Genomic DNA, 144,179 nt, shown 5'->3' on the forward strand with positions numbered 1-144,179 from the left:
TTCATAATATCCAACAAACATACATTTTCTTCTCGAGGCTCCCAACTTGTTTATTTTGTCCTTCGACACATGAAAGTATACAGCGCAACCAAAGATACAGAGATGGCCAACATTCGGCTAGACACCTGTGAACACTTCTTCGAGGGTCTTGTTGTCCAATGCTTGATGAGGTACCTTGTTTTGAACATATACGACGGGATTTTTTGCTTCTCCCCAAAGGAACTTCTGCAACTTTTGATCATGAAGGCAGCTTCTATAATGGACTTGTTCTTTCTTTCAACCACTCCATTTTGTTGGGGAATATAGGGCACAATTGTGCCTTTTTTGATTCCTTCCTTCTTACAAAAATCAATGAACTCCTTTGATAAGTACTCTCCACCATTGTCATACCTGAATATTTTGATTTTCTTTCCTGTTTGATTTCTTATCAAAGCTTTGAACACCTTGAACATTTCGAAGGCTTCATCCTTATGCTTCAAATAATATATCCATGTATTTCTTGAGAAGTCATCAATGAAGGTGATATAATAGAGATGACCACCAATAGAATGCACGGGCATCAAACCACATATATTGGAGTGAATGAGATGGAGGATGTCATTTGTCTTGTTCTCGCTAGAGGGGAATGACCCCCTTGTCATATTTCCACTGGCACAACCTGGGCATACTCCATCATGATGGGCTTGAACCTTGGGTATCCCTGAGACCAATTTCTCCAATTTTAGAAGGGCATCATAATGTAGATGGGCCAATCTTCGGTGCCATAGCTTGCTTAGATGATTAATTTCGTGGACCAATGCTAGAAGAGGTCTTCTAGTAATCCTATAAAGACCTTCATATCTTGATCCCAATGTGAATGCATCTCTCATAGGTGATCCAACAAGCCAAGTAAGAACCTTTCCCTTGATGAAGGAAACCCTCATCCCTTTGTCTTCCAAAGCGGATATTGATACAAAATTCTTCTTCAATCCTGGCACATACATCACATCATGGAGCAAAATAGATTCCCCAGAATTCAAATGAAATTTGACAGACCCAAAACCTTTAACAGGATGAGTGGAGTTATCTCCAAGAATGATATTCAAATTTGATTCCCTCTCTAGCAAACGAGAGAGAACTTCCTTATAACCAAAGAAGTGATGAGTGGCCCCACTATCAACCAACCAACTATCCCACAAATCTGAAGGAGATGAACTAGTAATCGCAGATATAAGAATATATTCAAATTGATTTGCAACATTACTTTCATACCTGGTGAATCCTAACTTCTTTTGTGGACAACAATATTCTTCATGATCACTTGGAGCATCTCTTCTTCTTCTTTCATCTCTTCCATTGCGATCATTCCTTCGGTCATCTCTCCTTCTTTGATCGTTTAACTTATTGTTGTTCCTTCTAGTATTGTAGCGTGGTCCATTGTTTTTCTCGGGTCAATCTCAAGCATAGTGGTATTTCTTATGACAATTGTAGCATTCAATATGCAATAATTCCTTCCTTCTATTTGGATTTCGAGGAGGCTTTCTTGAATTTGATGAACCTCATTTTCCTTTCTTCTTCTTTTCATGAGTGATTAATGCAGTAGGCTCTCCTTCTTCATGCTTTTGAATCCCTCCTCTTGATATCATCCTTGATTCTTGAGTGAGTTTTCCAACAATTTCATCAAATGATGGGAGGACATTATTGTTGCTTATAGTAGTAATAAAGGTATCCCAAATAGGAGGGAGGCCTCTTAGAGTCACAATCACCAATTCCCTGTCACGAACAGATTCTCCAACTCCTTGTAATTGATCTCTAAGGCGAGATATCCTTAGCATGTAGGATTGCACAGATTTTCCTTTGTTCATCTTTGTGTCTTTGAGTTGATCTTTCAAGGAGATGATTTCATTTAAATTGTTGACTTCATACATGACAACTATCTTATCATACATGTCCTTAGACCTTCTCAAGTTCCCAACATATGAAAGTAAATTATCTTGTAAATCATCAACTATAATTTTCTTTGCTTTTAACTCACCTTTCTTGTGTTTGTTCTTGACAGCAGCAGAAGCATTCTCCAGAGGCTCAGGTACTTTTCCTTGAATGTAGTTGAAAACATAATCGTTATCAGCTATGATCTCCAACTTGACTTTCCATGCAACAATTGGATGGTCACCCAACTTTTCATTTTCCTTGAAGAAGGAAGTCATCTTGACTTGGCTAGACCGGCGCCTTCAACTTTCCAAAGATAATTAATTCAATACTTGTCTCCTTTTGGGCTTCTCCTTCACCTTAGCTCTGATTCCATGTTAAATTTTCATATTGTTCTATGTTGTATCAATTACTTTAGCCCAATTCAATACTTCAATTAGCAATCTTTTCAATAACAATTAGTCTTTCCATTCATCAACAGTAATTGAAGATAGAACAATAAATGCAATGACAAAGGAGACAATCAACACATCAACAAGAGACACCAAGTTTGGTCAAAGACCAGGGAAAAACCCCACAAGGGGGAAAACCCTTTGAAATTCTTCTTCTATTAGATTGTCATAAAATGTTCAGCAGAGAGTACAATGAGCCTAATACAATATCATCTAGCAAAACAACCCAACAACATTCATAAATATGTTTCCAGCATCAAAATATATCAAAGACAACTTTTCCTATCTTCGATCAACTTCGGTCCTCGATCAAATCTGAGTCAAACTTCCCGATCGCATGCAGGAGGAGTTTTGTGAGCGACTGAAGGCTTCAAGTCGCTCCCTTGAGCCTGCAAGCCAGTGACTATAGTTTAATTTGTCTTCTGACAAGCCAACGACTGTAGCCCAAAAACCCTAAAACATATGCGAACCTCAGACCCTGTAATTTCGGACCTTTACGAACTTCTTTTGTCGTCCCTACCCCAGACCTGTGTGAATCAATCAATGAAGAAGAGAAGAAGAAGATGCTTAGTGATGTCTGAATGAGCTTGAAGTCACTTGTATTTATAGGTTTCCAAGGGTGACCAATTTTTGTTAGGGTCGACTTGTGCAAATGTGCATATGTGGGCTTTTCTTCATAAGTACACTTTTCCTTGTCCAAATTTGATGATCTTTAGGTCTATTTTGGTCCTCTCGAAAAGAGGAATTCAATGCAATCATCATCCCCATCAAATAAGTTGTCCAAAGTGGAATTTGACAATGGTTGCATAATTTAACATATGTTGTGAGATGCTAGTGCATGGTTATGGAATCCTAGATATATGCGAGTATGCTAACTTAATTGTTAATACTCATGTTTTGATTTGTAAAATCTAGGGTTTGTAACAAAACCCTCGTAGAGATTGATATTCTAGGAGATATTGATATTGCCTAGGGTTTGCAACAAAACCTAGTAGAGTTTGTCATACAATTTTGAAAGTAATATTGAAGCCCTATATGTATATTACTATGATCGGATTGTAATTTGATTGAATTGTCGATATCTAAGGCTTTGTCTAAATGATAAAATCTAGGGGTTTGTGACAAAACCCTAGCTAGAAGTTGAAGTCCAGTATGTAAAAGATGTGCCTCTTATCAATTATGAACCTAACTAGGCTTAGGTATTTGGTGTCTAAAGTTTGAATGTTTTACAGTAATATGATTTAGTTAACTTCATGCTTCTGTCTATTTGTACATTGTTGTACTTGCTATTAAAGTTTTGTAGGTATGTGATCTTCAAGATGTTGAAGACGTTTGTAATTGAATATGAGCATGATGAAAGAAGCTATAAGAATGATGATGATCAAAATAAACTTGATGCCATGAGAAAGAATGAAGCATTGAAAGGTTGAAGTTTTATTTGATGTTATAGAAGAAGGAAGTTATTGATCTCCTCAAGTTGAGACGGAGCTTGGATATAAAGGGTACATTTCCCCAATTTAGAGGGAGGGAATAGTGACTACCTTGAAGAGAGAATGAAACTGAAGATTGAAAGGAAGTACTACATATGGATTTGCAAAGTGTTGAGGTTCTATTTGGTGATGTTGAAGAAATAAAAGAAGAAAAGCTTCTGACAAAGATGTATTTGGATAACTTGGTGATTATATAAATAGCACCAGGACGATTAAGGGCCCCGAAGGTTTATGTTTACTTGTATATATATTTGAAATTTTATTACTAATTGGGTTGTGTTTGTACAAACAAATCTCTCCACAAGAAGATTAAACACATTGGAAGCATGCTTGGACAAATGGATATATCTGGTTTAGTTTATACGAGAGATGAAGCATCTAATGGCAAGATGCTTGGGAGGACATTTGGTCGGCCTATGTGTTAAAGTCTAGAATCCGAAGAGGGAGGGTGGCGTTGGTCATGGAGCTCTGACCTTGGATACACACCTAGATCCCTAGGTTGGAGGTAGAGCTTAAAAGCCTGATGGTACCTGGAGTTGGATAAAGCTCGAGTCCCCTTAGTCCCACCCGAATAGAATACCCTGGTCAAGTATCTAGTTCATAGCATTGTGTGCTAGAACTCTTCATAAGTTCATATCATTTGAGATCTTCCATGTACTTGTATATGTATCTAATTATGAATACATCCCTAGTTAAGAGGGAGTGTTGAAGGATGTAACTAGTATTGGTCTTCATAATTGTATTTGAGTCATGATGTAATGTATTTGTCAAAGGAAAGAAAAAAATATATTATAAATGAAATTGACTTATTAAAGCATAGGTTTCATGCTTCGGGCAATTGTTTGTAGGTCAAAGCCTCCATTGCATGCTTCTAGGGTTTATGTCAAGTGTCCTTATCCATGTCATATTGAAACAGACCCTTCTTGGGCTCTATTTGTCAAAAATGAAATTTATTTTTAATGTAAATTACGTCTTCTAGGCCTCCTCCACCAAGTCAGCCTCAAATTGGACAAGTCGTCCTAATTAAGGGGCAGAAACTCCTATACAGAGGCAACAACTTGACCTCATTTGGAGCACTCATCAAGATCGATTTGCAACTTCTGGGGCCAGAAAAAGTGTGAATTTAATGGAAGAAGGGAAAAGGACTAGCAAAGAAAGAGGGCATTATCTACTTAAGGAAGTCGAAATTTTCTCTCTCTTATCTCACATGTGCGAAGGAACTGAAGTCGCTGAGGGCCAAAACTACAGTGTTGAAGCTAGGCCAAAATTCTGAGTTGTTGGGGGGCGAAATTGTGAGGTTTTGTTGGGTCATAGATGTTGGACAAGAAGAGACTATTGAAGGTTGTTGAATTATATTGAATCGTTGACTTGGTGGAGGAGGAAGGTTTGTTGGTCTAGGGTCTTGGTCTATCTCACCTTGATTTTGAATCTACTGAAGGACGAGTTATGACTGGGTTTTCCCCTATAAGGGGTTTTAACCCTGGCTGAGTGCCTACTTCTAGTGTCCCTAATCTTCATGTTTTTACTTTGATGATTTCTTGATGAAAAGATAAAAGAATATAATAAAGAACATAAGAATATCACAAGTATTATCAATATAAGAGAATATTTCTGCTTTTATGATTTTCTAGCAATACTAGCATGGTTTGCCAACAGAATTGGTGGAGGACAACCCTCAAAGGGAGAGAGGGAGATCGTATTAGTTAGGTGATTGGAAAATGTGCTCTAGCCACAAAATTTGGTGGATACATTGGGGCATATGAGATCTCCAATACCGAGAAAGGGTTTGGGTAGATTCTAAACAGATCAGGAGATATTAAAATAATTAATATTTTTAATGGAGTCCCTAAGTCTAAACTTAGGGAAAATAAAATATTAATGTGTATTAATATGAATCTGTGTTAGAATGGTCCAAAAGACATGGATCAAGCCAGATCTAATCTTAGCTGTTGATTAGGGACTTAATCTCGGTTGTTGATATGTCAACAGGAAAAGTATAAGAGGAGGCTTGAGGGTCACTTGGAGAACACACCAAAGTGATCAGTCATTCTATTCTCTAGAGCAGGGTTTGCTAAGAGAGATAGAATTAGTGATCAGGAGAGCAGCTGAGGAGCATTGAGTACAGAGAAACAGAGAAGGCAGAGATTGTGCCGAGAGAGCAGTACAACAGCCAAGGAGAGTGACGCAAAGCCAGCAAGGGCTCATGCAGAGGCAGCCAAGTGCTGCACAAAGCACCATAGAGGCCAGCGTGTCTGACGCAGAGGCCCAGAAAGCTAACGCATGGCCTCCTGGGGCTGACACAGGTCAAGAAAGGCTGACACAGGGCCAGTATGAGACAAAGAGGGGCTGACGCAGTCTAGATTAGGCAGATGTTGGGGTTGCAAAGAAGTTTTGTGCTAAGGAGCTACCGGAAGGATTTTCCGGGGTTTCAGCCAAGAGATTTCTCTCAAACTATGAGGTATAGCTGTTAAGGAAATTCTCTGTTGGGTAGGCCAGTTTCGGCACCCAGATTGTACTATGATATTTCTTAATAAGAAAACACTCAGGGAATTGCACCGGTTTTCCCGCATTGGGTTTTTCCGGGGACATTGGTCCAAAAATAATGGTGTCATGTGGTGTGTTTGTTCTTGTTTCTTTTAGTCGTTGATCTGTAATATGTTGATCATGCACTAGTGTTTATTTTTAGTATTTACATTGTAAATAACTTGTTAAAGAAAAATAACAAGTAGGTAGGAATAAATCAGAAAAAGTGCATGGAGCGTTTCTAAACTAAGTAAACTTAGAAACTTCAACATGGTATCAGAGCGTGATTGCAGATCACAGTAGGACTAAAAGACATCAGTCGAGTGGAGCAATAGCAGTAGAAAACAATTGTCCCGAGGTGACAGAAGTTGTTTCTAGCAGCGCTGAAGCCAAGAAGTGTGACGTAGAGCCAGCCAGATCCATGCAGAATAAGTCGGGAGCTACGCAGAGCCCAAGAGAGGCTAGCGTGTCTAACGCAAAGAGCTAGAGCACTGATGTGGGGCATCCCAGGGCTGACGCATACCCATCTGGGGTGACGCAGAGCTAGCGTGAGGCAGAGAGGTGCTAACACAATTCACAGAGAGGCAGTTGCTAGAGTCTAGAAGGCTGCAGAAATATTGCAAAGTGGAGTTGGTGAGGTACTGTAGTCAGAACAGTACCTGACAGCGCAGGGCCAGAGGAGTTGTTATCGAGGGTTTCTAGCCGAGAAACCTGGATCAGCAAGGCAGTTGCACAAAACAATTAGAGTAGGGGGCATCTCGACAAGCGGCAAAAGGATTTCCGGCGGGAGTCCAAAAGAGAACTTCCAGACGGGAAGTACAGACTCAGAGGAGTCGAACAGATAACTTCCAGAAGGGAAGTAGAGGAGCATCATGGCACTACACGGGGTGGTGGGCTCCAGTATTGTAGCAATAATGCTACAACTCCTGGAACTCCCTTCTTTAATTTTATCAACCCGGTAGTTCGTAACAAACTTGGAAGCGATGGTGTTGTATGCACAAGCACTAGCTCTTGCCGCAGCTGTCGCTTGGTCAGCTGGCACAAGTCCACTAGGAGCTTAAGCCAACTTCTATGAGCTCTTAGAAGAAGTTTTTTAATTGATGGATGAAAGCTAACTCGAAGGAAGCTAATCTAATTGCAAAAAGAAACTGAAAGCCAAAAAGAAACGCAAACCCTAGCAAACCCTAATTCTACCAGCTAGTCCTACTGACGCAAAGGAGAGCATGCAAACTACTGAAAGAGATGCCATTACTTCTATGAAGGTAAAATACATGTGTCTAGACTACCTCTGTCTGAAGAAAACATTTTTTTGTATTTTTGATTAAGTTGTTGGAATTATCATGCATGTGCTTTTAACTATTTTTGACTGTGCAGAGGTGGATCAAGGAGGAGAAATGCTTGGAAGAGGTCGGGAAGGTTCAAAGAGGGTCTAAGGGGTCCCTAACACCCTTCCAGAGAGTTTCACAAAGTTTGGCTGCTAAGAAACCGCGTTTATGAGCTTCTACAGGAAATCTGCAGGGGTTCTACAAGATGTTCTAGGATTTCTACAGGATGTTCTGTAATTTTTCTACAGGATGTTCAGAAATGGGGTTTTCAAGCATGGATGAAGGGAAAAAGGTGGAGGAATGAGTATGGAGGTGAAATAGGGGTGTAGGGGAGTTCAAGACTTGGAGGATGGAGTTGAGGAGTGGCGTAGATGGTGAGATTTGTTCAAGGAGGGATGAAACGATGTTGCACAAGAAGATGAGAATCATGGCAAAGTAAGCGAATGAGGCAAATGTGAGGTAAGGGTTCTGAGTGAAGGGTGAAGCAGGTAGGTTGGATGGAGTATGGGCAGGTAAGGAAGGATAACAGGTACTCTGCAAGCGGTTTTTCAAACTGAACAAACAAACACTTATAAAACCTATGACCTAGTTACTTCACTCTAATCTGACCTAACAGCAAAAGGAGATGAACAGAAGTTTATTCGAAATGAAATACGTGAAATAACTATGCAACTAAGCAATCATAAACTGAAGCATGCAATCAAAACTGATATCAAGTTCGAGAACTAAAAACCCAACACTACTAATTGCATGGTGAAGCAAAAAGACTGTTTTTGTTGGCAGCAAAGTCACATTGGTCCCAACTCATGATTCCACTGAAGGGCAGGCGAGATCCAAAGTACTTGGTAGCCTTTTTCTGAATATATTCCCTGTGATTAACCAATCAAGTAAATCTGAACATGAAGAACCTTTTTAATCATCAAGAGAAACTTAAATAACAACACAACATTTAAATCTAAATAGCGGATTTTATTCTAAGAATGCAGCAAAGACACATGAAAGTAAACAAAGGAGGTATTGGGCGCTTGAGATGGGCCCAACCCCAAGAGCTATAGCCTCCTAAGAGAGATTTAGAGCTGGTGTAAAGCTGGATTCATCTTTATTGAGCAAGAAAAGAAGAGTTACATCAAAACTGTCCACAAGGAGAACTTGAAAATGAGCTGAAAGCAAAGCTAATCTATTGCCTAAAAATCGAAATACAAACTAGCTAACTTCTGCCTACAAAATGACTAACCATTGGCCAACCACTAGCTACAAAATGACTAACCACTAGCTAACCCAAAATGAGGCCCTAAGCCTTCTTATTTATACAAATTGAGGACCCCGACAGTCCTCCTAAACTTTAGGGACTCGGCTGCCCAAAACTTGTAGTTAACAGCAATCCTACTTGACTTGCTTGGCTGCCCTTGTGTTAATTGATTTGGTGGCCCTTGAACTCCGAGCTGATGGTGGAGAATTCGAGGTAAGGGCCCATAAATGAAGGGGACAATTTCCTACAAATCCTCTCCCTTGTTCTCCCACGAATTTGGCTACCAAGTGCTCATTAAAACCTTCAATTTTGTCTCCAAGTTGACCAAAAAGGCTACACAAAGCACACATTAGACTTGTTGGCATAATGACTAACCCAATTCACTCTATTAGCATAAATATAATCAAAAACATGCAATAAACTAATGAGAATGGTGGATTAAGTCGAATTAGGAGGTTGAATGAGCCCAAATAATTATCCATTTTTGGGGCTCATCATGGGGTAAGAGACCAGGATAGACTAGACGAAGCATCGAACTTCACAGCCTGGAAGGCCAAAATCTTATCAGTGCTTAACAGGAATCGTGTCAAGAACTTCGCCTTGAAGGTTATAGCTATCCCAGTCGACCCCAATGATAACGACAAGTACGAAGAGGCGATGGCGAGGGCCAAGTGCATTATCCTTGACGGGGTCAAGGATCATGTGGTACCACATATAGCTGAGAAGGAAACGGCAGTTAAAATGTGGGAGGCTCTCAAGAACCTATACCAACATACTTCTGTGCAAAGAAGAATGCTGCTCGAGAACCAGATGAGGTCGTATCAGATGAAGAAGGGTCAATCGATTGACACCTTCCTCGGAGGACTAAATGAGATCCGAGACCAGTTGACTGCTATAGGAGCGACACCGGATCAGGAGCTTATGGTGAGGACAACCCTAAATGTTGTCTCAGAAGATTGGGAAGTGTTTTTCCAAAGTATCCTGGGCAGAGGGGCTCTCCCACCTTGGAACGAGATGTGGGCAGCTCTTCGCCAGGAAGAGATCAGACAGCAATCGAAGACAGGTAGCAGCAGCAAAGGGATCAAGGTCAAGCAGGAGGAGGAGGATGTGGCCCTAGCATCTGAGGGAAAGCAGGAGAAGCGGAAGAAGAAAGATCTCTCCAAGATCAAGTGCTTCCACTGTGGGGAGACGGGTCATTATGCGACGAAGTGTCCAAGGATAAAGAGTAAGGGAGAGACTTCCAAGACTAAGGCAGTGCCAGCATGGGCAAAGAAGGAAGTTTTGACAGACGATGACTGTGCCATGAGTGCACACGCGCCACTTGAGTGGAAGTGCGGAAACATCGAGCTATAGTCAGGCGGACTACAGGCGATGAGGGGCAGGACCCTCGAGGTACCCAGCCTCTTGGATTAGACCTTGCTACGGGAGCCTCGACGAGGAGTAGCAGGATTGGCTGAGTGGGTAGAGACGGATGTGGATGGAGCGGCAAAGAGAGCTACAGTGCAGGAGTCCCGAGACAACGCAGAGCTAGCAGGCTGCAGCAGTGCGAGAGGCACAGGAGTGTTGCACCAGTGTAGGAAGGCACAGCGAGGTGTGCAACGGTGCGAGATGCAGGGAGTTGTTGCAGCAGCGCAGAGGTCAGAGAGAGGGAGCACTTGTCAGCGGCAGAGGGAGCTTCAACATCAGAGGGTGTTTCGAGCCCAACAGGGAGGTCAATTGGGAGATCAATTACTTACTTCTCGAGAACTGAGTTGCAGTGCAGCAGTGGGTAGCACGATGCAACATGATGAGAGGAGGTGCAATGCGGATGCAGTGCTGGGAGAAAGGACCAGCAGCAGCACGGATGCAGAGGGAGTTGTCGTACAGATGCAGCAATGGCAGTGGCATAACCATGGGCAGCAGTACAGGAGGCAGCAATGCAGAGGATGTTGGGCAGGAAGGCCTAGCATCATCACAGGTATCGATGCCGAATGATCAGAGTAATACTCAGTGAGGAGTATTGCTAGAGCACAATCCTCGCTAAGAGGGAGTGTTGATTGGAGTAGCATCGGATGAGCTCTAGCCACGGAATTTGGTGGAGAGGTTGGGGCATATGAGATCTCCAATACCCCAAAAGGGTTTGGGCAGATTCTAAACAGATCAGGAGATATTAAAATAATTAATATTTTTAATGGAGTCCCTAAGTCTAAACTTAGGGAAAATAAAGTATTAACGTGTATTAATATGAATCTGTGTTAGAATGGTCCAAATGAAATGGATCAAGCCAGATCTAATCTTAGTCATTGATTAGGGACTTAATCTCGGCCGTTGATATGTCAACAGGAAAAGTATAAGAGGAGACTTGAGGGTCACTTGGAGAACACACCAGAGTGATCAATCATTCTATTCTCTAGAGTGGGGTTTGCTAAGAGAGATAGAATCAATGATCAGGAGAGCAGCTGAGGGGCATTGAGTACAGAGAAACAGAGAAGGCAGAGATTGTGTCGGAAGAGCAGTGCAGCAGCCAAGGAGAGTGACACAGAGCCAGCAAGGGCTCACGCAAGGCCATGCAGAGGCAGCCAAGTGCTGCGCAAAGCACCAGAGAGGCCAGCGTGTCTGACGCAGAGGCCCAGAAAGCTAACGCATGGCCTCCTGGGGCTAACGCAGACCAAGAAAGGTTGACGCAGTGCCAGCGTGAGACAGAGAGGGGCTGACGCAGTCTAGATTGCGCAGACACTGGGGTTGCAGTGCAGTTTTGTGCTAAGTAGCTACCGGAAGGATTTTCCGGGGTTTCAACCAGGAGATTTCTCTCAAATTGTGAAGTATAGCTGCTAAGGAAATTCTCTGTTGGGTAGGCCAGTTTCGGCACCCAGATAGCTGCACCGGTTTTCCCGCATTGGGTTTTTCCGGGGACATTGGTCCAAAAATAATGGTGTCATGTGGTGTGTTTGTTCTTGTTTCTTTTAGTTGTTGATCTGTAATATGTTAAGCATGCACTGGTGTTTATTTTCACCTATTAAAGAAAAATAACAAGTAGGTAGGAATAAATCAGAAAAAGTGCATGAAGGGTTTCTAAACTAAGTAAACTTAGAAACTTCAACAGAGGTCAACCCTCAAAGGGAGAGAGGGAGATCGTACTAGTTAGGTGATTGGAAACATTTTAAGAATTTAGTGGATGTCTCAAAAGATCGAGATGGATACACGAGGAAAGATATTTGCATATCGATAAACCAACAAGCTTGCTGAGGGTGCTAGAAGGACTTAGCACAAGGAGAAACATAGCAGTGACAGAGGACAATGAGCGGGAAGCTCCAAAGGTTGAGTAGCTCAAAGGGAGTTAGCCTTCAGCTTCGGAAGGGGAGGAGCAGTCAGTGGATTACCCCAAGTCTATCAAGAAGGTATCTTGGTACGAGATGACCTTCCATAATGTTCAGAAGTAGGAGACTTCTAAGGACCAAACCACGGACAGTGAGATTTCAAGGATGTTTCCAAAACAGATAGCAGGGAAGGCTTTCAATTCATAGGGAGCAACCAAGTTAGTGGATGCAAGATCGAAGTCAGTTCCAGGAGGTTGAAGTACTTCTCCCTCAATAAGAGGGAATGTCAATGTTTGTAGCTCGGGTAAGTAATTCTACACAGGCCTAATTGCCTAGGCATGCAGAAGTCAATCACGGTCTCCTTAAGATACTTGTTTTTGTAACTTAGCCCAAGTTAGACATAGGAAAAGCACCAAAATATTATGTTGGATTATTAAGCTAAAGTAAACTTAGGAAAAGTAAAGTAAATTACTTTAGTGTTGTGTTTTAATCTCAGCCCTTGATCTCAAGCGAGACGAGATCTAATCTCAATCATCAATCACTTTGGAGATTAAGGTTAGGGATTTAGCTCAAAGAAAAGTTGTAAAGAAAGGTTAGGGAAAAGAAGAAGAAACCATACAACGACACAAAATTGAGAGAGGCGTCTTAGTGAGTGTGTTGGATTCGAGGAAGGGAGTAGTAAGGAGATCCAGATCAACCAAGGAGAATCAACTGGATTTGACCTAATGTTGCATGTAATTCTCCATTTGGGCCATTTCCCTAGGAAGGGATCCCGAGTTCATAACTTAATGAAGAAATCAAATTGGGCGAAATATGCTGTCATTTTCATGATTGAGATTGGTACATTTTACTTTTGTTGAATTTATTTGGTTAATACCCTAGCTAGTGCTTTTATTCAGTAGACGTAAATTTACTCTAAACTAATTGTCGGTTTGCTAAGGTAAGAAATTATAACACTCCAACCACCATTGTTTATCCATAACAAACAAAACACAATCTCCCTTGGCTAATTTATTACCCCTCTACAATCAATTTCCCTCTTCATCAGTGATATACACTCTCATGTTCAAGCATGAGTGTTTCACACTTATTGGATTGTTGAATCTCCATGTCATTCGTGCCCCTTCATCTATGGCATGGTCTCCAACACTATGGATAGCTAGAATTTTCTCAACCCCGCGTTGCCATAGAAAGAAAGAAATTGTTTTTAACATCCACGAGGCTAAAGATAGCCTATGGGACAAACTGCCTCGCCATATTATTTATGTATTTATCCCTTTTCCTGTGTAACCTCACAATGAGCGCTCTCAGCTTCTCAACAATCCCCTCGTTGAATAAATTATCCTAGGAGCTAGTTGTCAAAATATTTACATAATTGTCCTTCTTGTCAGTGAAGGCCTCACATTCTAAAATGAAATGCTTTTCTATTTCCACTTTTCCAAAAGTGCCAAAAATACACACTTTCTTCCCAAATTTCTTTTGGTCTCGTCTGGTAACCTGTTTCACAACAGAGTTGATGAGAATTAGTCCTTAACTGAGAAATAAGAATTTTGGCTCTCCAATAAATATTGGCCCTTATATATGCTTTTTGATGATGCTTACAAGTGGGATTAAACTCTTCAATACAGTATTTCTCTTTCTCCCTAGCTTTTTATCCCAAGCACATTTGTGAAACTTATCCATAACAAAAGTCTTTATCTCTTTACTATTTGTGGGACGCATGTTCAAGTAAATACCCCATTTACTAAACCATTTGCTATTTTATTGCATCCAAGTCTTCTTTCTTTTGCACAACATGTCATTGAAGACAACCTTAGGCCATGTTCCCACTTCCATTTGCTCATTTTTTTTAAATATCTTTTGAGTCACATCATAGCCATTGCTTCAATAGGAGCAACCCCCATTTCACTTGGCAAGATATCATAAGGAACTGAATTTTTAATTTTGAACTTATTTGTAATCAAGCCTCCTGAATTTTACCAATTTGCTTCCACTATAGGTTAATTTATTGTTGGCCCAAAATCACTAAAAGCCCAAAAAAAAAAATTACTGGTCTTCCAATTCCATAGCTCTGCCTCTCTACATCTATTCTGAAAAGCATAAAATGTTTTCCAACCCCCCAAAGTTCTTTTCTTTCTGCAACCTTCCCAACTTAGATTTTTGTTGAAGTCAATTCTAAGGTATTTGTAAAATGCAACTTCTTCAAGAGTGTTGCCTTCAACGTAGAACTTATGTTGGTTATGTTTTCTTTTGTTGAAAAAGACTACCACTTTCGTCTTGTTAATATTGACTTGCATCCCCACCCTTCTACAAAAATACCCAAGGGAAAGTAAGTGCTCTTGCAAGCCAAGCGCAGATTTAGCAATCAAAATAAGGTCATTCGCATACAAAAGAAGCCTTATAACAAACTCGCCCAAATGGACACCATCGCCCCCTTGCGAGTTTAACCATTCTTCAAGTTTGTCAATATATAAACCAAAAAGGGTAGGAGACAATGGGCACCCTTGCTTGACCCCAATATCACTCCTATAACTTTCGAATATGCCTGCTGAAGTTTTAATTTTGACTTTCACCTCTTCATACAATTTATGCATAGCTACTCTAAGATGCCTAAGAACCTCAAGTTCCTCCATTATGTGCCAAAGCTTATCCCTAGGGGTCGTGTCAAAGGCTTTTTTGAAATCAACAAAGTAACAAAAGGCTTCTTTCTTTATCTCCCAAACTTTTTCAATGATGTGCCTTAAAATTATACTGTGATAAATTTTGGAATGTTTAGGTCTGAAACCCGCTTGCCTTTTAGCACGCTTATATCTTTCTTCTGCCCACACGCTGATTTTATTTTCTAGCATGCTTCCAAATAGCTTTGCAAACAAGGGGTTTATCATTATGGTCCTATAATTGGAGGGATTATTGACGTCACAACTCTTGAAAAGAGGTATCGCTAGACTAGCTATTAAATCTGTGGGGAACCCCTGTTGCATGAAGTTGTTGAAAAGTTTTGAAATCTGAGGTGCAAGAATTTTCAAGCCCCACTTTAGATACTCTACTTGAAGTTCAGCCAAGTCTTTTGTTTTTCCAACGCCCAACTTCTTAATACCCATCTCTACCTCTTGCACAACGAATGAGATTAGTAGTAGTGTTGACCAAGGGAGGAGGGTCAACCTTGGGATCCTACTCATAAGGAGGGTCTTGCATAGTCAAACCATTGAGAAGTTGTAATACTATTTTTAGTTTGCTTCTTTCTCGGTTGGAACTCCTTCAAGTACTCAACCCATTCTTGTCCCAATTGTGGAAGGTGACTTTCCAACCAACCTCATCCTATGATTGGGTTTAATAATTTAAAGGAGGATTAGGTGGCTAAATGGTTTGGGCGAATGCCATAGGGATTATCAAGCATATAGAATTTTCGTAGGACCCCCTCACATTGTCCCTCGTGCTATCATGGCCCCTCTTTTTCATCCTCATGTCTCAATCAGCCTAGGGATTTTATTAATTGCAAAATATTAATAACTACAATATTTGCATTGCCATAGCATGTCTTCCTCATAGCATGAATAAAGCATGTTAACTAAAACATCCATGCTTTAAACCATAGCTAATTACTAATCACGTGATTAGAATTGGGGATGTTACAATGCATATTTATAATGAGATGATCAAATAAATACAAAAAATATGGGTTGCACTTAACTAACTAAACAAAGAATTAACAATATATTAGTTGGACTAGTAAATATGTGACTTATATCAAAAAGGGTGACTTATATTAATTAGAATAGTAAAATAATGACTTGTATAAAGAAACCCATGAACATATTTAAAACTCATAAAGGGAGAGCCCCATAAACTAAGCCATTATCTGTGTTTCATTTTTTTACAGAAATCTATAGCAAAGTCAATGAAACTAACAAGAAATTCCCAGTAAAGGGAACAATTGAACAATCATAAAGACATATGAATCAAAAGTCCTCAGTAAAAGTTAATTGAAGAGAAGATTTGTTAAGGTCATAAATAAACATCAACAAAGAATAAGGGCCTTTCTTGCAATAAACTTTAACAAGAGCCATGATTTTAATTGGAAAAGTCAAAATCAAAGCTTTTGACAAATATAGGTTTCCATGATGGAAGGACTGAAAGTCGTGATGATGAATCCTCCATGCTATTGTGATATGATAAAATAGTGGTATGATAATGTAATGATACAGTTAAAAACTTGGCTAAAAACCAACCAAAAAAAATATAGAAAGTGCAGAATACACAATCAATGGAACGAAGGGCAACATAGAAATTGGTTCCTTATAAGTTTGACGCAACAAAATCTCAAAATTCGAGCATACAAGAATGTGGACAGAACACAAGACATGCCCTCAGATTAAGTAGGAAAACAAATCTAGGTGAGCATTAAAACTATAACAAGGTTATAAGATAATGTAAGAATATAGTTAAAAACTTGGCTAAAAACCAACCAAAAATATATATATAGAAAATGAAAAATACACAATCTATAGAACGAAGGGAAACAAAAAAATTGGTTTCTTATAAGTTTGACGCAACAAAATCTCAAATTTTGAGCATACAAGAATGTGGACAAAACACAAAACAGGCCCTTAGATTAATTAGAAAAATAAATCTAGGTGAGCATTAAAATTGTGACAAGATTACAAGAATTTGGCTTTTGGCTCATATCCCATACGAAAATTATATAAGGGAGAGTATAAGATATTGTACATGCAAAGAATGGATCGTATTGAACATTATTGTCAATCAAAAATTCTTCTTTTTGTCTAAAATATTGTAGAATTAGTATCTTTCACAAGTTATGTTGTCCACGTCATTGTAGAGACTAGGACCAAAAGCAAAATTAGTTTTAACAATACAAATCCAAACATCGATATATTAACTTCACTAATTGTTAAAATTAGCAACTAGGGCCAAACTCCATGTGGGTCATCTTATTTACGGTAGTTGATATTTTTCTTGGATCCCTCTCTTCGAGAGGTATAGGATTGATCTAAAGATCATCAGATTCCGATAAGTATTCATGGAGTTATGAATTTATTTGCGTTATAAGACAATTCGTCAAGATCGGCCAGCAATTATCTAGATAAGTCAAAGTGTTGACTTATGTTGTAAACGTACTATCTCTCTCTCTCTCTCTCTCTCTCTGTTGAACTATTGAAGAACATATAAGAAGAATTGATCAAGGATTTCCCCACATTGGGGTTTGTCCCTGGCTAGCGCCACATCTTGTGTCCTCTTGTCTTGGCTTGTCTTCTACGATTTATGTTTATGTTCTATCTGCAGTTTACTTTAATGTTGATGTGATTGCTAATCTGGAAAAGATATGGAGCTAACTGTGAAAATTGAAATAAATTGCTCTAAGCATAGAACATACATAAAATTAACATGGTATCAGAGCTGAGGTGAAGACAATTCCCAAGCAAGAGTGACAGAGCGATCACCGAAGACAGTTGGGAAAGGACAAAAGGATCAATGAATTCCTCATCCCTCTTCAAATTCACCAAAGGGTGAAGTAGAAGCAGAGAATATTATCAAAATGGCGCAGCGGAATATGGCCTACCTAAAGATCACTTCATTGGAAGACCGGATCTCAAGGTGGAAGGAAAGGTAGATAACTAGTTCCGCCATTATGCGAAGGAGTGTCCGAATGGCAGGGACACATCACTTGATGATGATAAAAATCATTCCAGAGACAGCTTCAATGATCAAAGGAATGACAGGTAATGCAGGTCATCAAGGAAATGGCCGACTCTTCATAGAAAGCAAGGAACCCCAGGAATGAAGAATCAAATGTTGTTTCTAATAAGATAAAGAAGCGTTATCTTGTATTGGCCCTCTCCTTCAAATTCTTTGGGAATCTGGCTTATAGATTGTAGTGCTTCAAGGCACTTCATCGGATAGATGGGTGCACTCTCTAATTTGGTAGAGATGGAAATGATCGTGGGATTATACTTGGAGCCGATGCCACCTATCTCGAAAAGGGTGTAGGGAATGTTAACTCTCAATTGAATAAGGGTAACTCGATTCATTTACAGAATCTCTTTTATGTACCTGATCGCAAGAAGAACCTGGTGTCCATCTCGGAAATGGAAGCCAAAGGTTTCAGGGTGGTAAAAGAATGTTCAATGAATTACTTCACATGGAGCAAACAGCTCAATGATAATACAAAGATATTTACAAGAATAGAAACATCAGGTTTCTATGTAGAATATCGAACAAAACAGTTTCATCTAAGAAACTGCTAAAAGAATAAGAATAGAAACATCTTAAAGACTGAGCATTACTAAATAGAGATATAGAGATATATTCTAATACCCTCCCTTAATGCTCAATCTATTTACAACACCAATAGACCCGCGAAATTTTACAAATTTATCAGGACCAAGAGGCTTGGTAAAAATATCGGCGGGCTGCTCTGTGGTGGGAACATAGTGCAACTGAACTGAGCCGTCTTCAACCAGCTGTCGAATGTAGTGGCAGTGAGTTTCCACATGCTTTGTTCGTTCATGAAAGACAGGATTCTTGGCAAGTTTGAGCACTCCCTGATTATCACAAAACAAAGAAGTAGGCCCTGTCTGAAAAACATGCATATCTGCAAGCATACGACGAAGCCAAACTGCCTCACAGGCGGCCTTAACTGCTCCCCGATACTCTGCTTCTGTTGAGGAGAGAGCCACTACCTGTTGCTTCTTACTAGTCCAAGTAACAGCTCCAGATCCTAGACTAAACACATACCCAGCTGCAGATTTACGGTCATCAACCGAACCGGCCCAGTCAGAGTCAGTGTAGCCACTGAGAACAGGAGTGGAGTTATGAGAATATAAGAGGCCATAATCAGAAGTACCACGCACATATCGTAGCACCCGCTTTGCTGCTATCCAATGATCAGCTTTAGGAGCTGACATAAAGCGAGAAATGTAGCTTACTGCAAAACTGATGTCAGGTCTGGTAGCAGTAAGATAGATGAGACTGCCCACTAATTGCCTGAATAAAGTTTCATCCACAAGAGGAGAGGATGACTGTGCTGAAAGTTTGAGCCCTGGTTCCATAGGAGTCGTGGCCGGTTTGCAATCCTGCATTCTGAACCTTTCCACAAGATTTTTGGCATACTTGGACTGAGAAAGAAAGATCTGATTTTCAGTCTGCCACACTTCAACCCCCAGACAGTAATGAAGAAGTCCCAAGTCTGTCATCTCAAAAGTTCTGCATAGATCTTGTTTGATCCCATGGATCAAATGTGCAGAGCTGCCAGTAATGATAAGATCATCCACATAGACAACTACAAACAAGATATCATCATCAGTATGCTTGATATACAGGTTTGCATCAGATGGACTCCGCTGAAAACCCTGATCTGTCAGATACTGATCAATTTTTATGTACCAAGCCCGAGGAGCTTGTTTCAATCCATAGATTGCTTTAACTAACCGACACACTTTCTGTTCTTGACCAGCAACCTTGAATCCTGGAGGCTGCGTCATGTAGACTTCTTCTTGGAGATCACCATTTAGGAAAGCCCTTTTTACATCCATCTGATGAACTTTCCAATTGAACTGAGCTGCTAGGGCAAGCACCAGCCTGATAGTACTCATCTTGGCTGTAGGAGCAAAAGTCTCCTCATAGTCGATGCCTTCCTGCTGTGAAAATCCTCGAGCCACAAGCCGAGCTTTATACTTGTCTAAGGTTCCATCAGCTTTGTATTTGACTTTATACACCCATTTGCAGCCTATGGGTTTTTTGTCTGCAGGAAGATCAGAAAGAGTCCATGTGTGATTCTTCTGAAGACTCTGAAATTCTGCTTCCATAGCCTGTTCCCACTCAGATATACCCTTAGCTTCTGAATATGTTTGAGGCTCAAAAGTACTGTGAAGGTTAGCCATAAGAGCAAAATTGACTGTAGACTGTTGTCTGTTCTTATGCCTAGAAGTTCTACCTTCAAGGAGCTCATCATCCCGGAGATCACCTATGGTTTTAGCCCACCATTTTGGCCGAAGAGAAGAAGAACCAATATCAGGATTAGAGGGACCAATATCAGGAGGAAGAGAAGCAGGCTCAAGAGCAATAGGGACAGCAAGAGGGGGATTAGCTTCTGGAGGAAGCTCAGATAGAGTAGTATCAAATCTTGATGCTACATCATCCCTCCCATCAGATGGACTGACTGGAAGAAGAACACTGTGAGGCGGATCCTCAGAACGCTGCTCAGAAGAAGAAGACTGAAAGAATCCTCTGTCTTCATCAAATACTACATCTCGACTGAAGCTAAGTCGACCAGTGGCTATATCTATCAGCCTATAAGCCTTGTGATGATCACTGTAACCTGTCATCATGAGTTTCTGACTTTTGGAATCCAACTTAGATCGCTTAGCAGATGGAATCCAAACATATGCAACTGAGCCAAAAACTTTGAGATGACTGATCTTAGGCTTACGACCAGACCACACTTCTTCAGGAGTCTTCCCTTTAACAGCCTGAGTAGGGGATCGGTTAAGAAGGTAAACAGCAGTAAATACTGCTTCAGCCCAGAATTTGTTTGGAACACTCCGGTGTTGTAACATGGAACGAGCCATTTCAACAACCGTGCGATTGCGACCCTCGACAACACTGTTCTGCTGGGGAGTGTAAGGTGTGGTGAATTGACGTTTGATGCCATGAATATCACAGAAGTTGGCAAAAGCTGAGGAACAAAATTCCCCCCCATTGTCGGTCCTAAGGGTCATGATATTACAACCAGATTCGTTTTCAACTAAAGTTTTAAACTTCTGAAAGGTACTAAGAGCATCAGATTTATTTTTTTAAAAATACACCCACATCTTTCGACTGAAGTCATCTACAATAAGTAAAAAGTATTTGCAAGCAGTTATAGAAGCTGTATTCATAGGACCACAAATATCAGCATGAAGTAACTGAAGTACCTGGGATGCGCGCCAAGATTCTCCAGTTTTGAATGACGACCGATGTTGCTTTCCCGCTTGACAGGCGCTGCATACCCCCAACTGCTGAGTCTGAATATCAGGTAATCCTGACACAAGTCCCTCCCGAGAGAGCTGAGAGAGATACTGCATATTGAGATGCCCATATCGCTGATGCCATAGAGTACTGATGGGAGAGACACGAGCTGCTAGTGCCACTTCTGGAAAGTCACCGGTGTCAAGTAGCCTGTATAGACCATGGTCCTCGAGGCCAATAGCAACTGTCAGACTGGTTTCCGTGTCAATGATGGAACACTTGTGTGCACTGAACACAACATCAAGCTGAGGAGAATTCCTCATAATCTGACTGACAGAGAGCAGATTAATCTCCATACCAGGAACATAGTATACATTTAGAAATATGAGCATGCGTCCACCAGACTGAATTTGAACTGTACCCCTGCCAGCAACAGTGTACTTTTCACCTCCACCAAATACAACTGAATCACTGAAAGGTGAAAAGTCAATAAACCAGTCACGCCTGTGAGAGAAGTGGCGTGATGCACCAGAATCAATGTACCATGCAGAGGAAGGAACATGTTCTGAAGACCTTTTAGCCATAAAGGCGTAAAAGGCAGAATCTGTCTGCTCGGAATGTTCTGCAACATTCGCTGTCTGATGTGACCCTCCCTGTTTCTTTTGTTCAGCAGCAATCCTCTGCCTGCAGTCTTTCTTCATGTGACCGAACTTGTGACAGTAATTACACTGTACACTTTTCTTCCTGTTAGGATCAAAAGACTGAGATGATCCTCTCTGCTGAAAAGACTGAGAGGACTGATATTTTGCAGCAAATGCATTTTCCAAGGGCACTGATGAAGTACCACTACCAAACTGCTGTTTCCACCTATCATGCTACAGAAGTTTGGTACATAAATCTGAAAACTTCAGATCAACATTTGTGGTTGTAATGTTGAGTGTTTCAATGAAGTGTTCATAAGATTTTGGTAGACTCTTCAGGGTAATGACTACCATATCTTCTTCCTCCATGGTCCGACCAATGGCGTCGAGCTGATCTCGAATGTCTTTAATTTTGTTGAGATGTTCCTGTAAAGACATATGTTCATCCATCATGATGGAGAACAACTGATTTTTGAGAAAAAAAGCTCTGCTTTTATCAGATGTCTCATGCAATTCTTTCAACTGTTGCCAGATTTCAGCAGCTGTCTTGCCAGAAGGGATCTGTGGTAACTGATCATCAGCGACAGAGAGCTTGAGAAGCATAACAGCCTCTCGATTTCGATCATCAAATTTATCTTGATCGGTCCCGGCTGTACCTGGACGAAGCTCTTTGCCCAAAATGAGTTGATCAAGACGCCTGTACTCAAAAATAGTCAGCAGTCTTTGTTTCCAAATGTTATAGTTGTTGCCATTAAACCGTTGATTTCCTTCTAACATCAGATTGGTAAGTGTGGCCATTTTCACAAAGAGAATACAAAAGTATGACACACAAGAACAATGTAGCTGACTGCTTTAAAGAACAGACTTTCTCCTGTCTAAAACAATAGTAATACTGCTAATACAGTTCAGATGTCACAGGTCTGAGTTTGTAATGAACACGGTCAGGATCACAAAAACATTCCGCTGATTGGTAACACACTGCCGGCAACCAGAACCACAAATACAGCAAATACAAATTTTGAACAAATGGACCCACATGTGCTGTCTCAGGTTCACGCTTCTGCTGAATGGTAACCCACTGCCAGCAAACACCACTGATATATACGTCTCAGGTATCGGTCATATGTTTGAAAAATGGACCACGTGAACCATATAAAACTCGTGGTGAATATAAGAGTATACTGATGCAACCACAGGTGAATATAACCACGAATTTTATAACACGCGAATGACAAAGAATTTATCACGCGTATGAGTTTTATAATCACGGGCTTGACTTTATGACAGAGAATATATCACGGGCTTGACTTTATAAATCCACAGGTTATAATGAACCACAGGTGAATATAACCACGAGTTTTTATAATACGCAAATGACAAAGAATATATCACGGGCTTGACTTTATAAATCCACAGGTTATAATGAATGACGATTGCAAAATATAACAGCGATTGCAAAATATAACGGTGACAATGAACCACGGGTTTCAGATCCACGTGGTTTGACTTATAAATCCACAGGCGCTTGCAAAAGACACAGGATGCGTGATATATATATAGAGCCACGGGTACTTTATAAATCCACGGGTTTCAGATCCACGTGGTTTGACTTATAAATCCACGGACGCTTGCAAAATACACAGGATGCGTGATATATAATGAATACACAGGTTGCGTGATATATATATAGAGCCACGGGTTTCAAATGAATGTCACGGGATGCAAAATGTATTGCCACGGATACATAAGCCACAAGTTTGACAGCGTTTAACAGCAAAAAAAATTGACAGATGCTCGCAGATCGATTTTCAAAACACAACTCCGATTTTCAAACAAACAAATGAGTTTTGAAAGTAAAACACCTGGATCACGAATGCTGAGAAATTCCACGGTGTGGTCGAGTAGCCGCCAGGTGAAGAAGAAGATAGCCGGATCCGTGATTCCAAGCAGAACTGACCAGCAAAAAAAAAAAAAAAAAAAAATCCTGCTTCCACGAAAACAGTCACCGCCACAAAGTTATTTCTTTAATAAAATGATCATGCAAGAGAAGAATCCATTTCTGTATCGAGATGGACGACTGTAAGCTTTTATCACAGCGAGCAAAGCCGAGGCTAAGACTCAGTGAAGGCTGCCTGGCTTACAGAGGGCTCGACCTTAGAAAGGACTCAAGAGATTACGATGCAAAGAGAATTACTGTTCAAGAAGAATCTCTTAACCTTGCTCCGATACCATAAAAGAATGTTCAATGAATTACTTCACATGGAGCAAACAGCTCAATGATAATACAAAGATATTTACAAGAATAGAAACATCAGGTTTCTATGTAGAATATCGAACAAAACAGTTTCATCTAAGAAACTGCTAAAAGAATAAGAATAGAAACATCTAAAAGACTGAGCATTACTAAATAGAGATATAGAGATATATTCTAATAGGTGGCACTCATCGATGGAAAGGTACGTGTTCAAAAATATAATTTTCAAAGATGCTTTTTCTCATGGGTTCAGGGTTGGCAATTTGTATCAAGTTGCAGGATGGTCCATTGGGGATCATGTCAATTGACATATCGCATCTATAACACCGGAAGTCTACCTATGGGGCCCTACCTGATGTGAATCAAATGGTGATAGGGATGTCTGAATTCAAGTATAGCATGAAGGTACATGTCTGAGATGTACCAAAGGAAAATATTATAAGGGGACCATTCCCCTCATGCAGCAGGTCCACAGGTTTGGAACAACCCGAGGAGTTTGAGATTCATGACCGGGAATCTCATGTATACAGGTGGAAGAAAGCCCTCTATGGCTTTCAGCAAAACACCCTGGGCGTAGTATGAGAGGATTGATAGCTGTCTGATGAAGCTGAGATTCACTAGGAGTGAAACCGATCCAAACCATTACCCGAACGTTATGGATGATAGATCTCTCATACCAGCGCCTTTATGAGGACGACCTATTTCTGACAGGTGCAGACCCTCTCATTTGCAGAAGTAAGAGGGCGTTGGATTCCGGATGTGGAATGATAAACTGCAAGCGTGTAACTACCTCGAGGATCTTAACTTTCAAAAGTTATATGGTAGTGATGTCGAACCAGATTTGGGAAATGCCTCTGAGTTTCATAAACTCATTCGTGTTGATTTTCTTGGTGAACTTCCGTCGGAACATATGTTTTGCAGTTAGCATGGTGAGCTCATATTTGATTGAGCCTCACTGGATTGGTGCCAAGAATCTTCTGAGATATCTTCGGGGCACAATCTCTCATGGATTGAGATACACTGCCGGAAATATGAAACTGCATGATTATTCAAATGTTGATTGGGCAGGCAGTGTGGAGGATCACTAGAGCACTTCTCAGTGCTGGTTCTCTTTGGATTCTGCTTCGATATCATGGATGAGCAGGAAGCAGAAGTCGGTTGCTATAAGCACCGCCAAGACCGAATACATAGCTACGAGTATGATCTCGTGTGAATCTGCATGGTTGCAGAAGCTCTTAAGTGAGTTGTTTGTACACATGATGAATACCACTGTGATTCTCTGTGACAACCAGAGGGGGGATTCGATTATTGAGGACTACCGTATTCGATGATTGCTCCAGCAAATAGACATCAGATACTGCCTTACCTGCGATATGGTGAGTCGATGAGCGAGGAGGCTCCATTGCATTGAGACTGATGTACAAGTCGCAGACATTTTGTCAAAGCCCCGGGGAAAGGAAAAATTTGTGACTTTCCCGAACAACTTGGAGTCGTTGAGAGACCTTCTTATAAGGGTCCTGCATGTTGCATGCATTGAGCTCTGGGAGCTCTGGGGGGCTTGGGGTACTTACTGGAGCAACATACGACCACAGGGCGACTCACCCTCCCCTGGTGGTGCGCCATGAACAGGATGATTAGTTCTTCTGTGGGCTAGGACGATTAGCTCTCCCGTGGACACTGTGGAACATGATGATTAGTTCTCCTATGGGTCGGGATGATTAGTTCTCCCGTGGCAACTATGGAACAGAATGATTAGTTCTCCTGTGGGTCAGGATGATTTGTTCTCTGTGGCGACTGTAGAATAGGATGATTAGTTCTCCTGTGGGCCAGGATGATTAGTTCTCGATGGCATCCACTGACAGGATGATTCGCTCTCCTGTGGACAGGATGATTAGTTCTCCTGTCGAGGCATCCTACCCATGCAGTCTGGGACTCATGGGAAGTACCTCTCATCTGATCAATGAGTACGAAAATGAGGATAGGGACCATAGTAGTACTATCGATGGACGCATCGTTGTATCTACCATACTCCCTATGCTAGGATGACCTCCATTGATCTGCGATCAGTATGAGTGGTTTGAGACAGTCTCTTGTGACATTGATCTGGGATTAGTATGAGTGGTTTGAGATACTCTCTAGTGATATTGATCTGGGATCAATAAAACTAACTTCGAGTCAGTAAGAGTGATGTGACGCACTCTCTTCAAATGAAACTGACTTCGGGTCAGTAGAGAATGGTATGAGACATTCTCGATCAATTCTTCTTCTTCATGGTTCAGCAAAGCAGAGCAGATTAGAGCTCAGCAGATCAAAGCAGAGCAGAACAATGCAGGGCACTGATGGCAGAGATAGTACAGTCGGACATATGGATCAACGGATGGAGTTCTACCTAGTTGAGAGGGAGTGTTAAAATTGGCAACTAGGGCCAAACTCCATGTGGGTCATCTTATTTATGGCAGCTAATATTTTTCTTGGATCCCTCTCATCGAGAGGTGTAGGATTGATCTAAAGATCATCCGATTCCGATAAGTATTCATGGAGTTATGAATTTATTTGCGTTATAAGACAATTCGTCAAGGTCGGCCAACAATTATGTAGATAAGTCAAAGTGTTGACTTCTGTTGTAAACGTACTATCTCTCTCTCTCTGCTGAACTATTGAAGAACATATACAAAGAATTGATCAAGGGTTTCCCCACATTGGGGTTTGCTCCTGGCTAGCGCCACATCTTGTGTCCTCTTGTCTTGGCTTGTCTTCTACAATTTATGTTTATGTTCTATCTGCAGTTTACTTTAATGCTGATGTGATTGTTAATCTGGAAAAGATATGGAGCTAACTGTGAAAATTGAAATAAATTGCTCTAAGCATAGAACATACCTAAAATTAACACTAACGAACATAAAAGAAAACCAACAAACAACTCTTTTAAAATAGCAAACAAAATTTTAAGGATTAAAAATCCTCGTAAAAATTATAAGGTTGTGATTATCGCTGAAAACCTTCTCAATAAACATTGTAACCCTTGTTAGAAAGCAATAATGTTCGTAGTTTTTTGTTGTTATAGAAAGTTAAAAGCAATTGCATATATGTTATCGAAATGACATATAAAGATTAGTTGGCCGAAGAATTTAATGTTTACTATTTTATTGTATTTCGTTATTAAGCCTTTAAGGCAATGTTTTATTGTGAGATCGAACAATTTTGTTTCTAGACTCTAGGACCACTAGCTTGTGATGTTTGCATGTGCAACCCGTTCTCTTTTAAATAAAATATCATGTATGTGCATATTCTGTTTATCTTAACAGTCGGAGGAGCCATTATATTCAAGAAGAAGACGTATAATGAGAAAAACGTTATAGCTATAACCATTGTTATGAACAAAATCTTTGGTACAAACACAACTAGAGAACTTGTTACAAAATCCTCAACGTTTAATGGGTACATGTCATTTGAAGTGATAAACATCATTCGCACCCCATGAGATTCTTTGAAAGAGGATGAACATCAGGGAGGACATATTATATATAGAACACATTCCATATGGATCAACTTCCAACAGCAAGGTCTATTACTCCATCAACAAAAATTATACAACATTAGGATAATGATTTAACTAGGAAGACGATATAAGTAGCATGAATGACCACAAAATACTTTACACGAACCTTGGTTCTAACAATTATCAAAATTTGGATAATCGCTTGCCAAAAGGAAAAATAAGCAGCACTTAAACAAGTCTAGCACTTGTCAAAGGCCTAGTAACTTTCTATTTGAGGCTAAGAATATGACCCTATATCTGCCTAGATGGAGAGAGAACGCAAGCAATTCAACGTATCCTTAGAATCCAAAATTAGCGTTCTGTTAAAAATGTACACTGCTACTTTAAAGATTGGAGATTAAAATATTTAACAATTTATGTGGGAAGAAGATATGAAATAACTCTTCAACTTTAATCATTTATTGACTATACTTTGATAGTATAGTTTTATCGACATAACTCAGAATATTGGATATAGAAAATGGAATTGTCTAACTGTTCTATTTTTTGGACCTATTTGGGTCCAAAATGTGGAACAGTTGGACTACTCCATATAAAACTTGGAATTGGATAGAGAAAACTTGCACGATTTTATGAAATGACATCATGAAGACATTGAAATGAATAGGAAGCAAAGCAAGTGATCTAATTGCATCACTGGACCCTCCATGTCAACTCTACTCTTTTATTTTAGTTGATATCCAAACTAGCTATCATTTGTGTCTCCTGGCTAGCAAAGATATTCCATATCGAAGTTAAATACTGTTTGGTTTGAGTGCCTGGGCTCTCTATCATTAACTTATACTCTGATACTTTGACATTATGTAGTGCCATGGGAAATGTTGTAGTCTCACCAAGTGATGTTCTGCAATGTAATCCAGGACAATGGCTTTTAAATGGAGAGGAATTGAAACACTTCACAAGCTTTTTGGCCTACCCTGTGGACTCTGCTCCAAATCATGGCCTACTCTGTTGAAAAAGCAGCCCCATCCCCAACAATCTCAGTTGATGAAGTGGCCCTTGTGGAACCAAACACTTTGTGATCAAACATTGAAATGCCCATCTACGAAGTTCTGTCAAGGTTAGTGTACCTCCAAGATTGGATCTCCCTCTCTTGGAAGCCAAGGTTAAAAAATCTAGCAATAATACATCCATGCATTCATGGCTTTTTTGTAGCCAATTTGAGCTTGTCATAAGACAAAGATGCCATCCTTCTTAGGTCCTACTTGCGAGGAAGATCCAGCATATTCACAAAGTGATACCCCACCTTCAATCCAATGACTATTGTACCTATTTGGATAATGTTTCCTAACCTCCTCTTTCATCTCTGATCTGATAAAACATAAAAAGCCACTAGAGACACTTTGCTAGTGGACCTTCAGGATTGGATCTCCCTCACTTGGACTGTAATTAAGCGGCAATACATTCATGCATGCGGGGGTTTTTTGTGGCTGAGTTGAGATCATTAGAAGACAAAGATGCCATCCTTCAATCAGGTCCCTAGTTCTGGGGAAGATTCAGCATATTCATGAATAATTGGTACCCCACCTTTGATCACTCTTCGGATTCAATGACTATTGTTCCTTTTTGGGTAATGCTGCCTAACCTCCTTCATCTCTGGCCCTATCTAACATCAAAATCCATTGGAGACACTTCAGGAGTCTTCCAAATGCGCAGTCCAGAAACCATAGACAGGCTGAATTCCTATGTTGAATCTGTTCGGACATTGACACCTCTCAAGTTCTGCTGAATGAAGTCTGGTTGGAAGCACCAGATTATTTTCAAAAGCAAAATTTCGATTATGAGCAGACAGCATTCCAATGTAGATTGTATTTGAAACAGGACACCTGGTAACTTCTTGACTAACCAGAATGAGACTTTAGAATCTTAGAAAGCAAAAGGCAGTAATCCTTGGAGCTTTCATTGCCCTCCATGGGAAGATTACTTGAAGCAGCATACTCAAGGTAAGATGCCCTTGGGAGAAGCTCCCTTTGTAGAACCAAAAGCTCCCTCGCAAGGGAGGAAGGGGTTCCATCAAAGAAACATGGAACCCCAAAACTTGATCACCTGAGAAAATTATACAAAGCTGATAAAGCACCCTTTATTCAAGGCAAACAGCTTGTTCTGGATCTCCAGAGAGAGAAACCACCCGATGGGGTGCGATGGTGGGGTGTGTGTTGCGGAGGGATTGGGGGTAGGAGAGTGCCCCAATTGCGATGAAAATCCAGCCATCTATAGCTAGGGTGCGTGGATTACAGTAAGGCAGAGTTTCCTTCCAGTTCTCACAAGTAGCAAGGAGATCTCTTCCAAGCAGGATCAACTCTAGTAACCTTGTGGAGCCAAGAATCACCAGTCCAAAAGACTCTAGGTACCAGCACACTAGACTCAAAGGTAACACCAAGAAAGCTTTGAAATGCATTGTTCTGCACTTTAATATACCAACAGTTTGTAAGAACTTATTCCTGTAATCAAGGTCAAGAAAGAAATTTGGTGGGGAATATATTGTTGGAAACAACCATACTGTTTCTCTTCATATCCCTAAAATCTCATTGTAATGTTCTGCTGTATTAATAAATGCACAGCTTCTTTTGCAATGAAATCAATATGCCCGTCAAGGTTAAATGATAGAAGCTGTGTATATTTCAGAGCATAGTATCATATAAACAACAAACCTTCATAGTTCGATTATTCTTAGAAAAATTAGATACTTGTTTGAAAATGCAAGCATTGTTCTAATAAAACACAACAGAAGACCCATTCAAGCAATGAATCATGCTCAAGCTCCTGATGTAATTGTATGAAATTAAAAAATCAGGTTTGAAACTGGTGAATGTGGTGCATAATATATACCCGTCAAGGTTAAATGATAGAAGCTGTGTATATTTCAGAGCATAGTATCATATAAACAACAAACCTTCATAGTTCGATGATTCTTAGAAAAATTAGAGACTTGTTCGAAAATGCAGGTTATTCTAATATAACGCAACAGAAGACCCATTCAAGCAATGAATCGTGCTCAAGCTCCTGATGTAATTGTATGTAATTAAAAAATCAGGTTTGAAACTGGTGAACGTGGTTCCCTGTTAAATGCATTTATTTCATATGCATGTAGCTAAACATATCATCATCCGCCAAAATTATATCAGCATCAACCAACATCATATCAAGAGCGGAAGTAAGCATGCAAAAAAGCTAACATCAAGATCCAGTTTTAGAAGAAATTTCAGCACCAGCTCTTACTAATTCTTTGACCTTTTCGGTGATTTGATCTGCTGTCAATCCATCCAATGCTACACTCTTTTCTACTCCATACTCTGTTTCCAACACAAAAAGATATTTAGAACTTATTCAAATATTTTACACATTATTTAGAGTTGAAATAGACAATATTTCCAAATCCTGTGTACGAGTGCATATTCCCTACATGATGAAGATAATGTGCACATATGAAAATACCAGGTCTCTTTCATATCCACCAGTAGAATAAGAACAAGATATAAAAGAATATTCAATTTAAGAAAATAGAAACAACTTCAACAAGAAGCACCAGTGATGCTTGTCTAATGTTAGGTTGAAGACCTAATCAAGAAACCCTGCAAAATATTGACACTTCAATCAATATCCCTACAAATAATCTGTTCTTGAAGCGAACAAAGTTCCTTCTTCAGATTAATTACTCCAGAAGACTTGGAATATAAAAATATCCATGAGCATACAAATATTATATATTAAATGTATGAAATGAGAATGATGATATAATGAGAGTGAAAGGCTTGCTTATATACCAAGCAAGTGTCTCTTCATGGAGAGTCATGTCTCATTTAGACATGATTCTTCAACCTAATTACTAATTAACTAATAGTTATTTATGGTTATTATCATTTACATTATTTTACATTATTTCTTATATATTTATTCATAGCATTGCCTTCCTCCTCAAAAAGCTTTGTCCTCAAAGCTTGTCAATGAAAAAGGCTTGATCTCTTTTTCGGTTTCGAATGCCTTTTCGTCACTGAACAGTGATCTTCGTCGATACAAGTTGATATGATCTTCTAAGTGACAAACAAAATTGTCGCACTAAGAAGGGATCAAACCACCCTAGATTAATCTTCTGTGGAACATTTTGATCACTGGAATTTTGTAACGACTTGTCATCATAGGACTGGATTGAGGTTACATCACTATTCTCCGGAACATCAGTTTGTTATTTGTATTCTGAATGGTCCCGATACGTAGCTTGGTTGAGTTTTCTACTCTCATGATTCGGATGTCGATAGGGAACTTTTTTGGTTTGACTTTCCCTTATTAGGTATGAGGAAATTTTTTGTTTTCTTCTTGTGAGGATGTTGCTGAGTTCGTTACCAAACCTTCACTTGGGATGTCAATCGTCTGAACTACAATATCTAAGTGTGTATTTTCTTCAACTTGCTTGTCTTCTTCTTGAGTTATGACATTCACTAGATTGGTATCTGCTCCCTTATCTTCAACTTGGACTGCTACGACTGGAGACTTTGATACTTCTTGAGCAAGTTGTTCTACCTTGTCTGTTAATGATTTTTTGTCCTTTTTAAGCTTCTTGATTTGTGTTAATAATTTTTCACTATGGTTTTTCAGCCGATAGACTTCTTCACTTTTGTCAACGATGATTTTGTCAACTTCCTTATGCATTTTTTGTATCATTTTTTTACTTTTTGAAGAATTACTTTTGAGATTTCTTGTCTGTCTTCTGGCGTCACTGAATCTGGCTTCAAAGTAACTTCTTGTAGCGTTATTTTTTTCCTTTTGTGGGAAAAGGTAAAAAACTTCTTTCTCGTATTTAGAATAAAGGACCCTAGAGTTTCCATCCATGGTGAGCCCAAAACAATGTCACTATCGTCAAAAAATAAGGTTTTCACGGTGAATTGCGAGGTAAAAGTATAATCCCCAATACTTAACTGTAGATTGTTTATGTTGTATTGTTTGTTACTTGTGCCAACAATTTTTTTCGATTATAGTCGATTGAGGAATTACTAGTTGGTTAGCACATTTAGTACTAACGTAATTACTATCTGTAATAGGACTGATAGAGATTATAATATCTCTTCCTACCAGTGATCCTTTGATTTTAAATAGTGTACTAACACATTTAATAAAAGTTTTAGGAAATCTTTCCTTATTGGTTTTCATTTTTCGTCTTGGAACGAGATTTAGGGTTTTTAAGGTAACCCCTCTTTTTTTTCTTTGATTACCTCTCTTAATATTCCTTTTTTAAATCTAAAAAATTAGATAATTTTAATTAATTAAATTAAACAGTTTTTAATTTTTTTGAATCTTCTCTTTATTTCACAAAATATACCCCTTTATGTACTTTTATACTATAACTCTATATTTTTATTTTTATTTTAATATGATATTCTCCCCTTTAAATAACCATGTATATCTTTTGCTTTTAGCTTTATTTAAATTATTTCTTTACTCAAATCCTTCCCTTCCTTATACTATATGATTATATTGATCATTAATTAAACCTGGGAAATTAATTTTGAAGGCGTGTGGAAGCGGAATTGAACCAGGTTTTTTTTTTTTTGTTGGTCGCAACGATTGGATGAATGGGCATGTAGAACTAAAGGACAGACAGTGAAATTTTTCAAGAAACCGATCAACAGTGATATAGCAACAAGAAATTGTACGGCTTGTAGCAGCGTACGGATGGTGGATCGATTGCAGTGGCTGGGAAAAGCGACTCGGAAACGATGTGAATGTACGCAACTGTGTGGTCCTGTTGTGGTAGCTCCGATGGTACAAGCGATAGAAAATATGGCAGAGGTAATGGGCAGCTATGGTGGTCGTCGGCAGCGGCCTTGGCTATGTGGTTGCGACTACAAACTTTTGGCCAACAGCCAAGCGGCTGCAACGGTGGCTCCAACGACTCTTTCGTTCTGTGGGCCAGGTACATTTTTTTATATTTTATTTGTAAATATATATATATATATATATATTGTAATATATATTTTTTTTGCCAAATTTTTTTTAATAATCTTTTGTTTTTTAATTTATTTTATTTTTTAATATTTTCTGATTTTTTTTATATTGATTTTATATATATATAAATAATTATAATTTCTTTTATTTATTATTTATCTATTTTTTTAAATACTATTATTTTTTTTTAAATGGCCAAGGGTCTGATAGTGAAAATGGAGACCCTCCAAAATCTTGTAGCGAAACGCTCCAACGGCAACAAGGTTGACGAATTTCAATGGCCAAGGACCGGATCAGACTGGCTCTGTGCAGTAGTTGAGCAGCCAGAGGATCGAACAACTCTGATACCAAATGAAGCGAACAAAGTTCCTTCTTCGGATTAATTACTCCAGAAGACTTGGAATATAAAAATATCCATGAGGATACAAATATTATATATTAAATGTATGAATTGAGAATGATGATACAATGAGTGAGAGACTTGCTTATATACCAAGCAGGTGTTTCTTCATGGAGAGTCATGTCTCATTTAGACATGACTCTTCAACCTAATTACAAATTAACTAATAGTTATTTATGGTTATAAATTATTATCATTTACATTATTTCCTATATATTTATTCATAACAGTTCTCTTGACTCCATACTCTGTTTTGCACACAAAAAGAAATTTTAGAAGTTATTCAAATATTTTACCCATTATTTAAAAGTTGAAATAGATAAAATTTCAAAATGCAGTGCATGAATGCACATCCCCTACATGAAGAAGATAATGTGCACCTATTAAACTACCACCCCTCCTTCAAATCCACCAGTAGAATGAGAACAAGGCATAAAAGAATATTCAATTCAACGAAACAGAATCAAATTCAACAAGAAGCATTAGTGATGCCTCTCCAATGTCAGGTTGAAGACCTAATCAAGAAACCTGCCAAAGATTGACACTTCAGTCAATATCCCTACAAGAAATCTGCTATGTCAGTTGCAATAGGATCATACTCACAGAACAATTCAAATTTCAGTTATTGCAAAGTCGTGTTGTGTGCATTTTACATATAGCACACTTCTCAACTTAGGAACATGCAATCGAATCATATCATAGGATGTGATGGTGACCAAGTATAAAACACTGAACCATATGTGGAATAGCAGCTTCCTCTAGCCAAGGACACTGTAAATATTAGCTTCATTTGGTAAGCGCCATGACTCATTGAAAATTAGGGTTCTGCCACAATCATTTAAGCTGACCATTGTTGATTTCTGAAACAACTACCCTAGATCTATCAAGCACCGAGGGGGATCAAAACCTTCAAGGTGCAAACCATTTTGAGGGTGCAAAAGACATAAAGTTGCAACTCGAGGGATTTGATCCCTCTCAGCACTTGACAGATCAGGTGTTAAGATGGATCTAGGTTAGTTAAAGCCACACAACTAGGTAATAATAAGAGTACATTTGCTTTCAAGTCTAAAAATCACAGCCAATCTAATGTAAAGTGCCATGGTTAAGTGCACTTGAGCCAGAGTAGTCTTGGATGGCTGAACACCTATCCGAGCTACACAAACTAACAAGGTGAACAATCAAGGATCCATAATGTTTTGTATATTTGTTAACATTGTTATTTAATTTGTTCATTCCTTTGTATTACAATTTAAATTCTTGATGAAAACTCTATAAGTTGTACAATTTGTGGTCATCTAATAAATCTAGAGTTTAACGATGCTCAATTTTGTTGTGCAAATGGTTATGAATTCATGTTGTTTGAATTTGTTTTTCCATAGATTGATTTGTATGTGCATTATGAATTTGAAGTTCCACAATCTTTGTGTCAGGTATCCATTTAAGTGAAACTACTCCTAACAGCACCATTGGGGACCAACTACCAAACTTGTATGGCTCATTGAATTCATTAACACATCAACCAATCCCAATTGCAACTTTGCACCCTCCTTGTCACCATTCTATGTGACCTCCTATGAATCGACATCCCACCATGTTATTAGTCCCTTCAAAAACTTGTATCTTACAACACAAAAGGCATAAAGCACTTCATAGGGAATCTAGGGGAGACCCTTTCCTTGACCTCTATGCAGACACCTCCCACTGCTCCTCCCTCAGTGACATCATCCTTCTAGGAGATTTTAACGCACGCACCAAAGACTTGCAGGTACCCATCCATGACAAAGTAGATGATGCACTTTGCCTCCAAGAGTTGGAGCCAACATCAGTGGGTCTTCATAGGAGCTTGTAGGACAGACATGGACCCCTCACAAGTTACAGGGGATACCTATTACAGCTAGGGGAATCTCATGGGCTATTGATCTTGAACAAGTTCCCTTTTTCCCTTGATTCAGGTGATTTTACTTGCTTTCCACATAATGGTGGAGCTAGTGTAGTTGACTATGTCCTAGCCACCTAGGACCTCCTTCCCCAAATCGAGCTATTTTCAGTCCCCCGCCTCACTTTGGATAACCACGCTCTCCTTGCCTTCTCCCTCTCTACATCCCCTACTCCTCTCCACATTCCTCCTTCCACCCGTTTATCCACTTGTACCAGCTTCCTTTTTGATAGAGATTATGCGGACGACTACAATACCCGCTTAAAGAAGTTACTCCCTCCCATCTCTAACTCTATAACCTTAGACACAACCACAGCTAAATACGACACACTTTCCACAACCCTCATGGAAGCATCCCTTGACTCCTACCCTCATTCCACTCGCAAGTCTTGCCCTAAAACTACCCTCGATACCTATCCTATGAACTGTTGGTTTGATGATGAGTGCAAATCTTTCCATAAGCGTCTACACCTCATGCTTATGCATGACCCGTCTTCCTCTCCTAGCCTCCATAACACTTACCATAGACTACTTCGCCACAAAAAACGAACGTTTAAATGGGATTTTTGGGATCTTTTGAATATCGAACAGTGCAGATATGTAGACATGCAAGGAGGATGATGTGGCAAGGATAACACGGAGAATGATGTGGCAATGATGACATGGAGTCCATGACCTAGGGATTCAGCTTTTATAAAAAGGGGTCTTTTTTAGAATTCCAAGATTTGAATGTTGACTATTTACTAAGCATGAGCCTAGATCTAGGTGTATCCATAAGACAAGATCAAAAAAAATTATAAAAAGGAATTAATGAAAAACCCAAATCCAAATGTGACCTCGCGACTAATGTGCTTGGTCGTAGAAGTGGCACAATGTTGTGGTGACATGTGGGTGCTAGATCGCCACGTGTCAACCACATGTGAGATGATATGGCATAACATGGTGTTGACATTTGGAAACTGTGAAATTTCCACTACCCAAAAGGTGTTATTAAACCGACAAGTTATTCTGATTACTTATACACAGCAAATTAAATTTTCAGCTGAAAGTAACGACTCAAAAATATGAATAACACCATTCACCAAATTAAAGTGTAGCGGAATATATGAGAAACCAATCACACAAATATTTTTGGTCAAATGTCCTTGGAAAAACCCCAAGATGGGGAAAACCAATTTTCAATATGAGGGTTTTATTATTAATCTTCAACAAATCTGCTAATGAGAAATTACATTCACTGCTTTCCTAACACTAGCAAAGCTATGGAAAAATTGATCTTCACCTTTGCTGAACAAATTGACTAGGGCAAACCCCATGGCCCTCCTTTTGCAAATCGCACAACCTCCTCTGGTAATTTGTACTGCCTCTCTTGCAACTAGCATGGCCACTCTGGGAACTCACACTTCCTTTCTAGAGATGATCTCGGCCTCCTCTGGAGAAAATAATTCAGCCAACAAAACCTCCTTCTGACACCCAGAAGTTGGAAGTCTTTCAATGAAGAATAAACCCCAGAAATATTTTCCTTGATTACTGTTGTTGAAGCCCTCTTAGTGTCTCACTGAAAACTCACCCAACACCTCAACTCAATGTGCTCCAATATTGCCCATCAATTTCCCTTTATAATCTCTCATTCACAAATGAACAGCCCAGATTAGAAGTTATCTTGTCCCAATCAATGGCTAAGACCATCTTAGAAACTTGCAAGAAGCCTCTAGAGGAAAATCAACTTTATCTCAACTAATGCCAAATAATTAACCAGTTTTCCTAAGTTTTAACTTAGGAAATATTTAAAAAATCACTAATTGACTTAATTAAGACATTTTCCCTCCGTGAAACTTAGGAAAAATTACATGGGCTTGGAGATGATTTATTTCTTTGTGTTCCTAGACTCAATGAAACCTCTCAAGGCTAGACCACTTATCCGAGTTACAATATTTAACAGCAACAACGCTGCCACATGTCAACAGTACAGTTATTGACATGGCATAAAATAGACAAACTTCTGAGGGCCATAACTTTGTTCCCATAACTCAAAATGAGATGAAATTTATATCACCGGAAAGCTCATAAGGACCAGAAGACAATCATCACCTCCATAAAATTATCTTGGGTTTGGGTATGTTTCAGGCCAAATATACATCTTGCAGTGAACTTTAATCAATCATAGTGGAGCCAAAGCAAAAGCATTGGGTAGTAGCAAAACATGCACTCAAGTATTTGAAGAGCATAGTGGAGTATAGTCTAAGATATCTTGGAAAGGGTGAAGTGAAGTCGCAAGTGCATTTAGAAACAAAATGGGTAGGTAGTGCAGCAAACAAGAACAACACCTCAAGATGTTGTTTTAGCTCGGGATCAACGATGATATCCTAGTTCAGCAGGAAGCAGGCTTCTGTGGCACTTAGCTCAACAAAGTCGAAATACATGGCAGCCAGTATAGCTAGTCATGACGCCATCCAACTTGACAAGTTACTTGCAGGATTGTTTGATCAAGAGTTGGATCCCATGGTCATTTACTATGATAACCAAATTTGTATCAAACTCTCTTAGAATCATGTGTTTCATGACAAATCCAAGCATATAAAGAAGAGATATCACTTCATACAAGTTAGGTTCAAGAGGGTGTTGTTGAGAAATGTAACTAGTATTGGTCTACATAAGTGTCTTTGAGTCATAATGTAATGTATTTGTCAAAAGAAAGAAAAAGAAAATTATTTATAAAAGAAAAATTATTTATGAGCATGGGTTCATGCTTTGTTTATTTTGTTCCTAGGTCAAAACACCCATTGTATGCTTATAGGGTTTATGTCGTGAGTCTTAGTCCTTGTCATCATGTAATAGACTTTTCTTGGGCTTCTTATGTCAATAAAGAAAATTTATTTTTATGTATTTGTCATGTAAACCCTCCTCCACCAAGTTGGCCTACCCTCCAGTCAAGTCGGCCTCATCAAGGAAGGCTATATATAGAAGTGCTACTCGACCTCACTTAACCACTCACTGAACCAAGTTTCAATCTACAGTTGTAAGAGGAAGAAAAAAGTGTGAAACACCTAGAAAAGAAAGAAAAATCTAAAGTGAAGGAGGAAGGACTATTTTGTCTAGCAAAGGAAGCCGAAATTCTCTCTTTCCTGCGACACGTGTGAGTTTTTGTGTTGTAGGGCCAAAGTTGCAGGTCTACAGGCCGAAAATCTGAAGCATGAGGGTCGAAATCTGAGTTTAATGCAAGATTAAAGCAGTTTAACTGAAGTTTACTTTTGGAGTTTGACTAATCATCTTGGGACGCTGACTTGGTGGATTGGAGGAGGCCTTTGTCTTGGTCAAAAGGTTTTGGTTGTCTCATTTGATTTCGTTCCAAAGAAAGAGAACAGAACTTTTGGGTTTTCCCCTAGAAGAGGGGTTTTAGCCCTAGCTGAGAGCCTACATACTGTGTCACTTGTTATTTTGATCTTCATGCATTTGTTTTTAATAGTTGCTTGATGATAAGAAGATAAAATAAGTCATAAAAGAAGCTAATAAGGTCATTAAGAAATCACATGTAATTATCAAGAGAAGGAAATCTTTCTGCCTTTCTGATTTTCTAACATGGCATCAGAGCTAAGGTGAAGAAGAAGAAGGTAGCCTGAAGAGCAATAGCTCTCATCATCTTAAGGAAGGATTCTATTGAAGTATTCAAGTAAGAAGAAGAGGAGTCTCATTATTTGATTTTTGAAGATATATTGAAAGATTTCATCTACTAGGAGGAAGGAGAAAACTATATCAACTAAGGGTGACATTAACAAATATATCTATGGCATCGTCAATGAAATCTGAAAACAAACTTCAAGGAGCCTCTAATTTTAGAGCATGGAAAACAAGGATGGACCTCATCCTTGCAAAGAATAAGGTATTGGATTTAGTACAAGGAAAAGTCAAGGAACCTACAAATGATGTTAGAAAGGAAAAGTACAGAGAAACTGACATTATTGCCATGAACCTAATTGTGGATGGAGTTAAAGACAACTTGATTCCCTACATATCCACACTAGATTCTTCAATAAAAATGTATGATGCTCTCTCCAAGTTATTTACAATCAAGAATATTGGACAAGTGGCAAGTCTAAAGAATGAACTTCGAACAGTCAAAATGACAAAAGATGATACAATATCTTCCTATTTTGTAATAATTGCCCATATAAGAGATGAACTACAAGCAATTGATGAAATAGTCCCTGAAAAAGAACTTGTGATTGTTGCCCTTCTAGGACTACCAAAGTCTTGGAATGCCTTTGCAACTGGAATTAGTAGTTGGAAGAATTCTCCATCCTTCGAAGAAATGTGGTCTGCCTGTATACAAGAAGAAGCTTGTCTTTCCTTGGTAGAAGGTAAGCAAGAAAATGAAGAAAATGCCTCAAATGCATACTTTGCTCATGTCAAAAAGAAAGGAGGAAATAAGAAGTTTTAGGGGCCAAAGAAAAATTATGGGAAGATTGATCTCTCCAAAATAGAATGTTATCATTGTTACAAGATGGGATATTATAAGAATCAATGCCCTGATAACCCTAAAAATAATAAGAGAGGGACCAACCTACAGTTGCTACTAATGATAATCCTCCAAAGAAGTCTAAAAATGAGGATTCTGAAATCAAAGACTTATTCTATTAAGTCTCATATATCCTTTATTTATAGTATAAGTTATTGTTTTAGTTCTTGTAGAATCAATCTTTCTTTTTTATTAAGGGTTTATAGATTTAATATGTTTTGTTAGAAAATTATTGAGTTGTTTTGATGAGTTAAAAGAATCCCTCTGAAGAGTAGACTGATGCAAGATCAAGAGGGAACTTCCCACCATTTTACAAAAAGATAAGTATTTTATTCTTTATTTCCTTTTTCATTATTGATCTTCTATGTGTATCTAGCATCATTTATTTTTGTTTCTTTTCTTGTGTTTTCCTTGGAAATAAAATTTGCAGGAATACTCTAAAGAATGATGGCTATATTTAGAGGGAGATTCCAAAAAGAAAAAAGAAGCTTTATTGCAAAGGGAGCCCTTCAAAAGGAAACTCTACAAGGTTTGTAAAAGAAGCAACTCAAGGTATGTGTAAGATTACAAATCATATAGTAGAAGGTTCGATCAATTTATCTTTAAAAGCTCTATATTACTAACTCTCTATTATAAAGATTCTTATTTGTTAGGGTGATTGATCTTTAGATTAAATCAACCCTTATCATACTATCTATCTTTTGTTCACTTTGGTAAAACCCTAGCCTTTTAGGGTTTGTTGATAATATCTAGTACATATGATGAAGCCCTAGCTTTTAGGGTTTATGATAAAACCCTTATAATAATTAATGTAAGATGCTAGGAATGAAACCCTAGGTGGTTGAAACCCTAACCCGGTCTAGTTGTATATCTAATATTAAGATTTTGATGACTATATCTAGGGTTTACGACAAAAACCCTAGTAGAGATTGATATAAGATATTGGAAACCCTAGATGCAAAATGCTTTCGCTATGATTGAAATATGAGAAGGAAGCTTTCGTCAAGATTTGGATATTGAGATAACCTAAGCAGCGTCATAGTAATTGAAGCCCCCAAAGTTTTGTGCTAGCATACAAGAACATATACATTGGAAGTTTGATATTGGTTGGGGTTGTGAATGCTCTAATGGTTGAATAGGTAGTTGATGTGTGAATCTCTCCCTAAGAAGTTTGAATAGTTGATAAGCATGTTTGGGTTGGCAGATATCTCTGATTTGGTTGAGAGGGAGAAATGAGTACCATAAAACTACCCAGTTGATGGTACTTGGGAGGACATCTTGGCCTGGTTAGTATTGAGATCTCATGTTGGGATGCCTAGATCTCGGTGTGGGAGGGTATCTTGGTCTTGTGGAGCTCTGGTTTAGTGTTGATACTTAGATCCCCGTGAGGGTTGGTGTCAAGGCACGAAGGCCTGGATGGTATCTATATTGATACCAAGGCTGTAGCCTGATGGTACCTAGAGAGGCAATTGCCTTGATGACACCTTAGTCCCTTTTGGGAGGATACCTTGGCAATTAGGGTATCCCTAACATTGTGTATGTTGTTGTGCCCTTCTTGGAACATTTCAAATTGAGGTCAACCTTGTACCGGTTGAACAATGATGAATACCTCCCTAGTTAAGAGGGAGCGTTGAGAAATGTAACTAGTATCGATCTTCTTAATTGTATTTGAGTCATAGTGTAATGTATTTGTCAAAAGAAACAAAAATAAAATTATTTGTAAAAGAAAAATTATTTATGAGCATGGGTTTCATGCTTTGTTTATTATGTTTCTAGGTCAAAGCACCCATTGTGTGCTTCTAGGGTTTGTGTCAAGAGTCCTAGTCCTTGTCATCATGTAATAGGCCCTTCTTGAGCTTCTTATGTCAAGAAAGAAAATTTATTTTTATGTAATTGATCGTGTAAACCCTCCTCCACCAAGTCGGTTTGCCCTCTAGTCAAGTGGGCCTCATCAAGGGATTTCAACCACACAGAAGGCTATATATAGAAGTGCTACTAGACTTCATTTGACCACTCATTGAAGCAAGTTTCGATCTGCAGTTGTAAGAGGAAGAAAGAATTGCGAAATACTTAGAAAAGAAGGAAAAATCTAAAGCGAAGAAGAAAGGACCATTTTGTCTAGCAAAGGAAGCCGAAATTCTATCTTTTATGCCACACGTACAAGTTTTTGGGTGTAGTGCAAGTAATTTTCAAGGACCATTTTGTCTAGCAAAGGAAGCTCGAAATTCTATCTGTTCCACCCGTTTATCAGAAAGGCAGAAAAATTTCCTTCTCTTGAAAATTACTTGTGATTTCTTAATGACCTTATTAGCTTCTTTTATGACTTCTTTTATCTTCTTATCATCAAAGTGACTATCAACAACAAATGCATGAAGATCAAAACAACAAATGACATTGTATGTAGGCTCTAAGCCAGGGTTTAAAACCCCTCTTCTAGGGGAAAACCTAAAAATTCTCTTCTCTTTCTTTAGAACCAAATCAAATGAGACAACCAAGACCTTTTGACCAAGGCAAAGGCCTCCTACAATGCACCAAGTCAGCCTCCCAACTTGAAAATATATCTTGAAAATCAAACTTGCACTCACTCCCTGCAACAGCAAAAATTGTTGTTGTTCCTTACAAAGTCCTTAATGCTACCTTCGCATCTCCCCACTTGAAAAACAAAAAATTCGAGCTTTGGGATGGGGTGGGGGCCTCTTATAGTTTAGCAGGGCCCAAGAATAAAGAAAGAAAGAACAAAAGCAAAAAGTCTTGCTTCTTTGAAGGGCCATTAACCATTATAGAGGATCTTGGGCAACCCTATTGGGATCAAGAGATATCCCAATGTCTCTTTTACTTTTAATAGGGACCTCCTCATGACAACCCCTGGCATAAAGTACATCCCAAAGATATTCCATGTCATTCCTCTATCCTCAAAATGCAAGGTACACAAGGGACATGTCTAAGCACCTAAGGACATGTCCCTTATGAAAAGCTGCTATGCACCTTTATAGCCTCTTGCAATATTATTTAATTCCTAAATTTTCAAATTTCTTCTTATTGTTATCTGTTGCTTTATAAGCTCAACCATGATCTCCACAATACCATAAAATTATCATCGGAGATAACGTTGGAGTTAATAATAGGCTACAAACATAAGGATTCCAAAGATGGTTGTAATCTTCCCTATGGATTGATTGCCCAAGGGAGGACGAAATAGCCTATCCAACCCCATAGGCTATAGTCATTGATAAAGGGGGAAACTCATTACCCAATGTTTTAGGACAACAATGGGTAAATTTGGGGTAGTTGGGGCAAAAAGCCCAAATTGAGGGGTAGATTTGTAACCCCTCACATTATATTGAGGAAGAGAAACCCGCATGAGGAATCTATAAATAAAGGAGAGATAGAATAATTTTCCAATCATCGATTTGGATTAGAATATCGTTGTTTCTTTTTTAGTTGCGACTCTGAGGGTTTTAAGACCCCCTTTTTCTCTTGAATAGATTTGGTGGAGGTGATCCCACCCTAGCTAGTTTCCTCTTTTCTCTTTTCTGTTACAGCATAATCTCTTGGAGCAACTCGGGTCTGTTCTGGCTAGCAAGGAAGAAGTTTTGTGATTATTTTATTGGTCAACAAGCTCTGTTTCAAGAACCGCGAAAATCTATTCTTGAGGAAACCCTCCATAATTCACCTGAATCTAACAGCAAGTTGTTTACGTGATAGCGGGGGCAGATCTAAGGCATGTATCTCACAACATAAACCCTATTGTACTCCCCTGAAGCTGATGTCAAGGATCTGAGCATAGTAATTTGTATCTGTGGTGGCGGAGGCACATCTAGGGCACAAAATCTCATAACTGAAACCCTCCCGAGTCACACCGAGGTGGACATCAAGGAATTGAAGCACAATTAATTGTACCAGAGATAGCAGAGGTATTTCAGGGTATGATTTGGAGGCTGGTTCTCTTTCCTGAGGGTTTAGGGTAGAGACACTACCCCTAATTCAGTCCTGAGACTGTTGAAGGCAATGGATATATCAAATTGACATTTCTATGAAGCAGCGGGCATCTAATCTTGGTTAACACGCGACTTGAAAAATAAGGTAACCTGCTAAGTTACCGAAAACCCTACCCACAACTCCCAGAAACGCCGCTTGGCGTTTCGGATACAGAAACACCGCTTGGCGTTTCAGATACAGAAACACGTACAAAACGGCTTGGAAACGCATGCAAATGTTTCCGCCAAGTTTCACTTTTCTAGAAACGGCCAACCTGAGATCAGAAACGTTTCAAAGGAGTTTCAAGAAAATTTGATCCGTTTCCAAAAAATTTGGATACGTTTCCGCCACGTTTCAGTTTTTTGGAAACGGCCAGCCTGAGATCGGAAACGTTTCAAAGGAGTTTCAAGAAAATTTGATCCGTTTCCAAAAAATTTGGATATGTTTCCAGAAAATTTGGATACGTTTCCAGAAAATATGGATATGTTTCCAGGTTTCCAGTTTTCCAAGTTTCCAATGTTCTAGGCACTTTATTGCAAGAATATATTCCAGGTTTGTTTGTCCAGAGCATGTAAATGCAGCTGAATTCTTTGCAGACCTTATATCCACTGATTACAGCTCATCTGAAAGTGAACATTTATCTTGAAAAAGGATTCATGACATGATAGAGGTATTTGCCAACAAGTTTTCAACAATGCCAGATCTAAAGGATGGAAACTTGGAATTTGGAATGGAAACTCATAAGGTATCTATGAAATCAAGAAGGAAAGTTGTTACCCACAAAGTTGGTTGGTGGAAGCAGTTTCTTTGCATTAGGTTAAATTTCTCAACATTTCTTTACTAGTATCATACTTCACAATACTTAATTGCTTAAATTGTGGCATCTTGATTCTTGGTCATATGATCTTAGGTTGTGAATAAATAAATCCAGCTTACTTCTTTCTATGAATTTCAGATCATGTCCTGTTGTAGCTGAAATACAGTCCAATTTATAATGTGTAGACATTGTTATTTACAATGATTAAATTTACATTATATTCGGTGATACTAAACAATATTTCTATGTCACGACTCCTTTAGAGTCTAGACCAAGATACTGTGCAACATACTATTTACAAAGTCAAATTCACTATGTTGCCTCTGTGTTAGTGCTGTCAAATTCATTAGAAAAATATATAATTTCATGAAGTATGATGTGACTCTGAAAACAATCTCATATTCCTTTAAACTGTGAGTGGGTATTGACATTTTAATCAAAGGTGCCAACTTGAATGTTATAATAATCATTGATGATGACGATGACAATGTTTATACTGAATTGATGATGATGATTTGTTTATGTTGAATTCATGATGATGATTATGTATTTTTAAATATAGAATCTAGATTCTAAAGACTAAAAGATGAATGATAATATGAAATTTTTATTTTATCATATATATATATATATATATGGCGTTTCCTTGCCATATTGTATCCAGACTTTTTTAAAATTTGCTGTATCTGTTTCAAACCCCATATCCATTTCAGTGCAACTTAGGTAACCTATGCAGGCTCGGATTGAGCAAACAGGGCATCTCAACAACTCTCCTGATCAGCCGTTTCACAACAGTAAGCCTGCACAGCCAGAGGTTGAAGTGCTACTCCACAGCAGGGAAAATTAGTTAAGAAAAGGTTTGCCACAAGCACTCCCTTGACAGCAAAAGAGTTTGGAGGCAGCACAGTTAGACAGTGAGTTGCTAATTAGTAACAATAGTATTGGATAGTGCTAGTGTGAGCTACAGTTGGAATGTTGGTCTACTGAATATTGACATTGCAATCAGAACTATATTGGTGGATTATTGGTTGAATAAATCTACTGTTCATTGGGCGGTCAGCCTAACTTATTGTGGTTTGTTGAAGAATCATATTGTTGTTGAAAATCTTTTATATTATTCATGCATTAACTAGAAGGATACCTACTGTTATATGAATGGATGAATTCGCTCTGCTGTTGTATAATCCTTTCTGATTTATTGAAAAACCCTAGTCAAAAAATAAAACCCTATGGGAAAAAAATCCCCTTTGGACATTACAATAGCCTCATCAGTATCTCGACCCCAACAAGGAGAACATCAACCTTGGCTAATATGAGAGGCACCACCTTGTAGGAAGAAGCTAAAAACTGGCCTATGAGTGTGTGTGTAGCATCTATAATACAACACAGATTGGACACCTACTTTATAGAGACAATGTCATTGACTCCTGAGAATTTTGTAACCCATGCTAGTGAGAACACTCTCTAGCCTAGTTGTCCAACCAACGTACTTTTTTTTTATAATTTGTTAATTGTACTTTTACATTATGTACCTTCTTTTTTTATTCCAAGCTAATCTTTTAGTGTGACACTTTGGTCAGACATGCTTTACGAACCCCCCCATATTTTTCCCATCAGTGATGTAGTCAACAGACCACAGTAAATTCTTTTGATCATTTAAGGTAATTAACATAATTGCTTCCTCTCCAAGTATATGATCATCTGGCAGAACCATTTATGTACACTAGTTTTCTTATTCAACATTTTGAGAACAAGTTCTTTTAAACTGCTTCATTTCAATCAAGTTTAACAATAGGATTAATTTTTTTGCTAAGGCTAATACATTTTTTTATTTTTCTTTTGGGGGAGCTATAAACCCTAACACATAAATATTGCAGTAAACCCACCTTAACATGGGGGTTGTCAAACTTAACCAACTCATATACATCATTAAGGCTCTATCCCAATTTCCAAACAGGGTTTTGTACGAAGGTCATTATCATGGTGACATCTCAATCAATAGATAACGGCCCAACAAACAATTCTAACAGGAGGATTATTATCCTCCAAACAAAAAACACAATTCCAATGCCTTTGGGCACATGAATATTCCTTTTTAAATTGATTGTATAAAGCTTACACAAAAACAGTTTACCCAGCATGTTACAAAAAAGGTAGTGTTCCAAACAAATTTTCTAACAAGAGAAAAGGACCATACTAAAAATGTATGGATTACTTAAGTTTAATAATTATGTTTTGAAACTTGATACCGATGAACGGAAATAAACCACATAAACCATTCATTTATAAATCTTACGATATCTAGCCCATATTCTTGGCTCAATTCCACTGCACTCTCGAATCAAAATTGGAAAGCTTGGATTTAGGGCCTTCAAGTCCGTATAATTAGAGAGAATGAAGTCTCTGCAATTCAACAGCAGATAAAGGATGATTAAGATCATTGATTTAATAGCATATAAAAAATCAATGCAAAGCATCATCAATAAATAAATAAAAATTAATAAATCATATCAAACACAGCAAGCACAGGTATACTGCATGCAATCTTAATGAAATAAGATATATACATGATTTTATTGAACTACAGTTAGTTAGGATAAGGTTTCGTACATTATAAGCATAACAAGGCTCTTGTTTAATTTTAGAAATTTTCTTCAGTGTTAGGTTGATTTTGGTGCTTTTCATCTGCAAAGAATTCTTTTTGCTAAGATCGATTACTTGAGGCTAGATGCATTAAAAGTCAGATATATTTCTGTCTTCAGACTCCAATTTTATCACAATATTTGAATATTGTAGTATAAATATATGTGATATTGTAAAGGTATGAGACATTCCAGTTAGGATAACCTTCATTGCAAAAATTCTTTTGACTTTTCACAATAAATTTGCAGCAGAAAATACTCAGAAAAATCAGTCACAAGTAGCACGTAGATCAGCCCAATCAAACCTTCCTTACTTCTATTTATCTGGAAAATTTAGGGCCATAACCCACAGAGAAATTCACAGAAATTACATCAATAATTAAACATGGAAATAACCCGTTGGATTTTCAGGCCAAGAGAAATTCAGTCTCTGGAAATTTGGCCTCCCTGAACAAATTTGGCCCTGGCAAATCTTGGACTCTACTTGTGAATTTCAGCCCCCTTGGTTGTACGTCCTACACATAAGGAAAACTTGGCCTCCTCCCTTGCTTCAGGCAACCTTGGCTGGAAACTCAGCCTTACTCCACAAACTTGGCCTGCATAGAAAGCTCGGCCCCCCTCCTTCAAGATCTCAGCCTTTCTCTCCAAATTCTCAGCCTCCTCTCATTTCCCTTCCAGAAAAGCCTTGTTGCACACTTTTCCTTTCTCCTTAGTCACTCGAGCCTCTCACTCATGAAAAAATCTCTCGCTTAATCACAAAATGTTGTGTCTTTATACTCTCCCTTAGGCTCACTTTATAATTTCTTATTGATCCAAATCCCTAATCTCCAAAGTGATAGAGGGTTAGGATTAAATCCTAACACACTTAGATCAATGGTGGAGATTAATATCTAAATCACTTAAATAATTAGATCATTTACCCTTGGAAACTTTAGCCCAAGAGCCAACATATATCAATAAATTAATTAATGTATTTTCCTTAAGTTAAAACTTAGGAAAGAAATCATAATACCTGCTCCTCTCATACAACAACCTAAAGACGACTCTCTCCTGCATGCTAGACACTTGGGCTTTAGCCTATGCAAAAGACCTTCCAATGCTGCAAACATCAACACACCTCACAATATTTTTTCATATAGTATAAGATGTAGTGGATATCAATCAGGACAGGGCAAAAGTCCATACTTCTCCCATGAGATTTATCTCCATCAACTTAATTTTCACATACTTATTTTGGAATTCCTCTGCCTTGTTACTATCAAACTAACACTTCCACTTCCTGTCCATAAAAGCTTCTGCATGGGTATAAAGAGCTGTCTAGATTTAACATAAAAAATAGTCACGAAAAGAGAAGGTTACTTTAATAGTTAGTGACTCGAGATTGTATTGTGCCAATAAGGTGTTCATTATAGCTTTTCATACAAAAATATAGTTTGCCCTTGAACTAATAAGGAATCTTCAGATTTATCACAAATAGCCAAACATTGGATATCTTCCATTGTCTTATAAAAGTCAAGCTGATCTTCAATTTTGCTTGGTTCACTTCAATGTGTTTGGCCCTAAAAGTCAATTGATAAGAATGTAGTTTTCTTATTTTTAATATATAATTTGGGATCATTTAAAGAGTTAGACAAATTTTAATCTCCATATAAGTTTTGGGTTCAGCCTGTAGAGCCTCCTTGTATTATTATATTGACTTCCTTTAATATATATTTATTGGGACCTTAATCCAAACCTTGTAGGTAAGAAACTTTGGATAATCCCTTTTCTGTAATGTTTAAGAGTAAACGTAAGCCTTATTAGCTGACCTGATTTAGCTCTTAGTGCAAGTCAACAATAAAAATGTCAAAAAGACACATAGGGGCTATAAAATTGAGAATGCAAAGGTTACAAAATCGGAATGTGAAGGACAGTGAATATTATATCTCCTATGTGTCTTTCTTTTTATCGATGACTCCATTATATATTTAGTTTAACCATAATCCAAGCCTTCTAGCAAAACTGTTTTTGATAATCCCCTTTCTGTAATTTTTAAGGCTAAAGGTAAGCTTGATTGCCTGAACGGATTGAGCTCTTAGTCCAGAAGAAAGACACATAGGAAATATAATATTGAGAATCCAATCGTTACAAGATCTCAACGTGAGAGGCAGTGAATGACATTTGAATTGGACTTCAAAATGATGACTAAACTTCAATTATAAAGAATTGTGATGGAAAGAACAGGACAGGGCAGATTGAAAACGGGCTAGGGATTGCAACATATAGACAAAAATGTTAAATTTTCCAGTATTCTATGCTTAGCACAATCACTTATTCCGATTCTTCTTCAATTAGTAATCACTTTTCAAATAAATTCAATCTTCTAATGACAGTAAGTAATTGTAGATAGAACAGTAAATCCAATGCACAATAGAAGACAGCCAAGAGCAATAACAAGAGACACAAGATTTGGTCAAAGACCAGGGAAAAACCCTAGAAGGGGGAAAAACCTTTCAAAAATTCCTCTATTAGAATGTCATCAAATGTTCAGCAGAGAGATACAATGTTTCAATTCATCAACAATGAGACAAAGGCAAATCTTTGACTTATCCAACAATCAACTAACCAATATCCAATGAGAGATGACGCAAAAGTCAAATATGATCCAAAGTCAAAGTCTGCACTTTTTGGTCAAAGTCAACAGCAATGAAAGATGCTGTAACCAGTCAACGTTCAGCAGTCAAACCACCTCCAAATCAGCTCAGTCAACAGTCAAAATATGCAGCCTTCCAAGACCGGTCAAACCCAACCAAAACAGTCAACAAATGCTTGGTCAAAGGAGAGAGAAAGCCTGCAGTCAAACTTCAGAATTTCTGTGGTCAACCCAAGTCAAACTGCCCAGAAAAATTTGGCTCCAATAAATTTGGCCTTCCAAAATCGAAAGTTTCCAAGTCAAACCAAGTCAAAACATCAAGATGGTCAAACTGTCCCAATCAGAAAGTCAACGCAGAAAAAAGATTTGTCCTCGTTCCCTTCGCACATGTGAGCTCAGACCTCCTTATTTCAGACCTGTATGAACCAATCAAATGAAGAGAGAGAAGATGTGATGTGTTGATGATGCTCCAAAGTGATGTGACATGATGTGTATTTATATCTGGTGGAGGAGACCCAATTTGTCCTTTAGGCCGACCTGAACTTTTGTGCACTTGTGGGTTTCACCTTAAAAATTATATTTTTCCTTGACCAAATTAAATTCTTCCAAGGGCTAGTAGGGGTCTTTCTTGATGAGGAAGGTTGTCCAATGGAGGGAATTTGTCTATGAGCTGCCAAATTAACACTCCCTCTTAGCTAGGGCGAAATTTCCGACTGCACCATGAATCTCATCTCAAAAACTTCATCATCATCATCATCACTGAACCAAGTCATTTCTCATATTTGTTCATCTTTGCTCCTCTACTGAACACTCTCGAATCTAAAGAAGAAGAATCATCATAGGGGAGCTCAAGCTGCCACCCTATATCCAAGGACAATAGGCAGGATACTACCTACCCTGAGGTAAAGATCACAGCGATCCTATTACTTGTTGATCTTCCCAACTTGACCCTCAAGAGTTAGTGGTAGAACACCTGCTTCCCATCACTTGGGCAAGATACTAATTACCATAAATGGTAAGGATCACAGCTATCCCAAGTCTCCTCACCCATTGGCCAGAGGGGTGGTAATCCCAACAAGCCTAGCCTGTTGGTAGGATGCCAATTGGGGTATACTCTGTGAGGTTTTAAAAGTGACAGTAGGCAAGATACTACTTACCATGAGAGGTATGGATCACAGGTATCCTATTGTCAGACAATAGGCAAGATGCTACTTACCGTGAGGTAAGGATCACAACTATCCTATTGTCTGGAGTTCCCTCAACCCCAAGAGCTATCCGACTCAATTCCTCTCCCTAGAAGCTCAAACAGGGGGAAGAGCATAGCTTAGTGTCCTTGATCAGTCCAAAACCCTACCCGAGAGGGTCACATCCATCAGTCCAAGCTCCTCTCTAAAGACCAAGAACTTCCATTTCAGCAAAGCCTTGGTACAAATATCTGCTATCTACTCATCTGTCAAAATCTGATGGAGTCTCACTGCTCCTCTCTACATCATATCTCAATGTAGTGATACATGATCTCAATGTGCTTGGACTTATAATGAAACACGAGATTCTCTGCCAATTGGATCTCACTCTTGTTGTCGCAATATATCACTGTCATATCCAAAACCTGCACAAACAACTCTCTAAAGAGCTTCCTCAACCATATTTCCTCGCAGCTAGCCATGCTAGTAGCAATATACTCTACCTCGGTTGTGCTTAAGCTAGCCATATCCATAACTCTTGTTGTCACAATATATCACTGTCATATCCAAAACCTGCTCAAACAACTCTCTAAAGAGCTTCCTCAACCATATTGCCTCACAACTAGCCATGCTAGTAGCAATATACTCTGCCTCGGTCATGCTTAAGCTACGGAATTTTGCTTCCTACTCATTCAAGATATCATGGTAGAACCCAAACTAAGCAGCATCCTAATGTGCTCTTCCTGTCAATAACATTTCCGGCCCAATCAGCATCAATGTACCCATAAAATCTCACATCTCCAGTCGTGTAACTCAAACCAAGATTAATCGTCCAATGCCAATATCTCATCACATACTTGGCAACAACCCAGTGTGCATGAATAGGCTCAGTGATAAATTGACTTAAAGTGTTGGCTGCAAAACATATGTCTAAACGGGTGTTCACAAGGAACATCAGTGCCCCAATCAACTGACAATACTAAGAGGGATTTGCCAAGTCAGGTCCTGCAACATCTCCACATAACTTCTTGAAGTTCATCTCCATCGGTGTGGCCATGGACTTGCATTCTACCATTCCAAATCTTTCCAACAGTTTCACAACATATTTTCCTTATGAAAGGAAAAACTCGCCAAGCCTTTGCCACACCAACAAGCCCAAGAAATAATGCATCAATCCAAGGTATTTCATTTCAAACTCAGAGGCCAGCTCCCTCTTGCACTTGAGCATCAAAGGCTCACTACCTGTCAAGAATAAATCATCAACATATAAAACCAAAATAAGGGGCATACCTTGGACCACTTTGAAGTAGAGGTTTGGGTCAGCATTGCTTCTTGTAAATCCAAGCTTCACTAGGTAGCTATCAATATGGGCATACCAAGCTCTGGGGGCTTGCTTCAATCCATAAAGTGCCTTCTTTAGCCTACAAACATGAGTCTTCCTATCATGTACTTCAAATCCTTGTGGTTGCTCAACATATACTTCTTCCTGTAGTATGCCATGAAGAAATGCAGTCTTCACATCCATCTAGTGAAGTGTCCATCCCTAACTAGCAGCAAGGGCAACAATAGATCTAATAGTGGTATAGCGGTCAACAAGTGCAAAGATATCATAATCTTCTCCCTCTTTCTGAGAGAATCCTCTAGCCACAAACCTCGCCTTATATTTTTCAATGCTCCCATCAGCTCCATGTTTGATCTTGTACATCCATTTAGAAATCACAACAAGCTTGCCTTTGGATCTCGGAACCACTTCCCACACATCATTCTTCATGATAGATTCATTTTCTTCAGCCATAGCATCGTTCCAAACTTGCTCTTTCACTGCTTCTTCAAAGGCGTGTGGTTTAGCCTATATGATGGTGCTCATAGCTACAACATATCCCTAGTATCGGCATGGCTTCTTGCTTCTCTAAAGGTTCCTTTGGCAGCAGCATGTCTTTCAGCATCTTGTAAAGTATCACGAAGCCAAAGCGGTCTTCTCTTGGCAGGTGGATCACATGGAGGAGGATCCATGGAGTCCATAGGTTCCATAGGATCATCAGCAACATATTTCTTTGGCTCGAGCACAGAAGAACCTTCTAGTAGGTCCATGTCATCGTTCTTCTTTTCAACAGGAAGAGGAGGAGAAATGCCCCTTTCTTTTCCAAGGGTAGCATCTTCATCGAAAGTCACATCCCGATAAAATCGATATTCCTTTGACCAGGAACATATATTCTAAAAGCTTTAGAATTATCACAATACCCAACAAACATCCCTTTCTTTCCAATGGCTTCCAGCTTGTTCCTCTTATCCTTTGGCACATGAAAGTACATGGGGCAGCCAAATATCCTTAGATGTCCAACATCGGGCTTCACACCTGTGAACACTTCTTCGGGAGTCTTGTCACACAGAGCTTGATGAGGAGACCTATTTTGAATATAGAATGTTGTATTAATGGCTTCTCCCAAAAGGAACTTCGGCAACTTTTGATCATGCAACATGGCTCGGGCAGCTTCCATGATGGTCCTATTCTTTCTTTCAGCCACACCATTCTGCTCAGGATTATAAGGTACAATGGTCTCCTTCTTGATTCCAGCCTTCTTGCAAAAGTCAACGAACTCATTTGAAGTGTATTCTCCACCATTATCAAACCTGAAGACCTTGATCCTTTTCCTTATTTGATTCTCTATCAGTGCCTTGAAATCTTGGAACATATCAAATGCTTCATCCTTGTGCTTCAAGTAGAATATCCAAGTCTTTCAGGGAAAGTCATCCACAAAGATTATGTAATATAGATAGCCACCCAAAGATTTTACCAACATGGGTCCACATAGATCAAAATGAATAAATTGTAGAATATCACTAGCCCTACTTTTGTTGGAAGAGAATGGTCCCCTCGGCTTCTTTCCACTAGCAAATCCCCAACATACCCCAACATGCTTAATTTGAACTTCGGGCATTCCAGAAACCATCCTTACTTTAGGCAGGGCATCATAGTGTAGATGAGCAAACCTTCGATGCCATAGCTCACTTTGATGATTGTTATCATGTACCATTGCTCACAACAGTCTTTCGTCGACTCTATAGAGTTCTTCAATTGTAGATACCAAGGTCAATGCATCCCTCATGCGAGATTCCATAGGCCAGGTGAGGACCTTTCCTCTTATGAAGGCAACTCTCATCCCCTCGTCTTCCAAGGCAGATATAGATACAAGGTTCTTCTTTAATCCTGGTACATACATAACATCATGAAGAAGTATGGTTTCCCCATAATCCAAATGAAATGTGATGGAACCAAAACCCTTCACAGGATAAGTAGAGTTATCCCCAAGAATGATCTTTAGATTAGTCTCCCGCTTGACCAAATTTGAGAGGAATTCACAATACCTAGAGAAATGTTTAGAGGCCCCACTATCTACCAACCATCACACAAATCTGGAGGAGGGAAACTAGAAAGCGCAAACATTAGAATATATTTGGATTGAGTAGCATCTGCATTATTTACATACCTTGAGTTTCTTGATCTCTTTTGAGGACAATGGCCTTCTTCACAATCATCAGGAGCATCTCTTCTTCTTCTATCATCTCTTCTTCTTCTATCATCACCTCTTCTTCTATCATTAAACCTATTGTTGTTGAAGCCACGATTGTTGTTGTAGTTAGACCTTGGAGCATCTCTCTTTTTTGGACAGTCTCGAGCATAGTGACCATGCTTGTGGCAATTGTAACATTCAACTTTTGATAATTCCCTTTTGAATCTTCTATTGGAATCCCTCGAATCTAGAGCAAGCTTTCTGGAATTAGATGATCTTCCTCTTCCTTTCCTCCTCTCGTCCCGTGCAACAAATGCTAAGGGCTCTCCTTCTTCATGCTTTTGAATCCTCCCTCTAGAAATCATCATGGTTTCTTCTTGAGTACATTTGCCAACCAACTCATCAAATGTCGGAAACTTATCATTGTTGCTAATAGTTGTAATGAATGTTTCCCATATTGGAGGAAGACCTTGAAGAGCAACGAGCACCAACTCTCTATCAAACATAGATTTTCCGACAGTCATCAATTGATCTCTGAGTTGTGATAATCTCATGAAGTATGAATGCATAGTCTCTCCCTTATTCATCTTGATGTCATTGATTTGATTTTTCAAGGAGAGAATGTGATTCAAATTGTTGACCTCATACATCCCAACCAGTTTATTATAGATATCCTTAGACTTCTTCAACTTTCCAATGTAAGTAAGCAAATGATCTTTCAAAGAATCAATAATTATTTTCTTGGCTTTGATCTCACCTTTCTTATACTTGGCCTTGGCAGTAGCAGGAGCATTTTCCAGTGGCTCAGGTACTTTTCCTTCCACATATTCCAAAACATCATTTTCATCCAATGTCACTTCTAACCTAATCTTCCAAGCAGCAAAATTAGATGAGTCACCCAGCTTCTCTGCATCCTTGAAGTATGAGGTAGACATCTTGACCAAGTAGCTTCTTCCAAATAGATTCCTTCAAAGGTGATTGCCTTTGTCTCTTGTCTCCTTGGTCTTGTCTTCACCTCAGCTCTAATACCATGTTAAATTTTTCAGTGTTCTATGCTTAACACAATCACTTACTCTGATTCTTCTTCAATTAGTAATCACTTTTCAAATAAATTCAATCTTTTAATGACAGTAAGTAATTGTAGATCGAACAGTAAATCTAATGCACAATAGAAGACAGCTAAGAGAAATAACAAGAGACACAAGATTTGGTCAAAGACTAGGGAGAAACCCCACAGGGGAAAATCCTTTCAAAATTCTTCTTCTATTAGATTGTCATCAAATGTTCAGCAAAGAGATACAATGTTCCAATGAGTCAAAGTTAAATCTTTGACTTATCCAACAATCAACTAACCAACATCCAATGAGAGATGAGCTTAAAAGTCAAATTTGATCCAAAGTCGAAGTTTGCACTTTTTGGTCAAAGTCAATAATAGTCAACAACGGTCAAAGATGCCCTAACCAGTCAATGTTCAGCAGTCAAATCACCTCCAAATCGGCTCGGTCAACAGTCAAAATATGCGGCCTTCCAAGCTCAATCAAACCCAACCAAAACAGTCAACAAATGCTTGGTCAAAGGAGAGAGAAAGTCTGCGATCAAACTTCAGAATTTTTGCGATCAACCAAGTCAAATTGCCTAGAAAAAATCGACGACTCCACCAATCAATTCGGCCATCCAAAATCAAAATTTTCCAAGTCAAAACATCAAGTCAAAGCTGGTCTACGACTGGTCAAATTGTCCCAATCAGAAAGTCAACGCACAAAACAAAATTGTCCTCCTTCCTTTCGCACGTGTGAGCTCGGACCTCCTTATTTCAAACTTGTACGAACCAATCAAATGAGGAGAGAGAAGATGAGATGTATTGATGATGCTCCAAAGTGATGTGACATGATGTATGGTGGAGGAGACCCAATTTGTCCTTTAGGCCGACCTGAACTTTTGTGCACTTGTGGGTTTCACCTTGAAAAATATATTTTTCCTTGACCAAATTAAATTCTTCACGGGGCTAGTAGGGGTATTTCTTGATGATGAAGGTTGTCCAATGGAGGGAATTTGTCCCTAAGCTGCCAAATTAACAAAAGATTGAGAAGGCAAAGTTGATAAGGATGGATGGTAGATGGGAAGAAAAGCCAATTTAAAGTGGAGAACGTGCAGAGCCAAAAACCATGAAAGAGGAGAGCAAGGAAGAAAGGATGAGCAAGGGAGAGGTAGTGAGCAAGCAAACTATCACAGGGAGTTACCAATAAGAGATAGACAAACAAAAAATGGAGGAACATAAAATTTTATTTTTCCTTGACCAAATTAAATTTTTCACAGGGCTAGTAGGGGTCTTTCTTGATGAGGAAGGTTGTCCAATGGAGGGAATTTGTCCCTAAGCTAGACAAAAAAAAAATGGAGGAACATAAAATTATATTTTTCCTTGACCAAATTAAATTCTTCACAGGGCTAGTAGGGGTCTTTCTTGATGAGGAAGGTTGTCCAATGATGGGAATTTGTCCCTGAGCTACCAAATTAACAAAAGATTGAGAAGGCAAAGTTGATCAGGATAGATGGTAGATGCGAAGGAAAGCCAATTTAAAGTGGAGAACGTGCAGAGCAAAAAACCATGAAAGAGGAGCGCAAGGAAGAAATGACGAGTAAGGGAGAGGTAGTGAGCAAGCAAACTCTCATAGGGAGTTACCAATGAGAGATGGACAAACAAAAAATGGAGGAACATAAACAATCAAGAAGAGGAGGGCAATTTATAGAACTAAAATAGAAGAACCCACACAATAAAACTCGAAAGTATAGGGGAAAAACAACTCTAATACCACTTGTAGCTAACATGTAGGTAAAGAGTGGACACAGTGGATGCATAGGGGAACATATTAAAAAAAATGGTCCCAATAACACTTGTAACAAACATGGAAGATGCTAAAACATGAGTGGGGGATTACTTCATACATAAATAGAGAACATATATTGAAATGATAGATACATAATTGATAAGAACAGAGATGATTGTAAATACAATCGATGCATTGATGTTATCCTAGTATCTTTAAGTTAAAGGATCACTCCTAATAGTGTTCATTTTATAATATTAGCATATAAGTTAACAACTTAACAAGATAAATCAGCCTAGGGGCTTGAGCTAGCTTGAGGGGTTGAGTGTTTTGAGCTTCATGAAAGAGGTATCGGTGTCGATCCCTTGGACTAGCTACCTCTATTGTGTGCCTTACTCAATGTCCCTATTGATTCAAGTGCCATATTGAAATGATAGATACATAATATTGAAATGATAGAACATATATTGAAATGATAGATACATAATTGATAAGAACAGAGATAATTGTAAATACAATTGATGCATTGATGTTATCCTAGTATCTTTAAGTTAAAGGATCACTCCTAATAGTGTTCATTTTATAATATTAGCATATAAGTTAACAACGTAACAAGATAAATCAGCCTAGTGGGCTTGAGCTAGCTTGAGGGGTTGAGTGTTTTGAGCTTCATGCAAGAGGTATTGGTGTTGATCCCTTGGACTGGCTGCCTTACTCAATGTCCCTATTGAGTCAAGTGCCATAAACAACACAGACAGATTAGATATCATACATGGAATGTGGGTAAGTGACTGAAGGTTTCCTCACAAGCTTTTCCTTGGGAAAAGAAAAAATATAACAAGATAGAGTTAAACTCCCAAAGAAATTGGTCCATAATTGTTTGCATCATGTATATATTTGATGGTTCACTACTACCTAGATGAACTGATTGGAATCTTGGATGACTTGCGGAGGTGAATTTGGTTACTAATACTTTAGGATTGTCAGGTAAAGACTAGGCCACTGGCTATATTTATCCACAAGGTATGGTCAATATTGTAATTGCCATCACTATTAATGTACATACCTAAAAATATAGACTTTTCTCTTCATTTATTATTACCAAATTAACAAATTATCCTTCCAATTGAATTTGAAAAATGTATATATTTGATGGTTCACTACTACCTAGATGAACTGATTGGAATCTAGGATGACTTGTGGAGGTGAATTTGGTTACTAATACTTTAGGATTGTCAAGTAAAGACTGGCTATATTTATCCACAAGGTATGGTCAATATTGTAATTGCCATCACTAATAGTGTACATACCTAAAATATTGACTTTTCTCTTCATTTATTATTACCAAATTAACAAATTATCCTTCCAAGTGAATTTGAAAATGGTATCAAGTCTGCCAAATTCATAACAAGAATGACTATTTAAGTAGATAATATTGCTTATATTCCTTGTTAACATGTCTCTTGACAAAATGCCAACATAGTTGCAAAATAGATATCTACAATTAAAGAGCAATAAATTCATTATTTTATCATTTCCTTTATACTGGTTAGAAACACAATGGTAAATGCATTGTATCAAGAGATTGTTCTTGATAGTGAAACTAAAATCTAATTGCCTCCAAGTAAATATAATTATTACTATTAGCCATGCCTTCTTTCTATTTGTTCACATCTCAAATTGTACCATATTAGAGGGTCACTGCAAACTGCAAAATATCTTTCAAGGGAAACCAAAAAAAAAACATTTTGTTGCTAAGTGGATTGTTAAGGCCACTTTGAGCGGAAAGCTAGAAAAATACCAGCAAGACATAATATTACCAATTGTCCTCCTTGGTTATCTATTAAGAACGTTATAAACCCCCTAACTTGCATTAGAGTAAAAGGTTCTTTTATGTACCAACCTATTTGGCCAACTTGGGAGCACTTCTTGTGAGGTGCGGGGGAGGCGGGGGGGCGCCCATGGTGAGCTCACTAGAGGCTACTTGGCCAACAAGTTGTCTGTAAGGTAGACTAATTTCTTGGACTTTAGTAATGCTTTCTTTACCAAAGATCTTCGTTTCTGAGGAAAGAGATTCAATAAGAACAACCTAACAAACTCTGCATTGTTGTTGATTCATCTAATAATTAGAGATGCCACTTCCTCCTTCAATGGAATGAGCTCGAGTAGAAATTCAATCAGAAATATACACTAATTCATATGCAAAGGGTTCATAGTCTCATACATGATGGCATCTTTCTTGAGTTGGAAATGAATAATAATGAGAATTGGTGAAGAGACTGGACATGGAAATTCTCCAAACTACTACTTTGTTGCTCACTTATCTAACAGCATTGGAAGCTAATAGACAAACTTAACAAAAGATGGGGATGTATGGCTGCTACTACCAATGTTGAAAATTGGGCAGCTATGGTGAAAATTCCATCACCAAAATCATTTGCAATCATAAAGGAAAGGTCATATTTGCACATTTTTCAGGCTGGCCTTATGTCCCTCCAAGTCGGCCCCACAAGGAGAAATTCTCCCTCCAAAACCACGTATAAATAGACCTTATGTTGGACCTCATTTGGACATCACCACACATGACATCAACATCAAATCGTCTCTGAAATTACAGGTTGAGTTCACATGTGCAAAGAGGAGAGAGAAGATTCTGTTTTGACTTGCATTGACTTTCTGATTTGGGCTATTTTGACTTGCATTGACTTCTGTTGACCGAGCTCTTCTGCTGCTGCTTCAACCGAGATCTTGGAGGGAGACTTTGACCAAGTTTATTGCTGGTTTGACTGAAATGTTCTGGGCACTTTGACTGGGTTGGACCGCAGGTCTGAGCTAGGGTTTGACCACAGGTTGACTGTGGAAGTTTGACTGAATTGTAGAAGGATTTTGTCTCTGTTTTGACCAAGTTTGACTGAGGAAGGAAGGCCGAGTTCTCTGCTGGTTTGACTGAACTTTTCTGGGCAGTTTGACTGTTGACTTTGACTGGTTAGGGCAGACCATTGACTGCAGTTGACTGTTCCTCCACAGGCTGAATATATTGCAGACTATGTCACCTGATTCAAATTCGAATTCAAGTTCGACGACCTTGAAGTTCGATAAAAATTGGACAGCAAAAATTTTTGGAATATAATTCAGCACTAAATTCAACGTGTTTAAAATTTAAAAAACATATAAAAAAAAAATTCTAAATATTAATAAAAATATTTTAAGTCTCAATAGATGTTAATTATCATCAACAACATCACTAATATATGTAAATTGATACAATTTTAATTCTAATTCTAATTTAAATTTAAAATTTAAAAAAACAAAACAAAACAAAAAACATATATTAAATATTTCACACTAAGGAATATATTAAAAAAAAGGATAAACTCACTTCGCTTTTGTGTTACATTATTTCCCTAAGCATTCCCTTTCATTAAAATCAAAATCAAAATAAAAAACATATATTAAATATTTCAAAGGAAAAATTTAAAAGAGAAGCTAAAACACTTTGCATTTTCGTTACATTATTTACCAACCACTTCCTCTTATTTGCATCACATCTTATATATAAATATATATATAATGTGTTACTAATTATAATCGAAATTGGCCCATGTGGCTTTGGATTGATGGTGAATGAGTGTGATGTTAAGGCACTCCTTGCGATAGGTCACCGGTTCAAATCCCCCGTGGGTACTTAAGTTAGTCTTAAAAAAAAAAAAAAAATTATACTCGAAATTGTATTTTTTTAATTTATAATAAAGTAAGAATATGGATATAAATATTCCCTGGTTGTATTTCAATTTTTAAGTATCCATTTAAATTTAAATTTATTAATTATGAGAAAAAGTCAAATATTCTAAATTGTTTTTCTTTTCAAAATTATTTGAAAAAATGTGATATCCTTTGTACTTCAAGAGATATATAAATCAAATCTCTATCTGGAAAAGATGTATTATTTATTTATTGTGCTAAAAGAATCCATAAAGCTAATTGCCAAGTCTGTGTAAACCTTGGCAAATTGCGAGTCCAAATCCAACTTCCATTAAAATTCCAATCTCTTTGAAAGTTTTGTATTTCATTCCATTTTATTTTGCAGGGACGAAGCCAAATTGCGTTAAAGATGGAGCGATTTGCTACTATTCATAACGGCAATAACCTTCATGCAACCCTGCATAATTCGAGAGTCAACATTGAGTCGTGGCTCATGGACAATAGAGTCTACGCGAGGGAAAGGAAAAGATTACACTCCCACATTACATCCTCAGGTGTAATGAAAACCGAGGACCCCTAATAGAACAACATGCATTACAGAAAACCATGGTAAATTGAAAAAAACACCACATGCCTAATATTATTGCCTTTGCCGAATTTCAATGCCACCGAAGAATTTCAACACCGCCGACTCAAAATTCACCAAATTTATTTGCCATGAAATCGAGTTTGAATTCGAGATGAAATTCATTTTTGAGTTCGGCAAATTTGTGCGAAACTTATTCGTCCCTCCTTAAAATTCGGTGAATTTCAAATTTTGACCTTAAAATTCATCGAATGCGGTGACATAAATTTTGACCAGATTTGACTTTATCTCTCTTCATTGGATTGATTCTGTATTTGTTGACTTGGTTAGTCAAAGCTTGACTTTCACTAGTTCTTGGATGTACTATTGAACTGATGTATCTCATGTTGAACATTGTGTTGGGTGCGGGATCGTCCAAAGGCAGTTTTGGAGCTAAGAGCCCAGATTTTGATCCAATTTTGTAATTCCAATGTAAAGACTCCGCATTTTGTGGGCGCGGAGCGCATATTTGTAGAAGAGTCATAGGGTTGTTCGTCCTTATTTTGATAATGTAATGTCGGCTGTAGAAGATCTACCCATGGTCCGTTGACCATGGGATTGTATAAATAGAGCGAAGCTCTAAGTAGTTTGATAGGATAATACGTAGATGAAGTAATGAAAATGTATGCGAGACAGCTCTGAAGTATAAGTCTAAGTGTTGGGTCGTAACATAGGTAGAGGCTCTGCAGCTGAGTGCGCAGAGGCCTAGTAGTCCGCCACTGAGTGCGCAAACCCCTGCGTCTGAGTGCACAAGGCGAGTCGAGTCTGTAATCATCTGGAAGTATTAATAAAAAGAAGTTTCTATCATTTCTACGTCTTTTTCCTGTTTATGCATTGGTTATATTGGGTATGAATTTCACTTTTAATGCTTATATGATGTGCAAATGTGTATATTTGTATTGGTTAAGTGAACGCAAGTTAGAATATCTCTTTACGCGAAGATAATTAAGATCTATCAATAAGATAAGTAAGATACTTAGTCTAGTTTGGGAAAAAACACAGATCGTTGCCCTAGCAGTGCGAAAGGACTTCAGCCCCTGGTTAGGGTTGCGCGAAAGCTGATTGTAACATATCACGAAGGTACTAAAGGTTAGAAAAGAGCGCGAAGCGACCTACGCAAAGGCAAGTCTAGTTGGAATAAACAAACATCACAACCATCTCAAGGGTGCGGAAACTTGGTTCCAGCATCCCCCCATACTGCTTCGAGCGAGACTTCAGCCCGCGTTGATGCCAAGAGGGCCAATAGTGTAGGGATTTGTTTGGCTAACTAACGTTGAACCTGTCGAAGATACCAAATCATGCTCAACCTCAAGAAGTGTGTGTTTCTCGTTCCTTTTAGGAACCTATTGGGGCATGTGGTTTGCAGACAAGCGCTGATGGTAGACCCCGCGACGATTGCGGTGATTCTAAACTTGGAAGCGCTGAGAAGTGTGAAACAATATCATGCTACTCTTGGACATACGGGATATTACAAATTATCAAAGGCTATGCCCAGATCACCGCGCCGATGGAAAAATTGTTGAAGAAGGATGTCACGTTCTGCTGGAATGATGACTGTAAGAAAAGCCTAGATATATTGAAAGAAAAGATGGTTACTGCATCGATTCTTGTCTTCCTGAACTGGAAGAAAGAGTTTCATGTCCATGTTGATGCGTCGTGTATAGCGCTGGGGGCAGTACTAACACAGGATGGCAGAGAAGGCTTGGATCACCCTATCGCGTTCGCAAGTCGCAGATTATCCAAAGCAGAGAAGAACTATTCCACCATTGAGCGTGAGGGACTAGCTATGGTGTATGCGCTCCAAAAGTATCGACACTACTTGCTAGGAGGTCACTTTAAGATGTATACGGATCACTCTGCGCTAAAGTACCTGGTCAATAAGCCTGTGTTGGGGGGTGCATTTGCAAATGGCTTTTATTGTTCCAAGAGTACGACTTTGAAGTTGTTATAAAGCCTGGACGATTAAACGCAAGACCAGATCACCTATCGCGCATCGAGACAGGGGAGGGGCCTACTAGTTTGGAGGAAGGATTACTTGACGCGCAACTCTTTGTTGTGCACGTAGCGGATGGACATTTCGAAGATATAATACATTTCCTAACAACTGGAACTGCGCCAGAATGATACTCTGTCCAGCAAAAGAAGGAATTAGTGGTGCGCGCAGTAGATTTCTCTGTCATTGCTAGGCATCTATACAAGATGGGGAATGATGAAATACTACGAAGGTATGTACCTGAATTTGAACGAAGCAACATCCTCGTGGACACTCATGGGGGCGCCGCAGGAGGACATTATGCAAGAAGAGCAACCACGCAGAAGATTCTACGCGCAGGGTTGTGGTGGCCAACCCTTCATCAAGATTCAAAAGTATATTGCAAAGCGTGCGACGTATGTCAAAGAACAGGTAAGCCATCGCGGAGGGACGAGATGCCTTTGAATCCACAAATGGCGTTACAACCTTTCGAAAAGTGGGCAATAGATTTTGTACGACCGATTCAGCCCCAAGGGAAGACAGGCGCAAGGTATATTATCAATGCGACGGAGTATTTGACCCGTTGGGCAGAAGCGCAGCCAGTGAAGGATTGCACGGGCGTCACTGCCGCGAAGTTTCTCTTTGAGCGTGTACTGACACGATTTGGATGCCCAAAGATATTGATGAGCGATCATCGTACACACTTCCTAAACGAGACGATCAATGCGCTAATGGAGGAATTTCAAGTGTATCATCAAAAGAGCACACCTTATCACCCACAAGCTAATGGGATAGTATAAGCGTTCAACAAAGTGCTTGAAACTGCGCTGACCAAGGTATGCAATGCGCAGCAAAGTGATTGGGACCTACGCATACCTACAGCGTTATGGGCTTATTGGACGACATGCAAGAAGCTGATGGGACAGACACCTTTTAGGCTTGTCTATGGAGTGGAAGCCGTAATGCCTATGGAATACATCGTGCCTAGTCTGCACATAGCAGCGCTCACAAGTATGACGGATCGCGGAGCCCTGGAGGAGAGGCTCGCGCAACTGGATGAGCTCGAAGAAGAACGATTTTTGGCTGGATTTCACCAGCAGGTCCAAAAGCAGCGCGAAAAAGCATGGCACAATCAACATATTAAGTTGCACACCTTTAAGGTGAATGATTTGGTGTTGTTGTATGATAGTAAGTTTGATAAATTCCCCGGAAAGTTCAGAATGCACTGGTTAGGGCCATATATTAGTAAGGAGATTGCCGACGGTGGCGCGGTCCAGTTGGTTAAGTTGAATGGAGATCCCTTCCCAGGAAAAGTAAATGGCAATCATCTGAGGCCATACACAGGTGGCCCAGCCATCTGACTAGCCGACAAAAGCACAGTCTTAGCACTCCAGGCAGCTGAAAGGAGGCGCGGGACTATAAACTACTATGCCCGGGAGCTACGCAATGTCAGCGCTGCGCAAAGTAGCGAAGTGTCACAGGGTCTGCGACAGAGAAAGTGACCGTTACAGTCACTATTCACGATTTGATGCTTGGTTTGAGGCCAAATGGAGCAGGCGGCAGGCATTTAAGGCAAACTTTATGGGCTAGATTCTTGAAAATCTGTCGCCAATCTAGCATTAATGGACCGAATGTGGGGGGAACGATCGAATTCAAATTCAAAAGGCACTATAAATTACAAGTGGTTGTCCAGCGAAAAACACCTAGCACTTTGAGAACTAAGTTGTTGCGTTATCAACTGTGTATGGACCTTTCGAACTTTGAGGCTTTGAGAGTAAGTTCAGTGTTTGAAACATTGTTGAAGGAGACACAAGACCTCCTGACTAGAATGATGCCAGCACCCGAAGAAGCCATGGACACAGGAGTAGTGACAGCCGAGGAAGCCACGCAGGAAATTGTGGAAGCAAAAGCCCCAGAGAGCGTCGGAATAATCGTCGAGGTCTCTAAATCACCGCGCACACCATGAACTAAGAAGGATAAGCAGACCATGATCCCGGTGCGCGTCTCGTCCCGAAATCCACTGAGGACCAAGCTCACATTGCAGGTTAAGGGGAAGGTCATTAATCTGGAGGCCAATGAGGAGGAAGAATTTGAAGAAATCCTGGTGGAGGAGGAGGATGTAGAGATGGAGGTCAAAACCCAGGGCATGGACCCTATCACACGGTTACCTGAATCTGTTCCTCCGTGCAAGGGTAAAGCCAAAGTGCCGAAGGATATAAATGGAAAGCAAAAGCTCTCTGCAAACTCTGCTGCTCTCTGACGATATTATTTTTTAGGGATGGCACTTGGGACGGGTTCTCGTGTTAAAATTTGAAGATTGGGACCTCGCAGATCACGAGAAGTTCCCGCATTTAGCAATTGCGAAGCTAATGCGCCAGAAGATAAACGCGCCGGCTGGAATGATTCAATTAGAGTCGCGCAAGTGGCTTAGAGGTATAGAGAAAGCAGGGTTGTAAACCTGCTCTGGGTGCCGCATTACCACCACGCCCCAGTGACCATTTTTGTCATCAGGCAGCATCTGTGCTTGGTGCATGATGGGCGCTTGTGGCTGGAGGAGCCCATCCCCATCACAGACCATCTAATTCACCGAATTACACGGCTACCTTGCTCTCAAGGGAGGATCCAGCAAACATTTCAGAGGGAAAAGGTGGCGAGTTGGCCCTCGCAGAGGCAATTAAAAATAAGTTTAAGTTGGAGAAGAAGAAGCGAGGGTATGCCATCTACAGCATCAATAACCCTGCAGTCAAGGTCGGGACACAGATATTGGCAGGAAAGGTGATGCGGAAGTGCCGCGCGAATGAGGTGCTTGCGCCAGTGGTTGCACTAGCAGCACAATGCGCAAAAGGGGTGCAGTTCAACTGGGCGAATTATCTATGCGATGAGTTCCTTGTGAACTGTCGCAAGGCACAGGAGCAGAGCAAAATGTTTCATTACGCATGGCTCCTATTGTCGATCGTACTGGTGGCATGGGAGCTGCCCGAAGATAGCTCGTTCCCTTCGGTCGTGTTGGACCTTCCAGAGGTAGCGAAGTACACTTCGCTGTGGGCAATCAGGGATGCGCAGAGGATAAGGGAGAGCAAGATATTTTGGGTGTTAATGGAAATAAACATCCGGACGGGGATCAATCGCAAGCCGCAGTTATCCCCACAGCCTACAACAGTTTGCAGAGCTTTCCAGAGCTCAAAGCCGATTTCCACCATGTGTTCATCAGGGCATGGAAGAACCCTACGAAGACGTGGCATGATTTACCGTACTTGGCGACTGATGATGTGATATTCGCAGTCTTTTAGTCTTGGCCACCAAAGTGGCGCGTTCCAACTGACTCCGCAGTGGAAGCAGAGAAGTTCACCACGCAGCGAAAGAAGGAAGAGACAAAAATTCGGATGGCACAGCTGGCGGAAAAGTGCAGGAAAGAAGAAGCAGCGGCTAAGGCCCAGGAAGCGCGCGACGCTGCAATGTTGGCAAAGCAGCAGAAAACAGTAGACAAGGAGCGCGAAGGACAAAAGTCACCTTTGCCCGAACCAAAGACAAACACAGAACAAGGTGGCGCAAACCCGCAGACAACATCCACCCAGCTCAAGCGTCCGTGACCACGAGAGCAAGTAGGGCCGCGAAAGAAAACAAAGGCCTCAAAGACATCTTTCGACCCTATCACCCTCACTGAAGGGGATTTGCATGATATCAGTGAAACGGTGAGGGATGTCACCGCGGAGGCCCTCCAGCAGTTTGAGGAACAACACCAGTTGGTATTAGGGGCTCTCCAAACACAAATACAGGAGTTACTGGTGCGCACTCCACAAGCTAGCACAGTGTCCACCAGCCTCGCAGTCGGCACTTTAGCTGCCGAGGAAATGTTGCACGCCAGGGTGACCAACACAATAGTGCTACCAGATGGAGCACTCATTACAGAGAATGAGGCCGACAGGCCTATGGTCAGCAATTTGAAAGGGGTCGGATTAAACATGGTTGCGCTCCCTCGGGAGACGCTCTATCTCTTGCAGGATGGAGTCACCGCAGAACTTCGGGCCAGGGAGAGTCGCGCTCTATAGGTAATGAGCGAGCAGTGCATCAACATTGAGCAGTTGAGCTTGCAGTGCAATGAGGCAGTGGAGCAGAACAAACAGATAGTGCAGGTTGTGGAGGAAGCCTACCAAATGGTCCCGGAGTTGGCCATTCAAGCAGAGGAATTGGTGGAGGCGCGCGTCCGTAAGTTAGCCACAGGGGTGCGCGACACAAGAGCAGAAATGGCCAAGGTTCAGTTGGAGCTGAACCTGCAAATAGCAGAACTGCAGTTGAAGGCTCAACCTTCAACTCCGCCGAAGGTCAGAGAACAACGTACCACCGCGGTCACAACAGCAATGGCAGCGGTTGACAGCAGTGTTGATAATATCGGTATCGGGAAAATATCGGTGAGGGTCCAGAAAATATCTTATCGGCAATATCGGCAAAATATCGGCAAATATCGGCAAGCATAAAAAAATGCATAATATATTCATTTTTTAAAGATTTTTAAACATATAAAGCAATAACAACATGAAATAAACACATTGGCACATAAATATGAAGAAAACACTGATATATATGATTTCAAATAGAAATGATACATCAAAAGCGATACCAAATCCTGTTGATCCCTGATAATTGTCCATTCAAGGACTCAAATGTGGAGAACTAATACAAAATATCACATATATAAAAGTATCTCATCATCATGAGTTATATGTAGCATAACAAATAAAACTAGCAGCTATCTATTTGAAATCACTGCCCTCTCCCCCTTTTACAGAAAACATGATGGGTTGTTTTCCAGGCCTGCCACTAGTAGTAGGAGGCCTTGACCCTGCCTCTGCACCTAATGTCAAATAATGAGTGCTAGGTATGGGGCTATGCTCTCCTATATCTGTAGCAGATGGTGTTGATGCTGATGCTCCCGCAGTGTCCTCCTCCTCCTCCTCCTCTGAGAGCGCTGCTCCTCTGACTCCGAGTCCTCCTCTTGCTGCCCCTACTCTAATGGATCATCTGCCACTAGCTCTAACCATGAAGGTGACTCCTCCAAGAGGGGCTCCTCAGACTCCACCCTCCACGGAGACAATACATCAATATTGTCTAAGCTAAGTCACATGACACGAGGACACGAGACACGGAGGACACGTAAATACGAGTATTCAATACGAAACGCAACGACCTGGAAACAAGACACGGGGGACACGTTTTATATATATATATATACCGAAATATAGTTTTTTATCCATATTAAATTGCAAGTTGCAGCTTATCTAATCAAATTAAAATATAATTACTTCTCAAAGTTCATAGTTCACTTTAAAAAAATAAATAGAATCAAAATTTACTATTTAGAAACTAGAATGTGATGTGCTTGGTCTTGATTCTTGAATATTCAATGTTCATTGTTCATGTACAACTTACAAGCACATAAGAAAATAATTAAAGTCTAATCCTATTGATTTCCTCTGCCCCTCTTGCGAGAAAATGCCATAGCTTTCCCTTTCCCTTTCCCTCTAGATGTAGATGCTGGTGCTGGTGGAGTTGGCAGTGGAGTTTGCTATACTCTAGAAGCTGAAGAACTAGAAGTAGGAGCTATAGGAGGTAGACCACGTCCTCTACTGGTGGCAGGGGTAGCCCGAGCAGGTGGTGTCACTTGGAAACATTACAATCTCCCAATCCTTAAATCCTTAAAAACTGATAAGTCTGCTGCATTTTGAATGAAATCTAAAATTCTACTTTCTCCATATGAAATCCAATGAGGCCGGAACCACTCTCAAACATCCTAAGTCATTTCATGGTAATGTTAAAAATTTAAGTAAAAGGATGAAAATGAAGATTAAGGAGAATGTCAATTTTACTTTAAGAATTTAACATTACCATGAATAGCATATCAATACTAGGGCCTAGAACACGCAAACCCTCCTTGGCAGCGACCACATAGCTCTCCCCTTCCTTCTCCAGCAATTAGAAATGAAAATGATATGAAAAAAAACCAAAATCAGATTTTTATAGGCCATGCAGAAATCTTTTACAGTCACCGGGCGATATTTTCAATCGTCGCGCGATATTTTCCGAAATATCGGCGATATTTCGAAAATCGCGCGATATTTTCAAAAGCCGAAAATATCACGATATTTTGTCCGCGATATATCGGCTCGCCGAAAATATCGCGATATTTCCGAATATCGCTGATATCTCGGCGATATTATCAACACTGGTTGATAGTGCAGTGACAGACTACATGAAGCTGTTCGAATAGTCATTCGAGGTCCTCACCACCCTGCAAGAGGACCCGAACATAGAGCGCCTAGAGATAGAGGCGCGCGAGCTGCAACAGAAATATGACAAGGTAAAAGGGACCGCGCATACGGTTGCCCTTACGCAGAGGCTTGCAAGGATGCAGCAGGCAAAGGCGCTCAAGGAACAAGTGGATGCTGCTCGGCATAAGGAGGTAGTCTTGAAAGCGCGCCTATAGCCATGGATCAACAAGGCTTACACAATTACAGCCTCCATTGAAGCAAAGCTCGCGCAACTGCAAGCAACTCAGGAGAGGATTCAGGGCAGCAGTTCAGCGACAGCAATAATTGAACAGCGCGTAGAGGAAGTTCGGCAGGCAGCCACTCAATGCGTTGCCAAACTTGCAGCAATCCAAACAGAGCTGGGAGGTCTTCGCGCTAAGATCTTCGCACCTACAGAGTGACTTGAGGGCGAGTCACGATGTTTGTGTTGCGGGCTTGTTAGGCGCAAGATCCCCCAAGGGCAGTTTTGGGGCTAAGAGCCCAGATTTTGGTCCAATTTTGTAATTCCAATGTAAAGACTCCACATTTTATGGGCGCGGAGCGCGTAGTTGTAAAAGAGTCATAGGGTTATTCGCCCTTATTTTGATAATGTAATGTCAGTTGTAGAAGATCTACCCATGGTCCGGAGACCATGGGATTGTATAAATAGAGCGAAGCTCTAAGTAGTTTGATAGGATAATACATAGATGAAGTAATGAAGATGTATGCGAGATAGCTCTGAAATATAAGTCTAAGTGTTGGGTCGTAGCATAGGTAGAGGCTCTGCAACTGAATGCGCAAAGGCCTAGTAGTCCACAGCTGAGTGTGCAGGGCGAGTGGAGTCTGTAATCATCTGGAAGTATTAATAAAGAGAAGTTTCTATCATTTCTGCATCTTTATTTCCTGTTTATGCATTGGTTATATTGGGTATGAATTTCACTTCTAATGCTTATATGATGCGCGAATGTGTATAACTATATTGGTTAAGTGAACGCAAGTTAGAATATCTGTTTACGCGAAGATAATTAAGATCTATCAATAAGATAAGTAAGATACTTAGTCTAGTTTGGGAAATAACACAAATCGCTGCCCTAGCAGCGTGAAAAGACTTCAACCCCTGGTTAGGGGTGCGCGAAAGCTGATTGTAACAGATCACAAAGATACTGAAGGTTAGAACAGAGCGCAAAGCGACCTACGCGAAGGCAGGTCTAGTTGGAATAAACCAACATCACAACCATCAAGAGTGCGGAAACTTGGTTCCAGCATTCCCCCACACTGCTTCAGGTGAGACTTCAGTCCGCGCTCCGCGCGCTGATGCCGAAAGGGCCAGTGGTGCAGGGATTTGTTTGGCTAACTAACGTTGAACCTGGGTCAAGACCCCATAAGCCAACACATTAATTGACTAATAGAAGAAGAAGAATTGATCAAAGAGTTTTCCCCCTTGTGGGGTTTTTCCCTAGTCTTTGACCAAATCTTTATGTCTCATTGTGTTTGGTTATCTTCTATTGTGAATTTATTGTTTACTGTTCTATCTATAATTGCATATCTGCTATTGGGGTGATTGAAATTGGAAGAAATTGTTTAAAGTGATTATAACAACATAAAACATTGGAAAATTAACATGCTATTAGAGTTGAGGTGAAGACTAGCCTAAGGACACGAGAGAGAACCCCTTGGAGACACTCTTGTTGCTGATTAGTGATCAAATTTATGGGCAATATGTCTACTTCCTACTTCAAGATTGAGAAGAAGTTGAATGATGCCTCCAACTTTGCATCTTGGAGAGCTAGATTGGATCTTACACTGGAAGAGAATGATGTGATGGAATATGTGCAGGGCCAAGTAGCTGAACCTCCAGAGAATGCCAATGTTAGTGCCAAGTACAAGAAAGGTGAGATCAAGGCCAAGAAAATTATTATTGACTCTCTTAGAGATCATATCATTACTTATGTGTCCAAGATGAAAAAGTCAAAGGAAATGTATGACAAATTGATTGTGATGTATGAGGTCAACAATCTTACCCAAGTCATTTCTTTGAAGAGTCAACTCCGTGATATCAAGTTGTCTAAGTCGAAATCTATTACAGCCTACTTCATGAGGATCTCCAAGATAAGGGATCAACTTCTTTCTATTGGAGAAATTGTATCTGATAAGGAGCTTGTGCAGATGACCCTTGGTGGGCTCCCCATGTCTTGGGAGACATTCATTACTAGCATTAGTTGCAAGAAGGAGATCCCTTCATTTGATGAACTCTTGGGATTGTGCACTCAAGAAGAATCCAGGCTCATTTCCAGAGGGAGAATTCAAAGACAAGATGAAGAAGAACCTACAACGTTTGTAGCCAATGTCAAGAAAGGAAAAGGAAAAGGAAAACCATTCAAAGGGAAGACAAAGAAGTCAGCCCCACCATTCAACAACAATAGAAGGGACTTTTCAAGAGTCCAATGCTATAGGTGTGACCAATTTGGCCACATTGCTCGAGATTGTCCTAATAGAAGAAATGCTCAAAGGCCTAGCAGCAACAACTATAATGGCAACAACAACAACTTCAACAATAGAAGGAGAAAAGGAGGTATTGTTGCCCATACAAGTGTTGAAGAGCCCCGACGCCCTCAAAATAGGACTAGAAGTACAAGGTATGACAATAATGTTGTGAATTCTCAATCTAAATATGTTCTTGTTGTTGCTCTTTCTAGCTCCTCTTCGGATAGCACAGATGGTTGTTGGATAGTGGGGCATCTAGACATTTCACTTGGTATCGTGAGGTCCTCTCAAATTTGGCTGAGAGGGAGTCAAATTTGAGAATTATACTTGGGGATAATTCTACTCATGATGTCAACAAGTATGGCGTTGCTTCTTTACATTTGAATTATGGTCAAACCATTCTTCTACATAATGTGTTGTATGTGCCAAGCCTAAAGAAGAATCGTGTCTTTGTCTCTGCCATGGAAGACGAGGGGTTTAGAGTTGCAACCATCGATGGAAAAGTCCTTGCTTGGCCAAGGAATTCTAGCATGAGGGCAACCTTCACAATTAGTGTCCAGGATGATGGCCTATACAAAGTTTGTGGACGACCAATTCAAGCATTGGTTCATGATAGTACAAATAAGTGTGAACTTTGGCACCGTAGATTTTATAAAGCTTTGCATATTGTAAGCAGACTAGCTACAAGGATACCCAAGATGTAGGTTGATCATAAAGGTGTATGCCAGGGATGTGCCAGTGGGAAGAATGTCAAGGAACCATTCCCTTTTAGTAGGAGCAGATCTAAGGATATCCTTCATCTTATTCATTTTGATCTTTGTGGGCCTATGTCAGTGAAATCTCTTCGAGGATATTTATACTATGCAATATTTGTTGATGACTACTATCGTAAAACTTGGATCTTCTACTTGAAGACCGAGGATTGTTTTTTATGTATTCATGGATTTCAATGCTCTTGTGGTAAATCAAACAAGAAAGAAGATCAAGAACCTGAGGATAGATAATGGAGGAGAATATACTTCAAATAAGTTCAAAGACTTCTACTGAGAAGTCGAGGTTAAGAGGGAGGTCACTATTACATACAACCCTCAACAAAATGGAGTTGTTGAGAGGAAGAACAAGACCATCATGGAAGTTGCCAAATCCATGATTCATGATCGAAATCTTCCTATGTTTATGTGGGGAAAGCTACAAAAATTGTTGTATATGTCCAAAATAGAAGCCCTCATCATGCCTTGGGAAACAAGACTCCTGAAGAAGTATTTAAAGTGTGAAACTAGAAGTTGGACATTTGAGAATCTTTGGTTGCCCTGTCTACTTTCATGCGTTGATGGAGAAGAGGTCAAAGCTTGAGGCTTTAGGAAAGAGAGGTACATTTCTAGGTTATTGTGAAAATTCTAAAGCTTACAGGATACATGTGCCAGGCCAAAGAAACATTGAGTTTAGTCGGGATGTGACATTTGATGAGGATGTTGCCTTTGGGAAAGAAAGGGACTCTCCTGTCGTTGCCAGCACTGAGAGAAGGGATGATACTATGGATGTAGATGTTGAGAAATCCATGCCCAAGCCTGACCTTGCAAATGAGCCTATGGAACCCATGGATCCTTTAGATCCTCCTCCTTATGATCCTCCCACCAAGAAGAGACCCTTGTCGCTCTGTGACACATTACAGGATGCAGAGAGACATGCTACACCAAGAGGCACCTTCAAAGAGAGCAAGAAGCCTCGTCAATATCAGGGATATGCAACATTAATGAGTGACATTATACAAGTTGAACCTTGAAGCTATGAAGAAGTCGTGAAGGAACGGGTTCGGAGAGATGCCATATCTGAGGAATATGAGTCTATCATGAAGAATGATGTATGGAAGGTGGTTCCGAGAAGTGAAGAGAAGTCTGTTGTGACTTCCAAATGGCTATACAAAATCAAACATGCAGTTGATGGTAGCATTGAGAAGCTCAAGGCGAGATTTGTGGCTAGAGGATTCTCCCAAAAAGAGGGCGAAGATTATGATGAGATATTTGCACTTGTTGCACGATACACTACCATACGATGCATCATTGCTCTCACTACTAATCAGGGTTGGAGACTTCATCAAATGGATGTGAAGATAGCCTCTCTGCATGGTATTCTTAAGGAAGAGGTGTACGTGGAACAACCACAGGGCTTTGAAGAGCATGACAGGGTAACTCATGTTTGCAGATTGAAGAAAGCCCTCTATGGTTTGAACCAAGCCCCCAAGGCTAGATATGCTTAGATCAATGAATACCAGATGAAGTTGGGATTCACCAGAAGCAATGCCAACTCGAACCTCTACTTCAAGGTTGTCCAAGGTATGCCTTTGATTTTAGTTTTATATGTTGATGACTTATTCTTGACAAGAGCAGAGCCTTTGATCATTCAGTGTAAGTGGGAGCTTGCCTCCAAATTTGAGATGAAAGACCTTGGGTTTGTTGAGAAATCTAGGGGCAGCTAAATTAGGTGATTTCTCGTAAATTGATAATTGCTTGTGATGTCTTTTTACTTAACTTGATTAGCTTCTTATCCAACTTGATTATTATTGTGTTTTCTATCATCAAACAACTACCAAACAATAAAGATCAATGAGACAAGGGGACACAGAATGTAGGTTGTAAGCCAGGGCCAAGGAAACCCACAAGAATTCTTCTCTTATATAACATCAAATGATGAATTCCGAGACCTGAGACCCTTGTCAAGGACCCCTCCAAGACCAAGTCAGACTTCTCCTTCTCGATGAACTTTTCTTTCCAACTATTTGACCTAGCAACTTCCAGCATTTTCGACCCAACAACTTCGACTTTCTAGCAATTTTGACCTAGCAGCAACTTTCACTTTCCAGCAACTTCGACTTCCCCAGCAACTTCTTCTGCAACTTCGACTTCCCCAACAATTTCTTCTATAGCTCCAACTTTCCCAACAACTTCTGCAATCTTGGTCTAACAGCTACATTAGAAACCCTAACACAAGAGAGAGAGAGATCCAAAACTTCGATATTGCTGCTCTTCTTCTTTTCCTTGATTTTTGTCCTTTTTCCTTGTCTTACAGCTTCTTTCTTGAGGAGATCAAACTTCTTTCTTGCTTGAATGAATGTCTCTCCAAATGAAGTCGAGGTTCCCTTATATATAGGCTTCTTAGGAGGTCGAATTGTTGTCCATGAGGCCGACTTGATCCTTCTTGTAGGCTGACTTGTTTGACAAGGTCTTGGAGGGTCTTTATGACACTTTTGACTTTACAAAAATTTTCTTTACAAGATACAACATGCCCAAAGGGGCCTTTCATGTATGACAATGACTCTTTTGACTTCATAATTCTATGACAAACCTAGAAGCACTCAATGGGTGCTTGACCTATAAATAAATTTATCTTGAGCATGAAACCCATGCATCAAGAATGACAATAATAAATTTCTTTTCTCTTTAATATCAAATATATAAAATCATGATTACAATAGACATTATGAAGACCGAACCTAGTTACACATTTCAACACTCCCTCTTAACTAGGGAGGTATTCATAATCCATACATGGTACTTGGACATTCTCATACTGAAGAATTCTCATAAGAAGAGTCGGATTGGTAAGCCATCTCATAAGCTATTTTCTCAGCTTATACCAGTGCATCTCATCATATCAACCAGCATTGTCACATAGCAAGGCCTTGACTAACAGCTCTATCTCTCCACAAGATCAGAGCACAATGTTCGGTAAACCAATGATTTATATACACCCTTATCATTGTCTCTCAAGGCACATACCCCATCCGGATGTTCACAAGGTATGTCCTTTTAGGACCATTCTTGTCTTGGAATAACACATCCTTAAGGAATTTCCTCTTCGACTACTCTTGCCTATTGGATGCCCTACCACATCCTCAAAGAGTATCGAAATCAATCTCAGATGCTTAGACAATCCTCCATTCTTTCTTCATATCATGAAGACAAGAATGATGTGTCTCTCCCTCTCAACTAGGGAGGATCTACACATTCCTATAAAAGATATATTCTGAAGCTCCCTTTTAATAAGGGACTTGCCCAAGCTCCCTCTCAACTAGGGACTTGTTTCCAATCAGCAGCTATATGCTCTTTGGTGTAGATCATGGTACTCTCAACTGCTTGTAGGGCTCCTCTTTCTGCAGCATGTCCTGAACTTCATCTTCTTCATTATGGAGCCTTCTTCATCATAACTTCTTTGTAGGGCTTCGGCGATCTTTCTCCATCAATTCCCTTCAACGAACCATAGGGTTGAACCCATAGTCACGTCATCTCTCTTCATCGGAAAGTGATCTTCTAGTCCACATCTGGCTTTCCTTCATACAGCTACCTTTTCCATGTCATGTTTCTTTCAGGATCTTCCATCCAATCTCAAGAGTACACGAGGTGACTTCCTACAACCCTCTTTCAATAGCCCTGTAACAACCCAACCAGATGCTTTCAAAAATCAAAATGAACAATAAATCAAAGTTACCTCTTTACGATGGCCTTTTGTCTTGACATCAACTCTTTGCAGCATCAACATCCTGCATATGTATGAATCCATCTCCAAGACACATATTACCAAGGCTTTCCTTTTCCATCATACATATTAGGGTCTTCATACCTTCTTTGTGGAGATGTCATAGCTAATCCTTCTAGATATCAGATGTTGATCACTTATCTTATCTTATAGATGCATCTTCCCACGAACTCTTCTTTCATCTTCTTCACATATTGCTTTCCTCATGATCTTCTTTACATGGTTCTTTCAACATAAGAACCATGATTGTCAACCACCTCATATTCCATCAGGTCATATTATGTTGATTTTATCTTATCAATATGTAGAAGAGTTCAACGAAAATTGTCTAGATGCCTTCATTCATCATTCTAATGGAAGAGATCCTTCTTCTTTGATAACGCTCATGAGATAGAGCATTCAACCATGCTATCTATTAAATATAAACATACCTTTTTCCTTTTTTTGGTCATCTAGAATTCCTTCTAGCAGCGTCCTTTTCTTGCTTGAAGATGAAAGTACTTCAAGCAACTCAACACGTTGCACATCTTTGTCATCATACTTTACCAATGGATCCCACACAAGGTGGAATGTGCACTGTTAATGAAGCACTTGCTTTCTCCATAGTAGGGGTGAACCTTCTCATAAAGATTTTCATGATCCTCATTCTACAAATGCTCCTTTCTAATAATGATGATGTATGATGAACTCTTTTATAATTTATCTTGCTATATGACTTTGTCCAACCATATATACTACTATTTCGGTTGTCTTTTCATGCTTTCAAAGAAGATACCATGATCTACTTCCTTTCTATCATGATGACTGCTTTATATAGACTTCAACTTCGGTTATATCATGCTTCTATGATGATGTCATCTCTATCTCAGCTATAATGCATCTTATCATACTTGTTATGTTTTCCATCATGACTACTATCTTCTTATAGAAAAAGTGAAGGAGGTTATTTTAGTCAAAATAAAGGCCTTTCACTTCCTCCTTCTATAACTTCTTCTTCTAAAGTTCTTCCACTTCTTTGGTGATATGGGCTTCATTTTTGTCTTTTCTTTTCTTGTTGTCCTTCTTGAGTTTAGGACAATTGTTAATTTTTGGTATGTTCTATGCTTAGAGCAATTTATTGCAATTTTCACAGTTACCTCAATATCTTTTCCAGATTGCCCCCGGGGCTTTGGATTGACGGTGAATGGGTGCGCTGTTAAGGCACTCCTTGCGATAGGTCACCGGTTCAAATCCCCCGTGGGTACTTAGGTTAGTCTTAACTAGAAAAAAAAAATATATCTTTTCCAGATTAGCAATCACATCAGCATTAAACTAAACTGCAGATAGAACATAAACATAAATCGCAAAAGAAAAGCCAAGACAAGAGGACACAAGATGTGGCACTAGCTACAAACAAACCCCAATGTGGGGAAACCCTTGATCAATTCTTCTTATATGTTCTTCAATAGTTTAGCAAAGAGAGAGAGAGAGAGATAGTACATATACAATAGAAGTCAACACTTTGACTTATCTAAATAAGAGCATAGATCATCTCTAAGAAGATGATACATGAGGTAGTTGAACTCAGTTGAAGACATGCTGCTTCAACTAATTCTCCCAGGTGACCCCATCACCTATCATAGTGTTGCACCTCGTCATCATGTTGCGCCTCACTGTGCTGCACCATGCTGCACCCATCATCACTATGCTGGACCTCATTATTATACTGTTGAACCTTCCTGTACCGCAACATCTTGTTGTACCTTATCATCTTGATGCACTCACCAGTGCTACCTCATTATGTACCTTACTATGCCCATCATTGTACAGCATCATGTGCCATTGTTGCACCATGTTATTGTTGTTGTCCCATTGTGCCTTGCTCCACCAAGCACCATGTCCTTGCTGTCCCATTTGCCATGCTCCACCAAGCATCATATCCTAGATGTTCCATGTGCCATTGTTGCACCATGCTACCACAATTGTCCCATGTGCCATAACTGCATCATGTTGCCCATGTGGTATGTTGAACCATGTTGTCATACAGCATGTATCATGTACTTGCAGCACCATGCTACCACAGTTGTCCCATGTGCCATAGCTGCATCATGTTGCCACACTGTTGTCCCATGTGGTATGTTAAACCATGTTGTCATACAGCATGTCTCATGTGCTTGCAGTTGTCCCATGTTTGTCCAACCTGAACAGGTTCTGGACACACGAGAACGGCACCTGCGTGGCCACATGATCAAGGAAGTCCTCGTCAAATGGAAAGACACCTCTCCGGAAGATGCAACCTGGGAACCAGCCACTATTCTTCAGCGGTTTCCGCAGCTTCAGCCTTGAGGACAAGGCTATTCTTATGGGGGAGGTGGTCATGTTAGGGTCCCACCCTCACCCCCTTATTTATGTAATAGGATCGAGTCATAGTTATAGTTAAGTAAAGAGTCAATAAAGCCCATATTAATAACTACAAGTGGTTAACCCGCATTTAATGAAGGGACCACAGTTAGTTGCAAATGGGCCATGGTGTTAGATAGATGGTATTAATAAGAATCATGGTATTGCATGTACGAATCCTATATAAAGGATAGAGACTCCCCTCGAGGAGCATCGTGTCTTATTTTGTAATCGAGCTCAGCTCTATTGGAGGTTGCCCCCTCGAAGAGGCAAGTGAACATTGCTTTCTGAATAATAAAATACTTGTTGTTATTGCTCATTGTTCTATGTTCTGGGTATATTTCTTCGCATATTTGGTATTCTGGTATCGTCTTGCAAGTTAAGAGCATAACAATCAAAGTCGAAAGGTGTAGATAAGATAAGATTATTTTATTAATGTCCATCAAATGACCACAAAATTAGTTCAATGGGACTATTGAGTGTATATAAATACAAAGAGGAGGTGCAAAAGCGACTTCTAAATAAGGCAAGAAGTAGAAGTGAGAGAAATAAAATGGGATACAACCCTAATCTAACAGGAGAATGGGCAATCCCTAGAGGCAAGCATTGTGAGTTTTGATTTTGCAAAGTTGTCATGTAGCTCAAGGAAATTGAAAGTTGTTCATGTGATAGAAAATGCTTGCAAATCAAAAGAGCATAACAAACTAACCAAACATAATAGAAGGGCAATAAATGCAGAGGTGACCAAGGTTGATAAAAACAACTAGTTTATTCATGAATGTAAATACAAAAAGTGTACAGACCCCAAACAAATTAAATATAAGGATATAAATATAAAGTAACAAAGGTTACAAACACATCTTGACTGTGAATTATTGCAATGCTTGAAAAGTCACCAAATAATAAAATTGCTATGTATGCACAAGTGATGTTCTCTTGTAACTAGGATTAACGAATACAAAGCATCTTGATGCCTCTCCACCTTTCATGCAAGATTATCAACCAAATTGTATACCTCCTCCAAGAAATGCCATCACCATAGTTCCAAGTATTTGTTTTGGGGTTAATCTAAAAGTGTATAAATGTTTTGGGGTGCTTCATGAGATGTGAGGTGCATGGTGTATGGTTAGCCCTTGATTAATCCACGATGGACTTGCACGTTGGAGGTTGCAATATCCCCCGTTGATTGATTGCCCACAAAAGGACTAAGTAGCTTATCCAACCTCGTAGGCTATAGCCATTGATAAAGGGGAAAACCCAATTATTCAATGTTTGGGGCAACATTGGGTAAATTTTGGGGTAGTTGGGGCAAAAAGCCCAAATCAAGGGTTGCACTTGCAACCCCTCACATTTGAGAAAACCCCATGAGGAAACCTATAAATAAAGGAGAGTTGGAATCACTTTTTAGGACGGATTTGGATTAAATATCTTTGTTTTCTTTCAAGTGAGGCTTTGAGGTTTTTAAGACCCCTTTGTTGAAAAATGCAGCAAGAAATTCTCAATTTCATTTTTCCTTGATTAAATTGAGAAAATTCAAATTTCCACATCAGCAAACAGCTTGGATGCAGTTAATTTGTGTGACATGGCTTGTGTCACCCAGTTTACTCAGTAAATTCGAGTTAATGAGCTAGAGTTCAGTTTGCATGTGTTGATTGCTAATTTATAGCAATATAGTTCAGTTAGTTTCAGTTGTACTCAATTAAACTAGTTCCAACATTCAATAGAACTAGTGCATGGTCAATTGAGTAGTGGGACAACAGTCTAACTCAGAGATCATCCAATTAACTGATGCAAGCAACTATATTAGCTCATGCATACAAAGAATTTGAGTTCCCCAGTTGTGGTGGAGATTCCAAGGTAGTGTACAATTAATTATATACTAGATTGAGTGTATAGTTTATTGTATTGGTCAAGTGATCAACCCTAGGGAATTGCGCAATCCATTTTGGAGAAATTCCTAAATAATAGGGGCCTAATTTCTCAAGGAATTGCACAAGAAAATAGGGGCTCAAGCAGAAGCAGAAATTGAGTAAGTTTGGGTCATAGTTTCTTAGTGAGCAGAGAGGTAGGTTATTCACTTGCAGGTTGTGCTCAGTTGAGCAAAGCAATTGTAATACATCTCTATTCATCAAATTAATGCAAGCAAGCATTGGATTTTTAGCAGATTGTTTTCCCCAGGAAAAACTATTGTGTGCATGTGTGTTATTTCTTATTGCATGTCTGAATTTTTTGTTCTATATTGTGAATTAATTTCCGCAGAGCAGTAGAGTAAAATTGTGTCTCTTGATTTAGATTAAAATTTCTTGAGCAGTTGCAATTCTATCACTGTACTTCTACATGGTATCAAAGCAGGATTCACATTAGAGCAGGAATTTTGAAGTTGTTTCTCAGGAGGATCCAATTTGGAGTTTAGTGGAGCAAGATCTCTTCAGAGCTGAGAAGATGGCCTTCAATGGACTAAGGTTAGAGTATACCTTGGAAGGCACCTCTAATTTTGTTGCTTGGAAGGATTGCATGGAGGCGGTATTGGATGAAAATGAATTGCTAGAATACATCAAGACAGATGTTGCGAAACCACAGGCATTTGACGTCCAGAACCTAACTCAGTGGAAGAAAGATGTAAGCTAGAGCCAATAGGATCACCCTGGAGGGTGTGAGAGACCACATAGTCACGAAATTACATGGCAAAGAGACTCCCTTTACTATGTGGAAGACCCTCAATGAGTTAGTCAGAAATAGCAATGAAGCCAAGAAACTTGATCTAATGAACAAATTGAGGATTTAAGACAAAGGGTATGAGGTAGTCTTCAGAGATGGGAAGGCCTGCCTCAAGCATCTTGCTTCATGTCAAATCAAGCAATTTGGTGTCGGGATTGAGAGCATCTACACATTAGACGAAGATACATGCACAGCCTTGAGGAGCAAGGCAAAGATTACAGATGTTGTAGTTGAGAGGGAGCATGATTTAGCTATCAAGATGGAGCCTCAACCAATTGGCAGTTGGGATTCCCAGGAGGATGATGATGAAGAGGACCAGTCAGAGACCTCCAGTAGGAGGAGAGTTCGAGCCAAGTGGGCAGAGGGAGCACATGCAGTTATACCTCTAGGAGTCAAGTGGAGTGATGTAGAGCCCTAGTCCAAGAGTGCAGAAATTTGGGGCAGGGTCCATTGAGCTATTCTCCTCATGGATCATTACCTTGCTACAGGGGCCCACTATATTCAGTGTCAGCCAGATATTGAGGATTGCAAAGGAGTGTTGATAGTAAAGCAGAAGGCTCAGTAGCAGAGTCAACAGCAACACAGTTTTCCCAGTAGACAGTTGCAGACACAATTGATTCAGTGTTTTTTTTATGCTTCTCAGTTGTAGATGTTATGGTAGCAACAGCAATAGTGAAAGGTGTTGCATGCAGTACATTCCACAAGTGCGGGATAGGGGTGGTTGATAATCCCTTTCTTGCTGAGAGGGAGTGTTGAAAAATGAAGCAAGAAATTCTCAATTTGATTTTTCCATGATTATATTGAGAAAATTCGGATTTCCACATCAGCAGACAACTTGGATGCAGTTAACTTGTGTGACATGGCTTTTGTCACACAGTGTACTCAGTAAATTTGAGTTATTGAGTTAGAGTTCAGTTTGCATGTGTTGATTGCTTATTTATAGCAATCCAGTGTAGTTAGTTTCAGTTGTACTTAGTTAAACTAGTTCCAACAGTGAATAGAATTAGTGCATGGTCAATTAAGTAGTGGGACAATAGTGTAACTCAAAGCTCATCCAGTTAACTTATGCATGCAACTAAATTAGCTCATGTATGCAGAGAATTCGAGTTCCCCAGTTGTGGTGGAGATTCTGAGGCAATGCACAATTAATTATATACTAGATTGAGTGTATAGTTTATTATATTGGTCAGGCGATCAACCCTGGGAATTGTGCAATCCATTTTGGAGAAATTCCTAAATAATAGGGGCCTAATTTCTCAAGGAATTGCGCAAGGAAATAGGGGCTCAAGCAGAGGCAGAAATTGATTAAGTCTGGGTCAGAGCTTCTCAGTGAGAAGAGAGATAGGTTATTCACTTGCAGGTTGTGCTCAGTTGAGCAAAGCAATTGTAATACATCTATATTCATCAGATTAATGCAAGCAGGCATTGGGGTTTTTGGTAGATTGTTTTCCCCGGGAAAAACTATTGTGTGCATGTGTGTTATTTCTTATTGCATGTATGAAATTTTTGTTATAAAGTGTGAATTATTTCCGTAGAGCAGTAGAGATAATATGTGTCTCTTGATTTAGATTAAAATTTCCTGAGCAACCGCAATTCTATCACTTATCGTAACAAGCTAGAGTTCACCCTCTCTAATCCTCCTTGACCTCATGCAATTCATCTCCTCTTCTCTTCCTCAACAAGTACAATAAGGTTAATCATCAAACTCTAACTCAAAAGCCTTAGGGATGAAACCCTAACCCTAGACTCCAAGAATGTTGAAGAATTTCCCATGTTTCAAGATAAGAGAGATAAAGTACAATGAAGAATGAACAAGGGAGGGAGAGTGAGACTAGTGCTCCTCCTCCTAAATCCTAACTTGAGAAATATAAAATGTAATCTCTCAAAGCATTGATGATTACAATGACTCTATTGTTCCGCTATTTCTATGAGAAGTGAAGGGAGGTCTACAAGTTGGGTCTAGCCGACTACAAGCAAACTACAAGATGCAAGTAGGTCCGCAAATGTAGAGTGCTCCATCTACAAGTGACACATGTTAAGCTTCAAGCTAATAATAATCCAAAAGCAAGACTGCAAGACAAGAATAATCCTCATTTAAGGTCCAATGCTCCTCCTCCAAGGGCTTAAAATGCTCTAAGTTCTAATGCCTCTCTTAGGCCATGGTCCTTTGGGTCCACTCCAACTACATGATCATTATGACAACCTAGGTATCCCCAAGTCAATTTCAAGACTCCATTCAAAGCGTCCAAGCAAACTAATGCTATTTATTGTTCAACGTCCTCCCTTGGAATACTAAACAATCCTCCTCCAATGCAGGGTGCTCTTTGAGCAAACAACCTCCTTCACGTGGCTAGCACATAGATTGTCACCAAGTTGTCTCCAACGCTCAAGGAAGAATGTCAATCATGCACCCATATGAGGTGTAACAACCAATGAGTAAGCCACCTTTGTAACATCCTAAGGAAATTTTGCCCTTAGGGTTCTACTTTGACTAGGTTTTCCAAATACATTAGAAAGGACTACGTAACAACAATGCACAATTATTCAACAATAGATATCCTTCTATGCATACATAAATATAAAAGTTTCCACGGAAATACAGATCACAACAATTAGGGTTGACTGCCCAATTAAAAATGAATATGACCAACCAATAATCTACCATAGATTTGCACTTGTCACAATTAATAAACTAGTATCCAATTGCCACTATGCTACACAGTCCGATCCAAAGTTACTACACTGAATTACTAACCACTGTGTTGCCCTGAGATGCAGTGCTAGGAGACTGAATCTTCTTCCTGTGGGTAGCTGCAGAGAAACCTCTGCTAGCTGCAGGATTACTTTATGGGTGGCTGCAGGCACCACCAAATGTCCCGAGTTAGCTGCTGTTACATTGTGGGTGGCTGCTTAGGATTTGTCTGTTATGCAGTGGTGACTCGCAACCCTAGAGGACCGAATATCAGGCCGTAGTTTCAAAGAAACGCGGTTCAGACAACCACTGTTCCTACTGTGCCCTCACGGTCTCTCAAAGATAAGCTTGCAGGGTTTCAAAAACTTATCTTAAACTAAGAGTATGTACTTAAGCTTTAACTCTTCTATATATAAAAATATATATGAAGTTTTCAGCTGTCCCAAATTGTCTTATTGCAGATTTGATTTTCAGCTATCATTGTCTTTATGGTTTGGTGGTTTTCAGCCCTTATATGTATTGCCAATTTGACATAAGTTGAGGTTGACATTGCTAAGCATTGAACATTAATATTGAAGACAACATGACACATTTTGCAACCATTCTATCATATTTCAGATCAGCCCTAAGGTTGCAAATACATAGGGACCAGATCAAGAGACCTCCGGGAAAAAAGTAAAATTTATTTAGTTGCATTGAAGCATAAATTTTGGAAAGCTGTATAGCATTCATTATTTTGAGGACTATTAAAACTTGAACAAGCAAGAAATCAACCCCAAGACCTGCTCAAAGAGGGCAGACTTCTCTACAACTGAGCTACATGCCCATTTTATGATGGGCACCCCAACTAGTTTTATATCAAGCAGCGGATACTATTGCCAATTTGACATAAGTTGAGGGTGAAATTGTTAAGCATTGAACATTAATATTGAAGACAACATGACAGATTTTGCAACCATTCTATCACATTTCAGATCAGCCCTAAGGTTGCAAATACATAGGGACTAGATCAAGAAACCTTCGAGAAAAAAGGTAAAATTTATGAAGTTGCATTGAAGCATAAATTTTGGAAATCTGTATAGCATTCATTATTTTGAGGACTATTAAAACTTGAACAAGCAAGAAATCAACCCCAAGACCTGCTCAAAGAGGGCAGACTGCTCTACAACTGAGTTACATCCCCATTTTATGACAGGCACCCTAACTAGTTTTATATCAAGCAGTGGATACTACGTCCAACATGGGTAACACTCACCTTGAGTGTGACTGCATGTGTGTTGGCAATTTTAACAGATGAACCATGGCATTCTCACTGTTCAGCCATTGTAGTTTGAAGTAAATGTTTGATTTCCATTATTTGGAAATTAGGGAATGATACTGATCAAGGGATAATTGAGATCTAAGTTGCAGGAAACACCTAGTTTGGCCACGTCCCAGTACCAAAAACGCCTGAAAATGCTGAAACTAGTACAAAATGCCTTGGAACATTGTTAGCTGTACCATACAACATTTCTAAATCTTGGAATCCCATATAGTACAGCAAACAATGGTTCCAAGCAAGGTTGCGATAATCGTGATCAGGATTAAATTGGAGAGGGTCCGGAAAAAAGAAAAAATCGGCAAAATTTAAAATATATATATATATAAGAAAAAAATATGATTTTTTCCCAAAAAACGTGATTTTCGCAACACTGGTTCCAAGGAATTTCAGCCATTTCCAGTGATGCTTTGGGCACTTTGAAGTTTCCTATCCCACCTAAGTGCCCAAGAGGGCTGTGGGTCCCATAGAAAATATCACCCTGTCTGTGCCAATGATTCTTTAAGACAAAATGAGATGGGGAATTAAACTTCGAGGAGTTTGCCAACTTGATAATTAAGGTAATATTAAATTCTTAGAAGTAAAAGGATAGAAATGGTAAGATAAAGGAGAATGTGTCAACTTTTAGAAGGTGAGATAAAGGTGTTAAGTTTTGTAGCTCGAAAGGTACTTCTAGTCTTGTGTCTTGACTAGAAGGACCTTGATTTGCCTCGTTAGGAGCTTGCATTCAACATGCAAAGTGTGCAAGTGAGTTGCACGCATGTTGATGTGTTGCGTGTGACATGCATGAGATGTGCATGTAAGGCAAGCTAAATTTATGACTTGTACTTGAGTTAAAGTAGAAAAAGCTAAAGATAGGATAGTTAACTAAGGTAATGTCACTTATCTTCAGTTAACTTGACGAGCTAACTGAAGAGCTAATTTTGGCCATCAATCTTAGCTTAGGAAAGTTATAAATTGAGCCTAATGTGAGGTGCTAAGACACAACAACAATAGCACAAGATTGAGAGAGGCTTCTCAATGAGCGTGTGCTGGGTCCAAGAGAGTGCAGAGAGGCTGGTGATGAGTTTTGTAATTTGTATTCTCTCAATTGGGCCATTATCCCAGGACGGGGCCCAAGTAAGTTCTATGATTAATTTGTTAATAAAGAACTATTTGGTCAGAAATTTGTTTATGTGTGTGATTCAAATCACATAATTTTGCTTCTGCTAAATATTCTAGTTAGGAACCTAGTTGCATATTTGTTCAGTATTGCTTGGAATTAAATACCAAGTGTTGGGTTCAATGAAATTCTAACATGGTACCAAAGGCAAAACTTTGAATCGATCTTGAAATTACAGGCCAGGGTTCATATTGGATCTTTGGAAGCAAGTTGGTTGGGATCATATGAACGAAAAAAATGTTAAAACAGTGAGAGTTTTTTTTTAAAGGGGCCAAGAAGAAATTGTTTTACCAGCAATTTATTTTTCGTGCAAAGAAAAAAAAAATATGTAATAAAAAAGGGTCATTTAAAAATAATAATAATGGTAAAGTAGAAAAAGAAAGATAGGCATGGGTGGCCGATAGGCTTGAGCCACCCAACTGCAGGCCACAGCCACCAAACCAAAGCGACAAAGACGATCAACGGACAGCAACCGAGAGTGGCAGGTTAGGGGGGCGTGGAAGTGAGTCAGATTGGGGGCTGCAATGTACCAACAAGCAGCACGATCGGGGAGACAACACTCAAACAGGGCCACAGATGAGTGAGGGGTTGTGATAGCTTTGAGGAGAGGGCGGCAGACATCACCCAATCAACCGACTCAATCGAGGCAAAGTTGTCAAGGTTCAAGTTGTATGACGCTCTATAGATGGTCGACCAGTGCCATTGGACAAACGAAGACGACAAGAACGAGAAAGTTGTGGACAAGTTATTCCAAGAGCTCCGGCCAACAAACGAGGTGCAAGCGACTATGTACGCGATGTTTTGCATGTAGTCGTCCATTGGGTACGACATCATGCACTGGGTCCGCAAGAAGAGGGTGCTCTTAAGGGACTGGTTGGACTTTATAGCTGCCTGGAAAAAGGTGACAACCCATTTGACCAAGAAGGTACAAGAGCACCCAGCAAACTAGCAAGCGCAGCCGTGGAGAAAGCAGTTATCTTTGTAGTTTGAGAAGAGATGGGTCGAAGTTGAGAGTTGATACGATGGTAAGAGTGTCGATGGGGCCCGTAAAGGAGACATCAATTGACGTTAGGCACAAGAGGATCCATCCAGGATGTGGTAGGTTGAGATAGTTGTTGGTTGTGTGCATACAGAGGCAAGGAAAAGAAGGTTCTAGCCGCCACGGGTGGAAAATACATGCCAACAGCCACGCCATGTGAACAAGAGTTGACAACCGCTCAATTAGTCCTCAAGGAAGCAACACAAGCTGAGATAAGGTCTACGCAGCGATAGAATGACAGGACTTGGTCGTAGGTGGAGTGGTATTGGTGTCAACAAAGTGACGCTATGCATAATAAGGACACTGAAGCGTGGTTCGTAGATAGTAAAGCAACCCGGGATGGTTGCAAGGGATCATGCCACGAGCAAGATGCCACACTGGGCATGATAAAAGAAACTGCGAGATGCAGTGGCCAGCAAGAGTTGTTAAGCAGGGGATCTGTCGCAAGGCATGTGATAGTAGTTGCTGGCAGAGCTAGTAGTAGCCAATGGGAATGGTGGAGGTCAGCCCTCAAAGGGAGAGAGGGAGACCATACTAATCAGGGGATTGGCAGCAGAACTCATGGGTGTCTCAAAGGACCGAGATAGACCCACAGCCATGCTAGTAGGACTTAGCACAAGATCGTGGCTAGTGGACAGTAGAGCGTCTAGCCATAGGACAAGAATGAGGTTAGTGTTCCGTAGTGTTTCAGAAATAGACTCAGACTGCCATGTGAGTTATGGAGCTAGCACCACGCATGCAGTGAAGGGGGTTGGATGTGTCAAATTCCCGCTAGAGTCGAGAGGATTTCTGGAGGTGACAAGGATGTTATTTGTTCCAGGGTTAATGGTACAGATGCTCTCAATGTCAGCCTTGGAGAATGTTGTATATAGAATTTTGTTCCAAATGGACAGGTGCTTATATACTTAGAGGGAGCGACCTTAGATGCAGTTGTAGTGCTTGGCATCAAACAAGGGCAATCATACAGGTTGTTGGGACAACCTATGGGTATATCTGAGGGGATATTGGTTATAGGATCAATGTCAGTTGCTAAGAGGAGCAAGGAGCGAGGAAGAGTGATTCTTCACGAACAGTCAAGAGCCTCGATTGGTATGATATGACATTGTTAGACGCTTAGGAGCAGGATCCTATGAGCATGGTTGGAAGGAACTAGTCTTGATTAGATTCTAAACTAGGTAGCAGGGAAGTCTTCTCGTTCAGAGGGAGCTACTACAACAGCAGATAACATGGTGGTGTTGGAGACAGATCTAGGTGGAGGAGGTTCTTCCAGAAGTACCTCCCTCACTAAGACAGAGTGTTCAGTTTTGTAGCTCAAAGGTACTTCTAGTCTTGTGTCTTGACTAGAAGGACCTTAATTTGCATCGTTAGGAGGTTGCATTCGACATGCAGAGTATGCAAATGAGTTGCACACATATTAATATGTTGCGTATGACATGCATGAGAAGTGCATGTAAGGCGAGCTAAATTTATGATTTGTACTTGAGTTAAAGTAGAGAAAACTAAAGATAGGATAGTTAACTAAAGTGATGTCACTAATCTTCATTTAACATGACGAGCTCGCCAATCTTAGCTTAGGAAAGTTATAAACTTAGCATGCATGAGAAGTGCATGTAAGGTGAGCTAAATTTATGATTTGTACTTGAGTTAAAGTAGAGAAAACTAAAGATAGGATAGTTAACTAAAATAATGTCACTAATCTTCATTTAACATGACAAGCTAATTTTGGTCGTCAATCTTAGCTTAGGAAAGTTATAAACTTAGCCTAATGTGGGTGCTTAGACACAACAGCCGCAGCACAAGATTGAGAGAGGCTTCTCGGTGAAAGTGTGTTGGGTCCGAGAGAGAGCAAAGATGGTGATCAGTTTTGTAATTTGTATTTTCTTAGTTGGGCCATTATCACAAGATGACAGTGCAAGTAAGTTTTGTGATTAATTTATTAATAAAGAATTGTTGATTGGGCAGAAATTTGTTTATGTATGTGATTCAAATGATGTAATTTTGCTTCCGCTAAATATTCTAGTTAGGAATCTAGCTGTGTATTTGTTTCGTATTTAATTGTTTGGAATTAAATAACGCACGTTGGGTTCGGAGAAATTCTAACAAAAGAAGAATGTGTCAACTTTTAAAAGGTAAGATAGAGGAGAATGTGTCAACTTTTACTTAAATTTTTAACATTACCATTAATTGTTTCAAGATGTTTGAGAGTGGTTCCAAGTTCCAACCTCATCATAATTCATATGGAGTAGGGTTGCGAGGGAGTGCCCCCCTGCACCCACTCCCGAAGCGTGCTCTAAACAGAAGCGCATAGAGAGTGCGCTCTTGAATAGCTCCCATTTGGGAGCGATTTTTAGGAGCGCACTCCCACCAAAATATATTCACTCCCTAGTCGCTCTCGCAAAAAAAAATTCACTCCCTCTCTAGTGCTTTCAAAGGGGATTAAGATTCTCAACCATAGCAATGGTAATTGTTCAATTCTTAAAGTAAAAGTGGCATTTCCTTTATCTTTCATTTTCATCCTTTTACTTAAATTTTTAACATTACCATGAAATGACTCAAGATGTTTCAGAGTGGTTTTGGCCTTATTGGATTTCATATGAAGAAACTAGAAATTTAGAAATCATTCAAAATCCAACAAACTTAATGGTTTTCAAGATTTCAAGATTTAGGGGATTGCAATGTTTCCAATTGATTCTATCATGTGTGAAGGTATGAGATTGGCATTTGATCAAGAGCATGAAACCCTTTAAGTACCTCGATGTTGGTGTCATTAATTGTTGAACTTAGTTGATAATGGTGGTATTGCTTGTTGAGCTCCTCTACCATGGCCTTAACTAAAATGTACCCTTCACTCAAAGGAAAATAATTGGTTAGGCATGTTAAAGCTTTTTCTACCATATTATAAGGTTCAGGAGATGAACCCTTCACTCAAACCAAAATCATTGGTTAGGCATGTTAAACTTTTTCAATTTCTACCATATTATAAGGTTGAGCAATCCAAGTCTAGAGACTTTGGGCTAGATGATGTTTATGTAGCTCTTGCTGATGATCTCATTTCTAGTAGTGCTGAATCAATGATGAGTTTCATGAGTGATCATGTTGATTACTGATTTGTAGTTTTGATGTCTAGTTTTGCTACTACGACTAAGGTTGCAAAGGATTTTGAGGAGTCCATAGACTTTGAGCTAGAGGATGTTTATGTAGCTCATGTTGATGATCCCATGTAGTGGGATCCCATGTTGATGATTCCATGTCTACTATATGATTGATGTTATATGGTTTAATCCATGTTTTTATGCTTTTTATAACTAGTTCATCATTCTACATGCTTTCGTTGACATATATATATATAGTTCGCTCTTAACTTGCTCCTAACCCAAAAGCTTTTGAAAATCATCACTTCCCGCTCCAGCTTCCAAGCACCCTTGATATGGAGAAAGTAGAATCTCATATCCCATTCATAATTTAATAGAATTAAGAATTTTCAGGATTTCAGGGTTAGCAAGATTGTAGCATTTCCATTGGATTCTATGATGTATGAGGGTATGGGATTGGTATAGTCAAGACCACCAAGCCATGGAATTTTGCATCATGTAATCATCTCTGAGAGTTGATATAGACATGGGTATCCTAAAATGCCATTTATGTGTATCGTCTAAAATGTTAACATAGACATGGGTCTCTTTCTAAAATGTCCTTAGTGTAAAGGAAGCTCTTAGGAAAGCATACGAGAAGATAGTTTTCAAAGCCAAATTGACAAAAGAGCACATCAATGGGAAGAATTCACAGCCTCCATGGAAGATAAAAAGGAAGATCCATTGGATCCAACAAGCTTGCACGTGTTTTGATGAATGGGAATTTAAACATGTTAGAAAGACAGCAAATAAATAAATTGTTGATTCACAAATCAAGCAATTATAATGAAAACATCATAATCATGTCATGACCCATTTCCACATCAGAGAAAAGGAATTAGAAGGAAAAGTTATTGGACTTAACAAGCTTAGGAAGGATCCATTCTCCTTCTTGTCACTTCAGAACTTAATGAGGAGAAACATCCTTGCATTCTCCTCCTGTCACTTCAGCATTTATTGAGGAGCAACATCCTTGCATTCTCCCAGCTGTCACTTCAGCACTTAATAATAAGTAACATGGGTATAGGTGCCCTAATTTGTGCATGCTTCCCAAATTATTACCACGGGAATTTAAAGTCACCGTGATACTTTCGTTGAAGAGGCAAAGACACCGGAGACTTCAGTTGCCATGATTTGGAGAAATGGCAAGAGGACGCTTGAGAAGAGGCTGAAGGTTGGCACCCTACAGCTGCAAATCAATTGATGAGCAGTCTGTGAACCATAATATTACTACTCTTGGAGAGGAAGTTATGTCTAAGCAGAATGAAAGGCCCAGTGAACCAGAAAAGAGCCCCAGCTTTTACATAGCAGGTGCGATAACCAGGAATGGTATTCCAATTTTATGGCCAACAAAAGCATTGTGATTCCTAATGAGGACCCGAACTCCTCGAACTCAAAGAAGCCAAAATCTTGAAGAAATCACAAAATACAAATTCTACAATAAAATTGTCAGATTCCGGAAAGAAGCTAGGAGATAGGGACGAACTTTAAACTTGTCCGATGTCTGAGTTTGAGAAACGATGCATCTCTTTGCTGGAACAACTCTGTTCGTTTGTTGCAGGCTCGAGGATGGAAAAGGAGAACATAGAGGTTGCTGCCTTCAAGAAAAGGACGGTATATTGTTTAGAGAAGATAATGCACGAAATGCTGCAAAGACTACTATCAACCTTATTGAGGAAGAAATCCCGAACCCAATAGCAGACGGAAATGGCAAGCGGCCCGATATTGTCTAGTTGACCAGCCCAAAGGAACCACCAGGAAGATAAATTATGTGATAGTGATGGTTTTGATTTACTCTGAATCCTGTCAAACTTTTTCTGTTCTGTCAAGGTTGCCTCTGTTTTATTTATATGTATATAATAACATGTGGAAAGGAGCAATGGTCTCTGCGCCGATGTTGTACTCGACTAGCTATGAAGAATGTGATGGAACTCTCTTACAAAGAGTCTGATATATAACTAAAAAACGAATCATCTTTGCTGATTAAAAAAGAGAAACAGGTGGATAATAAAAAATAGGGATTACCCAATGGTTGTTGGTCGAAATGTGAAGATATTGGCTTGTTGCCCCATCCACTGCGGCTCCCATCTAGGGGAGATGCACTCAATTCCAGTGCAGCAATTGGGGCCAATTGCATGTCCTGGGCAACTTTGATAGAACAATCACGCCCTGTTGTGGGAACTTGGTTAAATGTAAGTTTGACCTTTCCTAGATGGTTAAACCTTTATGGGTGGCTGGATCCGAAATGGATCACCTGAAAAAGGATTCATAATGCTGCTGATTTGAGGGTAAACCCCAGGAATAATGCTTCTGGACTGTCATTCATTGGCATTTAGGGATTTCTAAACTGGTATAGATGGGATTCTATGAACTGTAATTCATGGTGTTGGAAAAGAAGAAACGATGAAAAAAGGTACCTGGTAGAGGCACTCGATGGCGAGGTTTGACAAAGATGAATGCGGAGCTCCTTCAGATATCGGGACAACTGTGCTCTCCACGCCATTTTCCTACGCCGATATTATTACTGTTATCGCCTCTGCCTTCCCTTGCTTTGTGAACGATCCAGGCCGCTGTGTGTCGTTTGCACCTAATCACTGATATCAATCAGAATGCGCATTGAGCATACCCGCTCGGTTAACCCTTTTTTAACGTAATAGTAATTTAATTGCACTTACCTTTCAAAGTGTTAAAAGCATTGTTATATTGTAAATACAGTGAATACATTCATTTTATAAATGTGGTTACCCGCGATTGATGTGAAAATATAAATTCTATGAATAGGAGACTTGAAACTAACCGTTTATAGGTTAAGTGAGATTTCTTGACGTGTTAATGGTGCTGGTAATAAGTGGTTAGACCTTGAAATGGAAGGCATAAAAATACAAAGAAGAGAGTGATGATTCCAATTTAGAAAGGTTATTAGGTTTAAGTGGGTTGGATTGTTATATTTATGTTAATGTTTAACTCATCTTGTTGGAATATTTTTAAGTTTATTGTTGACTTGATTTTATGCTCTAAAGACTATGGGGTTTACTCTAGATACCATCTTTGGAATGAAGAGAAGTGTCTAGGGTTTTTTCTGGGATATGTTACTTGAAAAAAGAAAAGAAAAATTACAATGCAAAAATAGTCATATGCACAGAATCACAGGTAGAGAAAGTGATAATAGTATTGACATGCATTTGATAGTTTATTTCGAATAAATTACTTTTTGTGGGGAAAAAACTCGTTTTTCTCAACCATTTAGGAGATTTAACTATATTTGAACCTAACATTGATATTGCAATAATTAACAAATGCAATGAGAAGTAAAGACCATGTGATGACCTTTCAAGCAATAAGAGAAAGAGAAATTGATGCAAGTGTACATTTGATGACACGGGCCAAGAGGATATCCTTAAAAAATTCCTCGATGGAGTCCACCAAGTATATAACCCATAAGAAGTAGTAATTTAGAACCAATCCTTTTGGATGCTTCTCAAACTCTAGAGAGTTTTTCCCGCATGTCAAGAAGAAAGTTGGAAAAGAAGTTAAATGAATTAAGCATTACAGATCATTTTTTAAAGACTCTTTGAGAGCCTCTCGTTAACAAGATATTATCTTCCATGTTTTGAAAATCATTCATTAATTCATCTTTATTATCTTGTAATTCACTTACCTCTTTGATGATGTTATTTGATGTTTGCACCTTGATTACCATGCACTCTACACAATTCTAATTGAAATCCACACTCGTTTAGGTGCTTGTGTTTTGATAATGATGTAGTTGATAGGAAGTAATGTAAGGCAAATTGAGTTGAGGGAGCATGGATGAACAGGACCATGGCCTATGCAAATTGCCCACGTTTACATAGATATGATGCATTGAACAAGGTCTCACACATGATTATGAGTGTTATACATGTGACAAAGTCAGTAAAGGATAATGATTAAGACTAAATCTTCAAAGGGGATACACTACAAATCGTGCACATATATTCCATCATCACAATGGAGTTGTTTTATGTGGTGCATCTAAGCTTTAGTATGACCATGAAGTTGCATCATTTCTAATATTAGAGGCCCATGTAGATGCATTCAAAGGCAAAGGGTGGATTGTCCCCCAACCTGCTACTAGCTTATTCCAACCTCCTATTGAGGCCCAATTCCATGTGAGTAACCTGTGACCTAAAAAATTTCCCTTTTCTTCTAGGAAATCTCAACATAATCCAATGCATATCCAAATGCATGCTAAAATGCATTACTTATGCACAGGCATATTTACATGCATAGCTTAATTAAATGCATGATATAATTCACTAAGCATATAAAAACATTATAGCAAAAATAATTATCGAAATTATGTACTTATGTTTTAATTTATGGCAACTCGCTACTGGCCTTCGATGTTCCACCCATCCATAGACCACATTGTTCATTTTCTTTTAATAGCGGGTCACCCTTGAACTAGGGCTCGCTACTGGCCTTCGATGTTCCACCCATCCATAGACCACATTGTTCATTTTCTTTTAATAGCGGGTCACCCTTGAACTAGGGCTTTGACCCATGGGCATAAACTCACCCAAATCTTGGTACATGCCCAGTAACAACAACCGACCAAGGTACCTGTAACACCCCCTCCCCAACATTTACCTGCTTTTGCAAGCCCTCAAGGTAAATGTGAAGCAGAGAGCCACTATGACATGACCCAACCTCCAAGCTTCAGTTATGGAAGTGGGGTTGGCAACTGACAACTCACAGACATCCCTCAAGGCTTACAAGACACTTAGTGGCCAAGGAACCACCCCAAGTGACCAAACCCTGAGATGGATTGTTTTTTCACTAACCTGGGACCATAACCACATGCATGACAAGGAGACCCTCCAACTGCATGCACAAGCCTCCTTCCCTGCAGTTATAGCCCACAATATTCAGTTCAAAGGGTGCAATCCCGAGATCTAAGGCAGCCTCCAGACTAGTGCTTATAACTTCTTAGAATGATAAATGACATAATGACAATGCTATTCATACAAAACTTGAACAAGAATAGCTAACCATGACAGTCATTTCGTCAAACATATGGTGAACATGTGAGTTACAGGTCATGAATGCATATCTGATCTTAAGAGTTTGTGGTCCATCTAATAATCATCAAGAAGGTCTAATGCCCTCTCATATTAGTTGCAATAACACTTGTTAGTCCATGCATTCATCAACCATTCATATACTTATCAAATCCTAAACAAGTCATAGCTAGAGCACATTACAAATCCATGCTTATAACCAGCATATAACCAAATTATTAACCATGACAGAACAATCATCAAATCATCATAATAACAAGTACAAGTGCCCGTAGATTACAATAGGAAAAATCACTCTTATTAACTTATGCAAAAGCCAACCTAGTTAGGGACTTCCACGTACCACCCTTCCATAGATTGGGTTGAACCAAATTTTTCTTTCAGCAAATCACCCTCGTGCCATATTCCATGACATAAACAATCAGGGCTTTCTAGAGTTTAAACCACCTCCACTCTCAGGCTACCACAATCTCGCTAAAACTGGTCAAGAGATCACGAAGCCCAAACAAGTTTGGATGCCTCCAAGTTTCTTCACCATTACATTGAGGAATTTGCTTGTCTCCACCCACCTTTCAAGGACTTCCTGGAGCTTAAACCACCTCTACCCCCAACCCTTGGGAATTTTCCTAAGACCACCTCACCTAGTTCCAAAACCTTCCAGCAATCCAAAGCTCAACCAAAAAATAATCCCATCACATTATGGCTATCCAAGAAATGGCAAGGCAAGGTTGAAACCATTTTTAAACCAAGCAAAACCATGCCAATGACAGCAAATGAACCAAATGAATAAATGCATGTACTGTGCATTCACACCTCAGCTAGGAAATCACACATGCAACTTGTTACCTGCACCACCTTCCTGTTGAAGTTGTTAATCTAACCTTCTCCTTGCTTTCCTTCGCTTTCCTTTTATTGTCCTTTTCCTTTCCTTGCTTGCTTGTCCAAGTGCTTGTTCTCTTTCCTTTGCCACACCTACGTTAAAATTGGGCAAAATCTAGGCCAAAAGCTGTCAACAGATTTTCAGGTGCCTTTTTATCATTTATGTCTATATTTTCTTCATTTTCCTTCATTTTCTCTCTAATTTCCTTGGCATGAAAATTTGTGTGCCTTCACCTTCCCTTTCTACTATTTTCTTTTATTTTTGCAAATAAAATGCCAATTGATGCCTTTTTGTCTTCACCCATGCCTTTGCAAATTTCCTTAACCATTGATAAACCAAAAGTGACACCCACTATGAAGTTTTTCTATTAGGCGGACAAGATGGATCTCCCTAGATCTCAAACAAAACCTAGTAACAAACAACAAAATAATTGTTACCTTTGTTGGAAATACCAAGAGGGGGGGGTGAATCAGTATTTTCTTTCAATTGTAATTATTACCAGTTTAATTCTTCACAATTTAAAGAGAGAAAGGTATAAGTATAATTTTATTGAATAAAATAATAAATACAATATAAATGTGTTCCAAGCTCCAACTTGGTTTTGATGAGGCTCCGACCTCTAGGGCTTTGACCCTATCTTATCAAGGCACCAACCTTGGATTTAGGAGCACCAACTCCAAGGACACCAATCCTTCCAATTTTGAGGCATCAACCCCAAGGGCTCCGACCCTATCTTTCAAGATGAATCAGGTGAAAAGATTGTCCTCCCACTCTGTCTTCAGCTTCCTTCTTAGCTCGGCCTTCGTCTTCTACATCACCTTCTGCGTCAGCCAGACCTTTGGCTTTATCTTCTTCCGCTGGACCTTTTGGCTTCATCTTCTTCCGTTGGACCTTTTGGCTTCCTTTTTCTTTCGCTGAACCTTTCGGCTTCCTTCTTTCTATTGTTCCTTTGACTTCCTCTGTCTCTTCAAGTTCACAAGTTGTGAACTTCTTTATGTTCTATTTGTGTGCCCAAGGTAGATACTCAGAACTGAAGCATTTAAACTCATTTTTATACGAGTTTTACCAATGACCGAAGGACACGTCTATTGGAGAGAGACTGACTTGTATATTAAAAATATATATCGAAGAGTCTTTTATTCACAGAAATCCATATAAGAGTTGATATACCCACATGGAGGTCCCACATGCCATGTCATTACCTTTAATCGCAATCGCAACTTCATGAAAAATCAGAGTTATTCCTTTAATCTTGCAAACAAACGCTGGTCCCACCTGAATGCACAAGACCGGACCCCAAATAAAATTAAACCCGTGTCCATAAACTTCTCGAGTCCACTCAGTCCCAAGTCTTATCGGATTAATTCTCCACTGTTGATCTCATCATTAATCCGACAATTGTTGATCCACCCGATCAACAAACCCAATCGTTGATCCTCCACCATTTGATCAAGGCGCGCTGGATCCAATGGTTCACAACGATATCAGCCCGGGAACTTGCGCGATGCTTAACCGTCTTTACGGAGCCGATAAGGATTACAAATCCTTGATCTATAAAAGTTCGGGTCCGTCTTTAGGTTTAAGGTCTGATCACTTTATGACCCGATATCCATTGGATATATGAGGTCATCAAATCTATGGCCTGTGGGTCTTCAACTAACACACGGGTTAAAAACAAAGATCGACGACTAGGATTTGAAAATGAGATCGACGTAAGCGTTGACTGCGACATAAGTGTTTGAACATTTGTACACTCCTACCCCCACTCTTCCAATAGTTGTTGCTCATGGCTTATCTTCCTCCTATAACTCTGTTTATGCTCCTCCATTATTTTCTTCCTATCGGTTCTTCTTGGGCATATATTACATGCGATACTTCTGATATGGCTCCTCCAATGTTTTCTTCTTTACTCCTTTATTATCAATGTTTGCTCTTTGTTCTTTCAATAACACTTCATCTTACTCTTTGGCTTCACGATGGCTTCTCCTCTTTGGCTTCTTACTCATGTTGCTTCACGGATCTATTGCTTCTATTCTATCTATATATATATTCAATCCACTTGGGTCCTCCATCTCATCATGTCATCATATATCAAACTTTCATCACTGCTATATTGACATCAATGACAACCTAGATTAACAATCTCCCCCTTTGTCCTTGATGGCAACATTCTTCTTCTCTCCCCCTTTAACATCAATGGCAAAGGAGTGCACAAGGACTCCCCCTGTCGAACTGTTCCCCTATCATGCAACATCTTTATGAATCAACTTAATATGATGCTGGAGAAATAACCCCCATCTTCTGGCGAAGATGTTCAAAAGCTTCTCGAGGAAGAGGTTTTGTGAAAATATCAACTATTTGCTCCTTAGTATTGATATATTCCAGGTTGATGTTTTGTTCAACTACTTGTTCACGAAGGAAATGATACTTGATTGGTATATGTTTGGTCTTTGAGTGCATCACTGGATTTTTGCTGAGACTGATAGCACTTGTGTTATCACAATAGATGGTGATTGGTTGATTGGTACCTATGTTGACATCTTTCAAAGCTTCCTTCATCCATAATATTTGAGTACAACAATCTGCAGTAGCTATATACTCGGCTTTAGCTGTAGATAGTGATATGGATGTTTGTTTTTTGCTGAGCCAAGATACTAGACAATCTCCCAGGAAGAATGCATTTCCACTAGTACTTTTTTTATCATCGACACTTCCAGCCCAATCAGCATCGGTGTATGCAGTCACAGTAAGAGTTGAGCTCTTAGGGTACCAAAGACCAAAATCAGGAGTTCCTTTCAAGTATCTGAGAATTCTTTTTACAGCCAACAAATGGGATTGTTTAGGAGCTGATTGAAATCTTCCCACCATTCCTACTGCTTGCATAATGTCAGGTCTCGTAGCAGTTAAGTATAGGAGGGCTCCAATTATTGACCTGTAATGAGTTGCATCTACTAGAGGAGAGTCATCATCTTTGCTTAATTTGCAATCTGTGGTCATAGGTGTGCTCATGGGTGCACAGTCTTCCATTCCATATCTTTTAAGCATGTATTTAAGATATTTTTCTTGAGATATGAACATGCCTGTCGTGGTTTGAGATACTTGTAGTCCAAGGAAGTAAGATAACTCTCCTATCATTGACATTTCGAACTCTTTTGACATATTTTGAGCAAACTCATGGCTCATCTCATCATTATTACTAGCAAAAATCAGATCATCAACATAGACAAGAGTGACTAGTAACTTATCCTCATCCATCTTTATGTAGAGATTACTTCCTGCCACCCCCTTCTTGAAGCCTTGTTGTTGTAGATAGTGATCCAATCTTGCGTACCAAGCTCTAGGAGCTTGTTTCAACCCATATAATGTATTTTTCAACTTAAAAACAAGGTCTTTTCCTTCTGCTAGATTAAACCCTTTTGGTTGCTCCATGTAGACTTCTTCCTTGAGTTCCCATTCAAAAATGTTGATTTTACGTCCATTTGATAGATTTTAAATCCTTTTGAGCAAGAAAATTCCAAGAACATCCTTATAGCTTCCACACAAGCTACTGGTGCAAAGGTTTCTTCAAAGTCAATTCCTTCAATTTGTGAATAACCTTTACAAACAAGCCTTGCCTTATTTATGATGATTTGTCCATCTTCATTCACTTTGTTTTTGAACACCCACTTGGTTCCAATTATATTTTTATCCTTTGGATGAGGTACCAACTCCCATGTCTCATTCTTATCGATTTGAGACATTTCTTCTTCCATGGATTTCACCCAATGAGGATCCTTACTTGCTTGAGTAAATTTTCTGGTTCTATCATAGATAGGATAGCAACATCATTTTTCTTTGGTGTACTTGTCATCCTTCTTCGGGTTTGTATCCCTTCATCTATATTGCCAATAATCTGCTCTTCTGGGTGATATTTTTGGAGAAACTTCATCTTTGAAGGGGTTTGAGATGGTTCTTTTTCCTTGTTTTTTCTTGATCTTTTTCCTCTTTTTCAGGTTCTTCTTCAATGAGAGGGTCAACTTCATGATCTTCAATTTCTTTTTCTGGAAGGTCTTCATCAATATTCACATCAATGCTTTCCACTATTTTCTGTAATCAATTGTTGTAGCACTTGTAGGTTTTGCTCCTTGTAGAATATCCAAGAAATATTCCTTCGCCAACCCGAGAATCAAATTTTCCTAGTGAGTCATCATGGATTTTTATGAAGCACTTGCTTCCAAAAATCTTGAAGTATTTCACTAAAGCAGGTCTTCCTTTCCATAATTCATAAGGAGTCTTCTCATTATTTGGTCTTAGTTGAGTTCGATTCAAGGTATAAATAGCCATCCCGACTGCTTCTCTCCATAATTTTGGCTACAAGTCAGCTGCTATTAACATTGTTCTTGCCATTTCTTGAATTGTTCGATTTCTTCTTTCAACTAACCCATTCTGCTTGGGTGTTCTGGCAGTAGAGAGTTCTCTTTCGATTCCATGTACTTTACAGAATTCATCAAATTCTTTTGATGTGAATTCTCCCCCTCTATCCGTTCTGAGACATTTAATCTTAGAATCCTTTTCATTTTCTACAAGAGCTTTAAGATTCTTAAAACACTCAAATGCTTTGGATTTATATTTTAATAAATATACCCACATCATTATAGTATAGTCATCAACAAATAAAGCAAAGTACCTTTCTCCTTGGAGTGTTGGAGTTCTAGTTGGTCCACATAAATCAGCATGAATGATCTCCAAAGGTTTTGATGTAGAAAACTCCTTGGTCTTGTGGCTAGTTCTAGTTTGCTTTCCATATTGACATGGACCACATACTCCTTGATTTGGCTTGAATAACTTTGGGATGACTCGTACTGCATTAATCTTGTTGATATTGATCGATTTATTGAAACTTGTATGTCCAAGTCGCTTGTGCCACAACCAACTTTCATCGGTTTGACTTTAGTAACATTTATGTTCTTGAATTTTGTTCAAAATGTAGACGTTATTTGATGTTCTAACTCCTTTCGCCACAAGTTCCCCTAAGGAAGAGTTCCTTATTTCACAATCTTTAGTGCTAAAGACAACATTATGTCCTTGATCACATATTTGGCTAACACTCAAGAGATTGTGTTTGAGCCCATTTACTAGCAAAGAATTTTGAGCCTTTCCTTTTCCTAACAGTTCCTTTTCCAGCAATTTTGGTAGATCCACTTCAAAAGGATATGTTTCCTTCTTTTTTGTTCAATGAGACAAACTTCCTTTTGTCCCCTGTCATATGTCTAGAGCAACCACTATCCACAAACCAGTGATTTTCATCACTGTGAGCACATAGATCTAGGCCACATTTATCCGTGTTGGAATTCTCATTTTTTTCTTTTCTTGTTTTGAGGGGGCAATTTTGTTCATCATGTCCATAACCATTACACAATGAGCAAATTGGATCAAATTTGGCCAAGGGATCAAAAGAGTTGTGGGTCTTGATTTGTCCTTGCCCTTTGAGACCATATGGTTTGTTTGTTTGATCCTTCAATTTTGGTGTTTCATTCTTACCGACCATGCAATGTTTAGCTTGATGACCAAAATTTTTACAATAAAAACAATGCCCAAAAAAAATAGTTTTGTACCTATTGTAATAGACATGATTTGAATCAACATTCTTCCTTGGAGTTACTCTCTCTTCATTCTTTGGATTTGAGATGGGCCTTTGATGAAATAATCTTTCTTCTTTTGGGTTGCTGGAAACTATGTTGGCATAGCTTTTCGCATTATTCTTAGTACTTGATGATTCTCCTTTAAAACCTATCCCATATTTGTCATGTTGAGGTTTTTGATTATTTAGGATAATGTCAAGTATTTGAGAGCTTTCCCAACCCTTTTTGACTTTCTCCAATATCTTCCCCAGAGATACTATTTCGGCTTCACATTCTTCACAAATTTCTTCTTTTTTTTTAGGTTATTTTTCAAGAGGTCTTCCCTTATTTTTGTTTCCTCGTTTTCTACCTTGAGAGAGATGATTTTATTTCGTAATTTCTCATTTTCTTCAATGGCACTCATTAACAATTCATCTACATTTCCTTCTAGACCTGAATCATCATCATTTGTGAATGCCATGAATAATACGTCCTGGCTCGCAGCATGGTCATTTTCTTCATCTGGTTCATCATTACCTCCTTTGCGGTGAGGGAATTGATTAGTTGATTTCTTTTTTATGACTACAAATTCACCTTCATCAGACTCATCTTGCTTAGAGAAGAAATTCTTCTTATTGAACCCTTTCTTTTTGTATATCATCCTTTTAGAATTTTCCTCACCATCACTATCATGCTTAAGAGGACATTTTGTAGCATAATGACCTATTCTTCCACATTTGAAACAAATGAGAGGGTACTTGCCTTTTAGCTTAGATCCTTTCTTTAGTCTTCATACAAATTGTGCCAATTCGGATTCAACATCGGAGTCATCACTACTGGTATTCCATTCTTCCCCTTTTTTGATTTTGAGGCCTTGAATGCTGCATCTTTGGAACTTGGGCTTCCTTTTCTCATCTCATAGGCAATGAGGATTCCATGAAGTTCATCCATCTTGAGAGTATCTAGGTCCTTAATTTTTTCGATAGCACTTACTTTGGAGTCAAATCTATCTGGAAGAGATCTTAAGACCTTTTGAACAATAATGCTTTCTTCAATGTTTTCTCACAATCCTTTAAGAGAGTTGACTACTTCAGCTACTCGGAGAAAGTATGATGCAATATCTTCTTCATCGTCCATTTTCAGACTTCAAATTGTCTTCTATGAGTTTGAAGCTTTGCCTTCTTAACTTTGGAGTCCCCATTGTATAAGCTAACTACCTTATCCCATACTTCTTTGGCCAAGTCACAATTCATGACTTTTGTAAATTCAGAATCACTAATTCCACTAGTGATGGAATTTAAGGCTTTTGCATTTGCAATGTAAGCTTTCATTTCGTCTTGATTTGTTGGAAGAGTGGAAGGAGTTGTGTACTCATTTAAAAATGAATGCCAGACTTTAGGTCCAAGGGACATTAAGTAGTAGGACATTATTTTTTTTCCAAAAACCAAGATTTGTGCCATCGAACAGAGGAGGTTTTCCTGACACTTCTTGATTTCTCATTGTGACTAAGAATCCTTCTTCTAGCTGTTAGTCTCATATGAAGAAGCCTGCTCTTATACCAATTGTTGGAAATACTGGGTGGGGGGGTGAATCAGTATTTTCTTTCAATTGTGATTATTACCAGTTTAATTCTTCACAATTTAAATAGAGAAATGTATAAGTATAATTTTATTGAATAAAATAATAAATACAATATAAATGTGTTCCAAGCTCCAACTTGGTTTTGATGAGGCTCCAACCTCTAGGGCTTCGACCCTATCTTATCAAGGCACCAACCTTGGATTTAGGAGCACCAACTCCAAGGACACCAATCCTTCCAATTCTGAGGCATCAACCCCAAGGGCTCCGACCCTATCTTTCAAGATGAATCAGGTGAAAAGATTGTCCTCCCACTCTATCTTCAGGTTCCTTCTTAGCTCGGCCTTTGTCTTCTACATCACCTTCTGCATCAACCAAACCTTCGCCTTTATTTTCTTCGTTGGACCTTTCGGCTTCATCTTCTTCTGCTGGACCTTTCGCCTTCCTTTTTCTTCCGTGAACCTTTCGGCTTCTTTCTTTCTACTGTTCCTTCGGCTTTCTCTGTCTCTTCAAGTTCACGAGTTGTGAACTTATTTATGTTCTATTTGTGTGCTCTAGGTAGATACTCAAAACTGAAGCATTTTAACTCATTTTTATACGAGTTTCACCAATGACCAAAGGACACGTCTATTGGAGAGAGGCTGACTTGTATATTAAAAATATATATCGAAGAGTCTTTTATCCATAGACTTGATTATTCACGGAAATCCACATAAGAGCTGCTATACCCACATGCCAGATCATTACCTTGCAAATTCATGAAAAATCGGAGTTATTCCTTTAATCCTGCAAACGAATGCTGGTCCCACCTGAATGCACAAGACCGGACCCTAAATAAAATTAAACCTGTGTCCATAAACTTCTCGGGTCCACTCAGTCCCAAGTCTTATCAGATTAATTCTCCACCGTTGATCTCGTCATTAATCTGACGGTTGTTGATCCACCCAATCAACAAACCCAATCGCCAATCCTCCACTGTTTGATCAAGGCGCGCTGGATCCAATGGTTCATAACAATATCGGCCCTAGAACTTGCACAACACTTAACCACCTTTACGAAGCCGATAAGGATTATAAATCCTTGATCTATAAAAGTCGGGTTCATTTTTAGGTTTAATGTCTGATCACTTTATGACCCGATATCCATTGGATATACGAGGTCATCAAATATATGGCCTGCGGGTCTTTAACTAGCACACAGGTTAAAAACAGAGACCGATGGCTAGGATTTGAAAATGAGATCGATGTAGGCATTGACTGTGACGTAAGCGTTTGAACATCCATACACTCCTACCCTCGCTCTTCCAATAGTTGTTTCTCCTGTGGCTTATCTTCCTCCTATAACTTTGTTTATGCTCCTCCGTTGTTTTCTTCCTATCGGTTCTTCTTGGGCATATATTACATGCGATACTTCCGATATGGCTCCTCCGATGTTTTCTTCTTTACTCCTCTGTTATCGTTGTTTGCTCTTTGTTCTTTCGATAACACTTCATCTTACTCTTTGGCTTCACGATGGCTTCTCCTCTTTGGCTTCTTGCTCCTGTTGCTTCACGGATCTACTGCTTCTATTCTATCTGTATATATATATATATTCAATCCACTTGGGTCCTCCATCTCATCATGTCATCATATATCAAACTTTCATCACTGCTATATTGACATCAATGAAAACCTAGATTAACAACCTTTCCTTGGCTTATGACTGATTGAAACAAGTAACATGTGAAGAATCACTTACCGATTTAATGAAGTGCATGTTGAATTCCTTTCAGTGCTTTCCACAGCCAGCTTCTCCTTGATGCTTTAGAGGCCTTTCCAATGCTTTCCACAACTTCTCCATGATGCTCCAAAAGATATTTGCGTAAACATAAACATACAAAAAAATCAAAGCATCTAGCATATACAATCAAAAGTAAATGAACTTCTTAACTCAACATACATCATAAGTTGAATCAATAACCAGTTATAAACCATGTGAGTGATCAAGGAATCTCACAAATAATATCAAAATAGACATGATTAGGAAAGAACAATTGTTTTTTATTGAATTCAAAGGAGAACAAGATTACAAATTGATTTCCTTGATGTCACGAGCCTCTTCCCATGATCTCCAACCTTCTCCTTGGATTAAAATCCTTCTAAACCTATTTCTGCAACATAAGCCTACCTTCAATGGTCCTCCCAACCCTCTGGCTTGTGTTTGATTTATAGGCTAAGAGGAGGAGGTTTGAGATCCTCTTTCTATGTGATGAGATCCTCAAATGGTGGGATAAGGGATCCACAAAGAGAGGGAATTAGCTCCATGATGAGAGGGATTAGGCTTGAGTAAGCATCAACTCGAAGCTTTCTGTTAAGAAATATTCGCCCAACAAAGCTTCTAGATTTTTTTTTTTTTTACTTGCTTTGAGTCATGTGCACAGTCCATAATGTAGACAGAGCGCACTTGTGTGCTAACTTTAATGGTCAAGTCTGTGTATGCATAGAAACTGGCTAGGTAACTGCACAAGCAATCAAAAATAGGTTTTTGGGCCTTGTAATCCAGAAATTTCATTCTCTTTGGGATTGTTTAGGTTCTAGCCTTGCAAGGGGATGCTTTGGAACACTTTGATGGATAGCGAAAGATCCAGACTGATGGTCATTTGTCTAATGCAACAAAATGACATGTAACAGATTGCCCCCTAAAGTGCAAAGTCAGAAAAGATGTTTGAGGACTGAAGCGCTTTATCATGCCAAGGTTTGGATTAGAGACCATAGTTGGAGACCTAAAACAATCAATCAAATGTTACAATGCAATATATAATCATCACTAAGGTAGGCATTCCCATACTTGGAGCATAAATATCTCAAAGAATTAGTAAGGAAATACATCTAAAGATCCACGTCAATAGAAGACAATATGGATGAAACCATCAATGGATCTATGTTTACAATCATGAATTTTTAATAACTCCACGTAGCTTGGATGGATGAAACTAGATCCAGTGTCTTGATCTCCATCTCTCGATCCATAGTATGAATCTAACCATGTGAGTGAATATCTCGTAGTCAAACATGGTATAAACCACTTGATTACCAGTCAATGATGTGAACCATTAACAAGTGCAAGAGAAGCCACTAATAATGACAATGGTTTTCAAGGTACTTCTAGTACAATCTATGAAGTGTGAAAAGATGTCCTGAAGTCGAACACTCATAGAATCATTCGATCGAAGGTCAATGATGAGAACCTGTCGTCAAAGGCGAGAAACCTGCCATTAAGGCATGCAATCTCTAAGGTACTGAATAAAGTTTCTAGATCAACTTCCTAGATAATGAGTTGAAGTCGATAGGACGCGACCCATTGCAGGAGGGCTACGACACAAAACTCATGTCAAGTTTTGAAGAATAAATTTTAAGTAGTCCAGGATTGACTTAGGGATGGCCGATGGGATTAAGGGCTATGAATTTTAAGGTAATTTTGACTAAGGTTGGACTTATCTTGAACATATCGGCGACACGACATTTTAACTTTGTAGCATTTGACTCAAAAATAGAACCAGAAACTAGTTTGAAGACTTTCAATGAGGTATGGTCAACTGAGAGAAATGGATTTCCCAACCCGAACATAAAAGTGACGGAGTGTCATGTTCAAGAGTGACATACTGCCTTTTGTAATATAAAAACAAACGTTCTTTCCCAATTCCCCCCCACCATTACTGGCAAGTACCTCTTTATTTTTGTGCAAGCTTGAGGAGGATAACATATGCTTGTCCTTTAAGCTCATCCTTCGAAGTATTTTTAATGAACCCTAGGAAGGAGTTGTTCGGTATCGTCATGAGTCCTACACTATTTATGTTTAACGAATCCAACAAAGGGGTAACTTGATGTCATTTTCATGTTTAAAGAGTTTGAAAAGACACGAAAAGAAAACTCGTTCAACTCTTTCAACGTAAAGTTTTAACGAGCTCGGAGAAAGTAAAGCTCGATGTTTTTCAATTTTAGGGAGTCAGGAGAAAAAAATAAGTAAACTCCACGGTATCCTTTTTCATAATTTTAGTCTCTCAAGCCTAGAAAAGGGTAAAATAATGCAGGAGAGAACTTTATTGACCATGATTAGTCAACGTATACCTTTTTCGTAAATAGTCTAGTTCAATTTGTGAAAGGGGTAAACTTATATTGAATAGATGAATGTTCATTTACTTTTACGAGTTTGAATAGTCAAATACTCAACTATCTTTTCATGTTTAGGGAGTCTAAAAAGGACTTAAAGAGAACTCTTGTGTTCCGCTTTTTCGTAAGTTTTAATGAGTTCAAAAAAGTGATAAAAATGTACTCATTGCCAAAATGAGTCATTTCATAATTAACCTATGTTTTGCACATTTAAACTTAGAAAAAATCGTAACTAATCAAAAACATAGTAAAACAAAAAAATAGAAGCTAAAGGAAAAAATAATATTTTACTGGGCCTAAAAGTGTATAAAAGTCCAAAAAAAAGTAAAAAGATTTTATCATTTGAGAGTCATTGAGATTACATTTTTACCATAAACTTCAGAGGTGGATTCTGACCAAACCGATGGACCAAATCACGAACCGCTTTATCCAAGTAAGAGATATTTTCATTATCTTTGTTTTGATTACTTTCATTTTGCTTTTCATTGTAAATTTAACATTTTTACGGGGGGTTATTAATTTAAAACTTACCCTCAATTTGTGCAATCGCTCCTCATCAGGTCTGTGCACACTACCCTGATTTTTTACATAGAGAGTCACGATTTGCGCGGTTTTGGAAACCAAAATTGTGCAAATTCGCTCTGTTCTTAAAAGGGGTCTGCGTACAGTGTCGAGGGTATTGAAACAACATGATAAAACGCCCAAATTGTTTCAGGGAAAACTAGTGTCGATTCGAACTGCTAGTCCCACTAAGATGGGTAGCTATCTTAGAAACAAATAATGAAAGCTTTTCAAGAGTTCCTTTAAGTGTGATAGATGGAAGAGAAGAATAGAGGACCAACCTGGATCCTTCGCTTTGATCCTAGCTTGATTTCTCCTTTCCTTGATAGAATTTTCCACTCCTCTCCTACTTGTCCCGCTTCAAAGAGTACCTGTAGAGTCAAAGTAACAACAAACTATCAAAGCATCTCTATCTAAAACATCATAACCAATATGGAATAAAAAACACATTGACCATACAATTGCATTCATAAACAATAAGATTCACAAATACAAGATCATATGGAGGAAAACTAAAAGAACTTTATTAATAGTAATGTAAGAGAGGATTACAACCCAGCTATCTGATCCAACATCATCCTCCCAGTTATAGAAGCACTATTCACCTCATGAACAAGCAAATCACCCAACAATGCAATGTCTCTTCTCAACAAACCAACAACACTTCCTTACAAAATACAAAATTCTAGCCTCCAGATCTCTCAAATGAGGGATCCATATATAGATGTCTTGCAAGGGTGTGAGTCAGCTCTGGGTTTTTTTATTAGTGTCATTCCACTGATAGTTCTTGGTTCCACTTGGAGATTTCATGATCTCTTACTCATCCCTGGGCGAATGCAGAGAAGCAAGTGTCACAAGAGAAGTTTCTGGAAGATTCCATGATCATCCACCTTGCAAACTGTCTTTGCCATTTGTCTATTCTCGCTCATCGCACCCCACAGAAGGCCATTTTAGTATGCATCGCACCTGGCCAATTAGGCAGTCAGTATGCATCGCACCTTGTCCATGGAGCAGCCTGTATGGTCCAGTTTTGGCTATTTCTGAGTAGTTTTTCAGGTGGAACTTCTGGGAAATGATGTAATCAGCTGACCATGATCCTTTAGGGTATGAAGCAACACTTTTAGGGACTTAAGGAGTCCTTATTTTATGGACAAATGAGTTTGGGGTTGTAGTCCCCAAATATGTCTATAACACAAATTTCTTTGCAAAAAATATCGCAATGTTTTCTAATGATCCTTCATGTTTATTTGCATGATTTTGATCTACAAAAATGGAGTGGAGGGAGAGAGAACACAAAGATTAGGATGTAGCAGCTTTGAATCATCTAGAAACACTACAAGCTTTGAGAGATTGTGGCATATATAAATTTTTCATGATCTTGGGCATGAAGGCTCAATTAGATTTGCTATCATGGATGGTGAGAACATAGAACGTCCAGGAAGAGTGCTTCCAGATTAGAGATCATAGACTCACCATAGATGCAAATGACATCTATTTCTTGACTGCGCTTTCATGCCATAGAGTTGACATTTCTTTGTATGGGCACAGACAAGGTGGAGAAACAATTGTAACTTACCTACAATAACATTATTTTCAAGGGGTCGAGCTCAAAGACGGACGAATTGACATTAAAACCATTGAGAGGCTTCCTTTGAGGACCATTGCTTTCATTGTTGCATGATTGTGTGGAAGTGTAGCGCTTCATTTTCTTACCAAGTCTCAAATGCAGATTTTTGTAGAGTGCTCGCAGCCTACCATATTCAACTGGTGTGAAGGGGTTGTTGCCAATCTCAAAGGGAAACTAACTAGAGTAAAAACTGGAAAACTCAAAAAAATTGGGTATGGTGCCATTATGATCTCATTTGTTCTAGAGAGGATTCCACTTCTTGTCCCACAAGTTTCCATAGATGCAGGAGGATGGTGAGATCCTCATATGCTAAAGTGGGTTACGTTAATGGCATGCCACGAAGGTGGTGAAGGTCCAACTATGAGATACACTCCTGACTTTTTTGGGTGGCTGGAATGCTAGATACTCCTGATCACGGAATTTCCATATGGGGGCATGGATTACACTAGTGATCCAAATATCCCACTTCCTGCCGGAATGCAGTGCGGTGACATAGGTAAAAATTTCACATTCTGGTTATTTTGTGTTTTTGATTTTTTTGTTTTTGTTTTTTGGTATCCAAAACTAACTATCTGAAAAAATCATGCAGATGTGGGCCCGTTAGACCAACAGGACTACGTCGATTTGACAGGCGCGGTGAGTAGCCAACAACTTATACTGAATAGTCAAGTTCAGTCTATAAAAGGGGTAAACTTATACTGAATAAACGACTGTTCATTTAATTTTACGAGTTCGAATAGTCAAATACTCGACTATCTTTTCATGTTTAGGGAGTCTAAAAAGGGCTTAAAGAAAACTCTTGTGTTTCACTTTTTCGTAAGTTTTAATGAGTTCAAAAAAGTGATAAAAATGTACTTATCACCAAAATGATTCATTTCGTAATTAACCTGTGTTCTTTTCTAAGGAAAAATGTGTAATTTTCATTAAGATTTTAAGAAAATTACAAGTTGTATGCCAGCATTAGAGCAATGCTTTCACTACTTTCAGCAGGTAAGTCAGTCAAGATGTTATGAGCATTATATTTACATATTTCCTTCATTAAACTTGAAGGGTCAAAAAACCATAACTGTATTTGCAATGTTAAAAATTGTAGAGCAAAATAAATAGAAAGCAAAAAACTAGGATGATCATATTGATCAGTCCCGTAGGTGAACCACCTCTTCGATGAAAGGCCTATGGTAGATTTGGAAAAAGTCTCCATCCCTGTACTCCTGAATCATCCACTGTCCTCTGGTCAGCTGCGCGGCCTTTTTGGAAAGAAGATCAACGACTTCATTCCTTTCCCTGTAGATAGGAGAGCAGACAAAAGACTCAAACTGTGATTTCAAATCAATGGCTTCCTCCACCAAGTCTCTGAGTGTGTGCAAGTGACAGTTATAGATCCCATTTATCCAGTTTATGATGGGCTGAGAGTCTCCAAATATTTGAATGTTGTGGCAGTGTTTTTCCTTGGCAAAGAGAAGGAGGTGTTTGAGACTATTTAGTTCTGTGAAGTTGTTAGTTCCTCTCCCTAGTCCCACTTTTATTTTGAAGCTCACAGGCTCGTTTAGGTGTAGGACAGCTCCTACTCCGAAACCCTTCGGTTGGGTCAAGCCATCAAAGTACGCCCAAGGCTGGCCTCTGTCTATTACTTTTGGGATTATTATCCGAGGGGGGCGCTGTGTTTGATCCTCAGGGATATAGTTGTAAGTGGCCAGAATGTGGTTGCAGACAGCCGCTCCCAAAATGTCTTTGTCCTGGAAGATTCTGTGGTTCCGGAAAATCCAGATCCCCCAGTAGATAATGGGAGGCAAGTTTTTGAGTTTCTGATTGGCTGTGTTAGAGCACCAACTCTGTCAGGCCTCATTAACATTATGGTCAGTCCAGTGAAGCAGAACAATGAGTGTTGTGGTAATTATTCCCCAGACGTCCGCCAAAACAGAGCAGTGGAGGAAGAGGTGATCGGTGTCCTCGATCGCGGTTTTGCAAAGGCTGCATATAAAAGGGTCGTGAAAATTTCGATTTGTCAGGTTTTGATCTGTAGGAATTTTAATTGATAGTATAGACCAAAAGAGAAGCCGCGCTTTATGAGGGTCTTTCAGCTTCCAAATGGAGTGCCACCACCAGCGCATAGTTCCGGTTTCCCGAGATTCCATGATGGCAGCGAACCCAACCTTAGGGGAGTAGTTGCCAGTAGGGGCCTTAGCCCAAATTAGCAAATCTTCTTTTGCAGTAGTCTTAATGTTAGCCACCTCCAGTGCCCCCATGAACCCCAACCACTCCCTACTCCATCTGTCACTTATGCCCAAGTGTTCAAAAGCCCGCCATTGCATATTTGAATTCTCAGTCCGCCCCTCCACCTTGATGTGTGCTAGGTGTGAGTAACCAACGTCCCTGAGTTCCTACCTCATTTCGTGTGGCAAAATGTGGGCATTACCACTCCCTTCCCAGGCATCAGCCCCAATTTTGATTTGGGTGTCGTCCCCCACCCTCCAAGCCGGGCCTTGTTTGATGATACCAATGGAGTGTGTGATGGCCTTCCAGATGTTTGAGACTCCCAAGTGGTTGTGGCTGGGGCTGCAGAGCCAGACTGAAATTGTTTGTGGATAAGTGTATTTATTGTAAATCACATCCATCCAGAGGTTGCTCGAGGAAATTATTTGCCAACCCAAATTTGCTCAAAGGGCCTTTGCAAAATCCTGGGGTTCCTTAAGGCCCTAGCCACCCCATTTCTTAGGTTTTGCTATCCTCTCCCACTTGACCCGGGCGAAAGTTTTATCTGCTATTTGGCCCCGCCAAAGGAATCTGCAACAGATCTGCTTGATTCCACAATGAATACCTTTTGGGATCCAGGCCAGGGACATCTAGTAGACTGTAATAGCCTCAAGGACTAATTTGATGAGGGTGAGTCTGCCAACCCTAGAGAGCCACTTCTGCTGCCAGATGTTTATGCAGGTTTCAATTTTTGCAAGCATCCATGCCCAATCTGCAATGCGGTACCCATTTAGCTTGAGTCTGAAGCCCAAGTATTTCAGATCATCCTCCAGCTCATGTCTTACAAACCCGAAGTGTTGGGAGGAAAATCTTTGTTCGTTTGGGAGACAAGAACTGAGAATGATTGTTGATTTGACAAAATTTGGCTCCATTCCTGTAGCTTTACAAAAGAGAGATAAAATTGACTTGAAACTAGAGGTATCCCTATAGGATCCATTTAGAAAAATTAGAATATCATCAACAAAGAGAAGGTGAGAAATAATGGTCTTGTCATTAATTTCCACTCCTCCCAGAGTGCCATTGATCCTTGTTGATTTTATGAGTCTGCTGAGTCCTTCCATTATCAATAGAAATAGCATTAGGGAGAGAGGGCAGCCTTGTCTGAGTCCTCTTTCGGCATGGAAGAAGTTGGAAGCAGCCCCATTGATTAGGACACTGAAGGAAATAAAAGTGAAGCAGCTCCCCATCCACTTGATGAATTGGTGAGGGAAACTAATGTGTGTGAGCATGAGCTGAAGATAAGTCCAATTGACTCTGTCAAAAGCCTTGGATAAGTCGATTTTGAGGATGGCTTCTTTTTTTGATAGGGTTTTGATGGAGTGGAGCATTTCCTGGGCTGTGCCTATAGCCTCCTGGATGTGGCAGTGTCTGAGGAAGGCAAATTGTTCCTTTGAGATCATCCTAGAGAGGATTGGTTTAATGTAGAGTGTGATTATCTTGGAGGTAATCTTGTAGATGCAGTTGCATAGGGAGATGGGTCTGAAGTCATCAAAGGATTGAGGCTTGTCCACCTTGGGAATGAGGGCTATGAAGTTAGAGTTAAAGGCTTCCGACATTGTTCTCGAGGTTCTACAACCTTCGGCAGCCAGAAGGAGGTCCTGACCAATGAGCTCAAGGAAGGTGATGTAGAATTCAATGGACTATCCATGCGGTCCAGGACTCTTGTCTTTGCCCAGACTTTTTAGGGTAGCCTCCAATTCCTCCAAAGTGATAGGTGTATTCAACATCTCCCTTTCTTCTTCCTCGACAAATCGAGGGACTGCCTCTGCCACCCGAAGGATTTCCACTATTTCTGCATCTCTTGGGATCTTGTAGATGTTTAAGAAGTGCTGAACCCTTATGTCCGCTAGTTGTGCGAAGGTGTTGGCTTCTCTCCCATGTTGGTCCTTTAGAGCCCAAATTGTGTTGACACCTCGCCTGCCTCTGGCGAATTGTTGAAAGAATTTTGTGTTTTCATCTCCAGCTTTTAACCAAATAGCTCTACTCTTTAGGCACCAAGTCTCTTCGGCTCATCTCAGGAGTTTAATTTTTTCCTTCTCTAGGTTAATGAGTTGATCCTTAGTTTGGATAGCAGCATGACTTGTTAGCCCCAATGATTCGAGCTGAGCTAGTTCTGCCTCAATCTTGACCAGCTTCTCCTCATCTTTTTGTTTTCTGGCCTTGACTGAATCTATTGTTTTTCCTTTGAGACAATTGAGGTTATTTGAAATGACTAAAGCAAGAGATAGCCCAAATTCCCTACTATAGTGGGTCCAATTTTTTTAACCAAATCCTGGAAACCATCCTCACTAATCCAAGCAACATTGAATTTGAAGGGGGTGCCTGGCTTCCTAGCTACATCTTCAATTTCCAGGAAAATCGGGGAGTGGTCAGAACAACCCCTAGAACCAACCCAATGCCTGATTCGGCCAAGACTATTTAAGAGGGATGACTTGATAAGGAATCGGTCTAGTCGATGGGCAAGGGCGTTCTCCCCTGTTCTGCGATTCCTCGCATTTTGCGGGCAGAGTCAATGATTATGAGGTCATTGGCATCCAACATTTTTTCAAAAAATCCTGTTAGGACATCAGATTGAGCCCTGTGCCCCCAAGATTCCACAAGCCCTAGGGAGAAATTTAGATCTCCCCCAATGATAAGGTTCTCTGACTGCATGAAGTCCACTTGTAAAATGCTTTCCCAAAAAGACTCTCTGTGATGGCAGGGGCCTTAAATATTGTAGATACTTAAAGTGATGTTGGGTGAGTTTGAATTAATGTCTGCTCCCAGGAAGCCCTGCCCTCCCCAGACATTAGAGATCCTGACTAAGGCCCAGAGCTAGTCCTCCCGAGCATCCTCTTGCATCCAAAAAGAAAAACTCCCAGTCGGGCAAAAAGGGTTTTAGGGTTTGTAGAACCAAGGGGCCATCTCCAAGGGTTTCTTGAAGCATTAGACAGTCCAAACTTTCAACCAGACACAGTCTTTTCAACACCAATTTTTTATCAGGGCTGGCTAAACCCCTACAGTTGAAGGAGAGGCCTTTCATGGATTCACTAAGGCAGGGTTCCCCTTTGCTCTAAGGACCTGATATATGGGAGTTTGAAAACTAGAGGCCACCTCCAAGCTGGCTCTTTTGATAGCTTTGGAGATATAGGGTTGCCTTCCCCGAGGAGCTTTGGGGGAGGAGAGGTGGGATTGGGTCCTCCTCCAATCCGAAGGCATGGAGGGGGGGAGGGATGGTGTTATGAAACCAGCTCAAGAAAAGATAGAAAAGATAGATCCACGCCTTAGAATTCAGCCTCTTCGAGGGGGCAACCTCCTTTACATTACATAAATGAACAATTCTTTGATGATACAAATGAAAAGACCTCCTTTCTATATACAGGAGTCTAAGGGGTCATAACATAATTAGAGCTGACATAACAATAATAATGTAAGGGCACAATAATAACAATGGTGGGCTTCTATGGGGCACAATAGTAACAATATGGGCACTACACGGGTACATCAATATAATAAGTGGGTTGTACTAATAACAATAAGGGGTCACACTAGTAGTATAGGGGCCTAACAGATGGAGTGCAGGCTATAGCGGTGGGAGGATCCGAAAGTCGTGTCCTTAGGGGGCACACGGGGTTGGTTGAGTTGGATGTTAGAGTAGGGAGTGTTTAGGATGATGTTGGGAGCAGAGACCACCGGCAATAGGATTGGCTTGTCTTGGGTAGGGGGGAGACTATGTTCAAATTTGCATGCAAAGAATTAGAAACAAAATTTATGCATTCAGTCGAAATATGAGGGTTAGAGGGAGAGGAGATACCCGTGAAACCCGTGCCTTCTCTGGAGCGTGCCCTGGTGATCGAAGCCTCTGAGTTCCAGTTTGCCGACTCAGGATGAGCTAGAGGAGCTGGGGGCTGCCTATCTGGTCCTTTCGGCAGTCTATATTAAAGGGCTGTGATCTCCACCATTCCCAAATCCGTTTGAGTGTTAGCCACGACATAACTTCTCGGAGGGGTTGGCCTTAACCCTGTGACCAGTGGGCAGGATTTGTAGAGGTGACCAACTTCATGGCATCTCTTGCATCTAAACAGAATGCCCTCATAGTCCAATTCCTGCCAACGGATTGTGGATCCCAACTGAAATTGATAGCTTTCCACCAAACCATCTCTAGTGTCCAAGTAAACTAGGATGCAGACCATTGTAAGGATTCCAGTGTCCATATATGATCTGTCGTGGTCTAGGTAGGTGCCAAGGTCATCCCTAATGATTCTGAAAATGTCTTCAGACCAGAATTACAGTGGGAGACTTGGTAGCCATGCCCATATTGGCCCGACACCAATACTCTCCTCCTTCGAGTCGAAGAGCGTTGTCCATTGCTTGAGAAGCACGGGAGTCATCTTCAGATGCCAGTATTGGGTCAATATCTAATTCACATCATCTGGATTAGAAAATATTAGCACAAACCATCCTCTTGACAGTGCCAAAACCGCAGGGAGTTGCTCCAGGACATTCCACCAGACTTCCATCGTACATCGTTTCAGGCGACCCGACGAATAGTTCCTTCCACGGACACGTCCCACTAGGACAATTCTTTCTGTTAGGGCAGCTTTGTCCATTCCGATGCCTTCTCTAAATACTAACATCTAGCCCCTTTCCCTTGTCTTGGAGAGCTTGGACTGCTTGCCCTTCTTTGCCTTCGGATCCTAGATATCTATGTGGCTGCTTCTTGATCTCGCCGAACTGCCTACTGGGTTCGAGTCCACTGGCTCTTCCTGTCCAGCTCGTTTTTCACCAATCCCTCGAAATAGCCCGAAGGCTGCACCTTATTTCTAGGGTCATGTTGCACATAGGCGTCCTGAAGGAGTTCGGGCTTGTTGGGTGTAGTGTGTATGGTCCCATGGACAATATTCGGCTCAATATGGCCAAAACCTTGATCTTCAGAAGTGGAGGCCGTGAAACCCTTCCTTTCATGTAGGCCCTCAAATTGTTGTTGTTGTCCGCTCAGGCAATGAGGTCAGACAATGACGGAATGGAGAGAAAGGGGGAATTGGTGCCTTCGACAAGGCTTGTAAAGCCCTCGGTTACTGCCACAGTCAGTTGGGCTATGTCCAACCCTTGCAATGAGACTTCCATGTCTTCCAACCCAAGGGTATTTTTGTTAACCTGTTCTTCTAGTGTGGAGGTTGTTGCCAGTTTGACCTCCTCATGTGTTTGCGGACGGGAAGCCACAAAGAGCTCCATTTCAGAGTAGTTATCTAAAGTGTAGTCAACGAGCTCCTCCTTGTAACCCTCCTCCATCCCCGACATTGCAATAAACTAATGGGTGCGGGTCAAGAACCACGAACCAACAAACCCGAGTAACCATTGCGGGTAGAGCACTCGCCTCCCAACCCTTAAACCGCGGCGGGTATCATCCAGGTGACCTGAAACCTTGTGGTTAAAACGCCCGAAACCACAGCACAGTCGGCGGCAGTGAGTGAAGGGGTTGGAGTTCTGACCGGGTGACTGCGAGACAAGTGAAGATATATTAACCGACAACGTTCGAGAATAAGAGCTGACACCTGCTACACTTTGTGTCAATGGGGAAACCCATGACAGTTTCGTCAATGCTTCCACTGAAGCCTACCTCACACCAACCTGAACCCTAGCGCGAAGTGAGGGAGAGTAATGTTAAAACTAGACGCATCATCGAATCCCATGCCCTTCGCTTTTTCCCCATCGCGGTCTCTGCTTTTATGATTATGCTTATCATTAACCCGTGTTCTGTACATTTAAACTCATAAATTATCGTAACTACTCAAAAACATAATAAAAACATTAAAAATTTAGATTTTTAAAAGCTAAAGGAAAAAAATAATATTTTAATGGGCCTAAAAGCGTATAAAAGTCCAAAAAAGTAAAAAACTTTTACCATTTGAGAGTCATTAAGAGTACATTTTTACCATAAACTTCAGAGGTAGATTCTGACCAAACCGGTGGACCAAATCACAAACTACTTTCTCCAAGTAAGATATATTTTCGTTATCTTCTTTTTGATTGCTTTCATTTTTCTTCTCATTGTAAATTTAGTGTTTTTATGGGGGTTTTATTAATTTAAAAATTGCCCTCAATGTGCGCAGTCGGTCCTCGTCAGGTCCACGCACACCAACTCAATTTTTTACATAGAAAATCACAATTTGCGCGGTTTTGGAAACTAGAACTGTGCAAATCCGCTCTGTTCTTAAAATGGGCCTTCGCACAGCGCTGAGGGCATTGAAAAAACATGATAAAATGCCCAAATTTATTTGCAAAAATTATCACAATGTTTTCTAATGATCCTCCATGTTTATTTGTAGGATTTTAATCTACAAAAATGGAGTGGAGGGAGAGAGAACACAAAGATCAGGATGTAGAAACTTTGAATCATCTAGAAACACTACAAGCTTTGAGAGAATGTGGCCTATATAAACTTTTCGTGATCCTGGGCATGAAGGCTTAGTTAGATTTGTTGGCATAGATGATGAGAACATGGAACGTTTAGGAAGAGTGCTTCCAGATTGGAGATCATAGACTCACCATAGATGCAAATGACATATATTTCTTGATTGGGCTTTCATGCCATGGAGTTGACATTTCTTTGTATGGACATAGACGAGGTGGAGAAACAACTGCAACTTACCTACAACAACATTGTTTTCCAGGGTCCAAGCTCAAAGACAGACGAATTGACATCAAAACCATTGAGAGGCTTCCTTTGAGGACCATTTCTTTCACAGTTGCACGATTGTGTGGAAGTGTAGTGCTTCATTTGCTTACCAAGGCTCAAATGTAAATTTTTGTAGAGTGCTCACAGCCTACCATATTCAACTGGTGTGAAGGGGTTGTTGTTAATCTCAAAGGGATCCTAACTAGAGTAAAATATGGAAAAATAAAAAAAAATGGGTATGGTGCCATTGTGATATCATTCGCTCTAGAGAGGATTCCCCTTCTTGCCCCATAGGTATCCATAGATGCAGGAGGACCATGAGATCCTCGTATTCTAAAGTGGATTACGTTGATGACATGACACAGAGGTGGTGAAGGTCCAACTATGAGATACACTCCTAACTTTTTTGGGTGGCTGGAACGCCAGATCCTCATGATCGAGGACTTTCCATACGCGGGCATGGATTACACAGGTGATCCAAATATCCCACTTCCTGTCAGAATGTAGTGGGGTGACATAGGTAAAATGTTCACATTTTGGTTATTATGTGTTTTTTTACTTTTTTGTTTTTGTTTTTTGGCATCCAAAACTAACTATCTGAAAAATCATGCAGATGTGGGCTCGGTTAGACCAGCAAGACTACATCGATTTGACAGACGTAGTGAGTAGCCAACAACTCCCATGGTACAGAACCTCGATGCAAAAGAGGCTTTGACTGAGCTTGAGCATAACCTGGAGAGGTTGACTCTAGATATCCCAAATTTTAGGATCGATGATTTTCTTCTCCTTTCCCAGAGGCATACTGTGGGAGTTCCTGGGCCGATTAGTCGCTTGCTACGACGAGTAGCTCGCGCCATCATTTGCTACCATGATCACCATGCTCAGTTGCTAGTCATAGGGCTAGATTTTATTTTTGATATATCGACATGTTTGGATAATAAAGGCCACGAGACCTTATGTCTTGGATGAAATTTTGTAAAGCCACACTTTTTAGAAACATTTTAACTAATGAAAACTACTACTATTGTCTCAGTTTATCTTGTACAATGTGTGGATGGATATTTTTTTCTTTTTCTTTTTACAGATGTTACAAATTTTCGATTTTACACATAATTAGCAAATGCATATGTTAATGTGTTTAAATGTCTTGGAATGTGCTGATATTCGATGTAATCAAATTCTCTCTCCAAGAGACAAACCCGCAAAAAGTTCTTAACATTGTATAACTTCTAACTGAATAGACACCATTTAAATGTAATACTATGAGTTGAGAATCTAACCTAATGATCAATCGACGAATACCAAATGAAATGGCGTCAGATAATAGCTCAATAACTGCACTATATTCTACAATGTTATTCATTGTTCAACCAAGGCATATTCCATGAATACTAACTAACTCATCAGTGGGTGAATAAATATCCCAAGTTGCGGAAGACAAATTTCGAGTACTACGACTAGCGCCATCAGCAAAGCCAATGTAAGTTTGAGGGAGCGTCGACATCTGCAAATCAAGTGTAACACAAGATAAGCATGAGAAGTAGTAGAAAGTCATAAAATATGTTAAAATTGACCTACACACATAAAAAATATGATACAAAAATGTACAAAGTCTTCACAGAGTGAATTAAGTATAGTATTTCTTCAAGTAAAGGCCATTTCTAGGATTTTCTAAAGAAATTTCGTCATAATCAACGAGCTCATAAGCCCCTTTTTCCAGTACACATTTTACAATATAAGGACCATGCCACATGGGATCGAATTTACCAGCACCTAACTTATTGTTCTCTTGATCATAAACCAAGACTAGGTCACCTTCCAAATATAAGCAAGGATTTACATTTTGATCAAAATATGCCTTAACTCATTTCTTATGAGTCTCACTAGATAATGCAAGATCATGGCGAGTCTCATCTAATCATGCCAAGTATAAAAAATGTTCCTCCTCTACAAAAGTGACTGGTAATAATTCGATTATAGGTTTTAACCCCGTAACGAAATTACCTGCATACAAATTCTAAAACACAGAAAATAAATAATGCAAGAGCATAACACATAAAACACATATACACAGATATTTTCCCTTAGATCCCAAAACCGGGACTACCAACTTGATTTTTCATTATGTTCCTTTCAATGTTACAATACATATTTATACATGTTGAAGCATCCAATACCATGGACCGAAAACCATCGCATCCAAAACCATGGACCGAAAACCATCGCGTCCAAAACCATGTGCGAAAAATATGAACAAAAGCATAGGTAGGTCCGCCCAACCTAATATAGGGTCCAAAACCAAAATTTTGACCCCATAGAGTGGGGTTACTTGCACCCCTCAAACCCCCTGTGACTCCCCCCGCTACGCAATCGGCGCAACGAAGGGGGGGCTCTGCCCCCCTTCTAACCCCCCGGTTAACTACGTGGGCTAGTCATGGAAAGAATATAACACAACCCAACATTCTCCCACTTGTTGTTTTCTTTCCACAGGGGGACACAAGAGAGCTTAGTCATTTATCTAGCCTTGCAATGCCCATTGTTTCTCTACACCAAGAGAACTTCTCAGAGCTCACAAATTTTGTCAATGCATCTGCAGTATTCTTCAAAGTGTCCACCTTTACCAGCAACACCTTTTTGTCTTCTATCATATCCCTCACAAAGTGATACTGAACATCAATGTGCTTTGTCTTTGAATGATATGCAGGGTTCTTTGCCAAGAAAATTGCACTTTGGCTGTCATAGTCTATCCTTATAGCTCCCTGTACTAACCCCATACTTGAACACAATCTCTACCACCAAAATGCTTCCTTGCTTGCATGAGTGGCTGCCATGTATTCTACCTTTGTAGTTGATAGTGCCACTATAGATTGTTTCTTACTCATCCAAATGACTGCACCTCCAAATAGGTTAAACACATACCCACTTGTAGATCTTCTCTGATCCAGATCTCCAGCCCAGTCTTGATCAACAAAGCCACGAATATCCAACACTCTGTCCAATCCTGGTCTTCCTTGGTAGCACAAACCATAATCACTAGTGCCACGCAAATACCTGAAAATCCGCTTCACTGTTGTTTAGTGCTCCTTCCCTGGTTTTGACATAAACTTGCTCAATACTCCCACTTTATGTGCAATGTCTAGTCTAGTACAGAACATCGCATACATCAAGCTATCGACTGCACTTGCATATGGAACACGGGACATGTCCTCTTCCTCTTCTTGTGTCTTGGGACACTATTCAACATATAACTTTACACCTACAGGAATAGGAACCTTCACCGGTTTACTATCCTGCATATTAAACTTCTACAATATTGTCTCGAACATACTTCCTCTGGTTTAACCAGAGCTTCCTTTTTTTCCGATCTCTTTTAATTTCCATGCCCAAAATATAGTTTGCAGCACCAATACCTTTCATGTTGAATTTGGAGGACAAATGGGTCTTCAAATCTTGGATAATTTCTTTGTCATTTCCAACCACCAGCATATCATCCACATACAAGATAGCCTAGATAAATAACACGGTCACCAATTAATTTAAAATACACACAATGATCTGCTTTGCTTCTGGTGAAGCCAAGTCCCCATATAAATGTATAAAATTTCTGATACGACATCCTTGGTGATTGTTTTAACCCATACAGAGACTTCTTTAACTTGCATACCAATTCTTTCTTACCCTTCACCGCAAAGCCTTAAGGTTGCTTCATGTAGATCTCCTCTTCCAGATCCCCGTGAAGAAATGTTGTCTTCACATCCATCTGTTCTACCTCAAAATTAAAAGTAGCAGCAACAGCTAAAAGTAATCTAATAGAAGTTACCTTGGCAACAGGAGAAAAAATATCACCAAAATCAATTCCCAGCACCTAGGAATAACCTTTTGCTACCAACTAAGATTTGTATTTCTCCACCTTTCCTTCTGCATTTGTCTTCTTCTTGAACACCCATTTGTTGCCAATGGGTTTCCTTCCAACCGACAACTCCACCAGATCCCAAGCCTCATTTTTGTGCAAAGATGCCATTTCATCAACCATGGCCTCTTTCCAGAGTTTTCCATCCTCTGAATCTACTGCTTCCTTCACAGTTTTGGGATCATCATCAGTAATAGATAAAGCAAAATTTGAACAGAAAGCAGATGGACTATACCTTTCTCACTGCCTTCTTTCTCGAACTGATCTTCTCACACCCGGAGTTTATGGCTCTTCATCTTCTGATTCCTCCTCTACTGTAGAGTCTGATTCTTCCTCCTTTAGCTCAAACTCTATCTTCTCAGGTTCCTTTGGTTGGAATTCATGTTTAATAACATCTTTCACCTCTCTGAACATCACATCTCCGCTATACACAACCTTCCTTGTTACTGGGTTCCAAAGTTTATAACCCTTTAAACCATCCTTATACCCAATAAAGATGCACTTTTCATATTTACTATCCAACTCAGTTCGTTTCTCCTTTGGAACATGTACATATGCATCACATCCAAATACCCTTAGATGTGAAAGAGAGGGTTTCTTACCAGTCCATACCTCTTGTGGAGTCTTATCCTCCAACACTGATGAAGGTGATCTATTGACCAGGTAACATGTTGTCTCCACCGCCTCTACCCAGAATTCCTGTCCTAATCTGGCACCACTGAGCATGCTTCTTGGCCTTTCCATCAATGTCTTGTTCATTCTTTCTGCAACTCCATTTTGCCGAGGTGTATATGGAGTAGTCTTCTGCCATGCTATACCACACTTCTTACAAAATTCTTCAAATTCCTTACTGCAAAACTCTCCACCGTTATTTGTCCTCAGCACCTTTATCTTCTTCTCTGTATGGTTTTCCACCAGAGCCTTAAATTCCTAAACCCTGTCAAAGACTTCAAATTTCTTCTTAATGAAATATATCCATGTATTCCTTGAGAAGTCATCTATAAAGGATACATAGTACACAGACTTACCCAGTGCTGGAACCTTCACAGGTCCAAACACATCACTGTCACAAGCTCTAATATCTGTTTCACCCTCTTACCACTAGAGGGGAAACTCACCCGATTCTGCTTCCCATATACAGAATTTTCACAAAAATCAAAATCCAGAGAGTTGTTACTCATACCTTCTACCATACATTTACCATGAAGTATTCGAAGGCCCTTCTCTCCAATATGTCCAAACCTTTGATGCCATAGCGTGGTCTTCTCTCCAGAGACCACTAGATTTTTTGCTTCACTTCCAGGAATCATAGAACTATTGTACCCATCAACAACAGTGCTACCTTACAGCTTGTACAGAGTTCCAATCTGAACTCCCCGCATCAATACCAGTGCTTCCCAAACTGTCTTGCAGGTATCCTTCTCAAACACTGTTTTTACACCTGCATCATCCAGCTTGCTTACATAAATTAGATTTCTGGCCAATGCAGGAATATGTAGAACACCATGAAGTGTTCTAACCCTTCCACCTTGCAACTTCAACTTTACTTTTCTGTGACCAACGATTCTAGCCTTCCTGTCATCCCCCAAGAAGACATCACCACCATCATATTTATCATACTCAAAAAACCACTCTCTATGGGGAGTGAAGTGAAAGGATGCACCTCAGTCAATAAACCATGCCTCATGATCTACATGTGTACTTGAAGAAGCCAAGTACACATCCCCACCTTCATCTGAGGTGGTTTTCGCTTCTGCAGAGGGAGCATCATTAGATCCCATTTCTTTATCAGGAGCTTTAGATTTACAGTCCCTTTTGTAGTGCCCTTCCTTTCCGCATTTCCAGCACACCACCTTTACAGGTTTTCCTGGAGATTTAGATCTCCCTCTAGATTTATATCTCCTATTCGATGTTTTTTGTTTCTGTTCTGGGACCGTCCTCGTACAGACAAGACATCACCATTCTGGCTCTCCATATTTTTCCGTCTCATCTCCTTCCTTAGCAAGGATGAGACTATTTCATCAAACTGCAAGGCAATTTCATTGCTACCTATTGCAATAACCAGACTATCCCACGAATTTGGTAGAGAACACAACAAACTAATGCACTTATCTTCATCTGAAATTTTGATATCAACAGATGATAACTGACTTACCATAGTATTAAATGCATTCAGATGCTCTGTCATCGAGTCTCCATCTTTCATCCTCAGGTTATACAACTTTTTTTGTAGGAACAATTTATTCACCAGAGACATAGATTGGTACAAAGTCCCTAACTTATCCCACAAAGCCTTCGCTATAGCTTCCCTTGATACATTCAGCAATACTAAATCTGAGACACAATAATATTGTGCTCTTTGCCTTCCGGTCCAACTTCTTCCATTCTTCATCAGACACTCCTGTTGGTTTAGTACCCAGATCTACCATGATCCACTGATCTTTATCTACTAACAAATCCTCCATCTTGAGTTTCCACAACTCAAAACTCTGACCATTAAATTTCTCGATCTCTATCTTTCCATTGCTCGCCATCTTCTTTCACCACTAGAATCGATCTCGCAGATCTCCCACTGAACAGGGTCTACCACATGCCTGAGAGAAACCCCTCAGTAACAAAGGCGTCCCCTTGAAGCCAAAACAACTCTGATACCAAATTTAACCCCATAACGAAATTACCTGCGTATGAATTCTAAAACACAGAAAATAAACAATACGAGAGCATAACACATAAAACACATATACACAGAGATTTTCCCCTGGATCCCAAAACTGGGACTACCAACTTGATTTTTCATTATGTTCCTTTCAATGTTACAATACATATTTATACATGCCGAAACATCCAATAACATGGACCGAAAACCATCGCGTCCAAAACCATGGAACGAAAACCATCGCATTCGAAACCATGTGCGAAAAGAACTGCACAAAACCATAAGTAGGTCCGCCCAACCTAATATAGGGTCTAAAACCAAAATTTTGACCCCATAGAGTGGGGTTACTTGCACCCCTCAAACCCCCTGTGACTCTCCTCGGTACACAATCGGTGCAACGAAGGGGGGGGGCTCTGTCCCACTTCTAACCCCCCGGTTAACTACATGGGCTAGTCGTGGAAAGAATATAACACAACCCAACATCGATTTCCAGTTTTAATGACAGGATTTCACATTCAATAGGCAAGATTGCTTCCATAACGTAAACCAGTTAGAAGGGAGTAAAACCAGTTGAAGTTTTTGTTGAGGTACGATATGCCCACAAGGCTGAATAAAGCATCAGATTCCAATTTCATTTATGAATACTGACAATTCGTTTAATCATGGTAGTCAAAACATTGTTTACAACTTCTACTTGGCCATTTGCTTGAGGGTAATATGGAGTAGAACTGTCATGACACAAGCCTAGCTTCGTAGTAAGTCTAGTCATCGTATAGTTTCGAAAATGGATACCATGGTCCACAACTATGGCTTATGGAACACCGAACCTATCAATCACATGATTGAATATGAAAATAGTTGTAGTTTCACCATCATCCCTAGATGTAGGCATCACCTTAGAGCATTTTGTAAAATAATCGACTGCTATGATAATATACCCATGCCCCCAGTTGAGTGAGGGTTACATCTAAGGAAATCAATGCCCCATTTTGAAAAAGGATCGACAATAATGATTGGGTGAAGAGGAGGTAGAGTTGCACACATTTTGCGATCCTAAATTTGGCAATTGTGGCATTTATGGACTGCAGTTATACAATCTTTGAACATCGAATGCCAGAAATACCCAACACACAATATTTAATGGGCAGTGGAAAACCCTAACATATAACCACCGTAATCTCCAGAATGGTAGTCATTCAATTCATTTTTGGCTTCTTCATGAGTCAAACATCGTCTAAAGATGGAATCATCACCACGATGATAAAGTGTATTGCCAACAATAGTGTATTGTTGGGATTGGTATTGAATAGGACTATGTTTGGTTCGAGTTAATTATGGCCGAAAGGTCTAGGTTCGAAGATACACGATAATATCTCCATACCAAGGGTATAATATACTGATAAGAAAGAGGGATTCGTCTGGAAGAGAATCCTCTTCCACGGTTTCCGTTTTAGTACAAGGAAAGTCCCATAACAAATTGACAAACACTAATGATTTCTTGGACTTAGATTTTATGAATTCTAAATCAAATTCTTGTAGGATAACTATCCATTTATAATTTTTGCCCCCTAGCAACTGTCTTATAGGAGTGTAAACCATAGAGTTGTAGTTTGAAACCATTGTTGCTTTACGTAAGAGAATGTAGTGACAAAATCTTTAGACAACTTGAATGGATGTCGAGGCCAAATTCTCCACATGTGCGTATTTTATCTAAGTATTCGTAAGATTTCTACTCAAATAATATATCGCATGTTCATCATTCAACTCATATTCTTGAACTAAAACCTTGCCAATGGTGACATTGGATGCAGCTAAATACAAAAAGTAATCACAATGATAATCGGGTAGATGCAACAAAAAAGTATGAGTTAACGTGTGTTTAAGCGCATCAAAAGATTTTCGAGCAACTTCATCCCATGTAAATGAGATGCCCTTTTTCAACAGTCGAGTAAAACCTTTAGTTAGCTCAGCATAGTTTAGGATGAATCGATGTAAAAAGTTCACTTTCCCTTGCAAACTTTAGAGTTGGCATAAGTTGGAAGGAGGAGGCAAATTCAGAATAACCTCTAGCTTAAGTGGATCGACACAAATGCCTTCCTTTGATACGAAAAATCCTAGCAATCGATCGAATTGTAGACAAAAAAACACATTTGTGAGTATTCAAGCATATATTGTGGTGTCAACACTTGATAAAAATAACTCTCAAATGAATTGGATGGTCTTCCCGTTTCAGTGAATGAGTCGGTAAATCATCCAAATAGGGTTGTACAATATGCTTGATTTTGTGAAATGCATAAGACATGGCCCGTTGAAAGGTTGATCCGACATTATTTAATCCAATTGAGTGTTTTTGATAAGAAAAAGTCCCCCATGGATAGATTAAAGTGGTTTTATACTGATCAACTGGAAGTATGTTGATTTGATTGTATCCGGAAAATCCATCCATGCAAGAAAAGATTTCCTTACTGGCACAATTGTCAATGATTTGGTTGATATAGGGGGTAGGATAGTTGTCTTTGGGACAAGCCTTATTTTTTTTTTAGACAAAGTTCGGTTGCTATATATTGATCTGAAAAAAAGGAGAGGCAGTTCGCCATACATATAGTGCTTCCTGAGCATTCTGGATCCAAGGAATTACAAAAAGGTTCCCTTCCTTGATCCTTGTTCTAGTATTCCTGCCTCTGAGGCTTCTTATACTACTGTAAATCCTTACATACTGCAAACACCAAAATTTACAACTACAAAACATAATTAATCAATCTCTATGTGACTGATCTTCCTTGCTGTGGATTCTTCTGGGTTTGGGTCTGGCTCGTTCTGTTTTGCGCTAGAAGAGGATGGAGTATCTTTGAACTTTTTGTCCATCATGAACTTGAGGACAGTTATCGATTCTTCAGCATGGCTACATCTATTGGCCAAGCTGCTAAACTGCTCATGTAAAGAGTGGACTCTGTGTAAGAAAAGATTCATCTCGGCCCGATACTTCTCATGAAGAATTCTGCACTGATCTTCAAGCCTTGCTTCCAGACTTCGAACTTGATCCTCTAGGGCCCGCTGTTGTGCTCGCAACTCCTCGAATTCTGCCTGTAGATCTCTGCAGTGGAAACATTCTTCTGGGCGATCCATTGACGCTGGATAGTTCCTGTCTGTACTGTTCGCTTCCTTAACGCGGGGTCTCTGAGCTCTCTGCTTATTACAGGCCTCAGCTCGCGCAGGAACCCTGTGATAGCTGCCTCGGGCTGCTTGGAGATAGACGGAAGTGGTTATACTCTGATGCTCGTGGGCACAAGCTTTCTCACTGAAATGGTGGATCATGCCACCCAGGATATATATAGAAACTATCCGCAGGCTGTGAGGGCGGGAAGAAGCCCGTCTACGTCTCCCAATGCTCCACCACATGGTCAAATGCGTATCCTGATTTGCATAAGAGGTCTGTCTGCTAGGACGATTTTCCCCTGCACTTCGCTTGATTCCCATGCGCTGAATAGATCTCCCAATCTTATTTCTGATCCAAATCCTATCTACCATACCTGTTCTGTCACCTGCACTGATTATTTGTCTGTTGTCATAGATTCTATCATCTGCGGTACACCTAAAGTTGACTAGATGTGGAATATTCATGGTAACGGTTGGAAAGAGGGATTGTTATTACAACACAGACTACCCTTGGAGCGCTCACATGCCCTGTTGGCACACTTGTCCGCCTCCTTGTTCAGTCCACGAAGGATGTGGTAATAGCTGACTTCTTCCATTGAGTCGTGAAGGATCTGATTCCTATAGTTTATCTGCTGTAGAAGGATGTTCGGCGTGCTCTGCCTCTGCGCCATGAGCCTAATGATTATTGCTGAGTCCCCAAACACTATTGCCTTCCTTATCCCTAATTTGATTAGCTGAGTGAGGCCCTGGTACAATGCCAATCCCTCTGCCCTGTTGTTTGTGATCTCTCCCAGTCCCCATTCGAATTGAAGTATTTTCTCACCATTAGCATTGCATATTAGACCCCCTGCACCTGCTTGTCCCGGGTTTGATTTAGAAGCGCCATCAAAGAATAAGTAGAACCTATTACAGTTTCTCAACCAATTCGCAAATTCCTCTTCCTTTAACCTCAGCTTCCATGTCCTGTTTATTTCTTTCGTTTGTGTCCTTCCTTGGCTTAATTCCTGAGCGCTAGTTATATTCTCTTGGACATAACTGATCAGATCTCTCTCTTCCATGCTGTAATTAGTTGCCTCTATCTTGCCTTTGGTGTGGTTTGTGATTGTCTCCACCGCTAAGATCTTTGCCTTGTGACACATAACTCTGGTATTACAGCCTTTCTCCTGAAAGACCTTTCCATTTCTTGCCAACCAGATGCGCCAAAGAAGGGTTAGTGGTATGGTGTTCCATATCCGTTGCGTCAATTTGCTCTTCTTCTCTTTCCATGGACAGTTTTTCCTCCAATTGTAAATCGTATCTGCAATAGTTGCCTTAGGCTCCCATGGAGCATCCCCGATTGAGGCCATCTTTCTCCAGCATTCTTCAGCTACCGGGCAATCTATAAACAGGTGCTGTATTGTTTCCTCTGATCTACAGCAATTTGGACATCTGGACGGTCCCATTATGCCTCTTTTTTTTAAATTTTCTGCTGTTAGTATTTTCCCCTTCAGGAGCAACCAAATGAAAAATTTGACTTTAGGGGGTGCTTCTGCTCTCCATACCAGTTTCCATTGGCTCCATATGTCCTGTGGGAAGGTGCTGTCACATAAATGTTGGTGACCAGCTTTGGCCGTGTATTGAGTTCCTGTTGGGTCCCAACGATAACCATCTTGCTTGCCTTTTTGGGTCGGAGCTTTGCTGTGTAGGAGATTCTTTAGAGCAGCGAGACTAGTCTCTAGCTCTCTGGGGTAATCCGGGAATTTCCAACCTATCCATGCTTGAGAGTGATTGTCCCATTGTGATATTTGAGCCAAATACAATATTCCTTTACCATTGAGCCAATTTATGGCAGGGGTTGCCTCCATTTTTGATCCAATTGGATGCTGTCCTAGGATTCTGTCTGTGGAGAAATTGATGCTGCTCCCCCCTCCTGGGACCTTTGAGATATTCTGAGCCATAAAGGATATGGCTTTCTTGCAGAGTTGCCAAATTTTTGTACTATCTCTGTTGGGAATATTAGTGTCCAGGAGTTGTTGCCTTGTGCTGTTCAAGTATTTTGCCTCTAAAACCTTCTTCCACCATGCTGTGGGCCCTGTAATCATTCTCCAAATTATTTTAGCTCCAAGTGCTAAATTCAGCAGTTTTGGTGATCTTATTCCTAATCCTCCTTTTTCCTGAGACTGAATGACATTCTTCCAACTGACAAGATTGAATTTTCTTTTTTCCGTTTTCCCTCCTTGCCAGAGAAAATGCCTGAGAGCTCTTTCCATTTTCTGGTGAAAAACAGCAGGAGCTTGGTATAAAGAAAAACGATAAATGGGAAGAGAGGCCAAACCTGATTTTAGAAGTACAAGTCGTCCTGCTGGGTTCAGCCACATGGTGCCCCATTGTTGGATTTTTCTCTTTATTTTGTCAAGGATTTCATTCCAGGTGTCAGCTTTCAGCAGTCCCATACTTACTGGCATCCCTAAGTAAGTGAAGTGATTCCAGATTAGTTTGTAGGAGACTCCTAATATACCTGCAATGCTATGGATGGTATGATTTGATGTGTTCCAACCATATATACAACTTTTTAACTGATTGACCTTCCCTCCTGAGTATTCCATGAATTGGTCTAAGATCTTCTTAAAGCGCCTTGCTATAGTGGTGGACGCTCCTCCTATTAAGAGGGTATCATCTGCAAATTGAGAGTGGTTGATGTTCTTTGTACCTTGCTCAAATTTGATGCCAGTGATTAGACCTATTCTTCGATTGAAGTCCAAGGTTTGGCTAAGAGACTCGGCCATGAGGATAAATAAGTAAGGAGACAGGGGACAGCCTTGTCTAAGGCCTCGAGAGGATTGGAATGCAGCACACGGCCTCCCATTGATCAGAGGGGAGATCCAGGGGTCCGAAATACAGGCTTTGATCATTGTGATGAAGGAGGAGTCAAATCCCATTTTGTGAAGGACAGCAAACAGAAATGAATGCCTAACCCTATCAAAAGCATTGGCAAGATCCAGCTTAAGGACAAACCCTTTCTCCTTTCTGCTTATGCTTGAGTGAATGGCCTCTTGCACAAGAAGTATGGAGTCAGAAATGTGCCTATTGGGAAGAAAGCCCCCTTGGTTTTCTGAGATCAGAGAAGGGAGGTGAGGCTTGAGCCTGGATGACAGAATTTTTGTAATTATTTTGTATGCTGAGTTGCATAAGGATATTGGCCGAAATCTTGAAAAGGTGGAAGGTCTGTTCTCTTTTGGGATTAAGGCTAGATAGGTAGAGTTGGTAAATCCCCCCATTTTGCCTTTCTTTAAAACCCAGCGTATCATCTTTAGGAGATCTTTTTTGATCATTTGCCAATACTCTCTGTAAAAGCTGATTGAAAACCCATCTGGTCCTGGAGCTTTATCTGGGTGTAGACTCCAAATTACTTTTTGAATTTCTTCTTCTTCTACTTCTTTCTTGAGACTGCTGTTCATTTCTTGTGTGACTCCTTTGAACATGTGCTGTAACAAACTTGAGTAATCCTCCTCACTTTTATCCTCAGCCAAAAGGTTTTTGAAATGATTGGTGGCTGCTTCCTTTATAGAGTCCTGGGTATTATAGCTATTCCCTTCATTATCCCTGATTGTGTTCACAGTATTTCTGGCCTTTCGAACTGTAGCCTGCTTATGGAAATAAGAAGTATTTTTATCTCCTTCCTGCAGCCAGAGCTGCCTTGACTTCAATCTCCATTTTGTTTCTTCGTCCCTTATAGTTTGTCTCAGCTGAGAGTATAGTCTTGTTTCGTTCTCTTTGGCATGCTGGGACAGCCCAAAGGCTTCAATGTTTTGCTGCACTTCCTCTAGATCTTGCTTAATTTTCTTTTTGCTCAACTCAGGCTCTTGGTAATTATTCTTTGCCCAGTTTTTTAGAGCCTGTCTTGCTCTCTTTAATTTTGTCTCCCAAATATAAGTTGGGGAGCCTTCCACGTGTTGGATCCAAGCCTGCCGCACCGCGTCTTTTGCTGCAGGGATACGATTCCAAATGGAGCAGTATTTGAAAGGAAGAGGTCCTAGCTGACATTGACTGTGCAGAGTAAGCGTTATTGGATAATGATCAGAGGCGGAGACATTGAGAATATTTGACTGACCAGTAGTGAAGGTGGACAGATAAGCTATACTTATGAGGAACCTGTCAAGACGCTCCATGATATTGCCGACTCCTATTCTTCTATTGCTCCAGGTGTACCTGCGGTTCTTGGGTCTGATATCAACCAGATCTTGCTCCTGCATAATGCTCTCAAGTCGGTTTCTGAAAGGATCTGGGTTGAAATTTCCCCCTCTTTTTTCGTTAGCATGCAATACCAGATTTAAATCCCCTGCTATAATGAGATTGTTGTCCTGCTCTTCTTCTATACTTGCTTCCAAAGTGTTCCAACACACTTCTTTCTCTCTGTACTGATTCGGAGCATATATGTTGTAAATTATTACCGTTGCTCCATCTGTCTTGTTTTCTAGATTGACACGGATCCAGTTCTGATGTATTCTGGTGGAGTTACAGATCCATTTGTTACTATCCCACATGGTTAAAATGCCACCTGAGGCTCCTCTTGCTTCGCTTGCACATCCACTGTAACGCTTTTGCTGGCTGATGACTCTATTAATTTCTGATTGATCTTGCTTTGTTTCTTGGATAAGAACGATTTCAGGGTTTTCACTTTGGATTAAGTCCTTTAGGGCTACTATCTTGGAGGGGTGCCCTAATCCCCTACTGTTCCAGGATAGTATTTTCATCATGGTTTACTGGTTACATGGAGAGGTGCTCGCCTCTCTTTGCCTTTGTTATTATTTTCTTTATCCGAGTGTCCAAGAATAAAGGATTCTATAGGAGTCTGAGAGCCCATGGCGATGTCTTTCTGGGTACTTTCTTCTCTCTGTTGTTTGGCCGATTTTCTGCCAGGCCCATGCTTTTTGGGGACATCACTGGGCGCTCCATGTTCCTTTGAAGAACTTCTGGTAATCCTGGTGGAGGGGGTATCAGGGGAGGGTTGAGAGATGTGAGGGGGAGAGGGATGGAGAGGAGGATCAGAGGAGGGGAAATCAGGCACGGTTTCTTCCTCAGAGAGGGTCGCAAAGGGATTAGAAGATGGAGGGATGGAAGGATCGGAGATCCGAGGAGGAGAGGAGGGGTGTTGAAGAGGAGGCTGCTGGGAGGAAGAGGAAGGATGCTGTAGGGATGGATGATGATGGGAAGGGTGCTGATGGGAAGGGCCAGGGGCTTCAGAATCCGTTGATTTGAGGGGAGGGGATGATTTTTTCCTTTTTACAGTTTCCCATTGCCCATCTTGCTCTTCTGATTCTACATTAACTACTTTTGTGCATCTATTTGCAAAGTGTCCGTATTCGTGACATACCTTGCATTTGAAGGGTATCTGTTCGTAATCCAACTGCTGAATATGGCACCAGTCGTCTACTTTCAGTTTGATTGCTTCCGGCAGTCCTCGGCCCAGGTCAACTTCAACACAAATCCGCGCACAAGCCTGCATGTTGTCTTTGGGTTCACTACGGTCTATGTAATTTCCAACCGCATTTCCTATTACTTTAACCGAATCGTCCCCCCAGCAGTGAAGTGGGAGATGAGGCAATCTGACCCAGACTGGAACCACACTTTGTATATCAAGTTCTGGATCGAAATCCGGGGTCCATTTATTGAGATAGAGGCCCCTGGAATCCATAAAGTAAGGCCCGTTTCTGAATATTAGATCCTTATCCTCTTTAGTTTCAAAATGGAAGGTAAAATATCCTCTGCCACAGAATCTGATGGATATTTTGCCCTGGATCTTGTCCGACCAGTTTCGCTCGACCCATCTTTGCACTGTTTTGGGTGATGGCCATAGTCCTGTAAATTGCCCGATTAACCCTTTCTCTGCTAAGGAAATGGCTGCCATGCGAGGAATGGTCGGAGGCAGATGAACTTCCTGTAATACATCCAGCTTCTTCACAAACTTTGTTGCTGTTGGTCTAGGTCTTTGCGGAGGGAGAGACTTTACCAGGTTTGAGAAAGCTCGTTGCAGCTCCGGATCCCCACCAGGCGGATCCGGAGGATCCATGAAGCAGCTCTAACAGTCGATTCCAGGCAGGCTCGGTCGCAGGCTTCAGGCGCGCGCGCAGCTCCAATCTATTTCTTTTCCAACTTGAAAGCCGGGGACAAGCCTTATTAATATCCCTATAATCTACACATATTCTCGTGGTCCCTTGCTTTTTGTTAACGGGAACAATATTGGAAACCAAATCAGTCAAGGGAACTCGATAGATAAAACCTACTTTAATCAGTTTTTCAACCTCAACTTTAATAGCAGCAACCTTCTATGGATGCACTGGACATAATATTTATTTAATAGGTTTAGCATCTGGGTAAGTCTTAATTTCATGAACAACAATAATCAGGTCAATTCTTGGAATTTCCTCGTAAGACCAAGCAAAATTGTCACATAGTTCTTGAAATAAGGCTTTGTACGTTTAATTTTATTCAAGTGAGAATGTAGCGCCTATATGAATGTTTTTGGATTTAAGAGATCTGTGGTTTGTATCTTTTGAATCAGTGACCGGAGAATCCACAGTATGAACATTTTTATACCAACGTTTCAAATCCCAAATGGGATCCATCATCAGGACTAAAGAATGATGATAAAAGAAGAGCTTCTTAGAAAGAATAAATAATAATGAGGATAAATTTTTAAGGAACAACACACTGTCGGCTCGAATATTAATTTAATTTAATTTAATTTTAATAAATTACTTTTATTTTTATTTATTAATTTTTTTTTTTTTAAGAGTTAATATATTAATTCATAACCTATTGATTAAATTAGGGAATTGAATTAATACTAAAATTAGTTTATTGAACTACAATATATTAATTTCTATATAAATTAAATTAATATATTAAACTAATTCATATTAACAATTATAAATAATAAATATTTATAATTGATTAATATAATAATTAATAGTTATATAGAAATTATTATATTATAGCATTATAATGTTAATTATTTTTCACCTAGGTGGAAAAACCTATCAACTCAGGTGTCAAAACCAACAGTGAGGACAGCCATCTATGGCTGCTATCCGCGAATGTCAGTTTGACTCATCACAGATAGATAGGAAAACCACGCCACCTGAAATAACCCGCTGGTGGTCCGTAAGGGAGCAGGCTCATCACTCCTGCCAGATGCCTCTGGGTCTTGGGCCGTTAACCTGTTTCCTTACGTCCGAGGAAGACGAGCTCTTAGCCAAGCAGAAGCAGTTTTACGGCATACTCCAGGCCGTATGTTAATTATTATATTAAAAAGGTTATTTCTATAAAAATATTAGGGTAATATATTAATTTTTATAAAAATACTAGGGAAATATATTAATTTCTATATAAATTAAATTAATATATTAAACCAAATCATATTAACAATTATAAATAATTAATATTTATAATTAATTAATATAATAATTAATATATTAATTAATAGCTATATAGAAATTAATATATTATAGTATTTTAATGTTAATTATTCTATTTTGATATAAATAAAAGGTACTGACTAATAATAGTAGAATAGGAGAGGGATAACTTACCTATTGAATGCTTTACCTGGGGATGTGTTGGCGATTTTGATTTCCCTGATCAAGGGAAGCCAGCTCCCGCTAATCTCCATACCATTGTCTCTGTTCAGATTATGAGGATGCTTGATAATTTCAAGTGCTTCTCTGATCTTTCGTCTCTGATGCTGCTCTTCCCTTGCGATAATTGATGCGCTTTCCAGGCAGATATGGTGTTTAGTCTTCGAGGAGTGTTCTGCCAAGGCTGAAGTACGAGATCTTCCATTCCTAATATCAGCGCCATGTTCCTTGAGCCTTGTCTGGAGGGAGCGACCTGTTTCACCAATGTAGCTTTTTCCACAAGAACAATCTATTTTATAGACTCCTTTAAGCTGATGATTGTCAATATCATCTTTTACAGACTTCAAACCTTGCCTGATAGTACCAGGTGCTGAGAAATGCGTGATAATGTTTTTCTTTCTTAGGATTTTAGCGATTTTGTCTGTAACTCCATGGATATAAGGTAGAAAAACTTTACCACATTGAGGCTGGTCTTGAGCCTTAGGCTCATGAGATAACAACTTTCTTTCAGCTTTCTCTATGGCTTTTTTAATCTCTTGTTCTTTGTAGCCTATACTCTTAAAAGTTAAAACTAAATGCTTCTTTTCTTCGTTCAGATGCTCTGAGTCAGAAATTCGAAGGGCTCTAATGGCAAGAGTGTTTAGAACACCAAACTTCTGGGCTGGGTGATGGTGGGAATCCGCATGGAGGTAACTTTCTGTGTGGGTTGACTTCCTGAAAACCTTATGGCCCAAAGAGCCATCCTCTTTTCTGATGATTAGAACGTCTAAAAAAGGGATGCTCATGTTTTCTTCAAGCTCCATCGTAAATTTTATTTCTGGAGAGATAGAATTTAAGTGAATGAAAAACTTGTCAAGTTCTGCTTTACCATGCGTCCATTTTATATTGGTATCATCGACAAAACGCTTCCACCAGGCTGGTTTTAAAGGATATGATTCCAGGGCCTTCTTTTCAAAGTATTCCATGTATAGGTTGGCCACGATTGGCGAAAGGGGTGATCCCATTGCCACACCAGATGTCTGCTCATAAAATATTCCTTGGAAGGTGAACACAGTTGACCTTAAGCAGATTTCAGCCAACTTTGCAGTCCTTGGATCAGTAACATCTTTTATAACCTGAATGGCTTCATCAAGAGGAATCTTCGTGAATAAGGATACCACGTCAAAGCTTACAAGGATGTCATCACGCTCCATCCTCTCATTTTTAATAAGATTCACAAAGTCCTGGGAGTTTTTGATGAAGGAATCAGTATTTCCGACAAGGGGTTTAAGAATTTTAGCAACATATTTATCAAGTTCATAGGTTGGGGAACCAATAGTATTAACTATGGGTCTAAGGGGGACCCCTTTCTTATGGATCTTGGGTAATCCATAGATTCTAGGGATAGTTTCACAAGAGGGGATTAATTTCTTCTTTAATTTTTCGTCAAGGTTGGAATCTGAGATGATCTTTTTTACATCCTTCATGATTTTTGGGGATGGGATTACTGAGATATTAATTGGAATGGTTGTAGATATGTTTCCTAAGTTCTTTTCATATTCATAATGAAGAATTGACATAGGACATTTAGGATTTTCTACGATCTCAGGCAAAAATATGGTAGAAACATTATTCTCTATTTTATTAAGGTGTTGTGACCACCAACAACCCCCCTTCTTCTTTTAGTATTAGAAATAACACTAAAGAAGTGGGGACCCTTAGTAAAAAATCCAAAAAGATTTTATAATTTTTTTTTGTATTATACTCCTCAAAAATACATCACACGGAGAAGAGTGAAGCATTTCTTTATGAGCACATTAAAACAACTGCTAAGAAGCGGCGCTAAATTCATCACATCGCATACATTAAGAAGCGCCCATAAATGAGAATCTTAAGAAATCTCCAATGGCCGATATGCGACATCGCATATCGCAACGTCGCATAAACAGCACACGAATAACTTGACAAATTGCTGCGATCTGCGATATATGCGATTTGCAATATATGCGAGCTGTGATCTGCGATATATGCGATCTTCCATCTACGATATATGCGATCTGCGATAAATGCGATCTGCGAGTCACAGAAATTACCCATCGCAAATTTTCCTCGGCTCAGCATTCAAGAAAAGCTATCCCTAAACCAAAAATTGGGCGCACGCCTTAAAGAAAATTAATGAATGTACACCAAGGTATTCATGAAGGACAGTTTTGTGTTTTTCGAAGGGTCAGTTCACTATGGGTGTCATGATTTTACACATTCATAGAACTTGAAGCTTTCATGTCAAAATTTATTATCATTACTTTTTCCTTTGCGTGAACTGCAGGAAACATCTAAGGAAAAAGGGAAAAGCGCCAATGCTCGGAGAACAGAGAAGAGATGCCCTCATAAACGGATATCGCATGCAACAGAAACGCAGATTTCAGAGTGTTACTGAACAGATGCTGATATCAATAGGCGATTCGACACTCAAGGTCAAAAACTCACAAAAGCAGCATGTTTGCAAAATTCTGAAGCTCATGCCCGGTAAAGGAAAAAGCGCTAAAGGCGGAAAATGCACCAGAAAGGCCCAGATCAAAGAACGAAGGCAGTTTTTGATCCTCAGGTTATACAACTTTTTCTGTAGGAACAATTTATTCACCAGAGACATAGATTGGTACAAAGTCCCTAACTTGTCCCACAAAGCCTTCGCTATAGCTTCCCTTGATACATTCAGCAATACTAAATCTGAGACACAATAATATTGTGCTCTTTGCCTTCCGGTCCAACTTCTTCCATTCTTCATCAGACACTCCTGTTGGTTTAGTACCCGGATCTACCATGATCCACTGATCTTTATCTACTAACAGATCCTCCATCTTGAGTTTCCACAACTCAAAACTCTGACCATTAAATTTCTCGATCTCTATCTTTCCATTGCTCGCCATCTTCTTTCACCACCAGAATCGATCTCGCAGATCTCCCACTGAACAGGGTCTACCACATGCCTGAGAGAAACCCCTCAGTAACAAAGGCGTCCCCTTGAAGCCAAAACAACTCTAATACCAAATGTAGGTTTTAACCCCATAACGAAATTACCTGCATATGAATTCTAAAACACAGAAAATAAACAATGCGAGAGCATAACACATAAAACACATATACACAGAGATTTTCCCCTGGATCCCAAAACTGGGACTACCAACTTGATTTTTCATTATGTTCCTTTCAATGTTACAATACATATTTATACATGCCGAAGCATCCAATAACATGGACCGAAAACCATCGCGTCCAAAACCATGGAACGAAAACCATCGCATTCGAAACCATGTGCGAAAAAAACTACACAAAACCATAAGTAGGTCCGCCCAACCTAATATAGTGTTTAAAACCAAAATTTTGACCCCATAGAGTGGGGTTACTTGCACCCCTCAAACCCCCTGTGACTCTCCCCGGTACACAATCGGTGCAACGAAGGGGGGGGGCTCTGTCCCCCTTCTAACCCCCGGTTAACTACATGGGCTAGTCGTGGAAAGAATATAACACAACCCAACATCGATTTCCAGTTTTAATGACAGGATTTCACATTCAATAGGCAAGATTGCTTCCAGACCGTAAACCAGTTGGAAGGGAGTAAAACCAGTTGAAGTTTTTGTTGAGGTACGATATGCCCACAAGGCTGGAAAAAGCATCAGATTCCAATTTCATTTATGAATTCTGACAATTCGTTTAATCATGGTAGTCAAAACATTGTTTACAACTTCTACTTGGCCATTTGCTTGCGGGTAATATGGAGTAGAACTGTCATGACACAAGCCTAGCTTCGTAGTAAGTCTAGTCATCGTATAGTTTCGAAAATGGATACCATGGTCCACAACTATGGCTTATGGAACACCGAACCTATCAATCACATGATTGAATATGAAAATAGTTGTAGTTTCACCATTATCCCTAGATGTAGGCATCACCTTAGAGCATTTTGTAAAATAATCGACTGCTATGATAATATACCCATGCCCCCAGTTGAGTGAGGGTTACATGTAAGGAAATCAATGCCCCATTTTGAAAAAGGATCGACAATAATGATTGGGTGAAGAGGAGCTAGAGGTGCACACATTTTGCGATCATAAATTTGGCAATTGTGGCATTTCTGGACTGCAGTTATACAATCTTTGAACATCGAAGGCCAGAAATACCCAACACACAATATTTAATGGGCAGTGGAAAACCCTAACATATGACCACCGTAATCTCCAGAATGGTAGTCATTCAATTCATTTTTGGCTTCTTCATGAGTCAAACATCGTCTAAAGATGGAATCAGCACCACGATGATAAAGTGTATTGCCAACAATAGTGTATTGTTGGGATTGGTATTGAATAGGACTATGTTTGGTTCGAGTTAATTATGGCCGAAAGGTCTAGGTTTGAAGATACACGATAATATCTCCATACCAAGGGTATAATATACTGATAAGAAAGAGGGATTCGTCTGGAAGAGAATCCTCTTCCACGGTTTCCATTTTAGTACAAGGAAAGTCCCATAACAAATTGACAAACACTAATGATTTCTTGGACTTAGATTTTATGAATTCTAAATCAAATTCTTGTAGGATAACTATCCATTTATAATATTTGCCCCCTAGCAACTGTCTTATAAGAATGTAAACCATAGGGTTGTAGTTTGAAACCATTGTTGCTTTACGTAAGAGAATGTAGTGACAAAATCTTTAGACAACTTGAATGGATGTCGAGGCCAAATTCTCCACATGTGCGTATTTTATCTAAGTATTCGTAAGATTTCTACTCAAATAATATATCGCATGTTCATCATTCAACTCATATTCTTGAACTAAAACCTTGCCAATGGTGACATTGGATGCAGCTAAATACAAAAAGTAATCACAATGATAATCGGGTAGATGCAACAACAAAGTATGAGTTAACGTGTGTTTAAGCGCATCAAAAGATTTTCGAGCAACTTCATCCCATGTAAATGAGATGCCCTTTTTCAACAGTCGAGTAAAACCTTTATTTAGCTCAGCATAGTTTAGGATGAATCGATGTAAAAAGTTCACTTTCCCTCGCAAACTTTAGAGTTGGCATAAGTTGGAAGGAGGAGGCAAATTCAGAACAACCTCTAGCTTAAGTGGATCGACACAAATGCCTTCCTTTGATACAAAAAATCCTAGCAATCGATCGAATTGTAGACAAAAAAACACATTTGTGAGTATTCAAGCGTATATTGTGGTGTTAACACTTGATAAAAATAACTCTCAAATGAATTGGATGGTCTTCCCGTTTCAGTGAATGAGTCGGTAAATCATCCAAATAGGGTTGTACAATATGCTTGATTTGTGAAATGCATAAGACATGGCCCGTTGAAAGGTTGCTCCGACATTATTTAATCCAATTGAGTGTTTTTGATAAGAAAAATTCCCCCATGGATAGATTAAAGTGGTTTTATACTGATCAACTGGAAGTATGTTGATTTGGTTGTATCCGGAAAATCCATCCATGAAAGAAAAGATTTCGTTATTGGCACAATCGTCAATGATTTGGTCGATATAGGGGGTAGGATAGTTGTCTTTGGGACAAGCCTTATTAATATCCCTATAATCTACACATATTCTGATGGTCCCTTGCTTTTTGTTAACAGGAACAATATTGGAAACCCAATCAGTCAAGGGAACTAGATAGATAAAACCTACTTTAAGCAGTTTTTCAACCTCAACTTTAATAGCAGCAACCTTTTATGGATGCACTGGACATAATATTTATCTAATAGGTTTAGCATCTGGGTAAGTCTTAATTTCATGAACAACAATAATCAGGTCAATTCTTGGAATTTCCTCGTAAGACCAAGCAAAATTGTCACATAGTTCTTGAAATAAGGCTTTGTATGTTTGATTTTATTCAAGTGAGAATGTAGCCCCTATATGAATGTTTTTGGATTTAAGAGATCTGTGGTTTGTATCTTTTGAATCAGTGACCGGAGAATCCACAGTATGAACATTTTTATACCAACGTTTCAAATCCCAAATGGGATCCATCATCAGGGCTAAAGAATGATGATAAAAGAAGAGCTTCTTAGAAAGAATAAATAATAATGAGGATAAATTTTTAAGGAACAACACACTGTCGGCTCGAATATTAATTTAATTTAATTTAATTTTAATAAATTACTTTTATTTTTTTTTTATTTTTTTTTTTTTTTAAGAGTTAATATATTAATTCATAACCTATTGATTAAATTAGGGAATTGAATTAATACTAAAATTAGTTTATTGAACTACAATATATTAATTTCTATATAAATTAAATTAATATATTAAACTAATTCATATTAACAATTATAAATAATAAATATTTATAATTGATTAATATAATAATTAATATATTAATTAATAGTTATATGGAAATTATTA

The 144,179-nt window shown here is 39.6% G+C and overlaps 1 protein-coding gene across 2 annotated transcripts; it reads right to left on the reverse strand.

The window, feature by feature from the left end:
• Positions 1-30,502: 30,502 nt before the first annotated feature.
• Positions 30,503-94,720, reverse strand: LOC149202089 (NADH-ubiquinone oxidoreductase B8 subunit). 2 transcript variants are annotated; one of them, XM_089403080.1, is made up of 4 exons: positions 94,503-94,642; positions 94,111-94,254; positions 47,548-47,654; positions 30,503-30,957 (listed from the first exon to the last, which is right to left on the reverse strand). In XM_089403080.1, the coding sequence occupies exons 2-4, from the start codon at positions 94,155-94,157 to the stop codon at positions 30,842-30,844; spliced, it is 270 nt and encodes an 89-aa protein (XP_089259206.1). In that variant the 5' UTR covers positions 94,158-94,254; positions 94,503-94,642; the 3' UTR covers positions 30,503-30,841. The 2 variants fall into 2 exon arrangements, with proteins under 2 accessions (XP_089259206.1, XP_089259205.1); XM_089403079.1 differs by lacking the exon at positions 94,111-94,254 and having other exon boundaries at positions 94,503-94,720.
• Between the last annotated feature and the right edge of the window lie 49,459 nt (positions 94,721-144,179).

The sequence above is a fragment of the Pinus tabuliformis genome, chromosome 2_1, assembly GCF_031772625.1.
Source record: "Pinus tabuliformis cultivar Carrire ecotype Pingquan chromosome 2_1, CPIR1, whole genome shotgun sequence".
Lineage (NCBI taxonomy): Eukaryota > Viridiplantae > Streptophyta > Pinopsida > Pinales > Pinaceae > Pinus > Pinus tabuliformis.

Excerpts from the sequence above, each read along its gene's own strand:
- LOC149202089 (XM_089403079.1), bottom strand. The coding sequence starts at position 94,588 with ATGGCGTGGAGAGCACAGTTGTCCCGATATCTGAAGGAGCTCCGCATT. Across the intron at positions 47,655-94,502 it reads CCATCGAGTGCCTCTACCAG|AGACTTCATTCTCTCTAATT; the intron begins GTACCTTTTTTC and ends GTTGAATTGCAG. Across the intron at positions 30,958-47,547 it reads AAGAATATGGGCTAGATATC|AGTATGGAGTAGAAAAGAGT; the intron begins GTAAGATTTATA and ends TGTTGGAAACAG.